This window comes from Pleurodeles waltl, chromosome 1_1 (genome assembly GCF_031143425.1).
Source record: "Pleurodeles waltl isolate 20211129_DDA chromosome 1_1, aPleWal1.hap1.20221129, whole genome shotgun sequence".
Classification (NCBI taxonomy): domain Eukaryota; kingdom Metazoa; phylum Chordata; class Amphibia; order Caudata; family Salamandridae; genus Pleurodeles; species Pleurodeles waltl.
In genome coordinates this window covers 763817104-763961282 of record NC_090436.1, presented here as the reverse complement: position 1 = coordinate 763961282, position 144179 = coordinate 763817104, and positions in this window count along the sequence as shown.

Sequence of the window (144179 nt, the reverse complement as noted above, 5' to 3'; positions counted from 1 at the left end):
TGATACTACAAAATATTGTGAACATGGCGAAGTTAATATGTTTTTCATATACTATAGATAATCTGAGTTACTTCCCTGCTATGAAACCATCCTCAGATACAAGAAAAGTTCTCAAGATAAGGTCCCAGTGAAAGATTGTCATTTGAGCGCTACATGGTCTATATATCAACTCTGCCTTGACAAATTAGGATAATGCATTCTAATCAGTTTAATGATTTTATTTTTGCAATTACCCTGCCTATAAAACTAAAGATGCTACACATCCTTGGGCTTGTATTTTAGATGAGACCGTTGTCTTTTTCTGCAGTTATCAATAGATTTTCCATACGTTGACCACGGTGTTTAGCAGTATTCTCCTCAAGAATCTGATTGGAACTTCATATTTAGTGGCATCTTATGTCCCTTCCTTGAGTATTTTATCATGAGTTTGCCAATTTAAACATTATCATTTTTGCTCCCTGTTTTGTGCCAATTGTGTGACTGATTAGCAAACTCATGGAAAGCAAGTGTTTCATAATGGCCTACTTCAGAGCTGTCCATAGCTGGAAAGAGACAAAGGCGGTCATTCCGACCCTGGCGGTAAAGACCGCCAGGGCCGGGGACCGCGGGAGCACTGCCAACAGGCTGGCGGTGCTCCCTTGGGCATTCTGACCGCGGCGGTACAGCTGCGGTCAGAAACGGAAAACCGTCGGTGTACCGCCGGTTTTCCGCTGCCCAGGGGAATCCTCCATGGCGGCGCAGCTTGCTGCGCCGCCATGGGGATTCCGACCCCCTCACCGCCATCCTGTTCCTGGCGGTGGCATGGCATGGGCACTGCAGGGGCCCCCGTAAGAGGGCCCCTAAAAGATTTTCAGTGTCTGCCATGCAGACACTGAAAATCGCGACGGGTGCTACTGCACCCGTCGCACCCTTCCCACTCCGCCGGCTCCATTCGGAGCCGGCTTCCTCGTGGGAAGGGGTTTCCCGCTGGGCTGGTGGACGGCCTTCTGGCGGTTGCCCGCCAGCCCAGCGGGAAACACAGAATAACCGCGTCGGTCTTCTGACAGCGCAGCGGTATTCTGGCGGCTCCCGCCGGCACCGCGGTTACCGCGGCCGGCGGGAGTCAGAATGACCCCCAAAGTATCTTGCTGTTCCAAAATGCTACATTCAAACACCAAGCATGCAAAACATTATTTCTTGATAAATGTATTAAATATAGCATAAGGACATTTGCCCAGTTTAGTTCTCACTGCTATTTACTAAGAATTAAAGAGCCACAAAAGATAACATATTTCATTTCTGCTATGTCAAAAACAGGATTATTCATTTGAGCAGAGGTACCTCTAACAACTCAATAAATCCACTTTGGTTAGGTCTAAAAGAATATCTGCTCAGCCCTTGGTGGCTATATTACCAGCTACGGATCTCCCTTGAAAAGTGAGTGCTAAATTCAAGCTTTATACAATGACACCATAGAATTCCCAAACCAATTTAGAACAATTGAGAAAAATTTATTGAGAAAAAAAAAAAACATGATTATCAAGATAGGTTGAGGAAAACCAGAAATAATAATGTTTAAGATTTTAGGGCTCACAACGTGCCAATAAGCACCTATCAAAAGTCACTTTTCACTTTACCTTCAGACTTGATCACTTTTATGGAAGTTATAGTCCTCCAGCTGGGTAAGTCTGGAAGCTTGGCTTCATCAAACTGGATACCTTGGTCACAAGGTCCCACTGAACCAGTTCTCAGCACAGGAAAAAGCTTTGTGGTGGGCAAACCTGGTTTTCTTTCAGGCCTGGATGTGACCCCCTTGGGCACACTTCAGCACCTTCTTCCTATCCACTGGATGTGGAAACAATTACTTTTTCAAGGGTGTAAGAAAACGCCTGGTAAATCCTGCAGCCTGAGCTCTTCAAGAGCGGCTTCTAGGCACAGAGTTTCTTTCAGTCAAGGTTCCTGCAAGGTTCATTCCTCACTGGGCAGCTTGGCCTTCTTTAGACCAGGAGTCCTTCTGCTTTTTGTGCCCCTGAAGAAGAAAAACAAGAGGTAAAGCATTTTACATTGGAGAGAAGTTCTAGTTTCAGGTTCTCAGCATGAGTTAGGAATCCTTCAATTCTTGATCCTTTGAGTGAGTCTTCTCTTTCAGCTGGGACGTATTCTTTAGAGGGTCCAGAATATATTTAGGAGTTGGTGGTAGAGGTGCCAGATTTGTCCTGTGCACTCTTCAGTAATCAGAGAACTTTTTCTACCCAATCCTATTTTCTTGCAGACCATAGACCACCTTTTGCAGCAGTTCCTCTTTGCATTACTCCTAAATTACCCAGAAGCCCCCGTTTTAAGATTATAACATCTATCTGCAATCAGGCCAGGCTGTCATCAGCTCCTAAGGACCTCCCCTAATTAGGTATACTTGTCTTCTACCTGACAGGGCAAAACTGTATTTTGCCTACTGTGACTAGAGTATGGCTGCCTGGGAAGGTCCTAGGAATGAACAGGAGAAGAACACCTAGGTGTTGTCACATAAAAAGAGATAATGCTTAAGCTGCCCTTTATTCTGACAACTGTTCATTAGGGTGGACGTAACTGATGTAATTCTCTCTAGTATAAACACACATGATTACTGCAAAATCACTCGTAATTATTTGAGAAGTGTAATCGAGAATCTAGCACTATTAGGTGAGTGCAAAATGCACCCTTGCATCCAAAATGGGCCCAAGAAAGAATTTTATGATAAGAAAATAGCACTAAATGCTATAGGGAATGTACTGCAGAATCCAACACCCACTCATGCTCTCAGGGGGAGTTGTGCCATAAATTACTCTAAATTACTCAAATGATGGAATTTGGCAATTTCAGTAATTTCACATCACAAGAGTAATGTGTAAATTCTGAAGTTACTTCAATTACTCCAGTGTAATTACAATTTTGCCCAGGCCTGTTATTCATATCCACTTCATGATGAGCAATCCTTGCTAAGTGGTAAGATCTGGTTCAGGCAGCCTAAAGTACATGTTTATCAAGCTCCTTTCTGATTTACGTTTTCAAAAGCCTGATTTCACCATTAAATCAGATTTTTAAAAATAAGCCAGAAATAACTTTAAAACATTTTACATCCATCTAAGCTTACTTAGGAAAAGATCTACAAGGCCTACACGGTGAAATAGCTTTTGAGTTTTAGTTTACTGTGAGGACGCACTAACCCTAATATGTAGTGGACCCTATTTTTATGTATGAGAACTATGCCCTGTGGGCTTACAAGGCACATGTTAGGGGTTGATTATACATATGTACAATAAGTTTATCCTACATAACAGACTTTTTTTTCCTGCATTTATCATTTCAGTATGTTTACACTGCAGCCCAGACAGACCACAATTGAGTGCCTGTCAGACTTCTGAAGTACAGCACACATTTTAGGTGGGATGCACAGATAGTTTACTACTGTTTTACAGTGGTAAAAGGGCACAGAATTCTAAACTCAGCAAATCTAGGCAAACATAAAGTGGGGGACCATGACAAAAATTGTGCTATTTCTTACACTTGTTTGAAAGGATGTCAGGTCAGGCGTTTTACCTCAAATAAAACTTCTAAGAACACTTTATGCAAAAATTTGGATATGACATTGAGGGTCACCAAAATGCCAGGAGAAGCAGAAGTCACAGGACTCAGTGACGTCATAGGAAGTTACAGTTTATGACCTTTGACCCCGAATCCTAGTAAGTGATGGAAATGGCCTTGATTCAAATGACATAGGCCCTCATTACAACCCTGGCAGTCGGTGTTAAAGCAGCGGTAATACCGCCAACAGGCCGGCGAAAAAAAAAATGGAATCACGACCATGGCGGAAACCGTCAATGTAGACAGCCACTTTAACACTCCAAACGCCACAGCGGTAGAAACAAACACTGCAGCGGTAATGGAACACAAGGTTCCACCCACTGTATTACAACACGCCTATCCACCACCTTTTCCGGGGCGGTACCAACACCATCAAAAGCACGGCGGAAACAGGACTTGGAACGGAAACCACTCACCTTTCGACACTTTACGAACAACCAGGACGCCATGGAGCCTGAACTACAGGTCCTGCCATGCTGGTCTACCTCCTCTTGTATCAGGAGCAGCAAAGACACCGGTGACGACCATGGTGAGTACTGCACCCAGCACACAGGGGAGGGGGACATACACACGCAACACCCCCACCCCCCACCCTCACCCACAATACCATACACACAAATACATGCAGCAACATTACATATACACCCCATCACCCCCTGGACGAACGCAAGGACAAAAGGAAATGATTGTAACAAGTGTAATCAATAAAAATCAGATAGGCCAAATTCGAAAATCAGTATATACAAATATGTACACCAACTACACAAGTCCGGATATTAATGAAATCATTATCCATGCATCAGTGTCCCAAAATGCATGGGTGAAGCCCATACAAGATACCTGACTCGAAACGAAGAGAACACTGCAGGGGCATCAGATGGAAAATAAACAGGCACCTCAGGGGGAGGTGGGCACCTCAGCCGGATGAACGGACGACGCCACTGCTCCACAAGAGGGCTTCATGCCCACTGATTGGTCCTGGGGAGTTCAAAGCCACAGTCTCTCAAGTCTTTTCAGTGGGTGGTTTGCCCACTGCTTCATCCTGGGGAGTGCAAAGCCACAGTCTCTCAAGTCTCTCCAGTGGGTGGTTTGCCCACTGCTTTATCCTGGGGAGTGCAAAGCCACAGTCTCTCAAGTGGATAGTCTCCACAGGTTCTGGAGGGGGATTTGTGCCCAGAGTGCTTCATCCTGCCAAGGACTGAGGTAGTCGATGTGAATCTTTACTGGTTCTGGAGGGGGCTTTGTGCCCAGAGTGCTTCATCTTCCCAAGGACTGTGGTAGTGGATGTGAATTTCCGCTGGTTCTGGAGGCAGCTTTGTGCCCAGAGTGCTTCACATGCAGTGTGGCAGGTCCCATTCCCTCACCTGGGTGTGTGTGCCACAAGATTGCCTGGGAACAGGTAGCATGATACTCCATGGAGGCAGAGACATACTCCACCCTGCAGCGACTTCGCCTGGCACCTGCTTGTAAAAATAGTGCTGGGAGTCAGGCCTCATGTACGCTGGGCAGGGTCCAGGACATCTCTTGCATTCTTGGATGGCTGGCCACTGGGGATGTTTGCCATGTCAGCTGTGGCGGCACTGTCTGAGCACATCAGTGGTGGCAATGGTTGCTGCGGTGTCTGTGGCAGAGGTGTTGGCGGTGGTGCATGTGTGTGCACCTGTTGAGGGACACAGCAGGACGTCTCCTGCAGCCTCGGCCGTACAGTTGCGTGTACTGGGGGAGGACCCCATTGACGAGTTTCTCCATCTCCTCTGCAGTGAAGGCAGGGGCCCTTTCCCCAGACACTGTAGCCATTGTCGCTTCCAGACACAGGTCACAGCAGCACTTGCAGTGTAGGTCCTCTCCTGTTGAAGGTCAGGTATCAAGTGAAGGAACTGATAGAAAATGGCGGTCACGTCCGCGGCGGTGCGTACTGTCACCGCAGGTGTACATCGTCATTGGCTCCTGCAACCCATAGAGCCCAATGATAACCAATGCTGAATTGCGCTGCGGTCTCCGACTGCCTACTGCGACGGTGTACAACTCCAGCGCAGTTACCTCATTTCCCCTTGTCCCACCTTACAGGTCAGGCAGCCTCCATTTCAGGGGGCCACATGGCAGGCCAAATAAGTGCGTCACACCTATTTAGGCCATGAATACGGACAGACAAAGGCACACAAAGAATAGTTCACTATTGTGCTAAACAGCCTTGTGAAACCTATGTGTTGTATGACCCTCTGCTCACTGTTCTCCTCCATAGGGCACGTCCGCTGGGGCAGGTGATGAGATGGCGGCATCCTCCGGTGTACAGACCCCTGGTGGACCTGTCGACAATGGAAGACAGACACATAATTATCACTTACAGACTTGATCGTGCAACAATCCAGGAACTGTGTGCCCAGTTGGAGCCTGACCTGATGTCAGCTATCCGCCATCCCACAGGAATACCCCCTCTAGTGCAGGTCCTGTCAGTACTCTATTTCCTGGCCAGTGGGTCTTTTCAAACAAAAGTAGCCATGGAATCAGGGATGTCCCAGCAAATGTTCTCTATGTGTTGTCCAGAGTGTTATCTGCCCTGCCCAGTACATCTCCCATGTGAATGCCAAGTGTCCTGGCTCAGTGCATGACGCCTACACTTTGAGGAATAGCAGCATCCCTTATGTGATGGGGCAACTCCAGAGGCACCCTGTGTGGCTAACAGGTGAGCCTACAGTCCCCACACAGTTTCATTTGCTGTCTGGGTATGGGAGATTCCCTAATGTTTGGAGGATGTCTAACAGTTGTCCCTCAATATTTGCAGGTGACTCTGATTACCCCAACCTGTCATGGCTACTGACCCCAGTGAGTAATCGCAGGACAAGGGCAGAGGAACACTACAATGAGGCACATGGGCAAACTAGTAGGATTATAGAGCGCACCTTCGGCCTCCTCAAGGCCAGGTTCCGGTGCCTCCATCTGACAGGTGGAACCCTATACTACTCACCGAAGAAGGTGTGAAAGATCGTCGTGGCCTGCTGTATGTTGCACAACCTGGCTTTGCAGCGTTTTCTGCAGGAGGATGGGTCTGATGGTGGTCTTGTGGCAGCTGTGGAGCCTGTGGAAAGTGAAGAAGAGGAGGCAGAAGAAGAAGATGTAGACAACCGAAACAACATCATCATGCAATACTTCCAGTGAGACACAGGTAAGAGGGTGAAACTGCTTCCCACATCTCATGGGACCTAAATCTGCCTTTTTACCTCTGTGTATGTACCCTGACTTGTCACTTTGGCTTTCCATTTCACAAATCTGGGTCCCAATTTGTGCCCTCTGCTATGTTTACTGCTGGCCTACAGCTGTGTCACATTGATATGTGAACAAGTACATTGAAATTGCTATATTTCAGAGATGTTGCAATTACACATTTGTGAAAGCACAGACTGACTCCAGATTGTTTTATAATTCAAGGGTGTTTATTTCTGTGCTAATAAGTGGAGGGGGGTGTGCAATGGGCTGGGGTGATGGCGGAGGAATGTCCATGGCAGAGTCCAGTTTCTTGGTCTCACAGGTGCATTGTCCAATGGGGCATAGGAAGGGGAGCAATGGCAGTTTAAGGTGGACAGGGTGACAAAGTGGGACAGAAGGGTGACATTCAGGAGGGGCTTATTTCCTGGCGGGTGTCTTGGCAATGTTCTCTATCTTGTTCCTGGATCTCAGGGACCATTTGCGGGGTGGTTCTTCTTCTGCAGGGGGTGGGGTGCTGGTGGCCTGTTGGTCCTGTGGTGGTGCCTCCTGTCCACTAGCACGGCAGAGGTGGAGGGCTGTTCATCGTCCAGGCTAGTGTCAGGGGCCTGTTTGTGTCCCACTGTGTCCCTCATGGTGTTGACAAGGTCTGCCAGCACCCCTGCAATGGTGACCAGGGTGTTGTTAATGGACTTCAAGTTCTCCCTGATCCCCAGGTAGTGTTCCTCCTACAGCCGCTGGGTCTCCTGAAACTTGGCCAGTACCGTGCCCATGGTCTCCTGAAAATGGTGGTATGCTCCCATGATGTTGGAGAGTGCCTCGTGGAGTGTCGGTTCCCTGGGCCTGTCCTCCCCCTGTCGCACAGCACTCCTCCCAGCTTCCCTGTTATCCTGTGCCTCTTCCCACTGCCACTGACCCCAGGTCCCTGATTTTCTTGGGTTGGTGGGTTTGCCTTGGTTCCCTGTAGTGTTGGACACACTGCTGATTGACGTGTCCTGGGGACAGAGAGATGGGCCCGCTGGGTGGGTGTTTGCTGGTGTTTCCTGAGGGGGGAGTGTCGGTGGTGGTTTGTGACAGTGGCAGGGGAACCTACTGTCCAGAGATCCCTGATGGGCCAGGCTGGTCATCTTGATCCAGGCGTGCAGAGCTGCTGTCATCACTGTGGGCCTCTTCTGTGGGGGGACTGGATATGTCTGGCACCTCCTGTCCAGTGACGTTGGGTATGGGTCCTGTTGGGTTGTAAATGCACAGTTTTGGTATCTGTGTGTGCCATCTTGTGCATTGGGTGAGGTGCCCTCTACTCCTGTGCTTGCATCATTGTGTTTGCCCTTTTGTGATAGTTGGTTTGGGGTCTGTGTGGGTATCTGTACTGGACATGCTTTGGTGACGGTGGTCCATGCATAGGTGTTGCATGCAGGGCCTTGGTATTGAGATGTGTGGGTTGTGATAGTGGGACATATGTGAGATGATGGAGCGATGGGAGTGAGGGTAAGGGTGGGGGTATGTGATGGCATGCAGATGGGGTGGGGGGATATGGTCATAAAGATATGACTTACCAGAGTCCAGTCCTCCTGCTACTCCTGCGAGGCCCTCAGGATGCATGATCGCCAAGACTTGCTCTTCCCATGTTGTTAGTTGTGGGGTAGGAGGTGGGTGTCCACCGGCAGTCCTCTCTATGGCTACCTGGTGTCTTGCTAACAGGGAACGTAACTTCCCCGTAGGTCGTTCCACCTCTTCCTGATGTCATCCTGTGTTCTTGGATGCTGTACCACTGCATTGACCCTGTTGACGATTCTCCGCCATAGCTCCATCTTCCTTGCAATGGAGGTGTGCTGCACCTGTGATCTGAAAAGCTGTGGCTCTACCAGGATGATTTTCTCCACCATGACCCTGAGCTCCTCCTCTGAAAACCTGGGATGTCTTTGAGGTGCCATGATGTTGTGTGGGTGATGTGTGAGGAGCTGTCTGTTGTGATGTGTGGGGGGATGTGTTGGTGTGTGTTGTTTGAGGTGCATGGATGTGTTATGGGTGATGGTGTTGTGTGTCTGTGGATGCTGGTGTTGTGTTTGCTAATCTCTCTCTCTGGGCTTCTTCCAAATGTGTTCATTGTAAGGGTTTGTGAGTAATGTGGGTGTGTGTTTTATAGTGGTGTGAGTGTGTGGGTGTGGTGTGTGTATGTGTATCAGGTGTGTGTATTTTAAATTGTTCAATGTGGTTGTGTTTTGTAAATGTGTGTGTATTTAGAGCGTGGCCGTGTGTACCGACAATGGATTACCGCAGTTGAAAGACCGTGTTGATTCGTGGGTCGTGATAGTGTGGGAGTATTCAGTTGGCGTAACGGTGTAGATTTTGGTATCGCCAGTTTATCACTGACCTTTGGTGTGGCGGACTTGTGTAGGTGTCTGTATTGTAGCGGATTCCGAGATGTGGGTCGTAATACCTGTAGCGGAATTCCGCTGCCGCAACGGTATGTTGGCAGTCTTCAGCATGGCGGAAAGCAGGATTTACCGCCAGGGTTGTAATGAGGGCCATAGTGATTTGATGTCACTTAAGCTCAATGGTGACTCAAAATGTACAGAAAAGGCTAACTCACAGGGAGATTCACAAAAACAGATTTAAAAAAAATCAATAATTGTCATGTCCACCAATAGTAATCCAGGGGACCATATATTGAAAATTAGCTAGGTTACTGGATCGATTTACAACTCATCATTGCTACCAAACACAAACTTTAATGTATGATCATGTGTAAGGAACTTTAACACCTGCAAAGCATAGAAGTGACTATTTTGTTCAAACTTACCATTAGATTTGGCCTGGTAGTAGCTCATGCTGTTTCCAGGTATGCTTCCAGGACTTTGATGATGGCCTAATTGTCACTGGTTTCCCGTGGGGGGGACCATCCCTTGGCCTGTAGGTGCCCTCCAACTGGCCCTGGCACAGTGTGCCCACTCCCACTTCAACCAGGGCCTTCATAGTCTTGGGTGTGAGGGGTTGACTCTGATTCCTGTACTGCGGGGCACACTACTGATTGACCAATTCTTGGTACACAGGTTTGGGGACAAGGGGTTGGCTGTGCTGTTGTTGCCACTTGGGTGGGGAACTCAGATGTGGTCAGGGTAGGGCTGGTGGTGGTGGAATGACAACTTATCCCAGAAGGGCCAGGTAAGCCGTCATAATCTAAACATCCACCTGGGCCTTCATCCTGGGTAGGGGTGGCTGTCTCTGGCATCCTCTGCAGGGTGGTGGTGGCAGTGGTGCCTGTGAATGGAGACGAAGAGAGTTACTGAGTGGATTTGTGCTTCCTTGTTTCATAGTCGGGTGCATGCAGTACCTTGACTTGGTTCCCAGTGATCAATCAATCAATCAAAAAAATGTATAGAGCGCGCTACTCACCATGAGGGTCTCAAGGTGCTTGTGGGGGAGGGGGGTGAAGGAGGGGTTACTGTTCGAACAACCATGTCTTGAAGTTTTTTCTGAAGAGTAGGAGATCTTTGGTTTTGCGGAGGTTGGTGGGGAGGGAGTTCCAGGTTGAGAGTGCGAGGTAAGAGAAGGCCCTGCCTCCTGTGGTTCTTCGTTGGTTGTGGGGGACTATAGTGTGAGAAGGTAGCCTCTTTCTAGCCTTGTTACCCCCACTTTTGGCCTGTTTGTGAGTGTATGTCAGGGTGTTTGTCACTGTTTTCACTGTCTCACTGGGATCCTGATAGCCAGGCCCCAGTGCTCATAGTGAAAACACTATGTTTTCAGTATGGTTGTTATGTGTCACTGGGATCCTGCTGGTCAGGACCCCAGTGCTCATAGGTTTGTGGCCTATATGTATGTGTCACTGGGACCCTGTCACACAGGGCCCCAGTGCTCATAGGTGTGCATGTACATGTTCCCTGTGTGGTGCCTAACTGTCTCACTGAGGCTCTGCTAACCAGAACCTCAGTGGTTATGCTCTCTCATTACTTTCAAATTGTCACTAACAGGCTAGTGACCAATTTTACCAATTTACATTGGCTTACTGGAAAACCCTTATAATTCCCTAGTATATGGTACTGAGGTACCCAGGGTATTGGGGTTCCAGGAGATCCCTATGGGCTGCAGCATTTCTTTTGCCACCCATAGGGAGCTCTGACAATTCTTACACAGGCCTGCCACTGCAGCCTGAGTGAAATAACGTCCACGTTATTTCACAGCCATTTTTACACTGCACTTAAGTAACTTATAAGTCACCTATATGTCTAACCTTTACCTGGTAAAGGTTGGGTGCAAAGTTACTTAGTGTGAGGGCACCCTGGCACTAGCCAAGGTGCCCCCACATTGTTCAGAGCCAATTCCCTGAACTTTGTGAGTGCGGGGACACCATTACACGCGTGCACTACATATAGGTCACTACCTATATGTAGCTTCACCATGGTAACTCCGAATATGGCCATGTAACATGTCTATGATCATGGAATTGCCCCCTCTATGCCATCCTGGCATTGTTGGTACAATTCCATGATCCCAGTGGTCTGTAGCACAGACCCTGGTACTGCCAAACTGCCCTTCCTGGGGTTTCACTGCAGCTGCTGCTGCTGCCAACCCCTCAGACAGGCAGCTGCCCTCCTGGGGTCCAGCCAGGCCTGGCCCAGGATGGCAGAACAAAGAACTTCCTCTGAGAGAGGGTGTGACACCCTCTCCCTTTGGAAAATGGTGTGAAGGCAGGGGAGGAGTAGCCTCCCCCAGCCTCTGGAAATGCTTTGTTGGGCACAGATGTGCCCAATTCTGCATAAGCCAGTCTACACCGGTTCAGGGACCCCTTAGCCCCTGCTCTGGCGCGAAACTGGACAAAGGAAAGGGGAGTGACCACTCCCCTGACCTGCACCTCCCCTGGGAGGTGTCCAGAGCTCCTCCAGTGTGCTCCAGACCTCTGCCATCTTGGAAACAGAGGTGCTGCTGGCACACTGGACTGCTCTGAGTGGCCAGTGCCACCAGGTGACGTCAGAGACTCCTTGTGATAGGCTCCTTCAGGTGTTAGTAGCCTTTCCTCTCTCCTAGGTAGCCAAACCCTCTTTTCTGGCTATTTAGGGTCTCTGTCTCTGGGGAAACTTTAGATAACGAATGCATGAGCTCAGCCGAGTTCCTCTGCATCTCCCTCTTCACCTTCTGATAAGGAAACGACCGCTGACCGCGCTGGAAGCCTGCAAACCTGCAACATAGTAGCAAAGACGACTACTGCAACTCTGTAACGCTGATCCTGCTGCCTTCTCGACTGTTTTCCTGCTTGTGCATGCTGTGGGGGTAGTCTGCCTCCTCTCTGCACCAGAAGCTCCGAAGAAATCTCCCGTGGGTCGACGGAATCTTCCCCCTGCAACCGCAGGCACCAAAAAGCTGCATTACCGGTCCCTTGGGTCTCCTCTCAGCACAACGAGCGAGGTCCCTCGAATCCAGCGACACCGTCCAAGTGACCCCCACAGTCCAGTGACTCTTCAGCCCAAGTTTGGTGGAGGTAAGTCCTTGCCTCACCTCGCTGGGCTGCATTGCTGGGAACCGCGACTTTGCACTCCGGCCCCTGTGCACTTCCGGCGGAAATCCTTCGTGCACAGCCAAGCCTGGGTCCACGGCACTCTAACCTGCATTGCACGACTTTCTAAGTTGGTCTCCGGCGACGTGGGACTCCTTTGTGCAACTTCGGCGAGCACCGTTTCACGCATCCTCGTAGTGCCTGTTTCTGGCACTTCTCCGGGTGCTACCTGCTTCAGTGAGGGCTCTTTGTCTTGCTCGACGTCCCCTCTCTCTGCAGGTCCAATTTGCGACCTCCTGGTCCCTCCTGGGCCCCAGCAGCGTCCAAAAACGCCAAATGCACAATTTGCGTGTAGCAAGGCTTGTTGGCGTCCATCTGGCGGGAAAACACTTCTGCACGACTCTCCAAGGCGTGGGGGATCCATCCTCCAAAGGGGAAGTCTCTAGCCCTTGTCGTTCCTGCAGTATTCACAGTTCTTCAGCCTAGTAAGAGCATCTTTGCACCAACCGCTGGCATTTCTTGGGCATCTGCCCATCTCCGAGTTGCTTGTGACTTTTGGACTTGGTCCCCTTGTTCCACAGGTACCCTCAGTCAGGAGTCCATCGTTGTTGCATTGCTGATTTGTGTTTTCCTTGCATTTTCCCTCTAACACGACTATTTTGTCCTTAGGGGAACTTTGGTGCACTTTGCACTCACTTTTCAGGGTCTTGGGAAGGGTTATTTTTCTAACTCTCACTATTTTCTAATAGTCCCAGCGACCCTCTACAAGGTCACATAGGTTTGGGGTCCATTCGTGGTTCACATTCCACTTTTGGAGTATATGGTTTGTGTTGCCCCTATCCCTATGTTTCCCCATTGCATCCTATTGTAACTATACATTGTTTGCACTGTTTTCTAAGACTATACTGCATATTTTTGCTATTGTGTATATATATCTTGTGTATATTTCCTATCCTCTCACTGAGGGTACACTCTAAGATACTTTGGCATATTGTCATAAAAATAAAGTACCTTTATTTTTAGTATAACTGTGTATTGTGTTTTCTTATGATATTGTGCATATGACACTAAGTGGTACTGTAGTAGCTTCACACGTCTCCTAGTTCAGCCTGAGCTGCTTTGCTAAGCTACCATTATCTATCAGCCTAAGCTGCTAGACACCCTATACACTAATAAGGGATAACTGGGCCTGGTGCAAGGTGCAAGTACCCCTTGGTACTCACTACAAGCCAGTCCAGCCTCCTACATTGGTTGTGCAGTGGTGGGATAAGTGCTTGAGACTACTTACCACTCTTGTCATTGTACTTTTCATAAGAGAAAAATATACAAAACAAGGTCAGTGTATATACACATAGCCAAAAAGTTTTGCATTTCCTCTTTTCACTCTTTTCTAAGTGCTGAAAAGTACTTCTAAACTTTCAAAAAGTTCTTAAAAGTTTAAAAAGTTTTTTTTCTGTCTTTCCAAAAAGTTCTGAAAACTTTTTTCTCTTTTTCTATCACTTTAACTCTCTCTAAAAAATGTCTGGCACAGGAAAAAATGTGGAACTGTCCAAACTTGCATATGATCACCTTAGCTGGAAAGGAGCAAGGAGTCTCTGCATAGAGAGAGGTTTGAGTGTAGGGAAGAATCCTTCTTTAGAACTGTTAATTAATATGCTTAGAGTACAGGATAAGGCCATAAGTGCCCAATCTGTAGAAAAAGTAGCTAATGGTTCTCAATCTGATCCAGGGACTCCCCCAGGAAAAGGTTCAGGAAAGAAACTTCTCAGCCTGCCCATTACTAGACAGTCTAGCATAGTTGGTACAGAGGTTGAATCACACCATACTAATGGTGTGCTCTCACATTATACTGGTAGCCAAGCTGTTAGGGTGCCCTCTGTAAGGGACAGGTCTCCTTCTGTTCATTCCCATCATACCTCTGTATCTAGAAATGTCCCTCCCACCCACCCTGATGACAGATTGTTAGAAAGGGAGCTCAATAGATTGAGAGTGGAACAAACCAGACTGAAGCTCAAGAAGCAACAGCTGGATTTGGATAGACAGTCTTTAGAAGTAGAGAGGGAAAGACAGAAGTTGGGTTTAGAAACCCATGGTGGCAGCAGCAGTATTCCCCATAGTCATCCTGCAAAAGAGCATGATTCCAGGAATCTGCACAAGATAGTTCCCCCTTATAAGGAGGGGGATGACATTAACAAGTGGTTTGCTGCACTTGAGAGGGCCTGTGCTGTACAGGATGTCCCTCAAAAGCAGTGGGCTGCTATCCTATGGCTATCATTTAGTGGAAAAGGTAGGGATAGGCTCCTTACTGTGAAAGAAAATGATGCCAATAATTTTACAGTTCTTAAGAATGCACTCCTGGATGGTTATGGCTTAACCACTGAACAGTACAGGATAAAGTTCAGAGAGACCAAAAAGGAGTCTTCACAAGACTGGGTTGATTTCATTGACCAGGCAGTGAAGGCCTTGGAGGGGTGGTTACATGGCAGTAAAGTTACTGATTATGACAGCCTGTATAACACAATCCTGAGAGAGCATATACTTAATAATTGTGTGTCTGATTTGTTGCACCAGTACCTGGTAGACTCTGATCTGACCTCTCCCCAAGAATTGGGAAAGAAGGCAGACAAATGGGTCAGAACAAGGGTGAACAGAAAAGTTCATACAGGGGGTGACAAAGATGGCAATAAGAAGAAAGATGGTGAAAAATCTCAAGATAAGCATGGGGATAAGGGTAAAACCAAAGATCCCACTTCAAATCTTAAACACTCTTCAGAGGGTGGGGATAAAACAAATTCTTCCTCTTCTTCCCAACCTGCACACATTAAAAAGCCTTGGTGCTTTGTGTGTAAAAATAGAGGCCATAGGCCAGGGGATAAGTCCTGTCCAGGTAAACCCCCTGAGCCTACCACCACTAATACATCAAGCTCTAGTGCCCATAGCAGTAGTGGTACTAGTGGTGGGACTGCTGGCAACAGTCAAGCAAAAGGTGTAGTTGGGTTCACTTATGGGTCCATAGTGGAAACTGATGTAATCAGTCCCAAGACAGTTTCTGTCACACCTAGTGGCACTGGCCTTGCCACACTGGCTGCTTGTCCCCTTACAATGGATAAGTACAGGCAGACAGTTTCAATAAATGGTGTTGAGGCCTTGGCCTACAGGGACACAGGTGCCAGTTTCACTTTGGTGACTGAAAACCTAGTGCCTCCTGAAAAACACATCATTGGACAACAGTATAAAATTATTGATGTCCATAACTCCACTAAGTTTCTTCCCTTAGCTATAATTCAGTTTAGTTGGGGTGGAGTTACTGGCCCTAAGCAGGTGGTGGTATCACCTAGCTTACATGTAGACTGTCTCTTAGGTAATGACCTAGAGGCCTCAGGTTGGGCTGATGTAGAGTTTTATGCCCATGCAGCCATGCTGGGCATCCCTGAGGAATTGTTCCCTCTCATTTCAAGTGAAATGAAAAAGCAAAGGAGAGAAGGCCTGAAAACTCAGGATCCCTCTCCATCAACAGGTAAAAAGGGTATCACAGTATCCCCTAACCACCCTACCATTCAGGATACTATTCCTGTGGTGGGAGAAACCTCTCCTGGGGTGGCACCTGTTCCAAGGGAATCATCAGCTGGCAAAGCTGGGCTCCCTGAGGTGGAAGTACCTCTCTGTGGGATAACTAACATTGGTGAGAAAAACAGCACCATTTTAGTTAACATGGAGCATCCCTCCAACCCTCCCAGAGAAACTTTAGTGCAGAAACCCTGCACTACCTCACAACACTTAGGACAGCATCCCTGCCCTAGTGTGGAGCTCATAGGACAGCATCCCTGCCCTGCTCCAACTCAAGAGAAACAGCATCCCTGTTCTCTCTTCCAGCCAGATGGACAAAGTTTTTGCCCAGCTATGGCTTTTCTGAGACAGCATCCCTGTCTGGCATTTCCATCACTACAAATAGGTTCAGTGGACAATTCCCACTGCTCTAAACTAAAACTTACTGATAGAAACTCTGAAAATACATCTTCACATTGTTGCTTAGCTACAAAACTTCAAACAGGGTGGTTTACATCCCCACAGGGAAGTAACCATATAGTGGATGATAAAGGGAGTAACCAGTCTATTGCAGAGCTACTCTCTACTTATCACCACTTAGACAATAAAGTCTCAACTGGCCAAGGTTAGCCTTATTGTCCTTCGTTTGGGGGGGGTTGTGTGAGAAGGTAGCCTCTTTCTAGCCTTGTTACCCCCACTTTTGGCCTGTTTGTGAGTGTATGTCAGGGTGTTTGTCACTGTTTTCACTGTCTCACTGGGATCCTGATAGCCAGGCCCCAGTGCTCATAGTGAAAACACTATGTTTTCAGTATGGTTGTTATGTGTCACTGGGATCCTGCTGGTCAGGACCCCAGTGCTCATAGGTTTGTGGCCTATATGTATGTGTCACTGGGACCCTGTCACACAGGGCCCCAGTGCTCATAGGTGTGCATGTACATGTTCCCTGTGTGGTGCCTAACTGTCTCACTGAGGCTCTGCTAACCAGAACCTCAGTGGTTATGCTCTCTCATTACTTTCAAATTGTCACTAACAGGCTAGTGACCAATTTTACCAATTTACATTGGCTTACTGGAAAACCCTTATAATTCCCTAGTATATGGTACTGAGGTACCCAGGGTATTGGGGTTCCAGGAGATCCCTATGGGCTGCAGCATTTCTTTTGCCACCCATAGGGAGCTCTGACAATTCTTACACAGGCCTGCCACTGCAGCCTGAGTGAAATAACGTCCACGTTATTTCACAGCCATTTTTACACTGCACTTAAGTAACTTATAAGTCACCTATATGTCTAACCTTTACCTGGTAAAGGTTGGGTGCAAAGTTACTTAGTGTGAGGGCACCCTGGCACTAGCCAAGGTGCCCCCACATTGTTCAGAGCCAATTCCCTGAACTTTGTGAGTGAGGGGACACCATTACACGCGTGCACTACATATAGGTCACTACCTATATGTAGCTTCACCATGGTAACTCCGAATATGGCCATGTAACATGTCTATGATCATGGAATTGCCCCCTCTATGCCATCCTGGCATTGTTGGTACAATTCCATGATCCCAGTGGTCTGTAGCACAGACCCTGGTACTGCCAAACTGCCCTTCCTGGGGTTTCACTGCAGCTGCTGCTGCTGCCAACCCCTCAGACAGGCAGCTGCCCTCCTGGGGTCCAGCCAGGCCTGGCCCAGGATGGCAGAACAAAGAACTTCCTCTGAGAGAGGGTGTGACACCCTCTCCCTTTGGAAAATGGTGTGAAGGCAGGGGAGGAGTAGCCTCCCCCAGCCTCTGGAAATGCTTTGTTGGGCACAGATGTGCCCAATTCTGCATAAGCCAGTCTACACCGGTTCAGGGACCCCTTAGCCCCTGCTCTGGCGCGAAACTGGACAAAGGAAAGGGGAGTGACCACTCCCCTGACCTGCACCTCCCCTCCCTGGGAGGTGTCCAGAGCTCCTCCAGTGTGCTCCAGACCTCTGCCATCTTGGAAACAGAGGTGCTGCTGGCACACTGGACTGCTCTGAGTGGCCAGTGCCACCAGGTGACGTCAGAGACTCCTTGTGATAGGCTCCTTCAGGTGTTAGTAGCCTTTCCTCTCTCCTAGGTAGCCAAACCCTCTTTTCTGGCTATTTAGGGTCTCTGTCTCTGGGGAAACTTTAGATAACAAATGCATGAGCTCAGCCGAGTTCCTCTGCATCTCCCTCTTCACCTTCTGATAAGGAAACGACCGCTGACCGCGCTGGAAGCCTGCAAACCTGCAACATAGTAGCAAAGACGACTACTGCAACTCTGTAACGCTGATCCTGCCGCCTTCTCGACTGTTTTCCTGCTTGTGCATGCTGTGGGGGTAGTCTGCCTCCTCTCTGCACCAGAAGCTCCGAAGAAATCTCCCGTGGGTCGACGGAATCTTCCCCCTGCAACCGCAGGCACCAAAAAGCTGCATTACCGGTCCCTTGGGTCTCCTCTCAGCACAACAAGCGAGGTCCCTCGAATCCAGCGACACCGTCCAAGTGACCCCCACAGTCCAGTGACTCTTCAGCCCAAGTTTGGTGGAGGTAAGTCCTTGCCTCACCTTCCTGGGCTGCATTGCTGGGAACCGCGACTTTGCAAGCTACTCCGGCCCCTGTGCACTTCCGGCGGAAATCCTTCGTGCACAGCCAAGCCTGGGTCCACGGCACTCTAACCTGCATTGCACGACTTTCTAAGTTGGTCTCCGGCGACGTGGGACTCCTTTGTGCAACTTCGGCGAGCACCGTTTCACGCATCCTCGTAGTGCCTGTTTCTGGCACTTCTCCGGGTGCTACCTGCTTCAGTGAGGGCTCTTTGTCTTGCTCGACGTCCCCTCTCTCTGCAGGTCCAATTTGCGACCTCCTGGTCCCTCCTGGGCCCCAGCAGCGTCCAAAAACGCCAAATGCAAAATTTGCGTGTAGCAAGGCTTGTTGGCGTCCATCCGGCGGGAAAACACTTCTGCACGACTCTCCAAGGCGTGGGGAATCCATCCTCCAAAGGGGACGTCTCTAGCCCTTGTCGTTCTTGCAGTATTCACAGTTCTTCAGCCTAGTAAGAGCTTCTTTGCACCAACCGCTGGCATTTCTTGGGCATCTGCCCATCTCCGAGTTGCTTGTGACTTTTGGACTTGGTCCCCTTGTTCCACAGGTACCCTCAGTCAGGAGTCCATCGTTGTTGCATTGCTGATTTGTGTTTTCCTTGCATTTTCCCTCTAACACGACTATTTTGTCCTTAGGGGAACTTTGGTGCACTTTGCACTCACTTTTCAGGGTCTTGGGGAGGGTTATTTTTCTAACTCTCACTATTTTCTAATAGTCCCAGCGACCCTCTACAAGGTCACATAGGTTTGGGGTCCATTCGTGGTTCACATTCCACTTTTGGAGTATATGGTTTGTGTTGCCCCTATCCCTATGTTTCCCCATTGCATCCTATTGTAACTATACATTGTTTGCACTGTTTTCTAAGACTATACTGCATATTTTTGCTATTGTGTATATATATCTTGTGTATATTTCCTATCCTCTCACTAAGGATACACTCTAAGATACTTTGGCATATTGTCATAAAAATAAAGTACCTTTATTTTTAGTATAACTGTGTATTGTGTTTTCTTATGATATTGTGCATATGACACTAAGTGGTACTGTAGTAGCTTCACACGTCTCCTAGTTCAGCCTGAGCTGCTCTGCTAAGCTACCATTATCTATCAGCCTAAGCTGCTAGACACCCTATACACTAATAAGGGATAACTGGGCCTGGTGCAAGGTGCAAGTACCCCTTGGTACTCACTACAAGCCAGTCCAGCCTCCTACATATAGCTAATGCGAGTTCGGCTGATCGGAGGTTGTGGGTGGGAGTGTGAAAGTTCACTCTTTCGTTGAAGTAGGTCGGGCCTGTAGGTTGTGGAGGGATTTGTGTGCGTGGATGAGGACCTTGAAAGTGATTCTCTTGTCTATGGGGAGCCAGTGAAGGGATTTGAGGTGTGGTGAGATTCGTTCGGTGGTGGGGGAGGCCAAGGACCAGGCGTGCGGCTGTGTTCTGGATTCTCTGGAGTTTGCTTTTGAGTTTGAGTTTGAGCGTGGTGCCGGCGTAGAGGGCGTTACCGTAGTCTAGTCTGCTGCTGATGAGTGCATGGGTGACTGTCTTTCTGGTCTCTGGGGGAATCCATTTGAAGGATTTTTTTAGAGTGCAGAATGTGTGGAAGCAGGAGGATGTTAGTGCATTGATTTGCTGTTTCATGGAGAGGGAGGGGTCCAGTATGATGCTGAGGTTGCGTGCGTTGTTTGCGGGGGTGGGTGCGGGGCCTAGGGCGGTGGGCCACCAGGAGTCATCCTATATGGTTTTGTTGGGGCCAAAGAGGATGATCTCAGTTTTGTTGGAGTTAAGCTTGAGGAGGTTAGTTGTCATCCAGTTGGCGTTGTTGAGGAGAGCAGCGTGTAGGTTGGTTTTGGCGGTGGTGGAGTTGTGGGTGAGGGAGAGAATGAGTTGGGTGTCGTCTGCGTAGGAGAGGATAGTGATTCCGTGTGGTCGGAGGATGTTGGCTAAGGGGATTATGTAAATATTGAAGAGTGTGGGGCTGAGGGAGGACCCTTGGGGGATTCCGCAGATGATCTTGGTAGCCGTGGAGTGGAAAGGTGGAAGGCAGACTCTTTGGGTCCGGTCGGTGAGGAAGGAGGTGAGCCAGTCTAAGGCTTTGTGGCGAATTCCTGTGTTGTGGAGACGTGTGCGGAGTGTGTGATGGCAGACAGTGTCAAAGGCTGCGGAGAGGTCTAGGAGGATGAGTGCGACGGTCTCGCCTTTGTCGACTTTGGTCCTGATGTCGTCAGTGCATGTGATGAGGGCGGTTTCCGTGCTGTGGTTCTTGCGGAACCTGGATTGTGAGGGGTCAAGAGTGTTGTTTTCTTCGAGAAAGTGGGATAAGCGGGCGTTGACTAGTTTCTCCGCAACCTTGGCGGGGAAAGGGAGGAGGGAGATGGTGCAATAGTTGGAGAGGGCCTCCGGGTCGGCTTTGTTTTTTTTAGGAGAGCAGTGATTTCTGCATGCTTCCAGGGGTCTGGGTAGGTGGCAGAGTCGAAAGAGGAGTAGATTTTGTCGTGGAGTATGGGGCCGATGGTTGGGTTAGATGCGATGAGGACAGGGGTCGGAGGGGGATCCGGAGTGGATGGAGTTCATGTTTTTTTCAGTTTCTTCATGCGTGGTGGGGGCCCAGGTGGTGAGTGTGGTGGGGGGGTCATGAGTGGGTCTTGAGTTGGGTGAGTGCAGGGTGTGTGTGGTGGGTGTGTGTGGTATGAAGCTGTTGTGGATGTCCAGGATTTTGTGGTGGAAGTGGTTGGAGAGGGCGTCACATAGGGGCTGTGTGTGTGTGGGGTCTATGTTGCTGGCTTTGGGTTTGGCTAGCTCTTTAATGATGGTGAAGAGTTCTTTGCTGTTTTGGGAGTTGTTGTCAAGGCGTGTCTTGTATTGATCTCTTTTGGTAGTGCGTATGAGTTGGTGATGGGTGCGAATGGTAGTTTTGAGGGTGGAGATGTTGGTTGTAGAGGGTTCTTGTCGCCATATTTTTTCCGCTTGGCGGCATTTGCGCTTGGAGTTCGGTGGTAAACCATGGGGTGTTCTTGATGTTGCGGGTGGCGATGTGTTTTCTGAGGGGGGCTAGTGTGTCTGCGTAGGTAGTGGTCCATTTAGAAAGGTTGTGTGCTCCTGCGTTGGGGTCGTTGGTGTGGGGGGGAGGTTGTGAGCCAGTTGGGAGTTCAGGCGTTCTGTGGGGATCTTGTCCCACATGCGGTAGGGTGTGGTGTGTTGATGGTGGTGTGTGCGGGGTTTGGTGAAGGAGAAGTGGACGCAGTAGTGGTCAGTACAGTGGAGTTTGGTGGTGTGGGAGTAGGCTATGTGTTGGCTTGAGGTGAAAATTGCGTTGAGCGTGTGTCCTGCTGAGTGGGTGGGTGCGGTGACCAGTTGTTTGAGTCCGAGGTTGGTGAGGTTGTCTATGAGGGAGGTTGAGTTGTGGTCTTGAAGGTTCTCCAAGTGAAAGTTGAAATCACCGAGGAGAAAGTAGTCTGTAGAGGTGAGGGCGTGCAAGCTGATGGTGTCGTAGAAGGCAGGGCGTGGTCCTGGTGGTCTGTAGATTAGTGTACTTCTGAGGGTGAAGTTGTTGTTAATGTGGATTAGGAAGTGCATGTGTTCTGTCTTGTCAATAGTGTCTTGTGAGCTGGTGGTGACTTTGATGGTGTCCCTATGTCGGATGGTGATGCCACCACCTGGCCTGTTGAGGCAGACTTTGCGTTGAAGTTTGTATCCCTTGGGGGTGGCTATGGCTATGTCGGGTTCCGAGGAGGGGTTGGTCCAGGTTTCCGTGAGGAAGGCGATTTCTGGTGAGTGTGATGTGGTCCCAGAGTTCTATGACATGTTTGTGAAGGGAGTGGGTGTTGAGGAGCAGGCAGTTGAGGTGCTTGTGGTGGGTGGTGTTAGTGTGGTGCATGAGGATGTTGTTGCGGGGTGTGTTCTGGTTGTGAGGTTGTGTGGTGGGGCTGGTTGGTGGGGGTGGGGGCAGAGCAGGTGAGTATTACGTTGGGGGTGTTGTGTTTGTTTTTGGGGGGGCAGTTATGGTTGGTGTGTGGTATGAGGGATGAGGAGCAGGAGAAATTACAGGTGTAGCAAGCGAAGGGGCCATGGGTGTGTTTGGGGCTGGGAAGGGTGCAGGTGGGGCGAGGGCCTGGGTTGAGTGAGTGGAGGGTGAGGGGAGAATAGATTTGTCTAAGGGGGCCAGGGGGACTGGTGCTGGGCACGGTCTTGACGTGGACGGGCGCGGGCGGGCGTGCCTTTGGAGTGCCTTTGGCGTGCCGGCGGCGCGTCCTCGCCACGGCTGCCATAAATAGGGAGGAGGGAGGGAGTGCCAGCTGGGAGGAGGGAGGGGTGGGCGAATTGGAAGGCTGGGGGGTGGGGCCACAGGGATTAACAGCGGTGGGAAAAACAAAAAGGAAAACGGATGGTGAGGAGGAGGGTGGAGGCGGGAGGGGGCGCCGGGACATAGCAGCGGGGCTTTACTAAGAAAAAGAAAACGGACGGTGAGGAGGAGGGGGGAGGCGGGAGAGGCCGTGGGGATGCAGCTGCAGGGCTTTACTAAGAAAAGGAAAATGGACAGTGAGGAGGAGGGGGAGGCGGGAGGGGCCGTGGGGACGCAGCAGCTGGGGTTTTTGAGAGGAGAACGGACGGAGGCTAGGGAGGATACAGCCTTCCAAGTGGAGGCGGCGTGGGGTGGCGGCGCAAAGAGCGACCTGCCTGCTGGAAGCAGGGTCAAAGGTTGCTCCTTGTTACCGCGCTGCGGCTGCCACAAATGGGGAGGAGGGAGGGAGCGGCAGCTGGGAGGAAGTAGGGCTGGGCAAATGGGAAGGCTGGGGGGGTGGGGCCTAGTGATAGCAATGACAGATGCAGCACTGCAGACATTGTTTGTGGGCATGGATTGTGACATTGGCTCCAGATCCTATTGTGGGTTGTGGATAGTGGATAGCATTGCTGTCATTGCCATGTAGTAGTACACAGTCAACAAATCTAGTTGGTGTAGCTTGTGCGATGGTTTTACGTGCAGGTGTTCCCCTGTGAAGTGGGAATAGCAGCTTTTCATGTCTAGGGAGTATTGCATTGTGCGAGTTGTGGTTCTTGCCATTGTGAGTGCTATCAGTGCACAAGGGAGGGACTGTGTGGGGATAGTGGCAGTGAAGTGGTGTGGGATGTAGGAGAGGGGCATTAGGTAATTGGGGTGGAGGGGCAGAAGTGTGTGATGGGGTGAATTGGGAAGTGATAGGGTGGTCAGGACGCATGCTGTACAGGCGTCATTGGTGGCAGGGGAGTGTTGTTGACTTACCAGAGTCCAGTACTCCGATATTCCAGTCAGGCCCTCTGGATGGATGCTGTCCAAGACCTTCTCCTCCCAAATGTAAACTCTGGGGGAGAAGGTGGGGATCTTTGTAGGAAAGTACCATCTTGCCTGGCATGTTACCCCCATTTTTCACTGTATATATGTTGTTTTAGTTGTATGTGTCACTGGGACCCTGTCAGCCAGGGCCCCAGTGCTCATAAGTGTGCCTAAATGTGTTACCTGTGTAGTGACTAACTGTCTCACTGAGGCTCTGCTAATCAGAACCTCAGTGGTTATGCTCTCTCTTTTCTTTCAAATTGTCACTAACAGGCTAGTGACCAATTTTACCAATTTACATTGGCTTACTGGAACACCCTTATAATTCCCTAGTATATGGTACTGAGGTACCCAGGGTATTGGGATTCCAGGAGATCCCTATGGGCTGCAGCATTTCTTTTGCCACCCATAGGGAGCTCTGACAATTCTTACACAGGCCTGCCACTGCAGCCTGAGTGAAATAACGTCCACGTTATTTCACAGCCATTTTACACTGCACTTAAGTAACTTATAAGTCACCTATATGTCTAACCTTTACCTGGTAAAGGTTAGGTGCAAAGTTACTTAGTGTGAGGGCACCCTGGCACTAGCCAAACCCTCTTTTCTGTCTATTTAGGGTCTCTGTCTCTTGGGATTCCTTAGATAACGAATGCAAGAGCTCATCCGAGTTCCTCTGCATCTCTCTCTTCACCTTCTGCCAAGGAATCGACTACTGACCGCGCTGGAAGTCTGCAAAACTGCAACATAGTAGCAAAGACGACTACTGCAACTCTGTAACGCTGATCCTGCCGCCTTCTCGACTGTTTTCCTGGTGGTGCATGCTGTGGGGGTAGTCTGCCTCCTCTCTGCACTAGAAGCTCCGAAGAAATCTCCCGTGGGTCGACGGAATCGTCCCCCTGCAACCGCAGGCACCAAAGAACTGCATCTCCGGTCCCCTGGGTCTCCTCTCAGCACGACGAGCGAGGTCCCTTGAATCCAGCAACTCTGTCCAAGTGACTCCCACAGTCCAGTGACTCTTCAGTCCAAGTTTGGTGGAGGTAAGTCCTTGCCTCCCCACGCCAGACTGCATTGCTGGGAACCGCGACTTTTGCAGCTACTCCGGCCTCCGTGCACTTCCGGCGGAAATCCTTGTGCGCAGTCCATCCTGGGTCCACGGCACTCTAACCTGCATTGCACGACCTCCTAAGTTGTTCTCCGGCAACGTGGGACTCCTTTGTGCAACTTCGGGTGAGCACCGTTTCACGCATCCTCGTAGTGCCTGTTTCTGGCACTTCTGCGGGTGCGGTCTGCTGCTGAGAGGGCTCCTTGTCTTGCTCGATGCCCCCTCTGTCTTCTGACGCAATTGGCGACATCCTGGTCCCTCCTGGGCCACAGCAGCATCCAAAAACCCTTACCGCACAATTTGCAGCTAGCAAGGCTTGTTGGCGGTCTTTCGGCGGGAAAACACTTCTGCACTACTCTCCACGGCGTGAGGGATCCGTCCTCCAAAGGGGAAGTCTCTAGCCATTGTCGTGCAGAAACCTAAGCTTCTACTGTCCAGTAGCAGCTTCTTTGCACCCACAGCTGGCATTTCCTGGGCATCTGCCCATCTCCGACTTGCTTGTGACTTTTGGACTTGGTCCCCTTGTTCCACAGGTACCCTCGACTGGAAATCCATCGTTGTTGCATTGCTGGTTTGTGTCTTTCCTGCAGAATTCCCCTTTCACGACTTCTATGTCCTTTGGGGAACTTTAGTGCACTTTGCACTCACTTTTCAGGGTCTTGGGGTGGGCTATTTTTCTAACCCTTACTATTTTCTAATAGTCCCAGTGACCCTCTACAAGGTCACATAGGTTTGGGGTCCATTCGTGGTTCGCATTCCACTTTTGGAGTATATGGTTTGTGTTGCCCCCATCCCTATGTGTCTCCATTGCATCCTATTGTAACTATACATTGTTTGCACTGTTTTCTAATACTATTACTGCATATTTTGGTATTGTGTATATATATCTTGTGTATATTTGCTATCCTCATACTGAGGGTACACTCTGAGATACTTTGGCATATTGTCATAAAAATAAAGTACCTTTATTTTTAGTATAACTGTGTATTGTGTTTTCTTATGATATTGTGCATATGACACTAAGTGGTACTGTAGGAGCTTCACTCGTCTCCTAGTTCAGCCTAAGCTGCTCTGCTAAGCTACCATTATCTATCAGCCTATGCTGCTAGACACCCTATACACTAATAAGGGATAACTGGGCCTGGTGCAAGGTGCAAGTACCCCTTGGTACTCACTACAAGCCAGTCCAGCCTCCTACAGTTGAAGCAGCGACGGGATAAGTGCTTTGAGACTACTTACCACTCTTGTCATTGTACTTTTCATAAGAGAAAAACATACAAAACAAGTTCAGTGTATATACACATAACCAAAAAGTTTTGCATTTCCTCTTTTTTTTCTGTCTTTCTAAAAGTTCTGAAAACTTTTTTCTCTTTTTCTATCACTTTAACTCTCTCTAAAAATGTCTGGCACAGGCCAAAATGTTGATCTGTCCAAACTTGCATATGATCACCTTAGCTGGAAAGGAGCAAGGAGTCTCTGCATAGAGAGAGGTTTGAGTGTAGGGAAGAATCCTTCCTTGGAATTATTGCTTAATATGCTTAGAGAACAAGATAAGGCCAAAAGGGCCCCACCTGTTGAAAAAGTAGCTAATGGTTCCCAATCTGATCCAGGGACTCCCCTAGGAAAAGATTCAGGAAAGAAACTTCAGAGCCTGCCCATTACTAGACAGTCTAGCATAGTTGGTACTGATGTTGAGTCACACCATACAGATAGTGTTGTCTCACATCATAGCAAAAGCATTCATTCTCACCACAGTAGAAGTTATGTTTCTGTTAACCAAGCTGTTAGGGTGCCCTCTGTAAGGGACAGGTCTCCTTCTGTTCATTCTCCCCATACTTCTGTTTCAAGACATGTCCCTCCCACCCACCCTGATGACAGATTGTTAGAAAGGGAGCTCAATAGATTGAGAGTGGAACAAACCAGACTGAAGCTCAAGAAGCAACAGCTGGATTTGGACAGACAGACTTTAGAAGTAGAGAAGGAGAGACAGAAACTGGGTTTAGAAACCCATGGTGGCAGCAGCAGTATTCCCCATAGTCATCCTGCAAAAGAGCATGATTCCAGGAATCTGCACAAGATAGTTCCCCCTTATAAGGAGGGGGATGACATTAACAAGTGGTTTGCTGCACTTGAGAGGGCCTGTGCTGTACAGGATGTCCCTCAAAGGCAGTGGGCTGCTATCCTACGGCTATCATTTAGTGGAAAAGGTAGGGATAGGCTCCTTACTGTGAAATAAAGTGAAGCCAATGATTACAAAGTTCTTAAGAATGCACTCCTAGATGGTTATGGCTTAACCACTGAACAATACAGGATAAAGTTCAGAGAGACCAAAAAGGAGTCTTCACAAGACTGGGTTGATTTCATTGACCATTCAGTGAAGGCCTTGGAGGGGTGGTTACATGGCAGTAAAGTTACTGATTATGACAGCCTGTATAACTTGATCCTGAGAGAGCATATTCTTAATAATTGTGTGTCTGATTTGTTGCACCAGTACTTGGTGGACTCTGATCTGACCTCTCCCCAAGAATTGGGAAATAAGGCAGACAAATGGGTCAGAACAAGGGTGAAAAGAAAAGTTCATACAGGGGGTGACAAAGATGGCAACAAGAAGAAGGAGGGTAAGTCTTCTGACAAGGGTGGGGACAAATCTAAAAATGAGTCTTCATCAGGCCCACAAAAACACACTGGTGGGGGTGGTGGGCCCAAATCCTCTTCTAATCAAAACAAAGAAAAGAAACCATGGTGCTATTTATGTAAAATAAAAGGCCATTGGACAGCAGATCCCAGTTGTCCAAAGAAAAGCACCAAGCCTCCTACCACTACAACCCCTACTGCTACACCTAGTGTCCCTACTAATAGCAGTGGTGGTGGGAGCAAACCTACTAATAGCCAATCCAAGGGAGTAGCTGGGCTCACTTTTGGTAACTTAGTTGGGGTTGGTCTTGTTAGGGAGACCACAGAGGCTGTGTTAGTCTCTGAGGGGGCTATTGATCTAGCCACCTTAGTTGCTTGTCCCCTTAATATGGATAAGTACAAGCAGCTACCCCTAATAAATGGTGTTGAGGTTCAGGCCTACAGGGACACTGGAGCCAGTGTGACTATGGTCATAGAGAAACTGGTCCACCCTGAACAACACCTACTTGGTCACCAGTACCAAGTAACCGATGCACACAACAACACACTTAGCCACCCCATGGCTGTTGTAAATCTCAACTGGGGGGGGGGTTACTGGTCCAAAGAAAGTTGTGGTAGCCACAGATTTACCTGTAGACTGTCTACTAGGAAATGATTTGGAGACATCAGCTTGGTCAGATGTGGAGTTGGAGGCCCATGCAGCAATGCTGGGCATCCCAGGGCATATTTTTGCTTTAACCAGGGCTCAGGCCAAAAAGCAAAAAGGACAGGGAAGCTTGGATCCTGGAACAATGGACCAAGTGCTCCCTAAAGCTAGGGCTAGTAGAAGTAAAGCACTTCCTACTATCCCTCCCTCTACAGTGGATTCTACTTCTGAGGAAGAAGAATTTCCACCCTGTTCAGAACCTACACCAGAGGAGCTGGAAGCAGACACTGCTGAGCTTTTGGGTGAAGGGGGGCCTGCCAAGGAGGAGCTGAGTGTGGCACAGCAAACCTGTCCCACACTAGAGGGTCTAAGACAGCAAGCTGTCAAACAGGCTAATGGGGATGTCAGTGACTCTCACAGAGTTTACTGGGAGGACAACCTCTTGTGCACTGAAGCAAGGGATCCTAAACCTGGAACTGCCAGGAGGTTAGTGATTCCTCAGGAGTACAGAAAATTCCTCCTAACACTAGCCCACGACATTCCCCTAGCTAGACATCTGGGACAAATGAAAACTTGGGACAGGCTTGTTCCCCTGTTTCATTGGCCTAGGATGTCTGAGGACACAAAGGAATTTTGTAAGTCCTGTGAAACCTGTCAAGCCAGTGGCAAGACAGGTGGCACTCCAAAGGCACCCCTTATTCCACTGCCTGTGGTTGGGGTTCCCTTTGAAAGGGTAGGGGTTGACATAGTTGGCCCCCTTGACCCTCATACTGCTTCAGGCAATAGGTTTATCTTGGTGGTAGTGGACCATGCCACAAGATATCCTGAAGCAATTCCTTTAAGGACCACTACAGCACCTGCAGTGGCAAAGGCCCTCCTGGGAATATTTTCTAGGGTGGGCTTCCCAAAGGAAGTAGTATCAGACAGAGGAAGCAATTTCATGTCTGCTTACTTAAAGGCCATGTGGAAAGAGTGTGGTGTGACTCACAAGTTCACTACACCCTATCATCCACAAACAAATGGACTGGTGGAGAGATTTAACAAAACTCTCAAAGGCATGATTATGGGTCTCCCTGAAAAACTCCGCAGGAGATGGGATATCCTGTTACCATGCCTCCTTTTTGCCTACAGGGAGGTACCCCAGAAAGGAGTGGGCTTCAGCCCCTTTGAACTCCTCTTTGGACACCCTGTTAGGGGTCCACTAACACTTGTCAAGGAGGGTTGGGAACAACCTTTAAAAGCTCCAAAGCAAGATATTGTGGATTATGTGCTTGGCCTCAGATCAAGGATGGCTGAGTATATGAAAAAGGCCAGTAAAAACCTTCAGGCCAGCCAAGAGCTCCAAAAGCAATGGCATGACCAGAAGGCTGTTTTGGTTCAGTACCAACCAGGGCAGAAAGTGTGGGTCTTGGAGCCTGTGGCCCAAAGAGCACTCCAAGATAAATGGAGTGGACCCCACACAATTGTTGAGAAAAAGGGTGAAGTCACCTACTTAGTTGACTTAGGCACTGCCAGGAGTCCCCTTAGGGTGCTCCATGTCAATCGCCTTAAACCCTACTATGACAGGGCTGATCTCACTCTGCTCATGGCGGCAACTGATGAGGGACAGGAAGAAGACAGTGATCCTCTACCTGATCTCTTTTCTTCCACAGAACAAGATGCTCTAGTGGAAGGTGTAGTTTTGGCTGATTGTCTTACTGCTGAGCAGAAAGACCATTGCATAAATCTCCTGGGTCAGTTTTCTGAACTCTTCTCTACTGTGCCAGGTACCACTTCTTGGTGTGAGCACACTATAGATACTGGAGACAGCTTGCCTGTCAAAAGTAAGATCTATAGGCAGCCTGACCATGTCAGGGACTGCATAAAGCAAGAGGTGCAGAAAATGTTAGAACTGGGAGTGTTTGAGCACTCTGAAAGTCCATGGGCTTCTCCTGTGGTACTTGTACCAAAACCTCATTCCAAGGATGGAAAGAAGGAAATGCGGTTTTGTGTAGACTACAGAGGTCTCAACCAGGTAACCAAAACTGATGCTCACCCTATACCCAGGGCAGATGAGCTCATAGATACACTGGCATCTGCCAAGTATCTAAGCACTTTTGATTTGACTGCAGGGTATTGGCAGATCAAATTATCAGAAGATGCTAAACCTAAAACTGCATTTTCAACCATTGGAGGCCATTACCAGTTCACAGTAATGCCTTTTGGATTGAAAAATGCACCTGCCACTTTTCAGAGGTTGGTGAACACAGTCCTGCAAGGGCTGGAAGCTTTTAGTGCAGCATATTTGGACGATATAGCTGTCTTTAGCTCCAGCTGGGATGATCACCTGGTCCACCTATGGAAAGTTTTAGAGGCCCTGCAAAACGCAGGCCTCACTATCAAGGCTTCAAAGTGCCAGATAGGGCAGGGGAAGGTGGTTTATCTGGGACACCTTGTTGGTGGGGAACAGATTGCACCACTTCAGGGGAAAATCCAAACTATGATAGATTGGGTTCCCCCTACTACTCAGACTCAGGTGAGAGCCTTCCTAGGCCTCACTGGGTATTACAGGAGGTTCATAAAGAACTATGGCTCCATTGCAGCCCCTCTTAATGACCTCACATCCAAGAAAATGCCTAAAAAGGTATTATGGACAGCAAACTGTCATAAAGCTTTTGAGGAGCTGAAGCAGGCCATGTGCTCTGCACCTGTCCTGAAAAGCCCTTGTTACTCTAAAAAATTCTATGTCCAAACTGATGCATCTGAATTAGGAGTAGGGGCAGTCCTATCACAACTTAATTCTGAGGCCAGGATCAACCTGCTGCTTTTATTTGTAGGAGGTTGACCCCTAGAGAAAAGCGTTGGTCTGCCATAGAGAGGGAGGCCTTTGCTGTGGTCTGGGCTCTGAAGAAGTTGAGGCCATACCTGTTTGGCACTCACTTCATTGTTCAGACAGACCACAAACCTCTACTTTGGCTAAAACAAATGAAAGGTGAAAATCCTAAATTATTGAGGTGGTTCTTATCCCTACAGGGAATGGACTATACAGTGGAACATAGACCTGGGAGTAGCCACTCCAATGCAGATGGACTCTCCAGATATTTCCACTTAGACAATGAAGACTCATCAAGTCATGGCTAGTCTTATTGTCCTTCGTTTGGGGGGGGGGGGGTTGTGTAGGAAAGTACCATCTTGCCTGGCATGTTACCCCCATTTTTCACTGTATATATGTTGTTTTAGTTGTATGTGTCACTGGGACCCTGGCAGCCAGGGCCCCAGTGCTCATAAGTGTGCCTGAATGTGTTACCTGTGTAGTGACTAACTGTCTCACTGAGGCTCTGCTAATCAGAACCTCAGTGGTTATGCTCTCTCATTTCTTTCAAATTGTCACTAACAGGCTAGTGACCAATTTTACCAATTTACATTGGCTTACTGGAACACCCTTATAATTCCCTAGTATATGGTACTGAGGTACCCAGGGTATTGGGTTTCCAGGAGATCCCTATGGGCTGCAGCATTTCTTTTGCCACCCATAGGGAGCTCTGACAATTCTTACACAGGCCTGCCACTACAGCCTGAGTGAAATAACGTCCACGTTATTTCACAGCCATTTTACACTGCACTTAAGTAACTTATAAGTCACCTATATGTCTAACCTTTACCTGGTAAAGGTTAGGTGCAAAGTTACTTAGTATGAGGGCACCCTGGCACTAGCCAAGGTGCCCCCACATTGTTCAGGGCCAATTCCCCGGATTTCATAAGTGCGGGGACACCATTACACGCGTGCACTACATATAGGTCACTACCTATATGTAGCTTCACAATGGTAACTCCGAATATGGCCATGTAACATGTCTATGATCATGGAATTGCCCCCTCTATGCCATCCTGGCATAGTTGGCACAATCCCATGATCCCAGTGGTCTGTAGCACAGACCCTGGTACTGCCAAACTGCCTTTCCTGGGGTTTCACTGCAGCTGCTACCAACCCATCAGACAGGCTTCTGCCCTCCTGGGGTCCAGCCAGGCCTGGCCCAGGATGGCAGAACAAAGGACTTCCTCTGAGAGAGGGTGTTTCACCCTCTCCCTTTGGAAAATGGTGTGAAGGCATGGGAGGAGTAGCCTCCCCCAGCCTCTGGAAATGCTTTCATGGGCACATTTGGTGCCCATTTCTGCATAAGCCAGTCTACACCAGTTCAGGGACCCCTTAGCCCTGCTCTGGCGCGAAACTGGACAAAGGAAAGGGGAGTGACCACTCCCCTGACCTGTACCTCCCCTGGGAGGTGCCCAAAGCTCCTCCAGTGTGCTCCAGACCTCTGCCATCTTGGAAACAGAGGTGCTGCTGGCACACTGGACTGCTCTGAGTGGCCAGTGCCACCAGGTGATGTCAGAGACTCCTTCTGATAGGCTCCTTCAGGTGTTGCTAGCCTATCCTCTCTCCTAGGTAGCCAAACCCACTTTTCTGGCTATTTAGGGTCTCTGTCTCTTGGGATTCCTTAGATAACGAATGCAAGAGCTCATCCGAGTTCCTCTGCATCTCTCTCTTCACCTTCTGCCAAGGAATCGACTGCTGACCGCGCTGGAAGCCTGCAAAACTGCAACATAGTAGCAAAGACGACTACTGCAACTCTGTAACGCTGATCCTGCCGCCTTCTCGACTGTTTTCCTGGTGGTGCATGCTGTGGGGGTAGTCTGCCTCCTCTCTGCACTAGAAGCTCCGAAGAAATCTCCTGTGGGTCGACGGAATCGTACCCCTGCAACCGCAGGCACCAAAGAACTGCATCACCGGTCCCCTGGGTCTCCTCTCAGCACGACGAGCGAGGTCCCTTGAATCCAGCAACTCTGTCCAAGTGACTCCCACAGTCCAGTGACTCTTCAGTCCAAGTTTGGTGGAGGTAAGTCCTTGCCTCCCCACGCCAGACTGCATTGCTGGGAACCGCGACTTTTGCAGCTACTCCGGCCTCCGTGCACTTCCGGCGGAAATCCTTTGTGTGCAGTCCAGCCTGGGTCCACGGCACTCTAACCTGCATTGCACGACCTCCTAAGTTGTTCTCCGGCGACGTGGGACTCCTTTGTGCAACTTCAGGTGAGCACCGTTTCACGCATTCTCGTAGTGCCTGTTTCTGGCACTTCTGCGGGTGCTGCCTGCTGCTGAGAGGGCTCCTTGTCTTGCTCGACGCCCCCTCTGTCCCTTGACGCAATTGGCAACATCCTGGTCCCTCCTGGGCTACAGCAGCATCCAAAAACCCTTACCGCACAATTTGCAGCTAGCAAGGCTTGTTGGCGGTCTTTCGGCAGGAAAACACTTCTGCACAACTCTCCACGGCGTGAGGGATCCGTCCTCTAAAGGGGAAGTATCTAGCCATTGTCGTTCCTGCAGAAACCTAAGCTTCTACTGTCCAGTAGCAGCTTCTTTGCACCCACAGCTGGCATTTCCTGGGCATCTGCCCATCTCTGACTTGCTTGTGACTTTTGGACTTGGTCCCCTTGTTGCTCAGGTACCCTCGACTGGAAATCCATTGTTGTTGCATTGCTGGTTTGTGTCTTTCCTGCAGAATTCCACTTACACGACTTCTATGTCCTTTGGGGAACTTTAATGCACTTTGCCCTCACTTTTCAGGGTCTTGGGGTGGGCTATTTTTCTAACCCTTACTATTTTCTAATAGTCCCAGCGACCCTCTACAAGGTCACATAGGTTTGGGGTCCAATCGTGGTTCGCATTCCACTTTTGGAGTATATGGATTGTGTTGCCCCTATCCCTATGTGTCTCCATTGCATCCTATTGTAACTATACATTGTTTGCACTGTTTTCTAATACTATTACTGCATATTTTGGTATTGTGTATATATATCTTGTGTATATTTGCTATCCTCATACTGAGGGTACACTCTGAGATACTTTGGCATATTGTCATAAAAATAAAGTACCTTTATTTTTAGTATAACTGTGTATTGTGTTTTCTTATGATATTGTGCATATGACACTAAGTGGTACTGTAGGAGCTTCACTCGTCTCCTAGTTCAGCCTAAGCTGCTCTGCTAAGCTACCATTATCTATCAGCCTATGCTGCTAGACACCCTATACACTAATAAGGGATAACTGGGCCTGGTGCAAGGTGCAAGTACCCCTTGGTACTCACTACAAGCCAGTCCAGCCTCCTACAATCTTGATGGCAATCTGGTGTCATGATGCCATGGAATGCACCTTCCCCCTAAGGTCATTCCACCTCTACCTTATGTCCTCCCTTGTGCTTGGATGGGTGCCCACTGAGTTGACCCTGTTCCTCCGCCATAACTCCATTTTCCTGGCTATGGATGTTTGCTGCACATCTGCTCCCAACAGCTGTGGCTCTACCCTCACGATTTCAACTACCATGACCCTCAACTCGCCTATGAATCGTGGGTGCTATTGAAGGGACATTGTGGTTGTGATGTGGTTGGGAGGGTTGTGTGCAAGGGTGAGGTGTTTGCAGCTTGGTGGGGTATGGGGGGTTCTTAGCTTTCTGTGCTGCTGTGTTGTGGTGTTTGTGTGCAGTTGGGATATGTGTATGTTGTTGATGGTGCAATTGTGTGATGTGTGCTGCGTGTGTAGTATACATGTGCCTATGTAGTATGAGTGATAGGTGATGGGTTTGTGGCTCCTCGCTGTCTGTGATTACAGTTGCAAAGGATTTTATGTGTGTTTTATAGTGGTGTGTGTGTGTAGTGCTGCAATGTGTGTCAGGTGTGGGGTGCTCATACTGTCCAATGTGGCGTTGGGTTCTGGTGGTGGTGGTAATTTTAGCACAACAGTTCACACCACCAACAGTTTTCCACTGTGCAATGACCGTTGTGTTGACTTGTGGGCCGTAATATGGAGGTCAGGATGTTGTCGGCGCGGTAGAGCTGGTGGTGGGGCAGCCTCTTTCCTGCCCTCGGTCGGCCTGGCAGTCTCAGATTTGTGACTTTTTTTGGGTGGTCTTCAGTATGTAACTCGTAATACGGCGTTTGTCGGCACAGCGGTCTTCCGAAAAGACTGCAAATCGCGTAATGAGGGCCTTAGTCTCTTGTCACCCTGGATTGCAGATAATCCATAGAGTCATAGGCTCTAAAGCTGTACTGATGCAATGCCCAGAAGTAGGGGTGTGTACATTTAAAGTATCACAACTCCTAAATGTATGCATTTTGTATATTCATGACTAATAAAAGTTATAAAGATCAGACATTTTGTTTTTTAAAGAGGATCCCTTCACTTGCCCTTTCCAGGCACAGAAGATTATTCCACATAGTGAAGGGTCATAGTAAGGCTTCACATCAGTCACTCAGTCCCTATCACTGTTGCCCACTGTCCCAGGGGTATCATCTGCACTCATACACTCGTATCTGCAGCAAACTCTAAGATCCTCATGCCTTCAGCAACTACGGTCAATGGCACCTACACTCTGACATCATACTCCTTTGTTAAGAATTTTGATATGCCTTCACTGACATTGCAGCAGTTGACTAGCTTCGGGTAACTTTGCTAAAAATTAAAGCCTATTTATAGGTACTTGTAGTAGAGTGGTACCATAAGTCTTCTTGCTAGGCTACCCTATGCCAATGTGTAAGGGCATGGATGCACCATATTTATAAAATATGGTGCATTCCTGCCCTTTCCCCCTGTGCTGCCCACAATTGTCTGCCTAGTGCACAGGAACCCTTGCACCATGCATGGAGGAGTGTTTTTGTGCAAGAAGGAGCACCTTCCTGTATGAAAAAACAATCCAGAGAGGCATTTTCCTCACATGGAAAGCGGAAAAAAACACACCCTCACACACATAACCATCATTACAACATTTATAAAAACAGAGCTCTGAAAAACTGCCCCCTGGCAGGGCCCATCAGGTATTGGAGCACCAGCGGGATGAGGAGTTTGTCCAATGATGGAGCATGGTACCCATTTGGGTGTATGAGGGTGCCCATTCATATGAAGCAGGATTCCCTAACATCCTCATTCAACCACACATCTTTTTCTTTTTTCATAGGTACAGCACCCTTAGGTGTTTAATGATATTGTCTTGGAGCATAGGTGCTGGACCTTTATTTGTTTCCTGTTCCTCCTTTCGAAGATATGAAGAGTAAACATTCAACCATCCCAATCCAGAATCCATGCAAAATGGTGAAAACACAGATATAATGCCTAATTTGTGAAAGTGTAGCCAAGTAGAACTCATGAAATAGGACATGGTTTTGTCAATTAAGATTGTTCACTTTTTAATCAATCAGAACTGGTATCTGTTTCACCCCATTGAGGTAGTCTCCTCTGTAGCCAAGCCAATTAGGAAAGTTTACTATAAGCCCTGAGCATGTAATAAGCTCAAAGGGTTGTAGAGCATGCAGTCTTGCAGAGGTTTGTGCCCAAACGTGCAATACCGCTTACAATTGCTGCATTGTTGTCTACCACATTTTGCATAATGTGTATCCTTATTTTGCATTAGATGCCTTATTGTGTTCCAAATGTTATAAAGATAATGAGAAGTTTCCACAAGCTATATACTTACACCTTCTTTATGTACTGGCACTAATCCCAACTTTACTAAAACACTAACGAATTTTCAATAGCTAAAAAACAAAAACAAATGAGATCACTTATGATCCATTTAGTTCAAAATATATTTCTGGTCCTGTTAGACTTGTCCTCAATGGCATAGCCTCCCCTAACTTTTTGCCTCTACTTCCCAGGTTGTTTCTGTGTGCTGAACTGGAGGTCCCCTGGACATGGCCATTGGGGCCAATGCCATGCAGGGCCCCCAAGAGGGAAAAAAAATAAAAAAATATATACTTACCAGGACCTACCTGGGATGGGTCCCCCATCCTGCGATGTCCCTCTGGTGTGGGTGGGGGTGGGAGGGAATGACCCTGGGGCAAGGGAAGGGCACCTGTGGGCTCTTTCCATGGTTTCTGGCAGTGGAATCATGCCCACAGGTCCCCTAAGGCCTGCCCTGACCCAGGTGCAAAATATTGGCCCAAAGCAAGATTTGTACCATTATTTGACCCATCCTCCACCCCGTGCATGGTTTTAGCATGGGGGATAAATATGGCGCTAAGGCTATAGAGTCATTTTTTGCACGAGAACGCCTACTTGCATCTCATTGACGCAAGGTAGGTTTCCATGTCCAAAAAATTACTTTAACTCCTTAACTTTGCCGCTAGACGGGTCTAGCACCAAAGTATAAATATGGAGTTAGTTTTGCACCGAATTTGCATCAAAAAATTATGCAAATTCGGCACAAACAAATATATATGTGCCCCTATATGTGTAAATTGGCTTATCTATGATTGGCATATTTGATTTATTAGTGAGTCCCTTGTAAAGTGCACTAGAAGTGCCAAGGGCCTGTAAATCAAATGCTACTAGTGGACCTGGAACACTGGTTGTGCCACCCACATTATTAGCCCTGTAAACATGACTCAGACCTACCACTGCAGTGTCTGTGAGTGCAGTTTTAAACTGCCAATTTGACTTGGCAAGTTTACACTTGCCAGGCCTAAACCTTCCCTTTTCATACATGTAAGGCACTCCTAGGGTAGGCCCTAGATAACCTCATGGGCAGGCCACAGTGTATGTTAAAGGTGAAACATGTACTTATGTGTTTTCTACATGTCCTCACAGTTAAATACTGCCAAATTTGTTTTTCATTGTTGCAAGGCCTATCTCTCTCAATGTGATTAAAGTGCAGATTCCCTTTGGGAGCAGATAGACAGGAGGAGTTTGGGGTCTCTGAACTCACAATTTAAAAATCCATCTTTTAGTGAAGTTGATTTTTAGATTGTGTGTTTGAAAATGCCACTTTTAGAAAGTAGGCATTTTCTTGCTTAAACCATTCTGTGACTCTGCTTGTGGATTCCTTGTCTGGGCCAATTTGACAGTTGGGCTGTTTGCACCTCTTCTCTTGACAGTGACACAAAGGGAGCCTGCATATCCTGATGGGGCATCTGGGCTGAGGGGTAGGTTGAAGTGGTCACTTACACGAAAAGGGCTGTGCCTGCCCTCACACAATGCAGTCTCCAACCCTCTGGTATTTGTCTGGGGCCTGGCCTGGGCAAGGCAGGATTTCACAAACAAGAGAGACTTTGCTTTGAAGTAAGCCTACTTCAAAGGGAAAAGTGGGTATAAGGAGGGCACCCAAACCACAGACTTTAGAACACTTCTGGAAACCAAGTGGAACCTCTGCCTGGAGAAGAGCTGAAGAGCTGAGGAGGAAGAGCTGACCTGCCTGTGACTGTGCTTGGTGGAGCTATCCTGCAGTTGCTGCTTCTGCCTATGCTAGAGGACAAAGACTGGACTTTGCGTTGCCTTCCTTCTTGTGAAGAAATCTTCAAGGGCTTTATTTAGAGCTTGCCTTTTGTAGATTGAAGTCTCAGGGACAGTGAAGCCTTCTCTCTGCCAGCACCTGGAGCCTCTGCTGAGACTCCTACTCTGCCAAGTGGTGCCCATCCAGTTCCTGGGACCCTGAAAGGAGAAGCTGGCAGCCCAAAAGTGAGAAATCTATGCACCGGCCGCAGTGCGGGGAAAAGATCAACGTGACTCCGATCTGCGGCTGAAAAATCGACGCGCCGCCAGCTTTGTGGCTGAAAATCAACGCTCACCTGCAATGCGACCGGAAGATCGATGCCCGCAGCTGGAGAGAAGACTCACAGCATCGCTGATGAAGGCTGGTGAGATTGCAACCCGCATTGTGTTGTTTTCGGATCATCGTGCGGCTGGATTTCCAATGCAAACACAACTGAGAGTGTAAAAACGATGCAAGGCTTGCCCGGACCCGAGAGCGCTGACCGGGTTGATGCATTGCTCTCCTGCGGAGAGAAGAAATGATGCACGCCAACCCGACTAAAGGAGAAAGGATCCAAGGTCTCGCTCGTGAGTGAAATCGACCCATCGCAAGCCCTTTTGGATGCACACTCGCCCGTGCCAGGTTATTTTTGATGCGCATAACAGCGTTAGCGTTTGTGTTTAAAATTACATGAAGACTCTTTTTGCATTTTAATTGATAACTTGACTTGTGTATTGTGGATTTTTGTCATTTTGGTCTTGTTTTGTTTAGATACATATTTTCTATATTTCTAAAGTTACTTTTGCGTCGGAATTGCGTCAAAAAAACAACGCAATTCCGGCGCAAACGGAGTATAAATATGCCCCAAGATCTTGATAAACCAAGGGGCATATTTATACTCCCTTTGCGCCGGAATTGCGTTGTTTTTTTTGACGCAATTCCGACGCAAAAGTAACTCCATATTTATACTTTGGCATTAGACGCGTCTAGCGCCAAAGTCCATGGAGTTTGCGTCCTTTTTTAGCGTGGACACCTACTTTGCGTTAATTATATGCAAGGTAGGCGTTCCCATCTAAAAAAGTGACTCCGCGGCATGTGCGCCGTATTTACACTCCCGGGCAAAATTCACGCCCGGGCGTGGGCGGGTCGAAAAAAATGACGTACGGCCGCTTTTGCGCCGTTTTTTAGCGCCTGGAAAAGGCAGGTGTTAAGGGACCTGTGGGCTCGGAAGGAGCCCAGAGGTGCCCTCCCATGCCCCCAGGGACACCCCCTATCACCCTTGCCCACCCCAGGAGGACACCCAAGGCTGGAGGGACCCATCCCAGGGACATTAAGGTAAGTTCAGGTAAGTATTTTTTTTTTTTTTGTGGCATAGGGGGGCCTGATTTGTGCCCCCCTACATGCCACTATGCCCAATGACAATGCCCAGGGGACAGAAGTCCCCTGGGCATTGCCATTGGGCAAGGGGGCATGACTCCTGTCTTTGCTAAGACAGGAGTCATGTCAATGGGGGTTGGGAGTAAAAAAAAAATGGCGCAAATCGGGTTGCGGCGCAAATTTTGCCTCAGCCTGACTTGCCCCATTTTTTGGCGCCCAAGCTCCATTTTCCCCTACGCCGGCGCTGCCTGGTGTACGTAATTTTTTTTAACGCACACCAGACAGCGCCGCCGGCTAACGCCGGCTAACGTCATTCAATAAATACGGCGCCCGCATGGCGCTTCAGAATGGCGTTAGCCGGCGCTAATTTTTTTTACGCAAAACTGCGTTAGCGCAGTTTTGCGTGAAAAAGTATAAATATGGCCCCAACTTTACTGTTTCTTTGATAGCAAAAACATAAAGCTTTATATCTGATGTACATATACGTAGCCATGGTATGGTATTAAGATGATGTACTCCCTTAAGCATAGCCTCTATTATCTCGCAACCCAATAACTTTAATCCATTCCGCTTGAAAAATCACTGGTTTTTGAATTCCTGTGCAACCAACCATCTTACTCTCACAGAGTACTACGATTTGTTTCATTATAAAACCCTTTGCTTGCAGCAGAGTGCACATTTGGAAATACATATTTTTACCTATGTTGTTTCCATTTTTAGCTCTTCACATGTGATATTTTAGATTTCTGAAGTACCTGAGGCCTTCTGATCTGAAAGTCGTTGTGTGTGATCTGCTTCAAAAAGGACAGTCTGCCTCTTTAGCAGGAGATCATTCAGATGGCAATGGCTTGCAAACTGACAAGTTGATTGATCTGACCAGCCCACCCGTCATGGATAGTCTTGTCCGGCGATTAATTGAATCAATAGGCAGAGCTGTAACTGAGACCTTGGTGAGGATTTTCCAGAACTCTCTTGAGGATTTTAGTGATAAGCTGGGGGCTACAAAAATCACCACTGTCTGAACTAATTGCTATAGTTAGGATGAATGTAAGCACAGGGAGGGACCAGTTGTGTAGTGGCTCTAGCACCCATAGCAAGGGTGCTTAGGTTGATAAAGCTGGCCCAGAGTTGGCAGTAGTCACTTCATCGACACAAGTTTCAGCACAAGTTAGTCAATCACATAGTAGTGATGTGTGGGTGCCTAGCTTGGGTATAGAGGTTTCATATATCCCTGGGGGTTTGTCAGTTGATGCGGTCCAGGTGGTTAACTCAGGGATCTCTTCCCTTCCACAAGGGCGAGCGGAAGGGGTTTAAGGAGGGTGGCTATTGTTTCAGCCCCATTCAGAGGGCCAGTAGGTTTAAAAAGGGTATATGTAGGTTTCATCTTCCCCCAGAAGCAACTCCTTTGGCAGTGGTACTGGTGGAGGTTCCCAGTTTAAACCACGGGTGACTGAGACCACACCATAGCTCTTGCTAAAGGCTAGGTTTTGGTGTGCCAATGTTTTGGTTGTCGGAGTAAGGGTGTCTTCCCACAGAATTATGGTGAGGAGGGTGGAATAAGTGGGCCCCACTGAAAAGAGGGTGGAGGGGGATTGTGTAGTTTTCAATTGTGATCAAGTGGAAGCAGCAGGAGCCTTGTTGAATGGTACAGCAAACAATCTGGAGAAGGGTTAGGACACTCCCCCCAGGTTATGCCTATCCACCCTTGATTTCAGAGAGACAGCGGGGTTGTGGTCCTATTGGGCTCACTGGGAAACAGAGACCATTGCAGGCCTGTGGCCCTCCGGATGTATTGTCTAATAAATTCTTGCCACTGAGCTACTTGGACTCAAATGACTGACTATGTGGTTTGGAGCCCAAAATGGTCTAATCTTGGCAAGATGCGGGGAGAGCGAGAGTGTCCCATAAGGAACCCCCTAGATTTGATGATAATCTGTTGGCCGTTAATGCTAATGTTTTTAAATGTGCTTAGCTGGAATACGGAGCAGGGGGAAAGCAGGAGAACCAAAGATGGATCAGTGTGTAGCAGGATTAGCACATTATTAGACGGACTACAAGAAACATGGGATGTGAATCCTGTATTTCATTTGGATAGGTTCACCTCTTTTGCTGAACCAGCCTGGCCCTCTGTGGTCTGTAAAGCTAAAGGGGGCATTCTAATGTTATTCTCCCTAAAGCTTCCCTGTACCCCATAAATGTTGGCACCTGAATCAGTCAGACTCCTGGCTGTGCTGTTGGTTTTTGGTAATGCTCCGGATATATATATTTTTATTTTTTATGATTCTTTTGAGAGGTCTACTCCCACAGAGCATTTAGAGTGTCCTAACCTATTTTTAGATTCTTTTAGGGAAAAGAGGAACTCCCCTTATTGGATTTTGCTTGTTGGGGATTTTAATCTGTATCTCTGCGATAGCGAGTATAAGGTTCATGATGACTTGGATATGGCCAGTGCTGGAGGTGGTTAGGTGAAGTTGCTGCTGAATTTAATCTATAGGTAGTAGGGTGTAGTAGGCCCTCAGGGGTAGCCCAATATTTTCAGGGAGAGGGGATAACATGACCGCCAGGGCCAACGACCGCGGGAGCACCACCAACAGGCTGGCGGTGCTCCCATGGGCATTCTGACCGCGGCGGTACAGCCGCGGTCAGATACGGGAAACCGGCGGGACCTGCCCAAGGGAATCCTCCATGGCGGCGCTGCAAGCAGCGCCGCCATGGGGATTCCGACCCCCTTACCGCCAGCCTGGAATCTGGCTGGCGGTAACGGGTGTCGTGGGGCCCCTGGGGGCCCCTGCAGTGCCCATGCCAGTGGCATGGGCACTGTAGGGGCCCCCTAACAGGGCCCCACCAAGATTTTCAGTGTCTGCCAAGCAGACACTGAAAATCGCGACAGGTGCAACTGCACCCGTCGCACCCCTTCCACTCCGCCGGCTCTATTCGGAGCCGGCATCCTCATGGAAGGGGGTTTCCCGCTGGGCTGGCGGGCGGCCTTCTGGCGGGCGGCCGCCAGCCCAGCGGGAAACTCAGAATTACCGCGGCGGTCTTTTGACCGTGCAGCGGTATTCTGCCGGCGGGACTTTGGCGGGCGGCCTCCGCCGCCCGTCAAAGTCAGAATGACCCCCTAAATGTTTATCTCTTCCTAACTGGGTGGGCCTATTCTTTCTAATTAAGCTAAACGGAGTTACCATGGTTACAATATCCCGCTATTCTTATCTCTTAGTAGGGAACAGGGACAAAAGGAGAACGTATCTCTGAGGCCTTTAAATTCTGATATATTCTTGCATGATCAAGCCCGGAGGCTGAAGTGGGTTAAGGTTGTCCCAGAGCAGTTAATAAAGAAACTTTTTCCACATGAAGTGTTGAGTCATCCATCTGTCTGGATAATAACTCACAGGGTGAGGCACTCATGAGTTCTATTAGGAGGATCTGTTGATATGTAGCATTGAGCATTATAAGGCCATCCGGCAAATCGTCTAAGGGGGAGGAAAGATGGTTTGATCTGGGATGTTCTGCAGCACTTGGATTGCTGCTAGACACCCTGAAAAAAGAGCCCCAAGATAGAAATGTTTTTGCCCAGAGAAGGGAAACTTAAAAGCTCTCCTTGGCAGCCCATAAAAAGAAAATTAAAGGATCAATCCCATTTTTCAGGGATATCCAACTCCCCCACTGACTGTATTATCCCTGTAGAGACTGGGGTCTCCCACTTCAAGGGCATATATGACATTCCAGTAGCAGTTCAAACCAGCCAACTTGAGACTAAGAGGGAAGATTATGCAGATTTACTCTTTTTGGAGGAGGAAGTTCATGTGCCCATTTTATCCATGTCCAAGGACAAGACACCTGGCCCAGATGGGGTCCTGGCTGATTTGCTTCGATCTGACCTACCCCTCAACACCGGTGGCCAAAATGTTTAACTCATGTTTTTAATGAAGTCTGTTAAACCGGGTTCCCCTTATCCTGGTCTCAGTCTATTGTTAGGCCGATATTTAAAAAAGGGGGCCAGGGATGACCTAAGATGCTAAAGGCCTTGTTCCCTTATTGATTCAATGGTGAAGGTGCTTAGGAGGGTAGTTCTATTGAGGATGACTGACTGGGCTGAGCAACATAATATCATTTCAAACCTACAGTATGGTTTTAGAGAAGGGCAACAAACAATTGACCACTGTCTTAATCTCAACCTTCTCATAGAAAAATATACAGTAGTGAAGGGTGGAACCCTGTACCTTGCCTTTATGGACCTATCGGTGGTATTCGATTGTGTGCACGGATCCAAACAGTGCTCCCTTGTGATTACTATGAGGGTGGAGCATTGTCTAGTGAATTTTCTCCATGATTTACTCCTGGATTTGAGTGCAGTTGTAAGATGTAATCAAAACAGGAGGCGTTTGTCAGCATTTAGTGTTCAGCGGGGAGTGAAGCAAGGTTGCATTCAGGCCCTCTATTATATTAATAATTTGGGCCTCACTTTGAGCACTACATGTAGGGATGTCCACCCGGATGTGTGCCCAGTTCATCTTGTATGCAGACTAAGGCATCCTGCTGGCCAAGACTGTGGTCAGGCTACAACAGTTACTCAAGGGGTGTATAGAGTCCATGGAAACATTGGATTTGAGCATTAATTTTACAAAGTGCAATACAAGGGTCCCGGGCCCATGCCAGAGATACAGGAAAATATTATTTGGAGGCACCAATGAGATCGCTACAGTCCCAAGTTTTAAGTCTCTGGGTGTCTTGTTTGAAAAGAATGGGTCATGGGTTCCTGTGCAGAAAGCAAAAGGACTTGCCCTGTCCAAAGCTACAGGAGTTGTTTTTGATTTTGCCAAAAGGCTGGGGGCAAGACCAATGCAGGCCCTGTTAAAAGTTTGTTAAGCCTAATGTGTTCCACGAAAATACATTTTTGCATAGGCTGTTATCAGTGCCCCATCAGTGCCCGCTTATATAGTGCATGAAGAACTAGGGATAGGATATCTTTCTGATCAGGTAGATATATCCCACTTGGCTCTCTGGATCAGGATCTGGACAAATCCTGCCCTTGAATTAAATGTGAAAATTGGCAAGGACTGTTTGCCCCTGGAGAAGGCGTGTAGCATTAGCTCTTTCAAACTCATAAAACACCTTCCACAGAAATTGAGAAGCCCAGAACAGTTTGACTGTCCAGCTGAACTCACTAAAAAGGATCTGATCTGGCCACAAAGGGATTTCATGCTAGTGGCAAATATCGAGTGTGAAGCAAGGGAGACAGTTACATCCTCAGTGCGGTCTTACGTCTTGCTTAAAACGGGTGTTACAACTGAGCCCTATTTAGTTGTGGTCAGGAAACCACGAAGATTTCTCCTAACCAGTTTTAGGCTTAACCTCTTGCATTAGGTGATAGCCAGACCTCAGGGGATTTATAACCTGGTGGAGGTGGGCTCTTGCTCCTGCGACAACCATTAACTTCAAGATACTCTTCATTTTGTGTTGTTGTGCAGGCACTTTCGGGCTCCACATCAGCAGTTTATTGTTCCTCTTTTGAAGGGGAAGGGATTTGTTCAGGCAAGACCAGCTCTATTGTACCTACAGTTGCTTGGCAGTGTTCAGGATATATGGTACATTGCTAGGTTTTTTAGTGGCGTGAAGAGCTCTAGGAAAGGGCCAGGCTTTTAAGATTTTATGCCACAGTGCTTTTACGGGGAGTTATTTTTTCCTTTTTATTCAGGATGTAGTTGTAGGCTAAAGGGTATTGCTGTTTTTATCGGAAAGGTGCTTTCATCTTGTAACTGTTTTATTCTGTGTATTTAGCTGAATTAATATTATAGATGTGTTTTGCATATTGACTTTGCTTTAAGTAATCGAATTAAGCTGATATGGTAGATTGATTGATTTACAGCCTTGTTAAATGTAAAGTTTCTAATAGAGAGACACAACATGTAGTGGAGGAAAGGTGAGCGGATTTTGGCGAAAAGTGCTAGGGGGAAGAGAATAGGTAAAAGAAAGAGGGAGTAGGGTAGTGGATGGAAAGGGGGACAGAGCATGGAGAAGGTAGAGAGGCCAAGAAGAGAGAGAACAGTACATGGAGAAAAAGAATGGAGAGGTAGACTGAAGGAGAGCAAGTTGCAAATTAGGTAGCAGGAGGCAAGAAGAGAGAGTCTAGAGCATGGAGAAAGAGAGCAAGGCAGTGGAGGAAAAGAGCATGGACTATGTAGGAAGGCAGTAGGGACAAGAAGACAGAACTGAGCATGGAGATAAAAAGTGGGGGTGGAGGACAGGAGAGTGGTGTGTAGAAGAAGGTAATGAAGTCGAGAGAAGAAAACATGTAGAAAGGAAATGTACTGTGGAGGGAAGGGGAACATAGTTTGGAGGAAAGTACGGGACAAAAAGAGGGGATGGATACAGATAAAAAATTGGATGAAAGAAAATCGAAAGCTGACTTAGACCTTTGTTTTTTTTAAATTGTTACAAGGATATTTTTTTTAAGTATTAGAATTATTTGTTTTATATGAAATACATTTAGTGAATACAACTTTTTTTTCAGTTGAGTAATACATAAAGCTGTGCTTGTTGCTGTTTTGAATTATAAAGATGCAAGGCTTAAACAATCAATTTTATTGAAATTAAGAGAGGGATAGGAGAGCGGAGAAAAGGAGAACTACGTATCGATGCAGAGGTGGTGGGGCAGCACCAAAAAAGCTGAATGTTGAGGAAACTAAAAGATAGTAGTGAAGCCATCATAATATAGGGAAAGGCAAGGAGGAGTGTCTGAAAGTCATAATAGGAAACGAAAAAATTAGAAAAGGAACTGAATTTAGTGCTCAAAAACGGAGGTGAAACCCATGGATGTTTTTAGGGATCACAAGGGGTTGCAGATGAGACCCCTGGCTTTGCCCCCTGTGATCCCTGGTAGTGTATTTACGAACCCTGGCCTCAGAGGTGTCAAAAACAATGCCAGAATCACAGTTGCAGCTCGACCTTATGGAAATCGTTGGGTCTCCACTCTCTTTGTTTTCTCTTCATTTTATATTAGTCTAATAGTGACTAATAATTGATTATTCACTATTTTTCCTTTTTTATTTAGGCAGGATGAAAACCAGAGCAAATACAATAAATCACATGAAAACAGGTTCAATATATAGTAAGCAATCAACCATCATCGACTGCATTATAGAGTAATATCAGCATTTCACTGTAAGTCAATTTCCCATAGATAATTCACAGTATCAGATAAACCCAGCATTGAAATGCAAGGGAACACAGAATCCAAATCAACTCTAAATAAAGTGCATTCACAATTATCAATATCACTGTCTAACAATTGAAAGGACTCTGAGCATATCCCCTTGCACATTGGCCGATGGCCACCCTAGCCAATAAAAGTGCAGTGCAAGTGCAATAAAGTGCAAACGTGCAGAAAGTGCAGATGAAAAACTTAGTAAAGTGCATTGCCAGTTCGAGCTTCGAGGCACCCAACGAAGACACTTAAGCAGGATTATCAACAAAACAATACTTTCTACAAGTCTTGTAAAAAAGTAGAGATCTCTATTATGGCAGAGATTCTAAACTAAATCTTGCAACCTACCATTCATTAGTAGATAGTCCTAACTAATGGTGCTCGTCAAAGCAGCAGTAACCTGGAGAAAGACACCCAAGTAGCCTTGAATCTCTGAAGATCCCCCTACTGGCTTAGCAAAAGCTTCTTCCAAAGCTCGTGTAGATGTCATTTTATCTCACCAGTGCTGGTATGATGGAACCCTATTCATTTTCCAACACTGAAGAATCAGCGAACATGCCACTGCAATTACAATTGATTAAAAAAAATCCTGGTATTTCTGTAGGCGGCGAGCTTCATGCGAGGAACCAAATAAAATTAGCATAGATGATGGGGCTAGCCTGTTTCGAAGAATATGGCAGATTGCTTGAAAACCATCATCCCAAAATTGCTGTAAAGTGGGGCAATCGAACAAAAAGTGTGTACCAAGTCACCCAAACAATTTAATCTAAAACAAAGATCCGGACAAGATGGATACATCCTGTGTAGCCTGTGCGGTGTGTAATAAGCTAACCATCTTGATGCCACTCTCTTTAAAATTTGCAGCCCTTAATGATCTATGTCTTAATTTGCTAAGAAACTGCCATTCTTTTGTGTTCAACCTACAATCAGATTCCTGGAAAATCTTTTGGAACAAATCTGGTAGTCATTTCTGACTAAGAAGCTGGAGAAGGAAATGATACCAGATACCCATCCAAGCTTATTGTCATTAAGCTACTGGGCCAGAACACAGGCCTCCCCATTCATTGGAACAGAGCTATGCTGACGGAAGCTGCTGATTCAATTAAAACTGAACCAGAATATCAAAAACTGACTGTCAAACTGTCAGCTTATAGAACTCCATAAAACTATATTGGCACCATTATAGAAGTCACCCAGTTTCTCGTACCCCAGCACCTTCCACAACTGAAGTGCTCCTTTGGATAAAGTCAAACTTCAAATTTCAAAGACTTTTCACAGACTTGTGGCATGCCAGTATTCTTCAATTTGTGAAAAATACCTGTATACGAGAAGCTAGGATTAGTATCACTTTATACCAAGTTTTATTGGGAAGTGTAGCTGTTCTCAAGAAAGCCGGTAATGCGATTGCACTTTCTGTGATTATATGAACCAATAAAAAAATATTGAAGACTGGAGAAACTTCTGATAAAAGAACCATGGCATCAACTAATGCAGCTTGGTAGTAGGCCTCCTGGGGCAGCAGTCGTAGTCCCCCCTGAGCTACCTTGAGCTGCAGAGTGGATATTTTCACCTTGGGCTATTTATTAGCCAAGAAAAAGCTTCTAATAATGGTATCTAGCTCCTTAAAATAAACACTAGGAATTTTCAGGGAGCGGTTGAGAAAAAGAAATAAAAACAAGGGAAGAATAGGCATTTTACTGAAAGCGACCCGGCCAATTAAAGACAATGCTATCTACATTTCTTACACCGACAGATGCGCATAGCACAGCTCCGCAGAACTTACCATGGTCCCATAATTTCTTTTTCTTTGATGACTCTCTCCATTATACAAGGGTGATATATACCCATGGTTAAATCTATCTGAATTACCCGTACATCAAACTTCCGCGCTCGCCTAACTTGGATACACTTGCTTCACACCATATATCTAGTCGGACATGGTTCTATTTTGTCTACAGACTAGCCTTGAAAAAGTCACTGTGTGACGAAACACGTGTTGGCTGTGTATGAATATATATACATTCCAAAGGCTATCACTATATATTGCCTATGATTGATCCAACTATACGAAGTATTTGTTGATCCAAATAAATTCTTTACTGGAATACAAAGAAGATTGCTGTACTGTTCACTAATGGACTGCTTACATCAGACTTTGCATTCTTGTTTGTAAATATTTGTGCTTTGAGTGCTGTGTTCTTAGCTGTTTCTATATATGTATGTGTATATTTGTATGTATGTGTGTTATGTGTGTTGTGTGCAGTAGATCCTACCATATAACTAAAGCTGTCTCTAGAAGGATCTAAGATAAGTTTGTACATGATCTTCTACTTCCATTGTCACTCTAAATACTTCATAAAGGCTATAGAGGATGACCTTTAATCATGGGATGAAAACATTTTAAAATGCACACATTAAAGTGACCATAGAATGCTGCTGTCCCAAACATTAGCCACCGAAACTTAGCTATGTTCTTTGTCTCAAATTATGAATGTACTATTTACTTGATTTATTACATCACGTTCACCTTTAAAGTATAACTGTAGCAACAGTCTGACTAAGAAGTAGAAGATATTCAGCAGATGTCACTTCAGAAGAACTCTAAACAAGGGTAACGAGGGAGAAGATCTTAGTAAAGTAAGACGTTGGTTCCAAAAGCAAAGCAGCCAGTCACTCAAAGAAGTACAAAGAGGATGCGGTAAAAGGAGGTCCTGTGTAGAAAACAGGTCAAGAACAGTGGAACGTCGCAGTGGGTGACTAGATCTGAGGCGCTAGATAAGGCAGGGTCCAAATGGTAACATTTGAAGACCATACATAGAAAACCAAAGTCCAGATTCACTAAAAAGTGGGGCAGCGCGGTCCTGACCCAAAATTGGCAGCGCCGTGCTGCATTACTTTAGAAACACAGGGATGTGCTGTATTCATTAGAATACAGCACACCCAGGCGTTTCCCCTGTGCTGGTGCTAAATTGAGGTGCCTAGCGCCAATGCAGGCATCCTTGCACCATCGTGCAAGGATGTCTGCTTTTAGGGGTTTGATTGCTTATGTGCAGGAAGGTGTCCCTTCCTGAACATAAACAATCACTAATGGTGATATGGTGCTTCTGTGTGTGCTGCAGAATGCAGCATACATTAAAAAAGCAAAAACAAGGAGGAATAAAAGTATTTGTCTGTGTTGCGCCTTGCTAACGCCACCCCTGGGCTTGCATTAGATTTTGCGCTGCCTCAGGTTTATTAAACCACATAAATCTGAGGCGACATCAAAATGCAATGGGTGTTGCAGTGGCACACCCACAGCAACACCTATTGTACGCCCCTTCCAATCAAAGCGCTGTGTGTGAAGGGGCCGTATTTACAAGGTGACGTTAAGCCACAAACAGTGGCTTAACGCCACCTTGTAAATACGGCCCAGGGCTTAGCGCCAACGGAGCATCAAGTAATGTGACGCTCCGATGGCACTAGAGGCTCATAAATATGCCCCTCAATTTCTACTGGAAATAAAAAGGAAGCTATTGGAACTGAAGCATAGACACAGATGAATGATTACGGAGAGGAAATGAAGATGAACACAGTCACAGTGGCCCATACTGGAGTTGCAGTGTAATTAGTTAAGCCCGTAGATAAGGGTGCACAAACGTTAAAATCAAAGATCACCATTATTTTAATAGTAATTTCAGAGATGAGAAAGGAATAGTTTGCTTCATTTTATGGGTATCTGAAAATAAAAGCGACACGATTTTATTGCAGAGGCAAACTCAGGAACCGAGCAGAAGAGAAATGAATGCCTGGAGATGGGTGGGAAAAAAACAAGACATGGAGTAGGACAGGTTGAATTTGCAGGGAAGACGAGAATCTCTTCTTTCTTATTCTATTGTAGATGTTATGTTTATAGATTAGCTTCTATTTGCCTGTCCCTGCTTTGTCTCTACAGCAGATGAATGGATTTGCATGAGTTGGCCAATTGACAGTGATAATAACAGACCTTTGCATTAACATAGAAAATATTGCCGAGGGTTTGCAGCTGGTAGGCACAGTAAACAACAGCGATTTTTATTACTTCACCTCGTGTTTCTCATTGCCAAACTCCAGTTGCTTAGAATGTCAAGCATATTCCTTTGTACTAACTATCTGATCTGAGCCAAAGAAGGCTCAGTACATTTCTCCACCTGTTTGAACGATGTTACAAATTCTCCATGTCAAACTGGTTTGACTGCGCCTCTTTAAACTGTGTCGAATATACTAGTGCAAAACATTGAAAAGGATATGAGCGCAAAAAGTTACGAAAGTATTATTAATAAGAAGAGGTATTCGGTTGCAGACCTCATTGCAAATGAATAAAAATGAGGACCAGAGGCCCACAAGTTTCAACAGATCTCTGTGTGCAAATTTGCTTTCGCATATTGCTGCCTTTGTGACCCCAGTCACTTAAATAGAAGGGGTCATGGTGCCCCAAAAAGTGCCTCTTTGAAAAACAGATATCAGGGGGACTATCTGTTGTTAACATGACCACTATCTGCACCCCCGAAATAAGAAGCTGTCTCTTCTGCAGTAGATGTTTGAAAACGGTCTACTTATTGCCATCAACAAGTGGCACCATTCAACGTTTTGCTGCCACATGAGCGATGATACTGGCTAAGGCATGCCCTCTGAGTTGGCAGGAGGGCGGTGTGCTCCTTTAAGTCCCCATTTGTCTTATGACATGCAAAGTCGGGTAGTGTGGAGTTCACAATTCTCAAAGCCTTTGGTTTATTGATATGTCATTTTAGCACGCTGCATCTTGCATGCTGTGCACATGACATGATCGCAGTACATATCTTCTTCAAAGGCTTCTCTCTATTGATAATGGTTGGTGAATGGAAGGTCACATACTAAAAATTACACCTGAAATACATCAATTTGTTTGCCAAAATCACTTTTGACCATGGGTTGGCTTAGGGGAAATGTGCTTCCTAAAGAATGCATGATATATTTGTGTGTCGTCCCTTTAGGCTTCTGAGTAATCACCTTTTCTGGCATATTCTTTCACAACCATTACTACACTAGGGTCAAAAGTTTTTATGCTAGTGTAGCAAGCACCACAATAGAGTAAAAAATGTAGATGGTTTTGTGCTAATGACCGCCATGGTGTGCCGTATTAAAAACATGGCGCAACCATGGTGTCATTAGGTGCTGGTGGGGGGGTACATAAAAAGTGGCGCATCAGCTCTAATGCATTACTTTTTCATAAAAATGTGCCTTATTTATTCTTCAAGGGGCATCCAACAGCCTAAGTTACTATAGACTGCATCAGGGAAGACTGCAGCTTTTAAAGAGCATAACCATGTGAATGTGATTGTATCATTGCCAGTGCTTGTTCTATGCTGTAATAAAATTCTGTTGAAGAACAACTTCGATATTTGAAGAAAACCTCTTCAAGTTGAGCCAAGAGCAACATTGCAGCAGCAGCCGGGTACTATGAAGAGGTTGTCCGTTTGCCTGATTCATAAACAGGGGTGGCTCCTCCGTTAGGTGGGAGGAGTGTTGCACCCCCACCCGCAGCGGCAGCCAGAAAACCTTTACAAGAAAACAATAATAAGCTGCATTTATTATCTTTTTCTTGTAAAGTGGCAGGGCCACGGGTGTGACAAACAGTGAGGGGTAGTGTTGTGCACTCCCCCTCAGAGCCCATGTGTGATTGGCCAGCCGTCTCGAGCCTGCCAAACACACATGCACAGTAGGTTCTCTTCAGCAGCTTGAGAGAGCATGCACAGGCTCCCAGTCTGCCTGGGAGAGCCCTGGCTGGGCGTCTCAGCCAATTCTGATACTGATCCGAGCAGTGTCAGGATTGGCCGCAGTGCAGGCTGGGAGTCAGTGCCTGCAGTGACGAAGCACAGGAGACGGAAGAGCGGAGCGGTATGGCAGCATGCAGGTAAGTGTCTTTTTAAAATTAATTTTATATTTATTAAACCACCTACAACCTCCCCTCCCGTGCCCTACAAGCCGCAACTGTTCATGAATATTTTTTATGAAGTGGTGTGACTTATTCTTGAGGTACCTAAATATCACTGGCTTACACTGAATTCAGGTATAAGCCAGGAGAACTATAATAGCAAGTAATCGAAATCAGGGCCATTATGGTTGAAAGTGACACAAGATTTTAGAACCATTATTGTTCTTGGGGGAAAAAGTCTAACATTCGCGCAAGAGCTGCCACCTTGATTTATTTACAATATAATTGTAACTGCTTCACTTAATTATACTTCAGCAGGGTGTACATAAAGTGATGTCGATAAACTAGCGATTTGGCCATAAAAAATCCTTTTTTATTTTTTTTATTTTGAAGATTGCCCTCACCGAAAGTCGGGGCTCTGGTTTATGACCAAAATACAGATCTGCCACCAGGCCTGTTGACTTAGGGAATGTGAACCCGGGAAAGACTATTACCTTCCTTTCGATTTTAGTCGCCCATCTAAACAGGACATCTAAATATAAATCCTATGTAAGTGCTAGTATGGTATTCCTTGACATTACATCAGTAAACGATGGTTAATCTCATTGGTTTATCTATATTCTGTAAATAATCAGAGTGCCTTCCCTACCTCGAAACCATCTGCAAATCAGAATATCAATTCTAGAGGATGATTCAAATGAAAGATTGACATTTGAGCAATATGGGGTCTGGTACTTCAAACTTGCATGGACAAATTAATGATTTATAATTAGTTTCTTAGTTTTATTTCTGCAATTATCGTGTTTTTAAAATTCCAGATGTTACGCTTCCTTGGGCTTCTCTGGTAGAGGAGATCCACGCCTTTTAAAACCGTTATCAATGGACTTGCCATCTGTTGATCACTGACTTTAACACAATTCCCATCAGGGATGCGATTGGAAATTTGTATTAAGTGGCATGTTACGACTTTGGTTCCGGAGTCTGCACTATTAAAGCATTAGTATTTCTACCTCCTGTTGTGGATCCGTTACATGATTGATTGAGAAAAGCATGTGATGTATGTGTTTTATAATGGTCAATTTCACAGCTAGTCGTAGCTGCAAAAAGACTTTGTCCCTGCCTCTCCCCAAAGATTACATTTACACACCAAACGTACAAAAGATTAATTTATTAAATGTATCATGAGGGCATGTTTGTCCTGTTTAATTCACTTTATAATTCATTAACTATAACCGAGACACAAAATAACATTACTCTGTTCATTTCCGCTATGGAAAACAGATTATTGTAAAAAGGACATGACACCTAGGGCCAGATGAATCAAGCGTTTTTGCATTCCCATGCAAAAATGCCTTTCAGTATCTATGAAAGGCATTTGCTATGCAATTTTAAGGAATCGCTAAAATAGTGATTCCTTAAAATTGAGAGCCCATTTAGAGAATCGGAACTGTGATTCTCTAAATAAGAAATCGCAAATAAGCAATCCTTATTTGCGATTTAATAAGCACATTTATCAAGCTTTTCCTTAATGCGAATTGGGCATTAAGGAATCGCAATTACCACCAAGTAAAACTTGGTGGCAACCATGTTCAAATTTAAAAAATGCATTAAAAATGCATTTTTAAAATTGACTTGTAATGCACACATGCTCCTTTGGCATGTGTGTGCCTTACATGTCCTGAAATATTTTTTTGGGGTGCAGCAGAGGGGGCCTTAGTCCCCCAGCACCCTGGGTTTTGCATTTCCTCAATTGCAAATTCCAGTTAGGAATTCGCAATTTGGGAAATGCAAAAAATTCACAAATATGGGCCTACAGGCCCATAGGTGCGAATGGGCTCAGAATCGCTTTTTGCTATTCGGTAATAGCATTTGCGATTTTTAAGAAATCGCTATTACCGAATCGCAAGTATGATGCATATCATTTTGCGAATTAGAAATAGCGATTGCTTAAAAATCGCTGTTAGAGAATCGCAAAGTGGATTTGTCATACATCTGGCGCTCAGGCTTATATACAATTGTATTTTGTAAGTTTGCACCGCTTTTTCGTCAAAAACTGATGCAAATGCAGTGCAAAAAAGTATAAATATGGGCCCTAATGCTTTCTACCTTAATGAAACCTCTCAGAACTCTGCATGGAAAAAATGAAATATGGAGCTACGGACTCTAAGGGCCACATGTACAAAGGTAATCGTTTGTGATGACTAAGTAGCAAATGTGTGTGATTTGCTATTTGGTAATCTCAAACACCAATGTACAAACGTGTCTTCTAAACATTTTGCGGTTCGCAGTGGGTCGCAAATAGACCTACCACATGATAAAGAATGAGGTAGTTCTTGGTTTGCGACCCAATGTGAATCTCTAAAAACACAGGGAATGTGGCCTGCTGGGGTCAGCAGACCACCATATCTGAGATTGGTTTTAAATAAAGCAATCTGTTTTTTTAAATGTAGCTCCTTTTTCCTTAAGGGAAAAAGGAATATGTTCCAAAGTCCCTGGGGGAACCCTTCCCATTTGCAAATGAGTCACCACATACTCGAACTAGGTATTAAAATGCCAATGTTTTGTAACTGCATTTCGGTCACCAAACATCACACATACCCCTGCGATGCGGTATTAGGAAAGAACGCTCCAAACACGCCCCTTCCTAATACTCAATCACAAACCAATTTGCAATTCCGTAATAGATTACTGAATCGCAAATAGAGTGTTGTACCTCTAAATAAGCCTTTTTCCTTTCGCAAATTGTCGATTCTGCGAATTGGCTGGATTGCGACTACAAACAGACTGTGTACATGTGTCGCTTTATCCCTTATCACAAAAATAGGGCTAATTATGATTCCCTGTGCAGATTAGTGTGTGTGCAGGAATCGAAAATCTAAATTTTGATAATGAACAAATCAAGAAACCCATGTGCATTCGAGGTTCTGATGTCCCCCTGGAATGCAGACAATCCAAAGAACCATGGACTCCCTAAAGCTGTATTCCTTCACTGTCCAGAAGAAGAGGTGTGTGAATTTAAAATATGAAAACTCGGAAATTTGTGTTTATCTTTTAAAAAAAAAAATCTTACAAAACGGAAATAATCACAGCCCCAAATCGTTCGACTGGCGTTTGGCAGAAGTCATCTTATCACTGTTCCCGGTTCCAACTTTTCCAAAGAATAATTCACATTTGCACACTTTCCTCTTGTGCTAAAGCTAAGCTCATGCTTCCCTCAGTTACCACCATCATCACTATCCACTCTGTGGCTGCAGGCTTCTTTGCTAAGGGTACTAGTGCAGCACCTTGACTGAGACTGCCGCCCTTGGCAAGCTTAATATCACTGGTGAAATGAAATATTCAGAACACTCCCAAATTCACAGGATTAGCAAAACCTGCACCCGTTACTAACCGTTCAAAATGGTGCAAACAGCGGGCCTGCTTTATTACTATTTTGTACTGGCAAAAAGTCACCAAAACTGAAGCAAACGGTGTTGGAAGTGTTGAATTGTTATTCAATTTCCAGCAGAGTTTTGCACTGGAAAGTTGCCTAAAAGCAATTCAAAGAGTCACTTTGCAATGCTTTGTGATGCTTTGAACCGAAGTTGTTTGTGTTCCAGTTCAGAGGGGACATGGCATGGCAGTTCGGGCTGGACAGTTCTTATTACAGCAGGACCAAGCCTGATCTGCTTATGACTGATTCCTTTCTGAGGTGGCATGGTGGGTAGACAAACATGGACTGATTAGTTGTCAGTGGCTGGGATTAATTGAATCCTTCCACCTATCACCTATTTAGTAGTCCTCAGTACAATGCCTTCAGTGGGACATGTATTCCCAAATTGGTCCCATGCGCACTATTTTTTTTAAACCAAATTTTATTGATGTTATACATAATTCAAAACAGTTTACATTGTATTTTCTTCTTCTCCTTCTTTTTGTATATCACATTAGTTTCATTTATTCGTTCACTTAAACTGGTATAGATTCAATTTTAATAAACATTATTTATTTGGTATTATCGAAATCCAACTCCCTCCCTCCCTCTTCCCACCCTAACCCCTCGGTCCGAATGCTTATTCAATGCTGGTACTTCTGCAATAGGAAATTTGGAGACTTTCAATTACTTTAATTGTGTCTCTGGGGGTAGTTTGCATGCGTAGTGGTCTTCTGAAATAGTCTGTATGATAGCTATGTTTTGTTTTTGATGGCTGACTGATCTGGTGTATTTGTATAGGCAACTTGGGTGTTATTGTGGAGTGTTGGGGGGATGTTGTATGGTTAGTTCGGTTTTTAGTGAATCCATTATTAGTTCCCAGTTAGCTGATACTTCAGGGGGTCTTATCCCGGTTCTGGCTTCTTTTTGTAGCAGAGTGCCTTCAGCAGCAGCCCACCTGAGTAGTTCATATTTCCAGCTGTCAGTTTAGGGCCCCCCTGGTTTTTCCAGTTGCTGGCTATTTCTCTTTTCGCCAGGGTTAGAGCTAGGTCTAGGAATCTGTCCGAGGCTTTATGTTTAGTAGAATGTGTAAATATGTACAAGAGGCAGGTGTCAATTGAGCATGACACAGTTCTACCTAGTATCTGGGATAATTTTTGGCAAATCTCAGACCAATAAGATGTCAGTATCTGGCATTCCCAAAACATGTGGTTGAATTCTGCATCTATTGTCTTACATCTTGGACAGCACTCTGTGGTTTTGTTGAAGTATTTGTTAATACGGGCGGGTGTAAGGTAGGCTTGATGCAAGCCATAGGAATTAATCAGTTTAAATCTGGCATTCCGCGATGCTTTAGGTAATTTCTGTAGTGCACGTTCCCATTCTGTTTCAGAGATATCTCTGTTAACGATTTTTTCCCATTGTTGTTTCAGGTATGGAAGGGGGGCTGTATTATCTGCTCTAATCAGTGTATATAGATTAGAAATAACCCTAGTCTTGGGAGTTGGGGATGCCAGATACGTGCACATATCCTGTGCTGATGGTTCAGAATTTTTTGTTCGCCAGTGGTTGCCTATGCTAGCCCTTATAGTCCCGTAAGTTAAAAAGTGTTTCGCCGGTATGTCATATTGTGCTCTAAGGGTCTCAAACGATTTCAACTTATTGTTCTCGAATAATGTGCCTAACGTATTAACCCAGGTCTCCAGCCAGTCTCTAAGTTCAAGTTCAGCCCTTTTCTGAGTTATTGCTTGCAGTGCGCTGAGAGGAAGTTCTGCTGAGTAGGTAGTTTTAGTTTTAGTTTTGTGCAAGTATGATTTCCAGCATTTAGCTATTATTTTCACTTCTGAGCTGTCTTGCTTTTCTTCTTTTGTGGGGTTCAGCAGTATTTCAAACAGTCTTGTTTTCTGTGGCACGGAGGACTCTGCATTAGGTTGTAGCACCAGACTGTTAGAAATCCAAAGTGCCAGCCACTGTAGTTGAGCCGCAATGTAATATGACTCAAAGTCAGGCGTTGCTAGACGCCCATTTGACAGCTGTCTCTGGAGCTTTATTAAAGCCACCCTTTTCCTGCCGCTACCCCATATAAATGAGCTTGCTATTGAGTTCATATCCCTGAAGAAGGACTTAGGAATCCATATCGGAAGGGCCGCGAAATGGTATAACAGTCTAGGTAGTACTATCATCTTAAGAATCGCGATGCGACCCATCACTGAAAGAGGGAGTGTTTGCCAGATTGTAATGCAGGATTTTATGAAGCGGAATACTCCGCCCAGATTTCCCTCAAAAATGTCTCTAGTTTCATGGTATATTTTTACTCCTAGATATGGAAGCCCTTCAGGTATCCATCTAACCGTTCCCAAGGTCAGTGGGGGTTGATGATGTTTCACTAGGGGGAATAGACCTGTTTTGTCCCAATTAACTTTTAGGCCTGAATGTTTTTCGAAGTTGGACAGCATTAGTTGAGCTACTGGGAGATCCCACTGCATGTCACCCAGAAATATCAGAAGGTCATCTGCATATAAGGCTATGAAATGTCTCACATTTCCGATCAGTAATCCAGGTCCTCCCTGTCCTGCCCTGGCCGCCGCAGCCAGAGGTACCATGGCTAGAGCAAACAATAGGGGGGAGAGGGGGCAACCCTGTCTCGTCCCGCGTTCCACTGCGTACCTGGATGATATACTACGTCCCGTACGGACTCTAGCTGCCGGGTTAGTGTAAAGCAGTTTCACCCATGCGATATAATCAGGGCCAATTCCCATTTGGGCCATAACTTTATAAAGGAAGTCCTACTCTAGGCAGTCAAAGGCTTTTTCAATGTCTACTGCCAATATGCCCGGAGATTCAGTCGAGGAGGTTATTCCGTTCATGACTGAGAAGAGCCTGCGTATATTTCCTGCTGTGTTACGGCCTGGAATGAAGCCTGCTTGGTCTGGGTGAATGAAAGAAGACATCAGAGGAAGGAGTCTGGTTGCTAAGGCTTTGCTGAGTATCTTGTAATCGAGGTTCAACATGGAGAGGGGCCTGTATGCCCCCATCCCAGTTGGATCCTTGCCGGGCTTGAGCAGCGGGACTATAATGGCTTCCCTAGTAGTTTCAGGTAATAGGCCCTGATCCTTGGCGCATTTAAAAAAAAAATCCAAGCTAGGTGCGAGTATCTCAGCAAAAGTTTTGTAAAATTCGGCAGGCAGGCCGTCAGTTCCAGGTGTTTTTCCCCTTGCCAAGTCTTTCACAGCCCCTTTGATCTCATCTGGTGTGATGTTTCCTTCTAGTGTATCGGTGGCTATTGGTTCCCAGGGTTTTAAGTTTAATGTTAATAGGTATTGCTCAGTTAGGTCTCTACTTAGGTTAGATCTTTTTTGGTATAGTGATTCATAAAAGGCCGGAAACTGGGCATTAATCTGTTTCGGGTCGTGTATTTGGGTCCCATCTCCTGTGGTTAGGCTCATTATAGGGGGGGATTTTTCTGACTGCGATATTACCCAGGCGAGCAGTTTACTCGCTTTATCTCTTTCGCCATGCACTCTTGCAAGATACTGCTTATGGTCGAAGCATCTGAGACGTTCGACACAGTGTGTTACTTTTGATCTGTCTTCCTGTAGTTGGGATTGTAAATGAGGGTTTCCAGGTCTTTTTTTCTCTGTTTCTCTTAATACATCTTCGGCTTTCTCAGTCTCTCCTAGTAAGGTCCTACGTATCCCTACTGTTTCAGCAATGCATCTCCCTCTTATTACTACTTTAAAGGCATCCCATTCTATCAGTCCGCTAGTCGTGGAGTTGCTACTTTCTTCGAAATAATGTTCTATGGCTTGTCGGATATCATCTCGGAAAGGGGGGTCTTCTAGTAATTCGGGTTTAAGTCTCCATGTGGGTATGCATGGGGTGAAGGACCCCCATCCTAATAACAGCAACTGGGGGTTATGGTTGGATATTGTGCGAGACAAGTATTCTGTGTTTAATACAAGTAAGTGTATGTCTGGCGAGCACAAGAAGGAGTCTAATCTAACATGGAGCTCGTGGAGGGCAGAGAAAAAGGAGTAGTCCTTGGCGCTAGGATGTAGTTTACGCCAGGTGTCGATGAGGCCCCAATTTGCCTGCCTTGTGGTGAACTGTTGAGCTATCTTCACTAATGGAGAGTGTGGTAGGGGAGGATGTGATCTATCTGCACTTACGTCACTTACACAGTTAAAATCACCACCCACTATCACCGGTGCTTGCAGGAATGTTTCTAGTGTACTGGATAGTCGAGTGAAGAAGTCACTCTGTCCAGTGTTAGGGGCGTATACATTGATTAGTGTTATGTTCTTCCCCTCCAGTCTGCCCTTGATCGCTACGAATCTCCCTTCTGGGTCCACCTGGCTATCTGTCAACTGAAATGGGACCCCCACTTGAATCCAAATCAGAGTGCCCCTCAAGTATGCTGAATAAGTAGTATAAAATGCCTGACCTCTCCATCTTTTTTGTAAGGCTTTGCCCTCCTTCAATGTTAAATGAGTTTCCTGTAACATAGCTATTTGGATACCCCTTCTCTGCAAATAAGAAGATATCTTATATCTCTTGACTAAAGAGTTCATACCCCTGATGTTCCAGGTAAGGACCTTATACGATTTTGGTGTAGCCATAGTAGTGTTTTGTGGTTCTACTGGGGGGTGATTCCTGGCAACCTAGTAGTGTGATAGGTTCCCTGGTAATTTCTTGTTCCCTGCTCCATTTTGCACTTTCTGTGGTAATTCTCGGACCAATTTTAAACTCTAGTAAATTCCCCAACATAAAAGCTACCCAACTCCCCATCCCTGGGACAAAAGTCGAACCTCTCTCGCCCATGTGTGAAACAAAGAAAAAGTCAACTGTTCAACCACGTGGGCGGTGCCTCAGTTAGCAAACCGAAGCTCAGCAAGGCGATCTCTCCTCAGCCTCCGGGTGGAAGAAGGACTGAAATTCTGCGGCTCCTGGGTTTCGATTATCGGGTGTCAGCGAGTTAGTTTCTTCTTGCATACCTTTAATTCGGTTTTAGAATCTGTGAGTGTACGCCTAGTTGTCCCAGAGGTTTACATACATCATATTTCCCAGGAGTTCTGTTTGTGCTTCAAGGATGTACTTCATATTATGGTGTCTGACGTCCCTGGGGTTACATCCGGGCCCTTTTGGTTAGGCGTGAGTGACAAATCTGATTCATGTTCCAAGTCTGATTGATTTACGTCACTATGCGTTTGCTTAGGTGAGCTCTGTTCATAACAGCCGAGGGACGCAGCTGCCTCCACTGCTTTTTGACGGTCGTTTAAAATCTCCAGAGGGGATGGACTAGTGCGCCTATAGTGTTTCTGCTGTTATTTTTTCCTTTAAGGTTTAGTTGGTGTTTTTCAAGGTTAATTCGTTTCTCGTTGGGATGTTGCTTGTCCAGCCAGTTCCAAACCTCCTCCGCCGAGTTAAAAAACTGTGTGCCTGTTGTGGTTATTATTCAGAGTTTGGCCGGGAATAGCATCCCGTATTGGACCCCTACATTTCTGAGTCTCTGTTTAGCCTCCCTGAAAGAAGCCCTCTGCCTTAACACTTCTCGCGAAAAGTCGGGGAAGATCCGAATCACTTGTTTGTCCAGTAAGCAGTCTCCCTTTTTCCTACTTTGGGTGAGTAAATGGTCTCTGTCTTTATAGTGCAATAGTTTGGCCACCACCGGTCTAGCAGGAGCGCCCGGCGGAGGAGGACGTGCTGGGACTCTATGTGCTCTTTCCACTGCAAAAAATTGGGACAGTCCCTCTTTCGCTATATTTTCCTTAAGCCATTTTTCAAGGAAGTCAACCATGTTGTTTCCTTCGATTTTCTCCGGTAGTCCCATGATTCTGATGTTATTTCTTCTCGATCTGTTTTCTGCATCTTCTGCCCTCAGTTCCAAGTCTTTTATTCGTTTCTCCATTTGTCCTGTTGCTTTGGTAGCGCCTTGGAGCTCTGGTCCCAGTTTATTCAGCAGTTTTTCTGTCGAGGTCACTCTTTCTGCTAGGCGCCGGTGATCGTCTCTGAGTACTGTAATGTCCGACGCGAGGGAGTCTATTTTCATCTCAAGAGCGTTTCTGGAGGCCGCGATAGCCTGTATTACATCTTGTAGAGTAGGTTATTTTGTGGCTCCCCCCTCTGCCGAGGAAGATCTCCCCATAACCTCTTGTTCTGGGGGTGCATTGTCTGCTATATCCCTAGTATTATCGGTTTCTCGCCTTCTATTTGGTTTTCCCATCTCTGGTGTAGTGCGGCGTTTATGCTGGTGATCACTTGATAGTGTAAAGGTAGTATGGAGCTGATGATAGTGTTTACCTGTTTTTCAAAAAAATTCTGGATGGGCCCACCTGGGTCCGGCACCTGGGGGGTGGAGGCCTGTCTTTTATTAGAGCCAAATGTCTTAGATTATTAAACTGGATTGGCGAATAATCTGTGTTACTTGTCTGAATTTAGGGGTAATGCGTGTGGCTGGGCTGTATTTTTAAGTTACCCCGTCGTCCCTTTCTTTATTCGACCGCTAGTCGATTTATCTGTTAGAAATGTCCGATTTGGACATTGTAGGGTCGGTGTTTTCTTAGTGGCCGTTTCTCACTGTTCTGGCTTGTGGAGGCGTCTCTCTGCTCCGGTTCCCCGTATCACTGGTCCGGCCGATTTCCCACCCCTTCTTAAGCGACCTCGCTAGGTTTCAGCCTCGTTACGTCAGGCCCCTTCTCACCTTCGGTTGCTTTCTCGCTATTTGGGTCTCCAGATTACAGCGCCCTGGGCCATCTCCTTCTGGTGAGCCTATTAGGGTTTACTGTGTCGGATTTCTGCGCTCTTGATCCCCTCTTGGCGCCAGACCTCCTCACCTCCTCTTATAACAACACCGCTGTGCCGGGCCGTCTCCTCCAGCGTTGCCCATCGGTCGATTTCTTCCTTCTTTCTACTTGTTCTGGCTCAGTATGGTTCGGTCTAGGACTCCATGTTTCTCTCAGTCAGCCGAGGTGCTGCCCTAGGGTGTTTTCCCGGCTGCCCAGGTTCCGGAGTGCATGGCCGCCGCCATCTTGTCCCCTCGAGTTTGTTTCCGATTTGCATCTAGCCCATTCGTAGCGGAGCCCAATCAGCAGTTTCTGGGGGTCAGAAGCCGAACATCGGTAGTCCGGGGGGTCACCACGCACTCCGCTCCTTCTGTGCAGAATCTGGAGCCGAACTGATTATTATAGCCCCAGAGGCGAGGAGAGAAAGGCGGGAGCCTCAAAAAGAAGCTGCTACCGCCATGGCGCCAAGCCACGCCCCCCGGTCCCATGCGTACTATGCCAATGAACCAAGTTGCACCTTACTGACGAGAACCAGATAGCCTGACGCTAGTATGGAGTTTCTTGTGTTCAGGTTTAATGGGGACAGGGGTTGTAGTTTGGGCTGAATTGTTTCAGTTGGAAGTTGATTTGAACACAGTTGGTTCCTGTCCGAGGAGGTGTGATGGACAAAAATACAATGCACATGGGGTAATCAGTTATTATGATGAGTGAATAAAATAAAAGTCTGTCTGACAAAAACAGGCTGACGAAAATACATTTTCGTGGAAAAGTAAATGGTGAAATAACTTTTCACCAAAAATATGCTTTTGTGGAAAAGGTGAATTTAGAGAAAGAAGAGGAGACTGTGCCAAAGGGATAAGAAGGGAAAAGGGCTGGGTACAGGGGTAGAATAGAAGGAGAGTGAGAATTATGTAAAAAAGGAATACAAAGGAACTAAAGCAGGAGGGGGAGTTTGTTTTTGTAAAAGATTATAGTGGGAATAAGTAAAGGGGAGTGGTTAACTAGTTGTATAATAAAAGAGAGTAAAGCGTGAGATGCATTAAGAAATTCTTAGATAAGGAAGTAAAGCCGGAGGGAGAAGGAGTTTGTTAAAAAAAGAACTAAAGTGGGAGCAGGAGTAAAAGGTTTAAAAAAGTGAGAAAAGAGGGAGAGAGAAAATAGATTTTGAAAAAAATGAAGGGAATGAAGTGGAAGAGAGGAAGGAGTTTGAGAACGAAAAGCTGAATGGAAAGGAAGGTGGTAGCAAAGAGAGAAAAGTGCAAGTAATGGGTTTATAACATTGAGGGTGAAACAGACGAGGGAGTAGGGCACTTTAAAAATGGATGTGCAGCAGAAGTAGCTGTAAGGAATCTGTAAAAAAAGTGCTGTCAAGCAGGAAGGGAGGAAGGAGTATATAAAAAGGGAGTGTATTGGGAGGCGGAATAAGGGTTTAGAAAAAAACAGGTATACAGTGGGGGAAGGAGTAAGAAGTTAAAAAAAAGCTGTACTTAAATTTGTGAGGGAGTATTGCAAGTGGTATGGAAGGCAGGGAAGAGGGTCTTATAAAAATGGCATTGGGATTAAGAAGAGGAGATACCTCTTAAAAGCCACACACCAAGCAAAATATTTCTTCAGCAGTGGCTTTCATGCAGGTCGGTTTTGTTAATCTGGTGAAAGACATTTTAAAAGAAAAAATTGTTGACAAAGGTTTGGCAAAATAAAATTGTCTGAACCATTTTCTGTATTTGGTTGTCATAGAAATCATATACAACCCAGATGCAGGCCTGGGTAGTTAATGGTGGATGAGATTAATTCAAGCATTCCACCCATAACTATTGTGTTTTTCACAGTTTAATGACTTAAGTGCGACGGGTATGCCTAGGTGTGGGTCCTGTGCTCATTGTCACACTGGACCCAAGCTGCACCTTACTGACAAGGCTTAAATAGCCTCACACTGGCCTGGGGTTATTTGAGTTCATATTTAGAAGACACCTGGCTTATTAATTGGGGCTGAACTTTTCCTATTGGAGTAACACCAATGTTGATTTGCATATTGGTGGTTCCTATCTCTGTTGGCATGATGGACAAAAAATGGGTAATTATCATTGCCTGAGAATATTGCAAGCATCCCTCCCATGACTTTTTGTATTCTTCAGTGCAACAAACTAAGGGCCTCATTATGGGTTTGGCGGTCCTGTGCCCGCCATGTTAACAGTGACGGTCTGAGTGCCAACAGACTGGCGAAAAGGCCACCAAATTATGAGTTGGCGGTGGTGCATGCAGAAGACTGCCAAAGCACCACCAGCACTGCCAGGCAGGACAGACTGCTGCCGTCGAATAGAGGCACAAACAGTCTGGTGGAGACTATGTTTCTGCCGGACTCATTACGAGGTTGCACACCACCAATGTGACCGCTGCGTTCCAAACTACCATGGAACACCAGGCAGACATGAACAGTATAAAAGGAGACACTCACCTCCAGGAAATCGTACACATCCAGAGCCGCCATGGAACCACAACTAGATATCATCTGCTCCTGCTTGCAGAAAGAAAACGGAATCAAAGCAGACGATGATGACAACAAACGTAACAACACACACTCACCTGTTACATTTGCAAAATGTCAAAATGTGTACAGTCTAACATACCATAGGGAGTTAGGTGTGAGAGCAGAACACACACGTAGCAGTACATTGACACACACTCACAGACTGCATCGAAGACGCCCACACAGCACACAACTGCAGCCAGCACACACACCACACTTCAATAACACAGTTATGGAGGGCAACATAGCACAGGCCCAGCCTCACACTTTCCCATATAACATACCAAGATGTCCCAACAATACTACACCAGCACAAATATAAACATATGTCACTCACTCAAAACCAGCACTAGCCAGGGAATCGACCCCCATACAACACAATGTTCAACCGTGTGTGGTGGAACACACACAATTACACCATCATACAACCTAGCAATTGACACACACATCACAAACACACAGCACATTGTACCCATTATGGGACTTCATTTTGGGAGGGGAGGGGCATGGGTGCTGGCAGAGGGGGTGGGGGAGGCCTTATAGGTGGAAGGGATGGTCTTGCAGAGGGCCAGAGAACATTTAGGGGTCTCACAGGAAAGAGTTGGGAAAAGGCCAATTTCACAAAGGAAAACCTTCTTCCACACACTGGGATGGTCATCAGAAGGGGGTTTGGGTGTGGAGGGTGAGGGAGTAGTTGTCTGACGTTTATGTGTAGATGTCATAGGTGCGTGTTTGTTGGAGGTGTGGTTGTGAGTGTCTGTTGGGTGGGTGAGTGAGGGGGTTTATGTGCCTTGGGCTGAGGGGGGTGGAGGTGCTGGGGGCTGCCATGGTGGGCTGGTGGCTGTCTTTTGGGGTTGTGGCTGCAGGTATGGTGGATGTGCTGCATGTAGTCATGTCAGTGGTTGTGGTGTGTGTGGGTGTGGTGACTGGGGTGGATGTCTGAGGGTCTGCTGGGGTTCTGTCTGTGGGTATGATAGGTGTGGTGGCTGGTTCACTGCATGTAGGTGAGGTGTCTGCAGGTGTGTCAGGTGTTGTGTCTGTTATGCTGGGGGTGGTGGGGAGGGTTTCAGTGCAAGTAGTGACTGTTGCTGTGTCTGAGGGTGGATGTTGTCTGTGTGCATGCCAGTGGTGTGTCTTGTGGTGCTTATGTTTGTCTGCGCTACCCTGGGGTGTTGAGGTGGATGCATGCCTGTCTGTTTGTGTGCTTTGGCTTGGTCAGGGAAGGGGAGTTTCGGACTGGGAGGAGGAAGGTGGAGAGGGTAAGGTAGACAAGGGGTGACTGGCTGCCATCAGTGTGGAGGTCAGAGCCTGAAATCGTCTCTGTAGGCCAGAGATTGCACCATGAATGCCCTCCAGGAGTGCATTGCTCTGTTGGATATGGCTTTCCAGTCCCTGGAATGCATTGAGGATGGCCATCCTACCCACAGCGATATACCTCAGGTTTTTAATAGCCTCCTCACTGAGAGCAGCAGGGGTAACAGGGGCTGGGGCAGAGATGCCTCCAGAAAAGGGGACACCTGCCCTCTTGGATGGGAGGACACAGCTGCCTAGGTGGGAGCTACAGGGAGGATGGGTCCTCCACAACTAGGAAATGGTCACTGGAGGAGGATTCCCAAGAAGATGTAGTGTATCCGGTCTCCCCCGTGGTACACCCCTCGCCCTCCAAGCCACTGGGTCCTCAGTGTCTGTGGTGTCAGGACTGGAGGTCCTGTGGCCAGAAGCTTCCAGACTCAGCTGTCTTCTGTCTCCTTCGCCTGCCGGTGCTGATGCTCAAAATAGATAGTGAAGTAGGGTCATTACCTTCACAACATAGCAATTCCATCATACATTACACATGTCTCATAACATCCTGTTCACCAACACCCTCAGGAAATGTCAATATAGTGCCAGTATAGTACCAACATCATGTCACAACAAAATGTAATGTTTGTCCCTGAAATCTACATTGAGACACACCAACAGAGCTACCTAATAAACACCTGCAATACCAAGATTTATGTTGACCAATCACACTGACCAAACCATGACAAGGCTGACTATGCCACTTCATACAGGTTCCCCATCCAGAACAACATAGTCAAGCACAAATTAAACAACAGTTCAAAATTGTGAAACAGCTTTCCAGAACCCAAACACATATAACACACAAATACTTTACCCTGATATTATGTACCAGGCAATGTAAAGGGAAGGCGAGCAAGCCATGTGCAAACAAGAATACCCTTTTCATGTCACATAGTTCCTACCACACCCTAAGGATCCATGCCAACATGTAACACCTTAAATTGTCACACAAAATTAGGTCAAAGAGTAAGAACACTTGTCATACACACATGCACCCCTTGTGATGAACCAAGGAGTGAACATAAAACTAGAACCAAGGCATGTAGGACCTTGGTCTCCAGAAAACAATAATTTTCAGTCATGTAAGTACCAAGTAAGCACAGACCAAACTCCCAAACACAATCACAAGTTGGCAACAAAATGTATTTAAGTAACATAATACTGTACTGTGCAGGACGGTCAGAACCAGACATAGGTAACTAAGCAATTAGTCTATCAATAAGCCACTGACTGAGTGACAATATCACTACCCACACTCGTGACATGGCAAGCCTGACATCTGTTTGTGGAGAAAACCCATAGCCAAATCATATGTGATGCTAACATGACATCTACACCAACCATGATGCAAGCCACTAGCCTGGACACACTTACCAACCTACTCACGAGTGTATATGAACTACCACTACTGCACCAAATAGGTGTTGTGGCAAACATGAGGTTCCAAAACAGTCTGCCTTCATTTGACATAGCAACAACAGGTACACATAACAAATACGAATGTTGAATCATGACTGAACCTTATCAGTGACACATGATGTTGACACATAAATGTCTGGGCCAAAACTGTGAAAAGGCTACCATTGCCTGTATATCATACCTAGTACAGTATGCTTATGGACAAAGGTGTGTGGCCACTTTCTACTGTATTGGATCCTATTTAGTTTTTATGGGAATTGCTTAGCCTTCTGGCTTGCAGGCCTGTGACCCCGTCATCTAGTGACTTTTTCACTACTTAGCATGCTATGTTTTAGCACATTCATTTAATTGTTTCTTCTAAGATGGCTGCTAAGTTTATAGTTAGGAAGATCTTTTAATTTCACATTATCAGTGCCACTCTGTAAAGGTGTCACTATCAGTGTCAAAGACAAGTGACATACATAGGTATTCACATCATGTCCTTTTCCTACTTACTTGTGACAGGAACATAATGTACTTTTGGAGGGAATTGTACATTATGGGGGTCATTCTGACCCTGGCGGTCATCGACCGCCAGGGTCGACGACCACGAAAGCACCGCCAACAGGCTGGCGGTCCTTCCCAGCCCATTCTGAATGCCGCGGTCAGAAAAGGGAATCCAGCGGTTTCCCGCCGGATTTCCCCTGCATGGGCTGAATCTCCATGGCGGCTGATTCGGACCCGCTTCCTGCCATCCTGTTTCTGGCGGTTTTTACCGCCAGGAACAGGATGGCGGGAACGGGTGTCGTGGGGCCCCCTAACAGGGCCCCATAAAGATTTTCACTGTCTGCATTGCAGACAGTGAAAATCGCGATGGGTGCAACTGCACCCGTCGCACCCCTGCAACTCCGCCGGCTCCATTCGGAGCCGGCTTCATTGTTGCAGGGCCTTTCCCGCTGGGCCGGCGGGCGTTCTTTTGGCGGTCGCCCGCCGGCCTAGCGGGAAAGCCAGAATGGCATCCGCGGTCTTCTGACCGCGGAGCAGGCATTTGGCGGTGACCGCATGGCGGGCGGCAACCGCCGCCTGCCGCGGTGAGAATGACCGCCTATGTCCCAAGCATGACTTCTTATCTGTTGTTTGGGAATATACCTGCACCAGGGGTCCTAGAAGATCTGTATAATACATTTCACACAGACAAGGTTATCAGAGAGATTCTTACCAGATGCCATCAACTCTATCTATGCTACACGTCGCCTTGATGCAAACCCAGCCTTCGTGTCCCCATAGAGTCTGATCTAGTGACCTCATTCCAAGGTAACAAGGGTTGGAAGGCACTTCTCATGGCATGGTACTTGCAAATTAGGTTTAACACACCTCTTTAGGTTAGAGATTAGGTTCTCCGTTCTAGGGTTTTAGGGATATTTTACATTCCATGTTATTCCATTCTGCTACTTGCATTGTTCATTATACTAATCATTGCAGCTCTTGCGTTTTACAGTAGATTGAAGTCTTGTTAATAAAACCTATTGAAAACTTTACTGCATCTCCATCATTTCCTATGTGTGACTGAAACGTGTTGCTCATATGAGAAAATGTGGGAAAGTACCATCCTTCTTGGCATGTTACCCCCAATTTCTACCTGTTTGTCAGTGTGTTTTTACAGTCTCAATGGGATCCTGCTAGTAAGGACCCCAGTGCTCATAGTTTGTGTCCTATACATCTGTATGTTTTATTGTGTTGTCAGTATGCTTGACTGTGCCACTGGAGTCCTGATAATCAGAACTCCAGTGCTTATGCTCTCTGTTTCCAAATTTGTCACTATAGTATAGTGACTCCATATTCCACTCCAGATTGGCACACTGGACCTCCCTTATAAGTCCCTAGTATATGGTACCTAGGTACCCAGGGCCTTGGCATTCCAGGAGATCCTTATGGGCTGCAGCATTTCTTTTGCCACCCATAAGGAGCTCACACAATACACTTCTTCAGGACTGCTACTGCAGCCTGAGTGAAATAGTGCAAACACCATTTCACAGCCATTTTCACTGCACCAGGTAACTTAAAAGTCACCTATATGTCTAACCTTCAGTTACTGAAGGCTAGGTGCAAATTTTCTGTGTGTGAGGGCACCCTTGCGCTAGCAAAGGTGCCCCCACGTTGTCCAGGACCAATTTCCTGGACTTCGTGAGTGCAGGGACACCATTCTAAGCGTGCTCTACATATATGTCAATACATCTATGTAGCTTAACAATGATAACTCCGAATATGGCAATGTGAGGTGTCTCAGATTGAGAAATTGTACCCCAATGCGATTCTGGTACTGGGGGGTCAATTCCATGCACCCAGGAGGATCCACCATGGACCCGCAGTACTGTCAAACCAGCTCTCTGAGGTTTCCACTGCAGCCCCAGCTGCTGCCACCTCACAGACTGGTTTCTGCCCTCCTGAGGATTGAGCACTCTATCCTGTGATGCTCAGCTCCCTGAGTTGTTCTCCGGCGGTGTGGGATCCCTTTGGGTAGTGCTGCGATGACTGCATTTTGTAACTCCTTTGTCCCCGTGCCCTGGGACTCCTGTGGGTGCTGCCTGGTCTTCCGAGAACTCTCTAAAGTGCCTAGAGCCCCCTCTGTTTCCTCAGTCTGAGTTGAGACCCCCAGGTCCCTCCTGAGCGCAGGAAGTGCCTTTTCCTGCCTACCGTGACATTTGTGTGAGCCAACGCATCCAATGACTCGATGTGGGACATCTGCTGCACCAAGCAAGAACCTGCAGCTGTCTTTTTTGGTGCATTTCTGGCTTTTTCCTTCAACCGGAGAATCCACTCTTACACCTTCATCTGTGTTAGCAGGGGCTCCTGTTCTTCCTGGACTCTTCATCGACTTCTGGACTTGGTTTCTTCTTTCCACAGGTATTCAGGTCCAGGAATGCATCATTGGTGTCTTGCAGTCTTGCTTAATTTTTGCATAATACTTTACCATGACTTCTAGTGTGTCCTGAGGAAACTTGCTGTACTTTACTCTTGTTTTCCTGGGCTCTGGGGTGGGGTATTTTACTTACCTTTGGTGTTTTCTTACACTCCCAGCACCCCTCTACACACTACACTTGCCTAAGGGGGAAATCGACATTTGCATTCCACTATTTTAGTATATGGTTTTTGTTGCCCCTAGGCCCATTGCACTCCTTTGTGTTTCTCACTGTTTGCACTATTTTATGACTGTTTACTTACCTGATTTCTGTTACTAGTATATATATATATTGTGTATAATACTTACCTCCAAAGGGAGTATAGCCTCTAGGATAATTTTGGCCTTTTGTGACTAAAATAAAGTACCTTTATTTTTGGTAACACTGAGTATTGTCTTTCTTGTGTGTAAGTACTGTGTGACTACAGTGGTATTGCAAGAGCTTTGCGTGTCTCCTAGTTCAGCCTTGGCTGCTCTGCTACAGCTACCTCTAGACAGCGTAAGCTGCTAGACACTGCCTACATCTCACTAAGGTGGATCACTGGACCTGGTATAAGGTGTAAGTACCTCTGGTACCCACTACAAACCAGGCCAGATTCTCACAGAAAAGGGTAATCTCTGTTTAACCACGACGCCAAAGCGATCTCACACTCTTGAGTTCATGCGTAAAGACTGAGAGAAATCACCTTTACTGTTTGGGTTTTTGGTGAGGTACTGCTTGTGACCCAGGAGGGCTGGGCCGACAGTTGCGACCTGATGTCGGATTGATTTAGTCGCTTACAAACACAAGTGCTGTTATCCCTAACCAGCTGTCTTGCCTAGAGCAAGAATCCAAATACAACACTACTATCAGAACATTAGCATGGTAGTTACATTCCTACATCTGATACCACTATATGTGCGCCATTTGAAATGTTGCAAACCTCAATAATATCCAACATGCATATTGTCTACTCTGATGAAACATCACAAATGTTTATGTACATCCCTTACTTACCAAGGGGGATTACCTTGTAACAGTTGTGATGATGTCAACCTTGTATGTCATGTGACATGTCAGATTGACATCACAGTCTCTCATGATGCTTTCACTCCTCAGACAGCCCTTGGAAACTAGAGATGACTCCAATATGTCTGACTCTATGTTGCACATCGACATGAATCTTGAGACATTACAGAGGACAGAGAGCAAGGACCTGCACACCTTGCCACAATGAAATTGGGAGGATTGACCTGTTGGTGGGTGTAGGAGGCTGGCCTGTTTTGTAGTGGGTACCTTGGGTAGTTACACCTTCTACCAGGTCCAGTTATCCCTTATTAGTGACATGCAGTAGTGTTCTAGCAGCTTAGGCTGATAGAGGTAGCTATAGCAGAGCAGCAGAGGCTGAATTAGGAGACATGCAAAGCTCCTGCAATACCACTTATACTTACACACGTAAAGACAACACTCAGGGGGTGATTCTGACCCCGGCGGTCAAGGACCGCCGGGGCCAGGGTCGGCGGGAGCACCGCCAACAGGCTGGCGGTGCCCCGCAGGGCATTCTGACCGCGGCGGTTTGGCCGCGGTCAGAACAGGAAAACCGGCGGTCTCCCGCCGGTTTTCCGCTGCCCTATGGAATCCTTGCTGCGCCGCCATGGGGATTCTGACACCCCATACCGCCATCCTGTTCCTGGCGGTTCACCCGCCAGGAACAGGATGGCGGTATGGGGTGTCGTGGGGCCCCTGGGGGCCCCTGCAGTGCCCATGCCAATGGCATGGGCACTGCAGGGGCCCCCGTAAGAGGGCCCCACAAAGAATTTCAGTGTCTGCCTAGCAGACACTGAAATTCACTACGGGTGCAACTGCACCCGTCGCACCTTCCCACTCCGCCAGCTCCATTCGGAGCCGGCTTCCTCGTGGGAAGGGGTTTCCCGCTGGGCTGGCGGGCGGCCTTCTGGCGGTCGCCCGCCAGCCCAGCGGGAAACACAGAATCACCGCAGCGGTCTTTAGACCGCGGAGCGGTGTTCTGTCGGGGGAACTCTGGCGGGCGGCCTCCGCCGCCCGCCAGAGTTAGTATGACCCCCTCAGTGTTACCACAAATAAAGGCATTTATTAGGGTGACACAGTACCAAAAATATCTTAGAGACAATACTCCTTCTGGAGGTAAGTATTATACACAATATATACACTAGACACCAAAATTAGACAAGTAGATAGTCATAGAACAATGCAAAAAATAGGAAATGTCATGGAGTGCAATGGGAGAAAATAGGTCTAGGGGCAACACAAACCATATACTAAGAAAGTGGAATGCGAATAACAAATTCCCCCTTAGACAAGTGTAGTGTGTGCAGAATCGCTGGGAGAGTAAGAATATAGTAAAGGTAAGTAAATTACCCCATCCCAGAGCTCAGAAAAGCAGGAGTGAAGTACTGCAAGTTTTCTTAGGACACACTACACCTAGTGATTAGAATTTTGCAGCAACCAACCAGGTCTGCAAAGACCAACTGCTGGATTCCTGGACCTGAAGACCTGTAAAGGAAGTCAAAAGAAGTTCTATGAAGTTCAGGAGCACCTGCCAACCCAGAAGAGGGTGCAAAAGAAGAGTCCACGGTTAGTCGAAGACTGCAGAAATGCACCCTAGGAAGATGCCAGTGGATTCCTGTGTGATGCAAAGGATGTGCCACAATGTGAAGATCGTTGCAGATGTGATTTTGTGTTGGAAGTCGCCAACAAGCCTTGGCTACAACAAAAGAGCATTTTGTGACAAAATGGCGCTGGATGGACCCAGGAGGGACCTGTGAACCTCAACTCTGTGTTAGAAGTAAGAGGGGTCTCTCAGTATTTTAGAGAGCCCTCAGGATGCCAGTCAGCGCCCCCAGAGGTTGCAGGACATGGGAACAAAGGAGGTGCAAAATGCAGTTGATACAGCGCAACAATGGAATGTCCCACTCCACTGGAGAACAACTCAGCAGGTGGAGTATCACAGGATAGAGTCCTGAGGAACTGGCCCAGGGTGTGCATGAAGGGATTTTTCAAATAGTGCACAGAGGCCTCAGGAGGTGAAGAAGACGCAGTACACAGGTGTGCAATCGCTCTCTGGGAAGGCAAGGTCTTACGTCCTCCAAATTGCATCAGCTGGACCTCAGGACAGTCTATGTCGATGATGTCCACCCTCTGTGTACTTAGGAGCAGGCTCATTGCTCTGAGAGGAGTCCAAAGGTACCAGTCATCGTCTTGGAAGGTGCCTGCTGGAGCAGGGGAGTGACTCTGTCACCCCACAGGAGATTTCCTCGGTCCTTCTAGTGCAGGATGAAGACAGGGAGTCCTCAGAGCATGCACACCATGGAAACTGTTGCAGTTGCTGACTTGGAGCTGAGGTTACTGGAGAAAAGTATCTCTGGTGGATACTTTGTTTCAGTTACAGCATTTCTTGGAACAGGTTGTGGTTGATCTGAGGTCAGAGGAGGCTGAAGTTGTTGCAGAGGATTCCTGAAGGAAACCTGAAAGCAGAATCTGAAGAGAACCCACAGGAGAGACCCTAAATTGCCATGAGAGGGGGACTGACTACCTTATCAGGAGGGGTTTCTGACGTCACCTGCTGGCACTGGCCACTCAGAGGCCTCCAGAGTGCCCCCACACCTTGCAAAGCAAGATGGCAGAAGCCTGGGACACCCTGGAGGAGCTCTGGACACCACCCCTGGGGTGGTGATGGACAGGGGAGAGGTCACTCACCTTTCGTTTGTCCAGTTTTATGCCAGAGCAGGGGACAAGGGGTCCCTGAACTGGTATAGACTAGCTTATGCAAGGAGGGCACCATCTGTGCCCTTCAAAGCATTTCCAGAGGCTGGGGGAGGCTACCCCTCCCCAGCCTGTTACACCTATTTCCAAAGAGAGAGAGTGTAACACCCTGCTCAAAGAGGAAATGCTTTGTTTTGCCTTCCTGGGACTGGCCCACCCAGACCCCAGGAAGGCAGAAGCCTGTCAGGTGGCAGCAGCTGTAGCTGGAGTGCAAGCCTCAGACAGCAGGTTTGTCAGTACTGTGGTTCCATGGTGGAGCTCCCAGAATGCATGGAATTGGCTCCCCAATACCAGATTTGGAATGGGGGACAATTCCATGATCTTAGACATGTTAAATGGCCATATTCTGAGTTACCATTGTGAAGCTACATATAGGTATTGACCTATATGTAGTGCACACGTGTAATGGTGTCCCTGCACTCACAAAGTCCAGGGAAATGGCCTTGAACTATGTGGGGGCACCTTTGCTAGTGCAAGGGTGCGCTCACACTTAGTAACTTTGCACCTGACATTCAGCAAGTGAAGGTTAGACATATAGGTGACTTATAAGTTACTTAAGTGCAGTGAAAATGGCTGTGAAATAATGTGTGCGTTATTTCATGCAGGCTGCAATGGCAGGTCTGGTCAGTAGGTTATATATGTCATGTGTGTCAGTATCATATGTCTGCTGCCAAATGTAAGGATTCTCAAGATTTATTTCATGTAATGATTCCTTGCAGGGATTCTGGCTACCCAAACTGTCCCTGGTTGTTGACACCAGTGAGGTACCCAAACACACCAGAGAAAGTCTGCTTCAGTGAAGCCAATGGAAGGACACAGCGTGTCGTGGAGTGGACTTATGGGATTCTGAAGGCATGATTTTGTAGTAGTGATAAGTCTGGTGGAGCCCTCCTCTACTCACCTACTACAGTGTGCCAAATAATTGTTGCCTGCTGCATGCTCTACAACCTCTCCCTGAGAAGTCAGATCGTATACATCCCATATGAGGGGGGCCAGCAGGTCCACCTGGCAAGAATGCAGAAATGCCAGGTGGAGGTCTCATCAATCAGTACTTCAAAATACTGTAGGTATGTGTTGTTCTGTGAAAATGATTGACTCATTGGAGTATTGGGGAAGTTAGGGATGTTTGGGAAGGGTCTTTGTATGACCATCAGACAGGTTATTAGCTGTTTAGCAGTACATAGCTCATGTTTTCATGCAAAATAGTACATGGGTTTGTAGCAAAGGTGGTGTTCTCCTTTGCTAGTGTTTGTCACAACGCACAATCAGACTTACCATTGTATTTGAGACATGTATTTCTGGGTCATGTTTACCATTACCTGCCTAAACTAATTGTTCTACATTTTTACTTTCAAGATTTCATCACAATGTCATCCTCACATGAACAATTCTGAATTATGTCACTGGTAGCTGGGCTTGGCAGGTCTGACATGTGCAATGGACATGGAATGATCCAGGTAGTATGTGAGATTATATTGGTGGTGATTTAGTGCCGTGCCCAGGCTGTCAGAACAGTAGAATGGCAATGTTCTGTCTCACACAATAGACCTGTTTGCCATGGTATATGGGTCCAATGGTGGAATGTATGTGGTCTTGTGCCTATGACATGTCTTCCTGTGAAATCCATTCCCTCAACCTTCTCATTGGTTTGATAAGGATAATAAACTACGTGTATGTAGCTGTTACTGTGTTTCCTCATTGCAGGCCACTGTGCATGTGTGTCAAGACTGACGTGGGTGAGTAGCCTGCCTACAGATACCTGACCATGGTAAGTGGAAGGCTCTCTGACTGGCGACAGTTGTAGTGACCTCTGTCTGTATTACTGGCTATGTTCATTTGGTTGGTTCAGTATGGGTATGTGATAAGGGTTTAGCTGATGCACATTGCATCAATCTGTTTGCTATTCAGATAGACAAAGTCTGACATGTCATGATAAGGGTGTAGCTGACAACGCATTGCATCAATCTGTTTGCCTATTCGGACAGACAACGTCTGACATGTCCCTTAGTTCAGTGGTCTGTGGGATGTTAGTTAACAACACAGAGGCTGAAGCACAAAATTGTGGAGTTGTACTTCACTGTTTGATCATTACCATGTGGTCAGCCTATGCGAAGCAGTGTGCTGTAAATGGAGATTGATGAATGTCCTGTTGTATCGCTGTGTATGTTTTAAACCTAGAATCAATAGTACATGTGACCTATACCTTCCCACATTTGATATATTTGTGTACATCATGTGTAAGAGAGAAATGTTACAGTTAACTTTTCTAAATAGATGAAATATGACTCTCAATCACATGTTGTGGTTTAGTTTGTGGTTATTTACAAGTGCACAGAAAAGAATATGAATGGACTGAAAGCAATAATGTGCAAACAGTGAAGGTTTAAGTCATGGTGGATGTAATCATCAGGGTAGCTGTTACAACATTTGGAGTGTCAAGTCCACTGACGTACTATCCTTGGAAAATGGTTAGTGGTTGTAGAAATGTCAACAGGATGTATCAGTGGCACACAAGGGGAACTAATAAGTAGAGGATCACTTTCTGGTAGTGGCTGTAGACTTGACATCTGCTCCTCCCTGTTGTTTGGGTGGAGAACCACGTTTGCGAGAGGGAGGGTTCTTGAGCTCCAGAGGCAGGGGTGTCTGAGGCATGTCCTTCCCCTGGCACAGCCTCCATTCTACTGGCTGCCACATATGTAGAAGGGGAAAATGTTACATGGCCAATGGAAGGGGTCTGGTGGTGGGGACATACTCTGCTCATGAGTTGATAATGTCTCTCAGCACTACTGTTAAGGAGGTCATGTTGGCATTTAGGGCTTCCCGCTGTTGCATGACTTCCTGATGGTTATCCCTGTGCAGCTGCTTGATGTCCCCCATCATGACTAGTAACTGGCCCATCACACATTGGGAGTGTTGGTAAGCTCCCAAGGTTTGGGAGATGGTGCCCTGGTCAGTTGTATCCCTAGCAGCCTCAAGCTGCTGGCACATCATCCCTCCTATATACCGTACCCCCATGTTCCTGTACCCTTAACACAGTTTACCCACTACTAATGGTGCCAGTGACTTCATTGTCTGGGTTTTCTAGTTTTGACTCTGGTACCTGTACTGGGGAGGGGAACATGATGGTTGTAACTGTCCTTGGGACACAGGTTTGGGGGGCGAATGGTTGCTTGGGATGTAGATGCAACAGAGCTGGGAATAGTCGATGTAGGCAGGGTGAGGCTGACAGCTGTAGACTGACCAGTTATCCCAGATGGGCCAGAGTTGTCCTCATTGTCCACACATCCAGGAGTACTCTCCTTACTGAGGGCTTCTGCCGGGGGGAAGGGTCTGTCTCAGGTGTCCTCTCCATGGTCCCAATGGCATGTAGACCTGTGAAGAAGTGGAACAGACAGTTACAGATTGTAATGCAACATGTGGTATTAAACCTTGACAGTTAGATATGCATTGAGTACAGAAAGGCTTAGCCTGATACCCTGATATGACAGTGACATTTGCTTTCAATTCTGGGAAGCAGCTATATGGTATACAGGGAATTTATATCTCATACACCTTGCTACAAGATATGAGTGTATCTTGGCAGTTGGATGCCTGTTCATTGACTCATATATTGTTTGCTGGGTAGTTGTCTATTTTTCATGTTACCTCCCAGTTAGCAGTAGTTCCGTATTGAGTCACCAAACATTTGCACAATTTAAAGTGGATACTGACTTGTTCATCATTTTGTGCGTAACCATTCCATCCTGCCCACATGTGTGTGGTTACACCAAATACAACACACTGCATATATGTGCGTGTACCCCCCAGGTGAGTATACTTCAATAGGTGATGGGAAGTAATAGGGCCAATTTAGCTAAGGACATAGCTGCAGCTGTGTGTTGGTGGTATTTTACTACCAGATGCCCATAGCATTGCTGTAATTTCCATATACTATACAATTGTGGAGCATTCAGGTGCATACAGTTGATTGCTTAGTTGACATGCAAGGCAATTTTCATTGTGGTACACTGTTCTAGTTTTCTTAAAGGTCACAGAGGGGGTTATTCCAACTTTGGAGGAAGTGGTAATCCGTCCCAAAAGTGACGGTAAAGTGACGGATATACCACCAGCCGTATTACGAGTCCATTATATCCTATGGAACTCGTAATACAGCTGGTGGTAAATCCGTCACATTTGGGACGGATTACCACATCCTCCAAAGTTGGAATAACCCCCAGAATGCCTGCTGGGAGTTGTAGTGATGTCAGTCCCTGTACTACCTATGCCATACACAGACACTGTGCCCCCAGGTGAGTTTATTTGACATGTGTGATGACAGACAGGGGTATTCTGACTGTTGGACACAGGGGTGGTGAGTGGGTTGGCTGTTAAGGCATCAAAAGGTGATCAGTGAGCGTGTGAGACAAATTATTTGGGTGCTCTTTTTGTGGTTATGACTTACCCGATTCGACTCACCCAGATATTTCTGTCAAGCCCTCAGGATGCAGGATAGCCAAGACGTTCTCTTCCCACGATGAGTACGATGGGGCCTACTGCCAGTCTTGATGACCGCCAGCTAGTGCCGAGATCATTCCACTTCTTCCTGATATCCTCCCTTATGTGTGTATAGTTGCCTACAGAATTCATCCTCCTCACTATTCTTTGCCAAATCTCAATTACCTGGTGATAGACATTTGCTGGACTTGTGCTCCAAATAGGTGTGACTCTACTTTGATGATTTTGTCCACGATAGCCCTCAACTCATTGTCATTGAAATGGGGATGTTTTTGTGGAGACGTGGTGGTGATGGATGACACGTAAAGGTAACAATAATGTGTGATGAGGTATGGGTGCTGTGTTGTGAGTGGCTGACGGTTGGTGTCTTATGTATAAGGTGCATGTTAGACCTGACAGCCTTAGGGTGGCCAACCCTAACTTTTTGCCTGCCTGCCTCCCTCCACATTTTAGATACTGTTTTTGCTGGTTTTAAGAAGACTCTGCACACTTTTCCACTGCTAACCAGTGCTAAAGTGCATATACTTTATCCCTTTAAACATTGTAACATTAGATCATACCCAATTGGATCATTTACTTTATTTATAAGTCCCTCGTAAAGTGTACTATATGTGTCCAGGGCCTATAGATTAAATGCTCCTAGTGGGTCTGCAGCACTGATTGTGCCACCCACTTAAGTAGCTCCTTGACCTTGTCTCAGGCCTGCCATTACAAGGACTGTGTGTGCAGTTTCACTGCCAATTCGACTTGGCATTTAAAAGTACTTGCCAAACCTAAAACTCCCCTTTTTCTACATATACATCACCCCTAAGGTCTGCCCTAGCTAACCCATAGGACAGGGCTGTGTAGGCAAAAGGCAGGACATGTACTTGTGTAGTTTACATGTCCTGGTAGTATGAAACTCCTAAATTCATTGTTACACTGGTGTAAGGCCTGCTCCCTTCATAGGCTAACATTGGGGCTGCCCTCATATATTGTTTGAGTGGTAGCTGTTGATCTGAAAGGAGTAGGAATTTCATATTTAGTATGGCCAGAATGGTGCTACAAAATCTCGCTGACTGGTGAGTTTGGATCTAATATTACTATTTTAGAAATGCCACTTTTAGAAAGTGAGCATTTCTCTGCACTTAAATCCTTCTGTGCCTTACAATCCCTGTCTGGCTGGGTTTAGTTGACAGCTCCCCTGTGCATTTACTCAGACACACCCTAAACACAGGATACTCGCCTCACTTGCATACATCTGTATTTTGAATGGGTCTTCCTGGGCTGGGATTGTGGAGGGCCTGACACTTGCATGTCAAAGGACAGTAGCCTGCCCTCACACAAAAGACTGTCACACCCCCTACTGGGACCCTGGCAGACAGGATTGAACTGAAATGGGACTTTGTGCACTTCCAAGCCACTCTTTGAAGTCTCCCCCACTTCAAAGGCACCTTTGGGTATTAAAACAGGGCCTCTGCCCCTACCAACTCAGACACTTCCTGGAGAAGAAACTTGAACCAGAACCTGCATCCTGCCAAGAAGAACTGCCTGGCTGCCCAAAGGACTCACCTGTCAGCTTTCTATGAAGGACTACTGCTTTGCTGTTGCCTTGCTGCCTTGCTGCTCTCTGGCTGTGGTGAAGAAGTGCTCTCCCAGGGCTTGGATAGAGCTTGCCTCCTGTTCCCTGAAGTCTCAGGACCAAAAAGACTTCATATCTACAAGAAGGACTCCTTGTGTGGCGAAATTCGACGCACAGCCTTCCAGAAACGACGCACAGCCTGCACCACGGTGAACAATTCACTGCAGCCCGACTTCGCAGAAGATCAATGCAGTGCCAGAGTAGCGACTGGAAATTCGACACAAGGCCCACTGGATCGATACACAGCCGAGCCAGAATGACGCAGCCCGACTTCCAAAGAGGAATTGCCGCAGTGCCTGCTGTGCAGTAGAAGTTTCGACGCAATGCCCACTGAATTGACGCAGCTCCTGTGACTTCGTCCTGCCAGTATAGGAAATCCACGCATCATCCCTGGGGTGTCCGAAAACCCCACAACCTGAAGAGGATCCATGACCAAGCGCCGTAAATCAATGCACAGTCGTCCCTGTATGAAAACTAAACGACACATCGCCGTGAGTGGCCCGAGAAATCAAAGCCCACCCCTTTGTTTTCATGCATCTCCTCATCTGCGGTTCTTTGCGTGGATTTTGCACACGGACTAGGTTCTTTGTGCTTGAAAGAGACATTTATTGCTTTTAAAAGACTTAAGACACTTTATTTTACTTTTACAGTGATATCTTAACATATACTTAATGCATTTAAATCGTCTTGACCTGCATCGTATCAGATAAATATCATATATTTTTCTAAACACTGTGTGGTGTATTTTTGTAATGCTATACTGTGTTATTGCATGATTTATTGCACAAATACTTTTTACATTGCCTTCTAAGTTAAGCCTGACTGCTCAGTGCCAAGCTACTGAGGGTGGACACAGGATTATTTGGATTGTGTGTGACTTACCCTGACTAGAGTAAGGGTCCTTGCTTGGACAGGGGGTAACCTGACTGCCAACCAAAGACCCTATTTCTAACAGTGCACATCTGTGTGTTGTGTATGTTGTGCAAGTGTGGGATAAGTTGTACTTGAAGTGTGGAGGGGGGCCATCTCTATGGTACATAATTCCAATTAGCAACTTCTATCCTGCTGTGTGTGACATTCTAATTGCAGAGGATTGCAGTGTGTGAAAGGGTGTGTTTTATAATGCAGTTTGTAGGTGTGTCGGGTGTGTGGATGTGTGTCACCTTTGTGGAATTCAAACTATGCAATGTGGTGTTGTGTATTACTTTGGTTACCGCCAACCGCCATGTTTCACACCGTCATTGGTTTTCCACCATGGAAGAACCGCTATTGTGATTTGTGGGTAGTAATAAGTTTGATGGATTTTTGATGTGCTGGCAGTGCTAGTGGTGGAAACGTCTCTTTCCCGCTCTCCAGAGTCCTTGCGGTGTCGGAATTTTGGCAGTCCTGGCTGTGTAACTTGTAATACGTGATCTGTATGTCTACCAACTGTGAGAAAGTAGCCTCTTTCTAGCATAGTTAACCCCACTTTTAGCCTGTTTGTGAGTGTGTGTCAATGTATTTTTAGTGTGTCACTGGGATCCACCTAGCCAGGACCCCAGTGCTCATAGTATGTGGCCTAATGTATGTGTTGTCAGTAGTGCTTGACTGTGTCAATGAGGCTCTGCTAACCAGAACCTCAGTGCTTATGCTCTCTCTACTTTTAAATTTGGCATTGTAGGCTAGTGACTTCATTTACCAATTTCAATTGGCACACTGGACCCCCCTCATAAGTCCCTAGTATATGGTACCCAGGTACCCAGGGCATTGGGGTTCCAGGAGATCCATATGGGCTGCAGCATTTCTTTTGCCACCCATAGGGAGCTCAGAGAAACCCTTGCACAGGCCTGCCATTGCAGCCTGCGTGAAATAACGCACACATTATTTTACAGCCATTTTCACTGCACTTAAGTAACTTATAAGGCACCTATATGTCTAACTTTCACTTTCCAAAGGTTAGGTGCAAAGTTACTAAGTGTGAGGGCACCCTTGCACTAGCAAAGGTGTCCCCACATAGTTCAGGGCCATTTCCCAGAACTTTGTGAGTGCGGGAACACCATTACACATGTGCATCACATATAGGTCAATACCTATATGTAGCTTCACAATGGTAACTCTGAATATGGCCATTCCAAATCTGGTATTGGGGAGCCAATTCCATGCATCCTGGGGGCTCCACCATGGACCCCCAGTACTGCTAGACCAGCTCTCTGAGGCTTACACTGCAGCTACAACTGCTGCAACCTCACAGACAGGGATCTGCCCTCCTGGGATCTGGGCAGCCCAGTCCCAGGAAGGAAGAACAAAGCATTTCCTCTGAGAGCAGGGTGTTACACCCTCTCCCTTTGGAAATAGGTGTTACAGGCTGCGGAGGGGTAGCCTCCCCCAACCTCCGGAAATGGGTCACCTCAAGAACAATCATGATGGGTGGGGATTTCAACTGTATCCTAGAAAGTGGTGGTCGATGTGGGACCAGGGCTGGAGAAGGCTGGATAGATGAGGCTGTGAAACTCCTGGCAGAGATAGTGGGTGAGGCCTCACTGACAGACGTCATTGGATCCTTGGGGCAGGATGCCAGGAACTTCACCTGGAGCCACCCTGATGGATCCGTGCGCTCCAGGATAGACTTCGTTTTCACCTCTAAATCAGTGAGGATCAGGCAACATTCCATGGGAACATTGCATTTCTCTGATCAATACATGCAGCCACAAACACCCCAAACCTTACACATTCATTCATATACCCACACTCACACTCATACATATGCACTCCCTCATCCCCACACTTGCACACAGACACCCCCACTCACGCGCTCACAGACACACATACAGCCCCATTCAAACATATACATGCACTTATACACCCTATTCTCACACATACACGCACTCATACACCCCCATTTGCACACAGACACGCACTCATACACCCCCATTTGGACACATACACGCACTCATACACCCCCATTCGCACACATACACGCACTCATACACCCCCATTCGCACACCTGCACGCACTCATACACCCCCATTCGCAGACACACCACACACATGCACCCAACACTCCCCATGCGGCTCCCCCTTTCGGTCGATCACCTTGCCTTTTCTTGCAAGCTGGTCATCTGGGAGGGGATCAGTCCTATGGTTTTGCACCGCCAGAACCACCACGCTAGCAAGACTCTGCCAGCTGTATTACTGTTCGTAATGCCACTGGCAGAGTCTTGCTGCCATGGCTGTGCTGGCGATGCACCCACCTCTTCAACTCCATCAGTCAAGGCGACGGAGTCGGACTTCCGGCCATAAATAGGCAGAAATCCTCCAATGACCCAATATATGGCAGTCAACAGACCACCATTAGCAGTTTGCTGGCTACAGAGGCTTTGGCGGTCTTTGTAAAAGACCGCCACAGTTGTAATGTGGCCCTTAATGTTTGTTGTGGTGCTGCAGTCACCGTATGCTATGATGTCTCCATCTTACCTGAGTCCTCTTCTGCCATTGTGAGGTCGCTGAGGTGGGTAATTCTGGCACACTGCCGGTGACAGAGCAGATTTGTGTGAGGATGATGTCACCCTTTTCTTCCTTACATTCCACTGTGATTTGACCAGGTGTAGCTGTTTTCTGGCTCTCTCCACCTTCACTACTGCGACCACAATGAACCATCTTTTTGAGGCACTGCTCCCATCGTGTTATGTGATGTTTTTTCATATGGGTCTTCTGGCCTTCAGTAACAGATTACTTTGATGAACACTTGTGTGGCAAATGGAGCATATGGCAATGTTCTCCTCCTGTTTGCTAATCGTAAAAAAGTCCTAAACTGGGCCAATGGCTGAAGAAGAACTGGACATAGGTGGTTGTGGGTGTGTCGATTGCCTCTCTGCAGTGCATACCTGTACTGAGGAAGGGGTTTTTGCAGGTCTCTGCTGGGGACGTACAAATATGGGAGCTGTTTACATATAGCAAAACTCCTGAGACTTGAAATAATTGCATGATGAGTGATTCACATTTAAAAAAAAATATATATGTTAGTTTTATTAGTAAAAGGTGGCAAGTCAGCTGGACAAAAGCACCTCTTGAACTTTGGAACATTTAGAATAAAGCAAGGTAACTAATGTAAATTTTAAGACTGGGTAAAATTACTTTTTTTCTATTCACATTATACAGAATCGATCAGAGAACAATGCAGCAATAGTAAGCAGTATACCCCAGATGGGCATAAACCACTTTGAGATTACTAGTTCTACTTCAACATTGGAGAAATCACATGCTAAAAGATAGTAGAAGATTATTCTGATGGACTACACAGCAGGCAATCAGAATGACTTTAAACATAGACCAGTTCCAACTGGTTGAAAGGCAGCCAATCTGAATTTCTGAAACCAATCAGTGTTTTAGAAATTGTAATTGAGTATGCTTTCACAAATCAGATCAGGGGGGGAATTAACTATTATTTAAAGCAATGCAGAGAAGCAACTAAAGTTGCTGTGCTGTTTTGCATTAAAGGGAGACAGCTGAATAGCATCATAGGTGCAATGATATGGGGCTGCTGTTGTCTCCCTGAGCACAGGCACATAATCAGTCTGCCTTGCACTATGTACACCCATTTGAACCATAGTGCAAAGGTGTGTGAGTGAGTCTAGCATAGGTTTTTGCACTGGAAAGTTGCCACCCATTCCTCATTCCCATGATGCAAAGTATGAAAATGAGGAATAGAAAGAAGTGATGGGTGGAATCCTTGAATTAATGGCAGTCACTAAGGATTTGTCAGGGCGGCATAACAGTCCATCATTTATTTTTGGCCACTATGCTTCACAGACAGGAACCAGCTATAGGCAAATCAGTTTTCATCCTGCTCAAATGTTAACAGTCCAGTCCAAACTGCAAGGGCAGGTCTTCTTAAACTAGAACACAAACAACCCGACTGGTTTCAGGCTGTTTGGCCCTTGTTAGTAGGGTGCAGCTTGGGTGCACTGCCACAGTGAGCATGAGACCAGCTACGGGCATTCCTGTCACACTTAGGGCCTCATTATGACTTTGGTGGTCTGATAGCCATACTGCCACAGTGGTGGCTGCAAATAGACTGCCATGTTGGTGTCGGGGGCTGGCCTGCTTTGTACTGGGTACCTAAGGTACTTACACCTTATAGCAGGTCCAGTTATCCCTTATTAGTGAAATGTAGGTTTTGCTCTAGCAGCTTAGGCTGTCTACAGGTAGCTGTAGCAGAGCAGCTTAGGCTGAACTAGGAGACATGCAAAGCTCCTGCAATACCACTATAGTTACGCAGTACTTATACACAATAAAAGACAATACTCAGTGTTAACAAAAATAAAGGTACTTTATTTTAGTGACACAAGGCCAAAAATATCTTAGAGACAATACTCCTTCTGGAGGTAAGTATTATACACAATATAAACACTAGAGACCAAAATCAGGTAAGTAAATAGTCATAGAATAGTGCAAACAGTAGACAATACAATAGACTGCACTAGGCCTTGGGGCAAACAAAACCATATACTAAGAAAGTGGAATGCGAATCACAAATTCTCCCCTAGGCAAGTGTAGCGTGTAGATGGGTGCTGAGAGTGTAAGACAACCCTAAAGGTAAGTAAAAAACCCCACCACAGAGCCCAGGAAAGAAGGAGTAAAGTACTGCAAGTTTCCTCAGGACACACCACAAGTTGTGATAAGAGTTATTGCAAGAACCAAGCAAGACTGCAAGCCCAAAAAAATTGTGAATTCCTGGACCTCAAGATGTGTGAAGAGAGGAGACCAAATCCAGAAGTCGCAGAAGATTCCAGGAAGGACAGGAGTCCCTGCCAACCTAAAGATGGTGCAAAACGAAGATTCTCCAGTTAGAAAAGTCTGCAGAAGAGCAACAAAAAAGATGGCTGTGGGTTCCTGTATGGTGCAGGAGATGTCTCACATCGAGTAGTTGGATGCAGGCTATTTGCATTTCAGGATTCATCCAAAAAGCCTTAGTTTAAGCAAGGTTGCAGTTTGAGTCAAAATGGTGCTGCCTGGACCCAGGAGGGACCTGGGGGCCTCAACTCAGATGAAGCAGGCAGAGGTGCCTCTCAACACTGGAGAGAGCCCACAGATGACCAGTCAGCACTCACTGGAGTCCCAGTACATGGGAACAAAGAAGGTGCAAATTGCGGTTGGTGGAGCACAACAAAAGGAGGTCCCATGCCACCAGAGAACAATTCAGTGAGTTGTGCATTGCAGGAGGGAGTGCTGGGGACCTGGGCTACTCTGTGCATGAAGGATTCTTGGAAAAAGTGCACAGAAGGCCAAGGAGCTAGGGGTACTGTCGCAGACCGGGAAGGCATGCTATTACCTCCTCCAGATTAGGACAGCTGGACCTTAGGACAGTCTTGGGCGTGTTGGTCCACCACCTGTGTTCCAGGGAGCACACTCGTCATCTGGAGAGGAGTCCCAGAGAACTGGTCATCATCTTGGAAGGTGCCTGCAGGAGCAGGGAAGTGACTGTCACTCCACGGGAGATTCCTTCGGTTCTTGTGGTGCAGGATGAAGACAGGGAGTTCTCAGAGCGTGCACACCTTGAAAACTGTTGCAAATGCTAGCTGGAGCTGAAGATAAGGTCACAGGAGTCATCCTGAATACTTTATTGCAGTTACAGCGGTTCCTGGAGCAGTCTGCAGTAAATTTGACAGTCAGAAGCTGAAGCAGAGGATGCAGACGATTCCTGGAGGAGTCTTGCAAGCTGAATCTGAAGAGGAACCCACAGGAGAGACACTAAATAGCTCTGAGAGGGAGATTGGCTACCTACCCAGGCATGCACCTATCAGGAGGGGTCTCTGATGTCACCTTCTGGCACTGGCCACTCAGAGATCTCCAGAGTGTACCCATACCTTGGAAAACAAGATGGCTAACTCGCCTTTCCTTTGTCCAGTTTCGCACCAGAGCATGGGCAGGGGGTCCCTGAACCGGTGTAGACTGGCTTATGCAAGGAGGGCACCATATGTCCCCTTCAAAGCATTTCCAGAGGCTCTGGGAGGCTACCCCTCCCAAGACTGTAACACCTATTTTCCAAAGGGAGAGGGTGTAACACCCCCCCTCCCAAAGGAAGTGCATTTTTCTGCCTTCCTGGGACTGAGCTGCTCAGACCCCAGGAGGGCAGAACCCTGTCTGTGAGGTGGCAGCAGCTGTAGCTGCAGTGCAATCCTCATAGAGCTGGTTTGGCAGTACTGGGGGTCATGGTGGAGCCCCAGGATGCATGGGATTGGCCCCCAATACCAGATTCCGAATGGGGGGATGATTCCATGATCTTAGACACCTTACATGGCCATCTTCGGAGTTACCATTGTGAAGCTACACATAGGTATTGACCTATATGTAGGGCACACATGTAATGGTATCCCGCACTCACAAAGTCTGAAGAATGGTCCCTGTACATTGTGGGAAAACTGACACTGAGTAACTTTGCACCTAGCCTTCAGTAAATGATGATTAGACATATAGGTGACTTTAAAGTTACTTAAGTGCAGTGAAAATGGCTGTGAAATAGTGTGTGCACTATTTCATGCAGGCTGCAGTGGCAGTCCTGAAGAACGGTTTGTCTGAGCTCCTTATGGGTGGCAAAAGAAATGCTGCAGCCCATAAGGATCTCCTGGAACCCCAATGCCCTGGGTACCTAGGTACCACATACTAGGGACCTATGGGGGGGGGGTCCAGTGTGCCAATTGAAATTGGAATATGAAGTCACTAAACTATAGTGACTAATTTGGAAGCAGAGAGAGCATAAGCACTGGAGGTTTGGTTACTTCAGTGACACAGTTAAGCACTATTGACAACACACACATTAGGCCACAAACTATGAGCACTGGGGTCCTGGCCAGCAGGATCCCAGTGAGACAGGCAAAACATGGTGACAAACAGGCTGAAATTGAGGGTACCATGCCAAGAAAGATGGTACTTTCCTACACCAGGGAACCGACTGCTCAGTAGGCACTCGTCAATGTCCTGGGGGCCTACCAACATTCCCAGGACAATTTGGGTCAGATGTTAATCATCATGCAGGAGAACCAGCAGCTGCAGGAGGAACACCACCAGGAGATCAGGAAACATTTGCAGGCCCTCAACACCACCATGGTCTCTATAGCTGGGTGAAATGGCCAACATCATGAGGGACTACACAGCACACCAGCGGGCTCCTTACACTAGCCAGTCAACTGCCCCTTGGACACTGGACCTGTGCTATATACAGACCGGACCAATACCCTGGACTTACCGCTACCATCACCCCATTCCATTGCACTATTCCTTCTATATTTTTCACTACAACAAGCACCCTTGAACACAATCTGAGTGATTGTGCTTTATGTGATGAAAATGCGCAATAATATTGACAGTTTCATCTTGTTCAATTATCCTGAACTTTGTGATTGCATACAAATTATGGCCTGTAGCTGTCTGTAGTCATCACATCAGTACACAGTTGTAACCACACTAACATCTGCAAAATGAGAAGCCATAGGTGACAGTCAGTTGAGATGGTAAGGCAGTGACTGCCAGCATGCTACAGCCACACTGAAAAGATAACTAATCAGAGGAATGGTCAGTTCCACTGTCTTACCTGTGTGTTATTGGAAGTACAGCACCATGACTGATGTCCTGTTGTCCACATTCTCATCCTCTACCTCCTCGTTCATCCTCACTGTCCTGAGGGTCCACTGCTGCCACAGGAGCATGTTCACCCTCCTCCTCCTGCAGATAGGGCACATGTTGTCTGATAGCCAGGATGTGCAACATGCAGCATACAACAACTATCTGGCAGACCTTCTCAGGGGAGTAGAAGAAGGATCCACCTGTCAAATGGAGGCATCTGAACCTGGCCTTCAAGAGGCCGAAGGTCTGGTCAATGATTCTCCTCGTTCACCCATGAGCACTATTATACCTATTCTCAGCCCCTGTCCTGGCATTCCTTACAGGGGTCAAGAGCCACAACGGGTTTGGGTAGCCAGAGTCACCTGCAAGAATTGAGGAACAAACATTAGCCTTGCACAGTGGTATTGGGGATGACTCTTGAACGCATACACTGACATGCATTTGGTGTGGATACAGGCTCACCTATTAGCCACACCCTGTGCCTCTGGAGTTGTGCCATCACATTTGGGATGCTGCTATTCCTCAAAACAAAGGCGTCATGCACCGACCCAGGATACTTGGCAGTGACATGGGAGATGCAAATTGAGTGAGTAGAAACTCTTCAGATTCCTGAACACCTGTTCATTTTGCCCAGAGGTGGGGGAGCGGGGACAAATGCCATATGTGTTCTATCAATGGCCCCAGTAATATCTGGAATATGTCCCACTGCATAGAATCCAGCCTTCACAGTGGCCAAATCTTCCACTTAGGGGAAAGCGATGTAGCTGCACATATGTTTGAGCAAGGCAGACAAAACCCTTGCCAGCAGTATTGAGAACATTGGCTGTGACATTCCTGCTGCCAAGCCCAATGTCACTTGGAAAGAGCCAGTTGCCAGGAAATGGAGCACAGAAAGAACCTGCACAAGAGGGGGGAATCCCAGTGGGATGACGGATATCAGATATCAGATCAGGTTCCGATTGAGCACATAGCTCTGTGATTGTGCCACTGTCCAGTCTATTGGTGAGTATTATGTGCCTATCCTCCAGTGTAGCCAAGTCCACATGGGGTCTGTACACAGGGATTTGCCTCCTCCTCCCATGCTTCCACAGTGGTAGGTACCTAAGGGACGCAAGAGTGAGAAGGGAGTGACAAACTGAACAATGGAACCACCACTTTTGTGTACATTGACCATGTATGTAACTGGACTATGTAAATGGCAATATATTTACAATTGACAGCAACAAGGCAGTTTTCTATTTCAGAATGTTGACCAGCACCATGATATGGTGAGCGCCTGTCCTGTATTTAGGGACAGGTGGAAGTGATGTAACTCCGCAGGTGTTGGGCGACATAGCGGAAGGCGGTCTTGCACCGCCGTGCTATTCCCCATTGGCTAAAATGGGTCTCTGAGGAGTACAGTGTCCAGTGAGATATCACCGGCGGTGGTGATGGTGACGGTGTACACTGCCACGTATGTGACCACTATTTTCTGTCTATGACCTCACTTGATTCCTGACTTTCCACAGGATAACACATCCATTGCGAGTGCTGCTGTGACCTGAGTCTGGAAGTTGCCATGGCCCGTGTGACAGGGGAAAGGGCCCCTGCCTTCACTTCAGAGGAGTTGGAGCGCCTGGTGGATGGGGTCCTACCCCTGAATTGACAGCTGTATGGGCCTCCAGACCAACAGGTGAGTACAGTGTGGGAACGATGCATGCAACAAGGTTGCATGGAGATGTGTGTGTGCTGGCAGTGTGTCATTTGGGTGGGGGGTATGGTTGGTGGTAGTGTACATACAGGGCTCCGGGTGATATGTGTGCCATCTGAGGGGAAATGGTATTTGTGGGCCATATGTGTGACAGGCTGTCCGTATTGCCTCTGCAGGTCAGCACCCATCAGAAGAATGAATTGTGGCGTGCCATCGCCAAGGACAGGCAGACCCTGGGGGTATATAGCAGGTGGAGCATCCACTGCAGGAAATGGTGGGAGGACCTGAGAAGTTGGGCCCAGAAGACCACAGAGGCCCAGCTGGGGATTGCCTCCCAATGAGGGAGGGGTGCCCATCAGAACCTGACCCCCCTGATGGTCAGCATACTGGCGGTGGCCTACCCAGAGCTGGATGGACGCTTGATGGCAGCATAGAAGCCACAAGTGGGTGAGTACATTGTGTGTAAAAATCATCTTTGTTGCCTGGCATGGGATCCTGGTGGTCGGTTTCAGTTAGTGGGTGCCCCTTAATGCCAGCTCAGACATTGCTGCATGGTCCAGCTCAGGGTAGATGGGTGAAAGGCAAAATCGTGTTAACTAGCTAGGTGGCATTCCATGTCAGACAGGGCTTAGTAGGTCCCAGGAGGGGCGCAGATGGAGGTAGTTGGCTCTCATCTTGCTGTGGCACCTAGCCAATGGAATGCCAGTGTGATGCATAGTGCTCAATTTGATCCCTGTGGGTGATGTAATGTGTATGCCATCTGTGGTGTTGGTGCTGTAATTGACCCAGTGCTCCCTTTCTCTCTCTCTCCATATTCTTCTGTCATCCTGTCCATGTGTGCATTAGCATCATCTGGTGGAGGAGCAGGGGCACCGGCTACTGAAGGAGCAACAGCCCACAGGACCCAGGAGGCAGAGTCCACCAACGCCAAAGGGACCAGTGGAATGGAGGGAGAGGGGAGCACCATGGTGAAGAGAGGAGGTGACAACACTGACTCTGATTCCTCTTCCAATGGTAGCTCCCTGGTGGTGGTGGACACCTATGGAACCACCACAGCTACAGGTACAGCCGCCACCCCATACCAGCACTGCCCTCCCAATAGCCCCCCACTGAGTTGGCTGTGCCTGCTCACCCAGGAGGGTGGGCATCTCCTTCACCCCAGGCACCTTAGGCCCTGCCCCAGTGAGCCCTGCTGCCTTCAGTGAGGAGGCTATTTACCTCCTGAGATCCATCTCTGTAGGACAATCAACCATTGTGAATGCCATCCAGGGGCTGTCATCCAATATGCAGCAATTCAATGCCTACCTGTAGGGCATTCTCATTGGGTTGGCAGCTCTACAGAGATCGTTTCAGGCTCTGGCCTCCTCTCTGATGGCAGCCAGTGTCCCTGGACTTCCCGTCCCCCCTCCAACTACCACTTTCCAGTCCCAGTCTCCTCAACCCCAACCCATCCCATCTACACTTACAGACAAGCATGCACATAAAACATCACACAAGAGTGGCACAGAAAAACACAGGCAGCACACTTCAAGCCACAAGCACTCACACAAACAACAGTTGCACACAAAACAACATCCACTGCCTCCATTGTCTCCCCATCCTCCTCCTCCTCCCTCACAGTCACATTCACACACACACACTTGCATGCACTGCATCAACAACCACCATCACCATCACCACATCATGCAGCACACACACCTCACTTGCAGACACCTTCACAGCATCCATCCACCCGTCCTGTTTGCTCTCTCCCACCCTGTCTGCCCCACCCCCTTCCAAGAGACTCAAACGCTCCCACTCAGACACAAAACAGCCATCCTCCTCATACACACACACACACTATCCATGCACCTGCACCCAAGTCCAGCAGATGCACGCCTCCTACAGCTACTCTCTCTATCTCCACTCCCATCCCTCCTCCCACATCGTGCCCCAACATCCCTAAGAAGCTTTTCCTTGCCCAACTTGACCTCTCCCCTCCCCCTCTGCCCCCTTGGCCTGCCCGTAAGTGCAGTGTCTGAACGACCCAGCCAAGCACCTCAGCCAAACAGTCTGCCACAGCTCCCACCAAAAAAACAGCTGCTGGTACAAAGGGGTCCCTGAGTGTGACGGCATCTACTCCTAGAAAAGTGCACACCTCTGCCTCAGAAAGGGAGGCCTAGGGTGACAAAACCCAAGGGACAGAGAACGGGGCCAGTGGGGGCACCTCCTAGACCTGAAGGCAAGGACACCAGTCACATGTCAAAGGCCAAGGGGGCCCATCACAGGAGGGAACACATGGATCCCCCTCCACCACCAAAGAAAGCCAAGGAGCCCCCTCCACCACCAACTAAAGCCAAGGAGCCCTCTCCACCAATAAATAAAGCCAAGGTTCCCCCTCCACCACCAGCAGAGGCACCCAAGTAGCCCCCTCTACCAGCAGAGGGCAAGGAGCACCCTCCACCAGCAGAGGGCATGCAGCCCATCCTCCAAAGACTGTTGGGCAAGGAGCCCCCTCCAGAACGAGTGTGCATGTTATCCACTCCAGAGACTGTGGCCTTTCAATCCCCTCCAGTGACAATTTGGCAAGGAGCCCCGTCCAGAACCAGTGGGCATGTCACCCGCTTCAGAGACTGTGGCCTTTCATTTCCCTACACTTACAATTGAGAAAGGAGCCCCCTCCAGAACCAGTGGGCATGTTACCTACTTCAGCTGAGATGCCCCCCAAGCCCCCTTCCCCCTGAGTGCCTGCCCATTTCCAACATTATGCCCCTGAACAGTGGAGTCTGAATTATGTCAGGAGCCAAGTTGGGCCTTGGACTGTGCCCTGTGGCCATCTGGGCCTTTGGTACTTTGGACTGGCCAGTGGCCCAATCTTGACATTCACGTCTGCATTTACATTTCATGTTTATTTATGGTGGCTGTTGGCAGCAAATTACAGTGCTCGTACATCAGTATTGTTGTCCTTGCATAATTTTCATGGGGGTCCTGTGACATTCGCTTTACTCTGCAGCTGGTTCTGTGTATGGTGTGTGTGAATAGTGTCTGTTGTGCGTGTGTGTGTCACTCTCCTTTGCCTCCCTCCCTCCCTTGTGTGCTAGGCAGCTGTACTCACCGTCATTGCCTTCGTTGATTTTGGTGTTCCAGGATGGCCATGGCGTGGTAGACCATCGGGAAGACTTGGAGTACCGGTTCCATGGCGGCAGCGGAGTCCTCTGTGTCCCTGATGTTGAGTCTTTTGTTTTCTGTGAAGTGTTTCCGTCAGGCTTTTGACGGCATTGATACCGCCCTGGAAATCCTGGTGGTTTGCTATGTCATAATATGGAGGGCGGTACCTTGACTTTTGCATGGCTGTTGATGGCTACCACCGTGGTCAGTGGTGTTAATGCCCTAGCAGTTGGTGTGTCACATTGGCTGTCTATGGACGGTATCACCACCAGGCTGTTGGCGGTATTACCGCCACTTTAACAGTCACCGTCAATGTCATAATGAAGGCAACAGTCAGCAATATACTGACCACCGACAGATGCATCTGTACTCATTTCAGCCATTCTTTTAAAGCCCGAAAACAGTTGCAGATTATACAGCGTGATGACACAGTACCAGTTAAAGCCCTGATACAGGTGGTGCCAACATATTGGAACTCAACATAATATATGTTGCAATATCTGTTTGAGCAGTACAAACAGATCAGGGACTATGTAATTGAAAGAGGAGCTGATGCAATTGGGAGAGCTATGACCATGGATGCAGACAAATGGAGCCTAGTCAAAAACCTCACACAGATGCTACTTCATTTTGAGGTTTTCAAATGGGAAGTTAGTAAGGAGGATAGTACAATCGGCCAAACTATCCAGTTACTTCATCTGCCACAGGAGCAGCTAAAGAAGGTGCCTGAAAGGTTTGCATTCGGGGGTGTACGAAAACCCAGAAGCCCATGCCTTGGTTACTAGCCTTTGACTTGTAATGCAACACTGCAAAATGACATCATCTTTTTCAAAGTGTACATCTGTGCCAGCCTACTTGATCTACATTACAAAACAATTCTTCCAACTTTCATTCCTTTTTCTGAACGGGATGTTTAACATTATAAGAGGTGGTTTGCTGAGCAAGCGGGAGAACTGGAAGATGAACAGCTGGAACTTAGAGTTCCACTCCGCATTTCTGCGGTGCTGCCTTCAACTTACAGAGAGGGCTGTCTTGCCTTACATCTGCCAACCCCATCAACAAAAAAACGGTGACAACAGTAGCAGAAGAATTGGATCAAACATCTACATTGGCTTCATTTCAAATGGCAGGTCTTAAGTCCAGTGGAGATGCAAAGATAAAAGTGGTCAAGCAGGTAGCAGCAACAAATACCATTCAGAGGTTGTTCCAGGAACATTGGGATGACCTGAAAGAGGTGAATATGGATCAAAATCCTTTGGGGTATTGATTTGGGAAGATGCAGCAATGGTCAGAGCTCAGCAGGCTGACAATACATTTTCTGTTTTGTCCTATAGCCAGTGTCTCTGCTGAAAGTGTGTTCAGTGCAGCTTGTGTAGTTGTTACAATGACAAGGACCAGCCTCTCTCCTTAAAACATGGAGAGACTGAACATGATCAAAATGAACCAGCATTTTTTTACCACCTGATTACACCATTCCTGAAACACCACAGGAGGAGGAAGAAGATGATTGGTCCAAATCAAGAGTGTTAGCTGACTAAATTCTGGGTGAACCATCAGAGTTTGTGGACAAACTTTATTTACCAGATTGAGCATGCCAGTGCCACCACAGAATCTTTTCATTATTTCTCATTCAGCTTCATTTTTTAGTGCAACATTTTGTTTGTGTTGGATGTATGCTGCCCCACCATTGATTTTGTAGTCACATACAAACGTGGGTTGGAGTTGGACCCATGTGCTGTGAAGAACCCCCCACATGCCCTTCAGGACATTGCATGTGTTGCCTACCTCCCTCACATGTCATTTCCTATGTAATACATCACCTAGCAGGGATACTTTAGAAGATCATTGATTAAAAGACTGCCAGTGCCAATGTCTAATACCAGTGTGTGGATACCATCAAAGAGGAGCTATGTTGTTCAACCACCATGCTTGGATTGAAACTATTGCACCAATGAGTATTGATATATTGATTGATTGTGATTGTGAATTCGTTAGCGATAACTGATGTATGTGGTGGCTGACAGTGAGGGAGCAAGTTCAACAAAACTGTAAATTTGTTTCTGACGATTTGCAATGTTTGGGGGCTGATGGGTGATCATTTCTTAAAAGTGAATGGCCTTCCAAAAATAGTGAAATGTACTTGCAGGGTCTATTCCTTTTTTCTGGTTCCTTGTAACAAACCAGAAATTTACTTACAAAACACAAATCTACAAAGCAATGCTCCAGTTCTGTTTCTCCATTTGTTCTTCAACAATAGTCCAATTCAAAAGTCTACCATGCTCAGTTTGGGACTCGAACAGAGTTATTCTGAATCTGGAGGAGGAAGATGTAATGACTCAGGGCAGGACTACCTCAACAGCTTGAAAGGAGAAAGTTTTTGACTTCAATGAGAACCCATAATGGTGGCAAAGACTCTGAGGCCTAATACTCACTTAGCTCTGTAAACTTGAGAGAGGTGCATTGATTTTGAAATGCTGCTGAGAATGTGGTTGAAGCATTGCTAGCTCAAACGTGAGACTTCTCTAATGTTCTTGCTCTGCCTCTGAGTCTTCTTGGTACACTCCTGAGTCCTCCTGATTCCTCTTGAAGCTTGCCTTGCTTTCTTTTGACCTTTGCTTTTCTCTATAATATAGCAACTGTTTTTTTTCAATACACAGGCCTTCTCCTAGTCCTCTCCTGCACAAACAAAACTTGGAAAGCTCAAGACTCCAGCTTACCTACTGGACAGGTTCAGACAGGCCACAGAGTGATGGACATTCCAAGAAGAATGGAGATGCATCACCAAATTTGGCAATACAGTAACATTTTCATTTTGATAATCATATTTTTTAGAACTAGGTGGGTTACATGCAATCTTCCATATTTCAAAACTAGAAGATATAACACTTAGGATATACTATGTGGGGTCTTTCTGGGGCAGAAGGGCTGTTTCTGATGAATTTACTGAACTGTGTCATACTTTTCCCTTTGTTTCTTTTCACAACAGATTGATGATGGTGTGCTGCTCGGGGGCCCAATGAATATTGTTGTGGTTTCTTTTGTGTAGTGTTTGTCTTTGTCACACCTTTCCCCAAATCCCCTTTTCCATCCATTCATTGAGCTCTTAACCCTCTCCCCCTGGGCTACGTGATTTATTTAGGTGTGCCCTAATTTTATACCATAAATGAATCACACACTTGCTGAGGTGGATGTGGCGAAAGCAAATAAGCAACACCAACTCACTGCATGATCTACTACCTGAGCAATATTCCACACCGTCCCCATCAACATCTTTGCTCATGCCTGGGGTGTGTGTTCTGTAAATGCTTAACCTGATCCAAACACTCTTGAGTCTGAGCCCACTTCTGATTCAATGATCTAATTTCCTAAGTTTAGTTGTGTTATACAATAGCTCTCCACCATTGCTCAGAAGAAATAGATATTCCTATATTTTATCATGATATCAGACCTTCTTCTTTGCTATGTGTCAATACTGTCACTGTGATAGTCTGGTCTCAGTCTTCGTACAGTTATGATATATGATGGTGACCCACTAAGGGCCTGATTACAACTTTGGAGGAGGTGTTAATCCGTCTCAAAAGTGACGGTAAAGTGACGGATATACCACCAGCCATATTACGAATCCATTATATCCTATGGAACTCGTATTATGGCTTGTGGTATATCCGTCACTTTTGGGACGGATTAACACCTCCTCCAAAGTTGTAATCAGGCCCTAAGTCTCTATTTTCTTTCAATTGAGTTGACAGTGCTTGATAAACCTTTGATTAATCCTGTAGTTGGAATTTGCATAGGTAGGAGTGGCACTTTCTGTCAAGTTCTGTCTTCCCTGTTAGCGTTCTAGCCTGCTACTGCTACTACCTAACTACCACCCCCTTAATATGCCATGTTGGGAAAAATCTGCAGTAAGAAGAGAGACTCCCTCACTCCATCTTTTCGGGTAGGAGAAGTACTATGAACTGAAGTGGACTTGTTTAGTTAGTATTTAACTCCTACTGAAGAAGATGTTTTCTGTGTATACTGGGTTTTGGTAGGCAAAATAGGAAATGGCAATCATCCCCTAGTGGTCAATAATAGTTGCAGAGGGCAATAGAGCAAGGGTCTAAGTAAATGACATACACTTTTTTTTAGCAGTTTCAAATTAAAAGGCTATACTAAAAGACAGCAGTGCAATCTAAAAGTCTAAAGCACCAAAATAAAGATTTGAGATTCAATAGAAGTAATCCAAATCATATCCCATTTATTCTTTACAAATATATAACCCCCCCTCCACTCACAACAGTCCACCTCTCTCCCCGAACAAATATAACCCAGTTCCCAAAAAGTCTAATGAAAGTCCAAACTTGATGTCCATCCAAACTCTCCCCACCCTCTCCACTCACAAGATCCTCTCACCAAAACAAAAAAAGTAAAACAAAGAGCTCAAAAAGGTGCAGCAGTAGGTGCAGTCAGGGACCATGACTGCTGGTGGTGGTGCTGGGGATGTAGTGGCTGGGAAGCTGGGGTCTGGCGTGCTCTTCTGCTGGGTCCTGGGTCTAAGCAAGCTGTTTTGACCTCTTCCTCATCCAGGATTACAAGGCACTGGTACTCAGCCCAAACGTTCCCCAGCCTCTGCGGCTGCTATCTGCTGCTTACTTGGTGGTTGTCCTTGGGGAGGAGTAGCTATAACGAGAAAAAGAAAACTAACAAAAGACACATTGTAAACAATGGTCTGTACAAACACTTGTTCAAATGATAGACCGTGGGTGGCACAGTAGCACTACATAGCTGGTTCCTTAGAGACGATGGAATTTGATGTGATTATTATTTATGTTTAGGAGAGTCACAGGTCCAATATCTTTTTTCGTTTACCTACACATGCCTCACATAAGAAGCACTAACTTTCTGGTTGAAAAGAAGTAAGGCAGAATAAGACCAGATTAAAAAAAAAAAAACTGTGATTTAATTTTTTCATTTAAAGCCTTTTCTAGTAACTTAAGAGACGCATTTAGTGGAAAAATAAAAATGAATTACCTCTCATTATGATGAGTAAAGCATTATGCACTATGGAGTACTAGTTGTACCAAATAATTGTGAGGCATGCTTGCCAACGCTTCAAGTATGTGGCTACTGTCTGCATCTCGGATAGCTGTAGCTGACAATCATCTATCTTTAGTTTCAATTGACCTGCTCTTCCCCACATGCCTTTCAGTTAATTTAGTTTCTACCATGACTCCATAGAGGCAAATGAATAAATGAGATACATGTATATAAAATGCAGAAATCATTTTCTGTCTGCCATTAATAGATAGGGGGGAAATGATGCACTGCACTACAGGGAAAAGAATGGGCTACATAGATTTTATTTGACTTGTTCGTCACATACACCAAACTTGAAATCAAATCAGGCACTTACTAGTCCCACTTTACTTACTGGTCTCACCCTCCATCACAATTTTTTTCCAACAAATTGATTCACTGAAAATAAATACACTTGATTTTCTCTGCTGTAGAGTAAGGTAGGTGGATTAGGCATTTAGGTAGAGCTTTCTGAAGAATGGAGGGGTGTAACAGATCTATCTACAAAAAAAGAGCTTGCTTCTTTATTCATCCAAGCAATGATTTGATCATATTTTCATTCTTCTCCTATATACAGTATACAACAATAGCCACCATGATTTAAGCTTTACATTCTCTCATTCAGTTTTCCACCAAAATTCACCATCCTTTATCCATCCATTCAGTACGCACAATATCCACTCTTTCTTCCAATCATCCTTTCACACATCCATCTATTTACTCAATTCTAATACTCAACCACGCATCCTTTTTCATCCACCCACGTATCCTTTCCTTTCACTTTGTTCACCCATCCCTTTCTTTTAACCTTCCATTCTTTCCTGTTTCCATTAAGCCATCATTTTTAGCATACATTATGGCCCTCATTCTGACCTTGGCGGTCGGCGGAGAGGCGGCGGTCGGACCGCGAACAGACCGGCGGTATTAAAAATGGCATTCTGACCGCGGCGGTCACCGCCGCGACCGACCGCCACTTCCCCACTCCGACAGCCACGGCGGTCATGACCGAGGGGCTGGAGTCTGCGCACTCCGGTCCGGCGGTCGACCCAAGACCGCCAACGGTATCATGACCCTGCTTACCGCCGCGGTTTCTGGCGTTCGGGAACCGCCATGCGAACCATGGCGGTAGGCACTATCGGGGCCAGGGAATTCCTTCCCTGGCACTGATAGGGGTCTCCCCCACCCCCCACTGCCCCCCGAGTCCTCCCCCCACACCCTCCACCCCCCTGCCACCCCCCAGAGGTGGTACGAACCCCCTCCCCACCCCACCCCCACATGCACATACACGCACCCCGACATGCACACACCCCCAACATGCACATATACACACCCCCAACACACACACATACACAACGGGGACACATACCCGCACACATACATGCCGACATGCGCACCCGCCGAACTACACACATTGCCCATAGGCACAGCAGCACTCCCCGCCCGCATGCACGCACTCACACACCCCCTCTACACACTCACACGCACACCCCCATGCACGCACACATCACACAACACCCCCCCACCCCCTCCCCTCACGGACGATCAACTTACCTTGTGCCTTGGTCCTCCGGGAGGTGACAGGAGCCATGGGGAGGTGACCGCCAACAGAAGACCGCCAACAGAAGACCGCCACACAGAAATGTGGGTCGTAATTCTGTGGGCGGTGTTCTGTTGGCGTGGCGGTGGAGGTTGACCAGTCTCCACTTTCCCGCCGACCGCCAGTGTGGCTGCTGGCGGTTTTCCGGCGGAACGCTCCCAGCGGTCAGAATGCGCACAGCGGCATACCGCCGCGGTCGGCGGTCTTCACCGCGGCGGTAACTCGGCGGTCTCGCGAAAAGTCCGCCAAGGTCAGAATGAGGGCCTATGTGTCCTTTTGCAGAGTTGCAGATAGAAGAGGCCATAAGTAATCCAACTACCGCTGTAGCTGTAACGCAGGAGGTTCATGAATCTGATCATGAAAATGCCCTTGTAGCTAGTGAGTGACAGTAATTGTCAATAAGCAAGCAATTTGACTTACCAGTGCCCATCTCTTCTGCCCCGTCTCCCCCTGTTTCATTAGCTCCTGCAGCAGTGAAGCTTGTGTCGGCTCCTCCTAGTCCACTGGTGGTTGGTGTGGCTATAAAAACACAGTGTACAGTTTATAGATGCTAGATCTCATTCGTAGTTTTTTTAAATAAAATAAAAATGACACCATAATCGATACAGCACTGCAGTATCTTCTGTCAAAAATATCACTCTGGGCATTTTGTTGGAATGTTAGAATAGCCAGGTAGACAAGCCAACATAAAGCTTCGCGTAATAGAGGGACAGACAAGCCAACTAAAACCTTCTTGTAATAGAGGGGCAGAGCTATAGCTTATGATTCACGATGACTCAGAAGCATTAAAGATCAAAGAAGGGGTGGAATACAAAATGATCAATGAAAGACAGAAAAAAGATAATTCATGGATAACAAGAATTAATTAAACAAACCTTGGATAGCAGAGTTAGAAAAAGTGGAGACAGTATAAAAAAGTAAACAAGGCAAAACTAAAAGTAGTATAAAAGTGGGGAGAGGGAAAAGTTAGGAAAATATAATAATATTAAAAAATAGTACTTTCTGGGATGAGCCTAGCGATCAGTACTGGTGATCAGCGCCTCCCCAGCTCCTGCCAGACCTGCCGTTGAAGTGCTCCTCTTCTTACCCTTGGGTACAGATGTAAGATTAGAAAGAAGATAAAAAAAATATAGAAGTGGTACAATTAATCTTTTATTATATAACTGGCAAATGCAATAACATTATACTTAAATCAGATTGACTATGATAATATACTAGTATGATCATCTATCGTTGAGTTGACTATACTCCTATAATCCCTATTCCAAATTCTACATTAAGAACTAATGCATTGCAATGCATGATCTTTCATTCTATTCTCATTTCTCATGCCCCCTGTTGGACCAACTCAGTCTTTCTTTTTTGCAAAGCATGCATACTTGCATCAATGTAAAATTGCTTGGGACTGTACGCGCTACATAAAGTCACAGAGAGCGCTAACTCACTGATATCACTAATTCACTATGGAGTTCAGAGGAGGACAGAGGAGTGCCTACCTGCGAGTATAAAAATCTGTGATGTAGCATCGAGCCCTTGCTAGCTCTAACTGGATCACATGATAAATAATAATCTAACATAAACTAAACGTAACTTACCTCTGAGTGGAAGTTGCATGCTATTTGCAAAAATAAAGTTAGCATTGTGGAACAAAAACACAATCAAAATATAATACTCACCAAGCTCTGGGATCTCCATGCCTAGCAGGTTGTGCAGGTTCTGCTTGTGGTCAATGATTTCCATCCAGTGGTAAGCCAGCTGCTGGGTCGTGCACTGGACCTGGTTGGCGGCCCTGACCAACCAGCGCACAGTGTTGCCAATGCTACCTCAAGGGATGCCCTCTTCCAGGCCTGCTCCCTGCTGCAAGCATTGAGGGGAGAAGGTGCTGCACATAAAAAAACAAGTTGTGCTGCCTCCTCCTCACTGAAGATTGGGCAAGGCTGCACCCCCTGACGGTGGTGCTGCTCACAAGGTAGGCAGCTGCTGTTGCCCTGTTGCTGCTCTGCCATAGCGCTGGATGGGTAGGATAAGAGGAATACAAAAAGAAACAAGAGGAAAAGGAAGGACAGAGGGAAAAATAAACATAAATACAAAAAGCCACAAAAAACAACAAAAATTAAAACAGCGCAATAATAATGATACACAAGAAGAACCACTAATAAAATAGATAACAAAATAGGGGAGATAAAGTATGTGGTAGAGGATTGCAAAGATTGAGGACAGATAGAAATAGAAGTCCCAGAACCATAAACAGAGTGAAAAACAAAATGGCTGTGCCCTTACGAGCCATGTGGAGTCGTTTGTGAAAGTTTTTAAGTGCAAGTACGCATTTTGTGTTGCGTGTGACATCAAATGTAACGCAAACTGGCACAACGGAGAACTCTGCCCACTAGCGGAACTCTGCGTAGCACGGAAGAGTTTTTTGCAACTTCACGTAGCACGACTCCACACACTCCTAATTAAAACTGAATTTTGGTCTAAGAACTGATCTGTTTCCCTTCAAAAACCCATTCAGCCTAACCTTTCTGAAAATGGCCCACAGGTCTCTCTTCATTTCTAACTTAATCACCATGATAGCTGGCACAAAACCTAGGTTTGCGTTCTATTTTCATAATAGTCCTATTGCATATATCTAATACAGATGCTTTTTCTATTGGCAATACTTCTGGTCCCAGGTCCTCATGTACACTTGAGGTGGTTGGCCTTACTGGTAGTTGCCCTTCCCCTGCTCCTTCTTGTTTTTTGCTTTCTCTTTGGGCTCTGCTCCAAAAAGGATGATAATAGCTATTATTAACTATCCCTTCATTTTTGTTTCTCCTATATTCCCTCTATCTTCCAGGTCCCACACTTTTCAGTTCCAAGTTCTTCATGACCTTGAAATGTAGTGCTCCTCTGAGTACATGAAGAGCTATTGTAATCCATGATACTCTACATGAGGAAAATGCCAGCCACATTCCCAGAGTGTGAGGCACAAGGAAAATCTGACTTGCTAATAGGAGTTTAGCTACCATGCGTCTCCCATCCTCCCTGCATTTTTTTTTTTTTTGTAGAAAAAACATCAACTTTAAGTGACAGGGTGCCAACTAATCTTAAATCCTAATCCTGAAGGTAGCAATGTGAATTTTGACTCACCCCTGTACTCAAACTAGGCTTTCGGCTAGATTTGCACAGGTGGCTGTAATGAAGAACAAAGGGAAGAGGGCTATGATGAGAGAGAATAAAACACTGGAATTCTCTGGTGTTCGTAAAGGCCTCTTCCTTCACTGGGATAGGGATATATGTGCCAGATCCCCCAGTGTGAGCTTTCTTAACAGTGATGTTATCTAAATGGGAACAAAAGCATACAATGTTTAGTCTGCTACACAACTTCTTGGTTCTAAACATTTGACTCAACTATTCTCATTTCGATCTCTGTGTACATTAAACTATTAAGCTGAGTTTTGGACCTGACCACACTCTTGCACTGACTGGTCTCTTGAACTGAAGTATTTTCTTTACAAAATTGAATCTCCTTCTTAAGAGATTCTTAGTCCTAGTATTTCTTTAATGTAATACACAGTTAACTCTGATACCCAGTCACAGCAATATGACACTCATTGACATTAATGGAATTTTGTCTGAAAATGTTTACCTTATAGATTTTCTATTAATTTAACCCAATTATCCATTGCTGAAATTTCAACTGTTAACTCACAGTTAATAATGTTTCTAGACAATTCCCATTGTCATTTAAATGTTTCCTTTAACAGATTTGATTTCCTTTCCTAAAATAAGGTTTTCTAAAGTCACTGTCTTTGCGGTTTTGAGTTGGTTTACAGTCTTGTCACAAATGGATATGCTCTCTTCAATTAAATGAGTGCAATGAAATTGGGAGGCTCTTTGCACATTCTTTCTACCTTAGCCGTTACTTATCTCTGCAACTATTACTCGATGTTGGCTGTTCTCTTACTGTGAATGATTTTTAATTACCAGGTAATTGTCTGACAATGAAGCAGGTACGATTCTTGGTATTGAGTGAAGCCCTTTTAGGGGCCATTGTTATGGCTGCCACACTCGTAGTGAGGCCCGTAGTATGACCATAAAACCATGGGCCGGATTGAGGTGGCAAATCTATTGGAGTGATAATTTTCCCTTCCTAAGCATCTTTGTCTTGAAAGTAAAAAAAAACTAATATATCTGATTTCCTTCACAATATTTTGATACATGTTTGTATCTATTTTGTCAGTAAATGTTCTTCATTTTCTAAATTTGGGTGGTTATTTTTTTGTATTTTTTTTTACTTCAAAACTGTTAGTACTGCATGAACCTACCATGCATTTTTTTAGGGAATCGTCATCTGGTTGTGCCACAGGTCCTGAGAGTTGAGCGGTTTCTTTAAGAACAATGTTTTATAATGACCAGGCCTTTTTTATAGGTATAACCCCTCCCCAAATTAATAACCCACTTTCTTAGAGTCAGATTCAAACAAAGAAAATTAAAACAATAAACTCCCTTGATCATGACTGTGAGGCATTTCATAAGATAACCAATGTAAGAGCATCTTGAGTAACCCAATTCATTTAACAAATAAAATGTAACGACTTTCCATTATATACATCTGCATATCTTTAACCACAGGTGTCTGAAAGTTGAATATAACATTTCACAACTCAGACGTACTAGTTGTTAGAGGATTTTGTAAAATCACCAGTATTAGGTATCTATTTCCTTTAAATGCTATAAGACATTTTCCTGTATTATGGCATAAGAAAGAATTACGTGAAATTGAGTGCTTTGTACCACTGGTAGAAAGTGAATCCCTACATAAAGATCTTAAATGCTTAATGTGCTGGTGACATCAATAATTACTTGTTTAAGGGTTACCTCTATGTGCCTCTTCTATCTATAGGTCTGCAGACAAAGTGTCAATAAATTGATCTTTTAGGGAATACAATGAAAGAGGGGTTGTGGGAGATGGGTAGACGTATACAGCAAAGAAAGCAGAGAAAGGGAAACAATGGAATCTTAGAAATAGGGGAAATACAGGGAGAAGGACACATAGAAAAAGTGAGCAAGCTGAAAAAAGAACAAGTAAAAATAAAAGACAAAAAATATGTAGGAGGAAAGGAAGGACAAGGATGGGGGAGAAAGGAATCTTGAAAAGAAGGAAGGACACATGAAAGGGAATCAAGATGAAAAGGAAAAGGGTAGGAATTAAGGGCCAGATGTAGCAAAGGGTTTTTCCCATTCTGTGTCAATGGGAAAATGTGTGTGTACATATGGCCCTAAGGGTGAAAGAAATGGTGAAAAAACATGGATGGAAGAGTGAAAGAATGGATGGATGGATCTATGAAAGGATGGAATGAAGAGAGCAGGGATCAGTAAGTGAAAGAGTGAATAGATGGATCATGAATGTTAGACAAATGGAGAAGAGTGAAAATGTGAATAGGTGAAAGGATAAGTATATGGACTAATGGAGATATTGATAGATGGATACATGAAAGGATGACTACAGAAGTGAAATAGTGAAAGCATGGGTTAATAGATAGATAGATAGAGATAGATAGATAGATAGATAGATAGATAGATAGATAGATAGATAGATAGATAGATAGATAGATAGATAGATAGACATGACATAAGCAGCATAAATCACAAATGTTGATAATAAATTAGAATTTATCTTTGTATTAGTGACTATTAGGTTATTGTGCTTTGGGAGTCAGGAGCCGGACAGTCGTTTGATTGTAAACCTATATAAATGATAAAACAATGTCTGTTTTTGATTTCTTATAGGTGGTAAATTGCCCGACAGGGGCACATAAAATTGGCTGTTATATTGCTTGATGCTGCAAGTGAACGGTTTTCAATGGATTGTTGCAATCACTGGCTCTTGCTCACTATAGTTCTACAAGCACAAATAAAGGAATTTGCAAAATTAGAGTAACTTGTTTTCCTGGGAGTTTTTTCTGCCTTACTATTACAGCATCAAGATGAAAGTACAACAGGTACATTTAATTTAAATCTACCAGAGTGCAGAAACAGACAAATTATTTTCTTTAATGTAAGCTTAATCTATAGAGGTACTCGTGTACTTACAATTCTGTATGGGGTGAATTTCTTTGTTTTCTTTGTAATCTTGTCTTTTTAACTAAAAGTGTCACAATTTAAAATATGTATATTTGAAGTATTTTACATCTTGCTTAAATGTTTTGAAACAAGGGTTCTACTATTTGGTATACACAATGCACTCTCCGTACTGTTTTGTGGCACAAATAACGTGCAATCAATGCCACACGCACATGTCAACACCAGGAGCAAATCACTGTTGTCTAGAAAGACTCTCTAGCACCAACAGCAATTGTGAGAAAACCATTGCACAAAAACGATAAATACAAACTGGAGGTAATTACAAATTAAATTAAGGCCACCTAGCAGATGATCATAAAGGAGTAAAACACTTCAGCCATCTTCACCACATACTTCAAAGGGATGTCAAGTGGACACAGCATGCAAGCATATGAGAAGCCATTTACAGATCATCATATAGGACACCTCCTGAAATGCATGATATGCTACAAAATGATTATGACACATGCAAGAATGAATGTGTCACAATAACAGTAATTCATAAAAGAATGAACCTGAAGCGTACCAGAGCAAATATAAAACATGCCAGAATAAATATGCTAAGTGATTAATTTGAATAATACTATGAACTGAATAAGAGATATACTGACATTTATATTTGTTAAAGTCAAACTGAAATGAATATGGCCCTCACTGTAAACAATAGAGCAAGCACTGAAATGAATACAATATCCATCAAAAGGAGTGCCCCATTTCTAGAAATGGCTAACATATGCCAAGAGCAATATGATATAAGTCAAAATGAATATGACAGATTGAAATGAATATCAGTTATGGCAGTGAATATAATATATTCTGAAAAGAATATATTTTACACTAAAAATAATATCACATACCTTGAAATGGACATTGCACATGTGTTGGAAAATGGGTTATTGGTAGGGCAGGTAGGTACCTACACCTAGCAACAAGCCACAAACCTCCACAAAAGTACAGTTAGGTCTCAGTAAATTAATCCCAGCTCTACCCTTGGTAGCTTGGCATCGAGCGTCAAGGCTTAACTTAGGAGACAAAGTGTAAAGCATTCAAATATCACAAAACAGTAATTAAATAAAACTCAGGAAACAGTTTAAAAATCCAAAACTAATTTATAAAAATAGCTTATATTTTTATCTTTAAAATGACACAAAAACTATTAAAATCGGTTCAGGGGAACCGGAGATATGAATTTTTAAAGTATTATTATTTTCTAGCGCTTAGAAACAAAAAGCGCCAATCGGGTCATCTGGTTGCACCAGGACCGGGGCAAAGTCAAACTTTCAGGCCGACCGCGATGAAGCCCTGCTCGGCTACAAGTCGCGGGAGGCCTCGGTTAAAAAGTTACCTTCTGACTTAGTCTCTTTTTTGATGTTTTTCTTCCCCGGGACGAACCTGCCAGTTGAATCCGACCTCCTGGAGCCCTTGTCCGGATACGCGAAGTCGGTTTCCTCGGTGGTGATTTTTACCTTCGGACTTAGTCGTTTTTTCGAGATGAAAATCCTTCGACCGGGGTAAACCTGGATCTTGATCCGACGTCCATGGAGCCCTTCTCGGATACGATGGCTGGGAGGTCCCGGTCAACTTTTTACATTCAGACTTAGTCTCTTTTTTGGATGTTTTTCTTTACCGGGACGAACCACGAAGTCAGGCCGGGTCACGGTTGAGGCAAGCCGGCTAGAATTTCCGCGTCGGGTCAGTCACTTTATGGAGCTTTTTTCCAAAAATTCTCCAATCTTTTCCAAACTTCTGGGGCTTCACCCAGATGTTCTTTTAAGGTTCTTTTGGGGTCCACAGCTCACCCCAAGGGTCCAGAAGTTCTGTGATGGTCCTTGGGAAGTGCGGACTTCAACTCCCAGAATGCACCTGGCGCAAACTCCTTTTTGGCCACTGGACAGTGGTCAGCTGGTCACTTTTTCAGGAGTTGGTGCAGGGGACTCTGGTTAGCAATTTTTCACCTGTAGCAAACAGGGAGTCCCTCCTTGAACCAGTGGAAGCCAGGCAAAGTCCTTCTTGTGGTGAAGCCCAAGTGTGCAGCTGGTGCAGTCTTTCTGAGTGCAGGGTCCAGGTGCAGGCCAGGGGTCCAGCAGGGCAGTCCTTCTTCTTCTTGTAGTTCCTTCTTCTTGAAATTTGGTGGGGATCTGAGGCGTGGGTGCAGGTCTGCCAGTTTTATCCTTGCTCCTGGGTGAAAAGCAGGGGGGCCCTGGTCCTCCAATCAGGGACAGGGTCGTCCCCCTGTGATGACCACTTCCTGGGAAGTGTGGCAAAAATCCATCCCAGAAGGCAATAGTCTCTAAAAATCCAAAATGGATGAATCTGATTTTTGGAGGAGAGATCTGGCTGAGCCCACCCACTGGTGTGGCTAAAAATCATAAACACACCCCTCTCCTGCCCTCTCCTAATCTAATCAAGGGGGCACCTAGCTGTCTGGGGTTGCAGGATGTGGGGGTGTTGCTGGGTGCTCCAGATGTCCTTCTCTGCCTTTGAAGACCAGTTTGGCAGCCCTCCCCCTTCCTGCCTCACCATCTGCTGAGGGGAGATTCTCTCCCCCAAGCACATTCCTTTGTGTGAAGCCAGGCCACTTCACACCTCATTAAAGTGGCCTGGCAGAAGCTGCTGCAGGCTGGCCAATCAGAGCACAGCAGCAAAAACAATGCAGAGCTGAAATTGGCAACTTTTTAGGTAAAGTCTAAACTTTTTACCTGCACTAGTTATATTAAATCCAACAACTGGAAGTTGTGGGATTTATTATAACAATCAATTTGATACCAAATTCTTGGTATGTAACATTTAAGGAGACTTTAAAATTTTAAATAAAGCCTGCCCATTCTAGCCTATGAAGGCCATTTACTTCAATGAGGGAAAAACGCATTTGGCTGTTTTTACCTCACCAGGGCTTATAAATCTATTTTTATAAAGTCCCTGCTTATAGTTACATGGCACCCAGCCCTAGGGGCACATAGGGCACACCTTAGGGGTGACTTATATGTAAAAATAAGGTAGTTTAAGACTTTGGAAGTACCTTTAATTCCAAAGTCGAATTTGCATATAACTTTAATTTAAAAGCAGCCAGCAAGGCAGGCTTGCTTTTAAAATGACACTGGGCACCTCAGCAATGCACCTAGGTGTGCACCACCTATGCTGTGGTCCCTAAACCTACATGCCCTACCATATACTAGGGACTTATAGGTAGGTTAACTTAGCCAATTATAATTAGCCTAATTTGCATATCCATTTTACACAGAGCACTGGCCCTGGGACTGGTAAGCAGTACCCAGGGCACAGCCAAGAGTCAGTAACCACCAGTACCTATCCAGCAAGAGTGGGGGTGATCAGGCAAAAAAAAAGGACTTTCCTACAACATGTTGCAATGACTATGAATTACAATGAAATAAACATTAATGAGATTGGAATGAATATAAGATACACAGAAATGAATATGAGATGATTTAAAAATAAATATGACTTGGGTTGAAATAAATATAAGCCCCATTGAAATGAATTTGACATGCCTTAAAATAATAATGACCAATATAAAGATTCCAATGACATTCATCAAAATGAATATGGCATGCATTGAAATTGATATGATCCATGTTGAAAATGGCATGAAATAGGTTAAAATTATTATGATGCATGGTAAAATATATATGACAAATTTTTATATGATTATGACATCCGCTGAAACAAATATAATATTGATTGAAAGGAGTATGACACATGTTAAGATGAATATGACATGCTAGTATGAGTATGAGCTTCTTTCAAATAACTTTGAAATTAATTTAAAATGAATGTGTGTAACGGTGAAATGAACATGATATTTATCAAAATGAATACGCCTTGCATTGAATGTTGTATGATACACATTGGAATGAATATTATATGTGTTTAAATGGATGTAACTTTTGTTCAAATTAATATAGGAAGTTTTAATATGAATGCAAAATCCGTTGAAAGGAGTATGGCACATGAAAAGCTGAGTATGAAATGTGTTGAAATGATATGGGACTCATTAAAATTAGTCCAACATGCATTAAAATGCTTATAGCAAATGCTAAAAGTACAATGACACTCATCAAAATGAATATGGCATGCTCCGAAATTAATATGATATACATCGAAATTAATATAACATGTATTGAATGAATTATAACATATGTTTAAATGTATATGACCCATGCTAAAATGAATATGTTAAGTGTTAATGTAAATACGGCATCTATTGAAATGACTATGACCTACCCTGAAAAGAATATGACACATGATACAATGAATATGAAAGACTTTTAAATGACTATGAAATTAGTATGGCCCACATCAAAATTACTATGGCATTCATTAAAGTGAATGACAGTTTTTGAAATTACTAGCGACTCGCAATTTGCAACTCGCAAAACGTAATGCAGAAAGGTGTCTCAGACACCTTCTCCGACTCGCTATGGGGTCGCAAAGACCCACCTCATGAACATTAATGAGGTGGGTCGCAGTTTGCGACCCCATAGCGAGTCTCGGCACTCACAGGGATGGTGGCCTGCTGGAGACAGCAGACCACCATGTCCGTGACTGCTTTTTGACTTAAGCAGTTTTTTTTTTCTTTTTACAGCCCGTTTTCCTTAAAAAAGGAAAACGATCTGCAAAAAGAAAAAATTCCAAAACCATTTGGTTTCGTTTTTTTCAGAGTAGGCAGTGGTCCATAGGACCACTGCCTGCTCTGAAAAAATATTTTTATTGGCATTCACAAAGGGGAAGGGGTCCCGTGGGGACCCCTTCCCTTTTGCGAATGAGTTACCATCCACTTCAAGTGGATGGTAACTGTGAGTTGGTTTGCGACCGCATTCGCAGTCCAAAAAGCAACTCTGCATGGGGATGCGGTTACAAATAGGAAGGGAACACCCCTTCCTATTTGCGAGTCGCAGCCTCAGATTGCGAATTTGCGGTTGTGCATCGCGTTTGGCCTTTTGCACCTCGCAAACTGCGTTTTTCGCAGTTTGAGAGGCGCAAAAGGCTTGCTACATCTGGCCCTATGTGAGATATATTTGGCATGCATTGTAATGAATAAAGCACATATCAAAATGAACATAAGCGATGTTTAAATTAATATGACATTTAAATGAAAATTGAATGTATTGAAGTTATGTTGATTTGCCTTAAAGTTAATATTAGATATTGAAATTAATATCACATATTCTGAAATGATATGCTATGGACTCAAATTAATTAATTAAAATGAATATAACAAACATTTATCTGAATATAAGAAAGGAAACATCTTTTACCACTCAAACATTACCACGCAGTGGTTTAGTACACAGGTAAATGCCATGCAAGTAAGTATTTCCACCTTTACCACACAATACTTTACTATGCAGGTAAGTATGTTTTTAAATAACATATTTTTTTTTAGGGGCTGTTAGAGGTGAAGGGGGGTAAGGGTGATTTTGCAGTATAAAGGTGGGTAGAGGTAAAGGGACCTAAGGGGAATTGTAGGATTTAGGGTATGGCACAGGCATACACTGGAGTGGCGAAGACTGGCATGCCATACAGTGGAGTGGGATAGAGTGGAATTGTGTATAGTGGAGTAGTGTACAGTGGAGAGGAATAGAGCAGAATACGTACAGTGTAGTTGCTTAAAATGTAGTTGAGTACAGTATAATAGTATGGAGTGGAGTGGTGTAGAATGGAATACCATGTGGTAGAGTGGCATACAACGGAATGGCATGGAGTGGAGTGCCATATAGTAGAGTGGCATAGGTGAAATATTGTATAGAGTCGAGTAGCATAAAGTGGAATATTGTAAAGTGGAGTAGTGTACAGTGGAGTAGCAATGAGTGACAGAGTGGAGTGGCATATGCATGTACTTGAAATATAGCAGGAATATAGATTATGGTGTGCAGAGTAATGCAAAACAATGAATTGTGCTGCCTTGCATTTTTCCAGATTTGCCAAGCAATGCAGGGCCACACCTGGTGGTCTTGCATGGCTTTGAACATCTGACTTAAGTTTTGTGTTGCCCATGTGATACCATAGGTGATGCAAGGGTAAGGCAATACAATAGTAGAGGTGGCCTTATTTATATATTGTACCCAAGTATACCAGCATGGCAGTATATGCCTTGCTAAAGTCTGTCTTTACATAATTAAAGGATAGACATATTGGGGGTCAATATGACACTGACGGTCGGCGGTAATATGGGAGAAAGCACTGCCAACAGGCTGGTGGTACTTTCCACCATATAATGACATTGGCGGTTTGACTGAAGCCAAACCGCCAATGTACCATTCCGATTGCCACAGCAGTAACGGTCTCTGGGTTGGAGATATCAATCTCCAGCCTGGCGGCCGTCACTGTACCCTCTGCGGGCTCATGACCCCGCCTACCACCATGGTTTTCGTGGCTTCCTTACTGCCACGAAACCCATGGTCGTAGGCACTGTCAGTGACAGGGAATCCCTTCCCTGTCACTCATAGAGGTCTTCCCCACCCTCCTCTCCAGATACCTCCCAACCCCCCTTCCTCTCCAAACCCGCTGCTTCATACACACCCCTCCCTTCACACAGAGATGAAGTGTAAGGACTGAAGGTTCATTGGTGGGGCTTCATTGAGGAATAAAGAATGAGGGAACATTGAGGCATGATGAGTGGGACATATGGGGTGAATATAGAGAACTGTGTCATGAGGAGGGAGGGATAAAAATATCCTAAAATGGGCAGGGTGGTAGACATTTTACAAAACATAATTTGTCCAGTGTCATTGTGGAAGAAGGGATGAGTGAGCAGTGATGGATCTGGGCTGTGGAGTAAGAAATTGGGTAAAGAGTGTGCATTTAGTGATGAAGAGTGATGCAAGTGGGTGACTAAGTGGGGCACTGGGCGAAATAAATAAGGGGTGAGGATTGAGTCATGAGGACTGAAGGAGAAGGAGAAGGTATATGAGGGATGAGATAAAAGATGAGAAGCAAGGGTTGAGGAGTGAGACTGGAGGACGGAGTAATTAAAAGTGAGGGATGAGAGTTCACAAATGAGAAATGAAGGATGATGAATTAGATATCAGGGCTGAGCATTGAGGAGGGATGGATAGTAATAAGGAATGATGGTTGATAAAAAAATATGAGGAACAGAGAAAGACGAGTTAGGGCAAGAGGTGATGGAATGAGGAAAGTCTGAGGCATGAGATGTAAGTGATCAACATGTTCTAAAGCAGACAGTGTGGTGTAAATGTTAAGGTATCGCCATTTGCCCATTTCACTAATTTCTCAGAGGGGGTATAAGCAGTGAGGGATGAGCAAAGAAGGAGAGGTATGGATTTAAGTGTGACAAGTAAGTGATGAAAAGTAAGTGGAAGAGTGGGAAATAAGGAGATGGAATGAGGTATGGAGGTGTGGAGTGACAGCTGAGGGACAAAGGGTGAGGGATGAAACTTTTAAATATAGACTGAGTGATGCAGATTGAGGGATATGAAGGGTTGAGAGGTGAGAGGTGAGGTATGTATGGGGAGTGGATGATGGCTGAATGATAGTGAGGGATAAAGACTGAGGATAGAGAAGAGAGGGATGAGTAAAAAAGTGATAACCAGAAGAAGGGCATTTAGGGCCTCATTTATATTTTGGCAGTCTGCCCACCCTCCGCCAAGTCAAAAGAGTAAATTACTCTGTCACCCTGACATAGGTGCTGTCTGCAATATTAAAAATGTCTAAACGTTTGGTGGACATTTCAAGCATTGGCAGGAACCACTGTTCCATCTCAGCCAAAATTTAAAATGTACCCTAAGCATGATGGAAGTGAAGTAAAGAATGAGAAGTGAAGAAGAAGGGAAGGCCTTAGGAATGAGAAATCAGGAGACAGCTAAGATGAGTACTGCATAAGGACTGATGAGTGAATTTTAAGGAGTGAGAGGGGATACATGAGGTGTAGAGGATTTGAAGAGATGAGGGATGAGGTCTGGCAGATGATATCTAATGTGAGACATGAGTTAACCATAAATGTAATACATGACGGGGAAGGATGAGAAGTGAGGAGTAAATAATTAGGACCAAGAGCTAAGGAGTTATGGTGGGGTAGAAGGAATGGGGTAAAAAGTAAAATAAGTAAAGGATGAGAAGTGAGAAATTAAAAATGAGGAGTGGGTGCTGTGGAGTGTGGAATAAGAAATGAGAGATTCAAAATGAGGGATCTGACATCAGGCATGAATACTTATAGTGAGGAAATAAATAATAGATGATAAATGAGGACATTAGGAGGGAGGGAAGATGAGTACATCATTGGGGTAGTGGGTGACAAGTGAGGAATGAGGAGAGAGGGACAAAAGAAGGTTAGTAAGGCATAAGGAGCAAGAGATGACGCTTGAGTAGGGGGAGATGGGAAATAAGAAGAAGATGATGAGGACTAAAAGCTGATGAATGGGGAAAGTACGTTGAAGGGTAAGGAATAACAAATCAGGGAAATCAGGGATGCAGAATAGGACATCAAGCCTGGCTAGGTCCAAGGTGGCAGACCCTGCCACACTCTGAACTCATCACTCTGATTTGGATGAGGTGACAGTGGTGTAGCGACTGTGGTGTCAATCAGTGAGGGCTCCCCTAGCTCTTCTTCTGGACCGTATTCCATATAAAAAAAGCTCTGTGGCCCCGCTATGTCATGTCTATAGTGATGGCAAGCCGTGACCCGTACAGCAGGCTCTGAGGAGGATGTATAAGCAGGTCCATGGATGCAGGTGAGTGTCCTGGGGGTTGGAGACGGGTCTGCTCAAGGTTCCTGGCAATAGGGTATATCCTGGGAGGACAAGGCTCTCCTCGAAGGTCCAGACCACTGGTGACATGATCTTTCGAACCTCCTGGGTGTCTTGGATTAGGATGGGGCTGCCCACGTCTGGGTCTGTTGCTAATGCTCAACACTGAGGCCATCCTGGTGAAGTCTGGATTTCCCCTGTGCTATGTACAGGTGCTATTCAGCACATCTTGGCCCCACTGTAAATGTTTGGCCCAGGTCTGGCCCCTGTGTGGTATTTGGCTCTTCTGGGTCCATACTACAAATTGATTGGCTGCTGTGCTGCGCTACTGGAACTAACCTAAAAGGGAGCCCACTGGACATCGATTGCCAGGAGTAAAAGTGGAAATGGACCCCAAATTATTCATCATATAACATTCGTCAGGGTGTCCTGTCTCACCTCTAGTGAAGTGGAGGTGAGCTGGAGAGAAGTGGACCCAGTTAAGAATGGTGAGATATACGGCATATATACTGTAGGGCGTGCAGCCTCTACTCATAGCTGAGCTCCCCCAGCAGCCACAGCATCTTCCAATGATCATACATCGGCAACCTGCTGTGAATACAAAAGGGTCCCACTGCCTACACACTTGTATGCATGATGGGGAAGGGTGCACTAGGCAAGCTAAATTGCACTGTGAATCCAAGAACACAGACATAGCTCACTCATCACAATAAGCAATATCCTCTCAGAGTGCCACCACAGAAACAGACAACAACATGAAGTCGCATCTTTTGCATATCAGTGAAGCCTAAATTCTAACAAAATTGAAATGCTTTACTCAAGAGTGGACACGCTAATCACTGCTCTCAGCAAACAAAAAAAAAACTGAGTACTATTGCTGAAAGTTGAATTTTCACTCTTGAGGACAACACAGTTGTCTGTAATGAACAAAAGGTAAAGGTCAGTAAATTGCTAAATGCCATAAAAGTGAAGAACAAGCACTTGTTGACCAGATCATTTTGGAACACCTGTGGATCATCGATGTGCCTGAGACAAAGGACATAGGCAATATGGCTTCTCAAATCCCTCTTTAGAGATGACAGCTTTTTGCATTGTTCGCTGTGGAAAAGTAAAACTCTTATCGATCCTTGGGCCTTGGACTCTCACCTGGGGCCCAAGGATCTCGAGAATGCTGAACTTTAGTGATCAGAATGCAGCTTTGCACTTGGTCTGAGAAAAGCAACTACTGACATTAGCATGCAGGAGGACTCCAATCTCCTCACCTTTCTGGATTTCACTCTAGCAGTCCAAAAGTTCCAGCATGAGTATTTGACCGCAGGTGAAAACTGTGCCAAACTGGAATAGAATATGCAATTTTGTATCCCGCGTGATTTAAAGATCATGACCCGCAACAGGCTCTACCTTTTTCCGTCACCTCAAAGAGCTGCACCTTTTGTGCAGAAACTCATTAAATACTCAAAGGTTGTCTGTGTCCCCTCATTGGTATTCTGTCCCAGAGAAGGGTATGAACGATGTAGGCTGAGTTAACCAATATTTGCTGTATGAGCTTATAAGTTTAAAATACTTTCTCTATATTAAATAATGTGAAACCTCTGATTGAGGCAGTCACTTGACAATTGCATGTGATGACCTCTGGTCTTGTTTGCCCAAGGACTAGTGATACTGGCATGGAAGCTACCCAGCTCAAACCTATGCTTGAAGGCTTGAGGGATTGGTAAATGCTACTCAAGGCCATGCAGCATGCCTGTCAAGGCATGTTGTTCTTGGGTATTTAGGAGACTGCAGCTCTTTATCTTCCTCCGTTCCTACCCCTAAAGCTCAACCAACTAAGTGGGAGCTTATAGATGATCCTTTTCTGGACAGATGCAGGACTCCAGTAATAAAATGATTATTGGTATACCCTGGATATTTAGTCCTAGGCAGGAAGGTAGAGAAGCCCAGATGCAGGCTGAATGACCCATGTAGGCAGAATTTTTCATCTGAAACATGTCAGTACTATGGGATGTTGAAATCATTGGATTTCCATGTCCAATCCAACTTTGGATTTTAAGTCATGGTATGGATACCCAGTAAATCAAATCAGCTATTTCCCCACAAAATCTGATAGTGTCTCGCTATGCTGATGTCATGGTGTACCTATCCAACCCAAAACAAAACATCTGTGCTGTCACCCCAGAGTCCACCTTATTTGAAGCACTATTGGGTATGGCAATCGATTGGAATAAATGCACAATTCTCCCATTAACACAAACATCGTAGTCTTGAGAATGAGATTTTTCTTCTGCTTTGGAGTCCAAACCCCATCAAATCTTTAGGTGTATGGATCAACCAAGATGATCACGGATACTATAGGCCAGCTGTAACACACATCAAAGAGCAGGTTTGCCATTGGGTGCAACTCCTGTGTTTGTTTTTCGGCAGAAGTACCTTTTCTACAAAAACTGGTGGTACACATGACTGTGACTTTTAATATGTCTGCACAAAACAGGATGCATTTTTTACAGCTCACATCCTGAGCACATTACTTTAAGGCACTGTCATGTGTTAATAATAACCTCACTAGAACACGAGAGAGCTTCTAAATATCCAAGCTCCGAATATGCACTGTGCAAAAGTGAATACTTTTTTCTTTTACAACACACATGATATGGAGCTCGACCTTCACACAGTTATTAGAGGCCCCAATGCAAGTTGCTGTGATGGGCTCTGACAGGGATTCACTTTACCATGTTTGCAGCCCTGCTCCAACCTGAAATGTCGATAGAGAGGGAGCGCCAAAGCTCTGGGCTCAGGAGTCAGGCTGGAGCTGGGCTCAGTGACTGTGGGGTGACTGGAGGGAGATGATTGGCATTGCCAGGCACTAAATCTGTAGCAGTACCACTGTTGACCAAATTTGTTTAACGCACAGTCATTCAGATGGAACAGCAGGCCACAAAGCTAGAAGCTCCTTACCACAAGAGTACGTGCAAGCCCCACCAACATTGAAGCAGAGAGAAGGCCTGTAAAGAACTACGGGCTGGACCGTGCAGGTAGGCCAATATACAGACCCGTCATTGGTGGAGCGTTCGGGCTCTATGAAATTGGCGGTGCTGTGACACAAACAGCACAGCAAAGAAGGGTGTAACTGAAATGTTTTCCACCTTTCCCTGCAAATGTTGTCAATGTACCCCTGTTCACAACCCCTTCTCTTTCTGAGTTTCATTGTTCAGTGTGCAAAGAGAGCTCTGCATCTTGCACTGAGCTCCACTGTGATTGACTGTCAGGGCCAGATTTACAAGAAAGTGGAACATCAGCTGTGATATGCTACTTTTCTTGTGCCCCCTTGCACCCTTTAACGACCCCATATGTGTGCCGTATTTATAATATGGTGCGCTATGGTGCATGTTAGGACAATAACGTCAAAATTTATGACGCTATTGTGGTACATTGCAGGATTAGCGCCAAAAATTGTGGTGCTAATCCTGCAAAGTAAAGGGAGGCCCATTGAAAGTAATGGGCATGTCATTTAAACACCTGCTCTGAGCAGGCATTGAAAATTATGCTAAAAATGGACAGGGAAATGTTGTAAATTTGACTGTGCCATTTTTATGGGCCTCCATAAGGGGAAACGCCTCCCTTGCATACATACATTACATTATGTGGCTTTAAGGAGAATGACCTCCTTAATGACACATTAGCGTAAATGAAAATTACGCTGATCTGGCACTAAGAGGCACTAGGGCCTTGGAAATCTGGCCGTCAGTGTCATGCTCTTTTCAGTGTGTGTTACACACCCACCATATCCAATTCATTCCCATTCTTATCCAGTTCATTCAGTATTATGCAACTCAATGTGAGTCATATACAATTTCATTGATGCATATATTAATTTCAAAAAGTGTTTTTTGCCCCAATGTTATTTATATCCATTTCAAGATTTGTCATATTCAAACCAACCGGGAATGTTAATATTTTAATTTATTTTTTATTAAGCTTTTATGTTATATCAACTCTATACAAAACAGTCCACTTGCCTGCAGTAAACTACAGTTCCTCAATAATGGAGGGCGGCATTTTGTTTAATACATTGACAGTCCAGAAGTATTCATTATTTTCCCAGAACATATTTTTCCCATCATGCCTCCATCCCTCCCACATTTCGCATGTTTGGCCCAATCTTTAACAGAGTTCGATGGCATTAATATCATGAGCTAACACGTATGCTTGAAATGGGCCCTAGTTGTTCTTGGGCCAAAGACCCTGGAGAATAGTTTAGTATATCATATGCAATCAGATCTTGACCGTAAGTATGCAATCCCTACCTCTCACACATGACACACACCTCTTTGCCAACAACAGTGCCATTAATGTGAACCATTATATGGTGCATAAAGTGCCCTTAGTATAGCCCCTAGAACATGGAATACTTTGCCCCAGTACCTAGTGATCAATATGCATCCTCAGGTCAATTTTAGGAAGCCCACATCTAGTGCTCGAATTCGTTTGCACCAAATTGTTTTACGGTAATTCAGCGCAAACCTAACTTCATATTTGTACTTTAGCGCTAGACACTTCTAGCGGCAATGTAATGGAGATAACGTAATTTTCTGGCCGTGTAAACTTAGCTTGTGGCAATGAGATGCAGGGTAGGCATTCCCATGCAGGAAACTACGCTATGGCCCTTGCGCCATGTTTATCCCCTGTGATAAAATCATGCACGGGCAATGGGGGCCTTAAATAAAGGTGCTAAGCCTGCGTAGCGCCATTATTTAACACCTGGATATAGGCAGGCATTAGGGGACCTGTGGGCCTAGTTCCATGGCCAGTTCCCTGGCACCAGGGACATCCACACCCACCCTTACCCACACCAGAAAGACACCTAAGGATGTAAGAAGAGGTAAGTAGAGGTGAGTATATTATAATTTTTTTAAGTGCCATAGGGGGGGGTCTAACTTGGGCCCCCCTACATGGAACTGCGCCCAATGGCCATAGGTCCCCTGGGCATGGCCATTGGGCTTGGGGGCATGAGTCCTGTCTTTACTTAGGGAGTTGTGCGCCGAAATATAGTGCTAATCTGATTAGAGCCATTTTCTTGACCCTAACCTGACTGGCGGCATTCTTTGTTGCACAACCTCCAGTTTTCCCTATGCCTCCCCCACCCAGTCAGGGTCAAATATTTTGTGTGTAAACTGTCTAAGGAGAGTACTACATGTCCTGTGTAAATATATCATTTGGAGATAGCACGCCGATGTAGCTACAACAGTAAGACCACTCTTTGGGCCTGACAGGTTACTCTGTCACTACTGTAATGGATATTTGTTGAACCTGGTTGTTTTGCAATGTCATCCCCAAATTGTTTGCCTTCTTCCTTCTATTTTTCTGACCAGTTTTTGTTGACTTTAGGAGTCTGGGTACTTTACCACTGCTAAACAGTGCTAAAGTGCATATGCTTACTGTGTAAATTGTACTGGTGATTGGTTTATCCATGCTTAGCATCTTTGATTTACTAGTAAGTCCCTAGTAAGGTATACTAGAGGAACCCAGGGCCTGTAAATCAAATGCTACTAGTGGGCCTGCAGCACTGGTTGTGACACCCTTATAAATAGCCTTGTAAACATGTCTCGACCTGCCACTGCAGGGTTTGTGTGTGCAGTTTTAACTGTAACTTCGACTTGGCAAGTGTACCTACTTGCCAGGCCTAAACCTTCCCTTTTCTTACATGTCAGACACCACTAAGGTAGGCCCTAGGTAGCCCCAAGGGCAGGGTGCAGTGTATGGTTAAGGTAGGACATATAGTGATGTGTTTTATATGTCCTGACAGTGAAATATTGCTAAATTGGTTTTTCACTGTAGCAAAGACTGTCCCTCTCATAGGTTAACATGGGGGCTACCTTTAAATCTGATTAAAGTGTAGATTCTCTTTGGGAGTGGATGGACGTGTGGAGTTTGAGGTCTCTCAGCTCACAATTTAAAAATACATCTTTTAGTAAAGTTGATTTTAAGATTTTGTGTTTGAAAATGCCACTTTTAGAAAGTGGGCATTTTCTTGCTTATATCATTTCTGTGACTCTGCCTGTTTGTGGATTCCCTGTCTGGGTCAGTTTGACAGTTGGGCTGGTTGTACCTCACTCTAGACAGTGACACAAAGGGAGCTGGGGTGTAGTCTGCATATCCTGATGAGCCGTCTGTGCTAGGAGGGAGGGGAGGAGTGGTCACTTACACCTGAAAGGGCTGTGCCTGTCCTCACACAATGCAGTCTCTGACCTCCTGGTGAGGGTCTGGGGCCTGGCCTGGGCAAGGCAGGATTTCACATTCCAAAGAGACTTTACCTTGAAGTAGGCCTACTTCAAAGGAGAAATTGGGTATAAGAAGGGCACCCAAAACCACAGACTTTAGATCACTTCTACAGCTGAAGAGCTGAGGAGAAGTGCTGCCCTGCCTGTGACTGTGCTTTGTGGAGCTATCCTGCAGTTGCTGCTTCTGCCAGAGTAAGAGGGCAAAGACTGCACTTTGTGTGCCTTCCATCTTGTGAAGAAATCTCCAAGGGCTTTAGATTTAGAGCTTGCCTCCTGTTGTTTGAAGTCTCAGGGACAGCACAGACTTCTCTCTGCCAGCATCTGGAGTCTCTGGAAAGACTCCTGCTCTGACAAGTGGTGCACTATCCAGTCCCAGGGCCCTTGAAAGGAAAGCTGGTGGAAAGCGGCTTCGGACGACTTCAGACCGACGCCGCTGCTGAATCCGGTGACGCCGCCTGCAACCGACTCCGTGATCTTCGCTGGAACATGATGACCTTCGCAGGCCCGACGCTGCTGCAGCCCCGCTGAAGTCCGTAACTCCGTGGAAGTCGACGCACCACGTTGTGACCGACACTGCTCGAAGTGCTCAGATTCAATGTTTCGCATAGACGCTGCGATCCCCGACTTCAAGCATCGACTTGTTTTCACTCTTCGCCAAAGGTACTGTACTTGGGGGTCTACGCGACTCCGTGTCCGGCACCTCTGGTGCTGGCTTGTTGGGAACGACTTCGTCATGATGCTGTGTTAACACCTCATCGAAGCATTGTGGGTTTCTAAGCACTATTATTTAGTTTAATCTTTGCAAATTTATAACTTGACTTGTGTATGTCGGATTTTTGTCATTTTGGTCTTGTTTTATTTAGATAAATATGTCCTATTGTTCTAAACTGGTGCTGTGTCATTTTGTAGTGTTTTCATTAAGTTACTGTGTGTGTTGGTACAAATACCTTACACCTAGCGCTCTGCCAAGCTACCAAGGTGGTAAGCAGGGGTTAGCGGAGGCTGATTCTCTTTTACTCTGACTAGAGTGAGGGTCCTTGCTTGAACAGGGATTAACCTGACTGTCAACCAAAGACCTCATTTCAAACAGTGGTTGATAAAAGATGCGCCATCCACTTTACAGCTGAAATCGACGCTCCACCTGCAACGTGGCTGGGAGGTTGACACATCTTGGCTGGAGAAACAACATAACACCTGCTTGCAGCTGCTGATAATGATGCAAACCCCATGCAGTGCAGTTTTCTAACACTGTGTGACCAGATGTCTCATGCATCGTCCCTGGTTGTCAAAGTAATTGTGAACTGGTGCAGATCCGAGGTTCCCCTTCTGGAAATCGATGCATCGCTGTCCTGAGAGGGAGAAAAACAACTTCCCGACCGGAGAAGAAATGACGCACGGCCTCAAATGCAAGTAAGGAATCGACACATTGGCGACTTTTCAGATATATGCTCGCCTGTGTCGACTTTATTTTTGATGCAAACCAGGTAATTTGTGTAAAATCAACATTTCCATTCTTGCCTTTGGTGTAAGACTCTCATTCTTTAAAAGTTCATATCTTGACTTGTGTATGTTGGATTTTTGTTGTTTATCTCTTGTTTGATTTAGATAAATATTGCCTATTTTGCTAAACTGGTGTGTGAGAAAGTAGCCTATTTCTAGCATGGTTATACCCATTTTTGCCTGTTTTTCAGTGTTTGTCATTGTGTTTTCATTGTGTCTCTGGGATCCTGGGGCACCAGTGCTCATAGTTTGGGGCCTACATATCAGTATGTTTTACTGTTTTATCAGTATGCTTGACTGTGTCACTGGAGTCCTGCTAATCAGAACTCTAGTGCTTATGCTCTCTCTGGTTCCAAATTTGTACTTACATACTGGTAACCAAGTATTCCACTCCAAATTGGAATACTGGACCCCCACTTATATGTCCCCAGTATATGGTACCTAGGTACCCAGGGCATTGGGGTTCCAGTAGATCCTTATGGGCTACAGCATTTCTTTTGCCACCCATAAGGATCTCATACAAAAACTTCTTCATGACTGCCATTGCAGCCTGAGTGAAATAATGTAAGCACTATTTCATAGCCATTTTCACTGCACCAGGTCACTTATAAGTCACCTATATATATCTAACCTTCAGACCCTGAAGGCTAGGTGCATAGTACCTGTGTGTGAGCGCACCCCTGCACGAGCAGAGATGCCCTCACATTGTCCAAGCCCATTTTCCCGGGCTTCATGAGTGCGGGACGCCATTATAAGTGTGCACTACATATAGGTCAATACATATATGCAACTTCACAATGGTAACCCCGAATATGGCCATATGGGGTGTCTAGGAACTGGAAATTGTACCCCCAATCTGATTCTGGTATGAGGAACTGGAAATTGTACCCCCAATCTGATTCAATATACAACTGGACCATTTTGGTTGCAGGAATATATAGGACTTGTAGGTTTACCAAGAACCCTAGGTACCCAGAGTCAAAAACTGAGCTGCACTTTGCAATGGTTTTTCATTGTGTACTGATATACAGTAACTCATTTGGTAAAATATAAACAGTGAAAAATAAATACAGTATTGAGGAAAACTATGTATTTCCGCAATGGGCGCAAGATAGGGAGTTTAGAAGCAGTGGTTATTTGCCCATCTCTGAATTTGTGGATACCCATACCTACATGTGAATGAGAGGGCATTTCCCAAAATTACTTTTTTCTTGCACACTGTCTTGCATTTGGAAGGCACAAATGTAGGGAAAGACAATTGGTAAAGAGACTTTTTCTGCTATTCTGTATTCTGCTAAGTCTCCCAATAATAATGGCACTCCACTTGTGTGGGTAGGCCTAGTATCGGTGACAGAAAACAGCCCAAAACACAACATGGAAAAATCTAATTTTTCCACTAAAAAAGGACTCCTTTTTGTTCAATGTGCCAAGCTGTGGATTTAAGGCTGTAGCTCTGCTGGCACCCAGGGAAACCTATCAAACATATGCATTTTTTAAAACTAGACATCGAGAGGAATTCAGGATGTGCTGACTTGCATGGCTTTCCTCACATTTTTTTACCCAGAATCCCTTACAAACCTCAAACTGTGAGAAAAAAACACATTTTTGTCACATTTCTGTGATGGAAAGTTTTGGACACTATCAGGAGCCACAAACTTTCTTCCAACAAGCATTCCCTCACGCCTCCTGACAAAAATGGTTCCTCACTAGTGTGGTTAGACCTAGCACTCACAACAGGAATTGGACCAAAGCACAAGATGTATGCTGCACATTATTTCATCGAAAACTGACCCTCCTTTTTCGATGTGGGTAGCTTTGCATTTTGGACCTTGCTCAGCCGGCACCTAGGGAAACCTAGCCAACCTGTACATTTTTTTAAACTAGACACCTTGGGGAATCCAGGACAATGTAACTTGCATCGATCCCATTAGGGTTTCTTAGTCACAATGCCCTGCAAACCTCAAACCTTTGCTGAAATCAATCATTTTCAAAATGTTGTGATGGAAACTTTTGTAATCTGCAGGAATCCACAAAATTCCTACCATCCAGCATTGCCTCACCTGTGCCAATCAAATGCTGCCCCACCTATGTGGCTGGGCCTACTGCTGCAACAGAAACGGCTCAAACCAAGGACAATGAAGCACTTACACAAAGACAGCTATTGACCTTAGTTGGATCCGTTTCTGTTGCTGGCAAACGGCCCAGCCAATGGGGCAGAACTTTTATCGGTTATCCCTCAGTCATCACCCCTCATTCTTCAGCCCTCAACCCTTAAACTTCATCTTTCATACATCACTCCTCACTCCTCCGGCCTCATCTGCCACTCCCATTCCTTATAACCCATCTTCCATGTCTCACCTCCGATCTCTCATCCTTCTGTAGTCCCTCCTTATCTCTTGCACCTCATTGATTATTCTTGTTCCCTCACACTCACTTCATTCTTCCTCACCTCTTCCCCCTAATCACTGATTCTATATCTATTGTGGTTCACCCTTTCTTTTCACTTTGCGTGATGAGTGAAATTGACAAACAATAATATCCTAAAATGTGCACGACCCTGTGTATTTTATGGCAGTCAAATCCTGCACACCTCATGCCTCTGTTGTTATTCTTTATTCCTTGTCACTCATTCCTATCTCCAATTACCTTTGTCTTCATGACTTACTCATCACCCCTCAGTCATCACACTTCCCTCCTCAACCCTCACTCCACCCCCTTCCAAAAATTGGGAAAAGAAACACTGTAATTCATTATATTTCAGATATATAGTATACTACAGTGTATTTACAGTTTTGGACATATTTAATACTTTAAAAAAGTCTATGCAGTAGTGCAGTAATACCTAGAAAGCATTGGTCCTTGGTACTAGCATGGTATTCCCTAAACCTGTTTTAAAAATATGTAAAAAATATAAAAGGAATGTCCCTACCTAATATTACTTTAATAAAGTGGTAATAGGTAGCAAACAGTAATAAAGAACACTAGTTACCTTCATTTGAGCCCTTACCTACAACAGGGACAATCTGTATTAAAAGCAATATGGCTCTCTTGAATTTTGTAAAGACAACCATTAAACAATCATATACTGAGTTGTCATCTCCATGCACCACACTATACAGCAATGTTACAGTGGTATACGAGGGCATAATATATCATTAAGGCCTATTTGTAGTATTATATTGCTTTACCCAAGCATCCCTTCTTCTTCACTCCTCATTCTATACTTTGCTTCTTCTAAGCTAGGGCCCAATTTAAATGTTGGCAGAGTGAGAACAGTGGTTGCTGTCAATGCTTGAAAAGTCCACTGGGCTGATACACATTTTACATTTTGGTAGTCAGTATCCCTGTCAGGGTGGCAGAATAATTTACTCCTTCACCCTGGTGGAGGGTGGGTAGACTGCCAAAATATAAATGAGGCCCTAAATGTCCTTCTTCTGATTCTCACTTTATTCCTCTGTCCCTCCGTCATGCATGGTGTTGCATGGGCAATGCAATACTTAATTCAGATGCACAAAGCTATGGAAGGCCACAATGTGTGGCCCTGCGTTGCTTGGTATCTCTCGGAAAATGCAAGGCAGCACAATTTTTGAATTACTCTGCACACCATAATCTACATTCCTGCTATATTTCAACTACATCCAGGTACCACTGTACTCTATGCCACTATACACAACTCCACTATACACCACTTCACTTCATGATATTCCACTGTATGCCACTCCATTTTTACTATTCCATCCCATGCTACTCTACTTTATGGCATTCTACTCCATGCCATTCCATTGCACACCACTCCACTATACGCTATTCCAGCTACACCACTCTACTCTATTGTAGGAGGCTGGCCTGGCTTGTAGTGGGTACCAAGGGGTACTTACACTCTGTACCAGGTCCAGTTATCCCTTAGGATGATAGAAGGTAGCTATAGCAGAGCAGCTTAGGCTGAACTAGGAGACATGCAAAGCTCCTACTATACCACTGGTGTCATATGCACAATATCATAAGAAAACACAATACACAGATATACTAAAAATAAAGGTACTTTATTTTTATGACAATATGCCAAAAGTATCTCAGTGTGTACCCTCAGTATGAGGATGCCAAATATAAACAAGATATATGTACACAATACCAAAAATATGCAGTAATAGCAAAACAAAGTAATGCAAGCAATGTAAAGTTACAGTAGATTGCAATAGGAGCACATAGGTGTAGGGGCAACACAAACCATATACTCCAGAAGTGGAATGCGAACCACGAATGGACCCCAAACCTATGTGAGCTTGTAGAGGGTCGCTGGGACTGTAAGAAAATAGTGAGGGTTAGAAAAATAGCCCACCCCAAGACCCTGAAAAGTAGGTGTAAAGTGCACCTATAACCCCCAGAGAGCACAGAAGTTGTGATAGGGGGTTTCTGCAAGGAAGACCAACACCAGCAAAGCAACCAAAGTGGATTTCCGGACCTGAGTACCTGTGGAACAAGGGGACCAAATCCAAGAGTCGCAACAATGTTGAGAGTGGGCAGATGCCCAGGAAATGCCAGCTGAGGGTGCAAAGAAGCTGCCACCGGAGGCTAGAAGCTGTGGATTCTGCAAGAACGAAGAGGGCTAGAAACTTTGGAGGATGGATGTCCCACGTCGTGAAGAAGCTTGCAGAGGTGTTCCCCCACAGAAAGACCGCAAACAAGCCTTGCTAGTTGCAAGGGTCGCGGTTAGGGTTTTTGGATGCTGCTGTGGCCCAGGAGGGACCAGGATGTCGCCACTTGGATGAGGAGACAGAGGGGGCACCCAGCATGTCAGGGAGCCCTCACAAAAGCAGGCAGCACCCGCAGAAGTACCAGATCAAGCACTTGGAAGAGGAGTGAACCGGAGTCCACCCGGATGTTATTTCACTCAGGCTGCAGTGGCAGTCCTTTGTAAGAATTGTCAGAGCTCCCTATGGGTGGCAAAAGAAATGCTGCAGCCCATAGGGATCTCCTGGAACCCCAATACCCTTGGTACCTTAGTACCATATACTAGGGAATTATAAGGGTGTTCCAGTATGCCAATGTGAATTGGTGAAATTGGTCACTAGCCTGTTAGTGACAATTTAGAAAGCAGAGAGAGCATAACCACTGAGGTTCTGATTAGCAGAGCCTCAGTGAGACAGTTAGTCATCACACAGGGAACACATACAGGGCACACGTATGAGCACTGGGTCCCTGGCTGGCAGGGTCCCAGTGAAACATACACTAAAACAACATATATACAGTGAAATATGGGGGTAACATGCCAGGCAAGATGGTACTTTCCTACATCTATGCTACTCCACTCTGCACTATTACACTGTAGGCAACTCCATTCTAAGCCTCTACACTGCATGGCATTCCACTCTACTCCCACTACTGTACACTACTCCCCTTTACACTATTCCACTCTACACCACTCCATTCTATGCTATTCCACTGTACGCCACAGGAATCTATGCCACTCCACATTTTGGTATTTCACTCTCCCCCACTCAACTGTATGGCAGGCCAGTTTACGCCATTCCACTGTACACCTGTGCTGTACACTAAGGGCCTGTTTACAAATCTGGCGGTCTTCAGACCGTCACACTTGCAGATGGCTGTTGGACCGCTGCGGTTGCGATGGTCTGGTCTGACCACCACAGTACAAGTTTGGTGGGTAGCCCTGCCAACCTACCGCTATCTCCACCAGGATCTTCGATCCGGACGATCTGACGTTGACGGAGGTCAGAATCAGCCAGGGTGGTGCTGATGTCAGTGCCACCCTTCTGATTATGACCTGGTTCTCCACCAGACTTTTTTCACCATCATGAAAAGGCTAGAAGGGAAAAGGTGCAGGGAGCCACAGAGGGGCCCCTGCGCTTCCCACGCACTTGGCAGCCAGCCAAGCTTCCCAGCTGGAATGTCGTAATGGGCCCGGTGGGGAGGTAGCCAGTAAGACAGCAGCCTCCCCATCAGACGTTCGATGGATGGGTCATCTCATCCACCAAACTCATAATCAGGGGTTAAATCCTAAAATTACCCTTACCTACCTTTACCTTCACCCACCCTGAAACCCTAAAATCATTGTCACCTCTCTTTACCTCTAACTGCACCTAAAGAAAGTATGTTATTTAAAAAAATACTTACCTGCCTAGTAAAGTACTGTGTAGTAAAGGTGGAACTACTTACTTGCATACTTACCTTATCTATGCGTGGTAAAGGATGTTTCCTTTTTTATATTTGGTTAAATATTTTTTAGATTCATTTTAATTAATTCATATAAGTCCATATCACATACTTTTGAAATATGTGATCTAACTTCAAAATCTAATTTCAATTTCAAAGCAAATCAACATAACTTTAATGCATTTCATTTAAACAGGAGACATATTCATTTAAACATTGCTTGTGTTCCTTTCAATATGTGCTTTATTCATTGGAATGCATGCCACATTTATCTGGCATAGTTTCATATACATTTCAAATATTTTGACGTGGGCCATATTGATTTCAATAGGTTCCATACTCATTTAAAAGTGATTCATATTCATATTAACATGTCATATTCTTTTCAATGAATGTCATATTCATTTTAATGGATGTCATATTCACATTAACACTTGACATATTCATTTTAGTTTGGGTCATATACATTTCAACATATGTTATAATTATTTTAAAACATGTCACATTCATTTCGATGTGTATCATATTCATTTCAGAGCATGCCGTATTTATTTTAACACGTGTCATTGTAAATTCAGCATTTGTCATATGCATTTTAATGAATGTTGAATTAATTTCAATGGGTTGATATTCATTTCAATGCAATTCATTTCAGCTTAGTATGTGTCATATTCCTTTCAATGGATGTTGCATTCATATTAAAACTTTTTCTATTAATTTGAACAAACGTTACATAATTTCAACACACATAATATTAATTTCAATGTGTATTCAATGCAAGGGATGTTAATGTTGATAAATATCAAGCTCCTTTAACATTACTCATATTCATTTCAAATTCATCAAATTAATTTCAATAAAGCTCATATTCATATTAGTACATCATATGCATTTTAATATGTATCATATTCTTTTCAATCAATGTTATATTTGTTTAAACGGATGTCATAGTCATATAAACCCTTGTCATTAATTTTTTCATGCATTATATTCATTTTAACCTATGTCATCTCCATTTCAATATCTATGATATTAATTTCTATGCATGCCATATTCATTTTGACAAATTTAATGGGCATCTCAGTGCTGGTCATATTCATTTTAAGGCATGTCAAATTCATTTCAGTGGGGCTTGTATTTATTTCAACAAGTCATATTCATTTTAAAGCATCACGTATTCATCTCTGTACATCTCATATTCATTCTTATCTCTGTAATGTTCAATTCATTGCAGTTCACAGTCATTGCAACATGTGTAATGTTCCTTTCAAGGTATGTGATTTCATTTTCAGTGTACAATATATTCTTTTCAGAATCTGTCATATTCATTTTAACTTATGCTATATATCTCTTGGTATATGTCAGCCATTTCAAGAAATGTCCTATTCTTTTTGATGCATATTTTATTCATTTCAGTGCTTGCTATATTGTTCACAGTAAGGGACATAGGCGGTCATTCTGACCTTGGCGGGCGGCGGAGGCCGCCCGCCAAAGTCCCGCCGTCAGGTTACCGTTCCGCGGTCGAAAGACCGCGGCGGTAATTCTGACTTTCCCGCTGGGCTGGTGGGCGGTCGCCTTCAGACCGCCCGCCAGCCCAGCGGGAAAGAGGCTTCCACGATGAAGCCGGCTCGGAATCGAGCCGGCGGAGTGGAAGCTGTGCGACGGGTGCAGTTGCACCCGTCGCGTATTTCACTGTCTGCGCAGCAGACAGTGAAATACATGTAGGGGCCCTCTTACGGGGGCCCCTGCAATGCCCATGCCAGTGGCATGGGCACTGCAGGGGCCCCCAGGGGCCCCGCGACCCCCCCTACCGCCATCCGGATCCCGGCGGTCGGACCGCCGGGATCTGGATGGCGGTAGGGGGGGTCGGAATCCCCGCGGCGGTGCAGCAAGCTGCGCCGCCGTGGAGGATTCAATGGGGCGGCGGTACACTGGCGGGAGCCCGCCAGTGGTGCCGGTCTGACCGCGGCTTTACCGCCGCGGTCGGAATCCCCATTGGAGCACCGCCGGCCTGTCGGCGGTGCTCCCGCAGTCCTCCGCCCTGGCGGTCTTTGACCGCCAGGGTCAGAATGACCCCCATATTCAGTTTGTTATAACCAATACATATTTCATTATATCTCTTATTCAATTCAGAGTTTGTGCTATTCATATTAATCACTATGTAGCATATTCACTCTGCCATGTTTCATATTTGTTCTGCTACAAGTCTGATTCCTTCTGCCAGGAATCACAATTATTTAACACATATTACATTCATTCCTATATGTGTCATATTCATTATGAAGCATGCTATGCAATTCAGGGGATGTCCTGTAAGGATTTCTGTAATTTTGATGTGAACTGCTTCCCATACAAGCAGAGAATTGTGAATGAATAGTGTGCCTTACTGAGGTACAGGACTTATGTGAGGCATGAGTCATTAGTAAAGTGTGCGAGGGAGGTGTTAAAGGTATGCGAAGGAACGTGTGGTGGGGATCATCATATTATAGACATATTGTGTCCAGCAGTGTTAGATGTATCCTTTCTAGCCCACTTATTTGAGATAAAAAAAACACTAGCTTTGGAGCCATACATTCCCTGTTATAGCTAGACAAAGCTATTGGCAAACATACCTTAATGGTTGGAGAGCCACATGTGTTTGCCATTCTCAACCAGTTTCCAGTACCATCCTCCATCACGCCAGGATCTGAGAGCAAAGGACATTCTAGCATACCACACTGTCAGGATGAAATGTGCCATTTCAGGGGTGGCTCTATATGACAAGTATAGCATGCCCAATGCAGGTGGCACAATAGATTGCGTGTGGCCTTGTTGGTGGTAGGACAATGAAGTGCTGCAGATGAGTATGCATAGATTACATATGACTGACTTTTTCTGGAGTTGTATCAACACACATCAGCAATGAAGTCACATAAAAAAGTAAGTGTGAAGGGACTAATATAACACACAAGAGGGCAATTATGGCCAACTCAGGCATAATAATATCACCTTTTCTGCCTTGATGCAATCTACCTAGCCCTATTAACTTTTGTATTCATTTGTTGCACTCACATGTACTAAACTTGCTAAACAATGCCATGCTGTTTCAGTGATTGTGATATAATTTACCTGACATATAATGCATGTAGGCCCAGTTCTAGAGGGTGGGCCTGGTGGACCAGGCCCACTCGAAGATGATCCTGGCCCACCTAAGGCCATTCAGAAGTGGAAAAGCAGGCCCACACACGTGGGTCAGCTTTCCTGCTGGCGCACAACCTGAAAGTCTGCTACAGCTTGGGTGTGACTCTGAGCAAGCCACAGTCAGGCTTGTCCATTGTCATGTGCAGCGGAGGAGGCACAGCATGTGGTGCACCGCCTGCCATCCCAGGCCTCAGGAGGTGACATGGGTCCTCTGAGGAGTGGCTGCTGCTTTTATGCAGTATTATTAACAAGTCTTAGACAGGGGACATTCACTTAATTCCTTCGCAGTAGGAAACAGCAATAAGATACAGAAGCTATGGATGCTTAGTGTTCACCTTCTTGGTTTAAAAACTGTGCAGTGACATGCCAGATTGAAATTAGGAGTTTCATTCCAATTAAATTCCATCTATATATAGAATAGGGAGGGTGATGTGTGCAGCTCAAGAGTGATGGGACTTCAGAAAGAAAACAATAGGAACTGAAACAACTTTACATTTAATAAAGGAGTTAAATAATTCTAGATAAGTACACAGGAGGGAGTGAAAGAGGGAGGAAGGTGAGGGAAATGGCAAAGGAAAAGATAAAGTGAGGAAAGATTAATCAGAGAGAAGATTAGAACAAGAGATTGCTAGAGAGAGGGAAGGAAAAGAAGCACAAGTGTTGAGAAGGGCGATGGCAAAGCGAGAAAAAGAACAGTGAATGACAAAGCAAGGGATGGATGTAGAAGAGAATGTTAGAAGTTTCCTGTTAAGTGATATAATTGCAAGTGTATTTATATAGAGCTTATTACTCCTGATAAGGCTTCGAAGTGCTTTATGCTGAGTAGCATAGTACTCTGTCAATGTTAGTGGGCAATGTTAGTTTACAGGTATGGGGCTTTAAAGAGGAAAGGTTGTGATTCATGAAATGAGGTATCATTCAATTTCAGAATATTATGGTGGTATACGTGGAGGAGGCACCATTTAGCAATACACCAATTGCCCATATCTGGCCATGGTAGTCTTACATCAACTAGCATCAGGATCTTTCCAGAGTACCTCAGGAGCATTGGCAGGTGTATCCCAGAGTGCAGTATCCACATTTCTCAAGCATTTGTTGGATCCCGTCATCCAAATAATGCCCCAATATCTGACATTTCAGAGCAGTATCCACATTTCTCAAACATGTGTTGGTTGCCATCATCCAAATAATGACCCAATATCTGACATTTCCCAAAACAATGGAATAGAGACAATTGAAGCAAGGATTGTATCAAATTGCACAATTTCCAAATTTCCTGTGTGGCATTGACTGCAAACATGTTAAGTTGCTCCCACCAGCAGACACAGTCCATCTTTATTTTAACAGGAAGCATGCATACACAATTAATGTCCAAGGGATATGTGATGAAAAGTACTGCTTCATAAATGCAGCAGCCAAGTTTCAAGGCAGTACGCATGTTTCATATATATTCTGTCACTCAACCATTAATGATCATTTCCAACATGGACTACATGGAGAAGATGTGTTAGTAGATAAGTTAATAGATAATCAAAGCACGTTGCTGCTTCAAAACTGCTTGTCTCACACACAAAGTTCTACACAGTGGAAAACCAATCTACCTGGCATCTAAACTCACTAAAGCTCACCAAACGAGAAACCCAAGAGTCTCCAACACACTTCTTCTTATCATTCCTAAAAACAAAAACAAAAGCCTTCTTTTGTCCTTTCTCGGGCAATGCATGCAAAATCTGCATCTATCTTCCAGTACATATCAGGACTTACACCTCCATAGTGAGTTTCAAAATACAATTAAAAGAATTTCTACTCAATCAGCACCTTAACCCTCAAGGTAATAACTCCTAACACACACTGGAAAGATACCATGTTATACCCATATCTCTCCCGAGGTCCTTACAATGTCTAGAAATGTGTTGCTTCAATTGTACTTTATTGTTTCTTTTTCACTGATAATGATTATACTCCTGACACTACAAACATACTGTATTGTGAATGACTGCTATGGAATAACATGATTCTGTAAAGCCTCTGATACCCTCAGGTCTTCCAATGCTATATAAAACTCTTTAAATAAATAAACAAATAAATAAATAGATAAAAAAGTTAAAGTTCAAGAATATGTCACACCATCTAACACATATAATAGGTAATCAACTGTAACGTAGAATTTACTGTACTGTCTAATGTCTGCATCTGTAGCAACATATTCCAAGCATATGCCTACTTTACAGCACTAATTTGTTGTCCAGTTTGATTCCCAGGTGGTATGGGCTATGCTCAATGGACTTGGCTGTGAACAGAATTTGCTAAACTAAAAACACCATTGGAAGAAGCTTATAATGTTGTGCATTGTAGGACCTATATCATCATTGAATGGAACTTTGGAATGTTGAAGCCTAGGTTCAGATGCTTAGATTTGTCTAGTGATAGGCTGTTGTATAATCCATATACTGCTGTTAAGATTTTTGTAGTGTGCTGTATATTACACAACATTGCTGTAAAAGGGTCTTTAGGTGTGGAATAATAAAGTTTTGCAATGAGAGCTGTGTTGAAGATGTCGTCAATCCAAATTAGAATTAAGATAGAGAATCTCAAGAAGGTCTAAGGTGACAAAAATATTACGTTGACAATGTTTTCCAGTTCCTAAATTGTATGTACATATATGTTGCTTTCTGCTGTGTAGAAATAGAAAGAAATATGTTTGCTTAATAACGAATACAAATATGTCATTGCAATGTTTGTGGGCATGAATATAAATAGACATGAGAGTTTTTGACATTTTTCATCACTTGCATAGTGAAAAAAGTAGCTAATGTATACCTGTAAGCACATTTATCTTTGTAAAGTAATTTATTCCATCATTGGTACTTCAATGTTGTCAAATGTTTACTTCTGTTTACAAATGCAATTGGGAACTAACATTAATGAAATGACTGTGACGTATAACATTTATATTGTGTCATTGATAAATAAGGTAATGCACTAGAACATCTGATTGTGTGTTACAATAAGTTATACAGTGTAATGCTGCATTGTCTTTCCTCACCTAAGTATTGAGATGTGTCTTCATGGCTGTGAGATGATCTATAGATATATACCCTATATAAACATATGCATGCACTAAGACTTTGGCTGTTCGTGGGTCACAAAGCTAGGTGTAGCTTAAAGTTGGATTTTTCACATAACTCACAGACAGCCAGACTACTGAAGTATTAGGCATGTCTGGATGGCTCATCAATGGGTGAGGGTTAGGGGACTGGAGCTGCTCCTAGCTACAGTTACAATCGAAAAGGCTGTGCTCTGCTTTGATACAAAGGACCTATCACTGTTGTATTATTCATGCAGGATGCTTTGAGGCAGGCCTGGGGGAGCAGTAAATATCAATGACAGCAAATAGAATGCTCTATAAATGTATCCTACTTCCAAGGAGACACCAGGTATGCAAATAAAATTCTAATTTTCACTATACAGTTAAAATACTAGACCTGCCGAAGATCTCTCAGAGGTGTGGCTTCTGCTGTGGCCTGCTGTATACTTCAGAAGATTGTTTTGTTGTATCTGGAAGGACAGCAGTGCTTCCTTAAGCTTTCCTGGAACACTGATGCCTTCCAGTCATGTTCTAAAGTAACACTGGAACAGAAATTCACTTTCTCCATTGTAGTGCCTTCCGATATCCAATTTAACACATGCCCTTAAAATAGGATTTTTTTTCTCCTTGAACCAATATCTTAGTGTTTTTTTGGCTAGGTTAAAGATTACTTTTTTAATATATGCATAAGGAATTAAATAGACGGTGCATACCCATATCAGTCATATCTTAAACATCAATGTCGTCTGCATATGGTAACACCTTTAAGTGTTTGCCTGCCTCATTTGGGGAGCAAGGCACAGATTTCATGAGGCTTCAGTCATGTTCACTGTAGATAACCAAAAGAAAATGGGGGTGAATACACAGCCCTTGGTTAGTTGAAATCTCAGAGTCATTTGAGCACCCACAGTTGTTATTGTTTGGGCATAGGGTAACAGCCACATAGGTGGGCCTGGGATTTGGTCGTCTTCTATTATGTGTTGGGCCTCTTCGACCAAAGACATAGAGGCCAAATTCAATCTGCCAAAGATCCATGAAGGATAATGAAACAGATTTTCTGGCATTCTCTACTAGCTTTCGCTGCTAACCACATGTTTCCAGTATTAGGGGCAAGATGCAGGATTATAGACAGATCTGCTGACTTTGAAACATGGGAACCAGATTTGAGGAGTCTGTACATTAGCTCAACATCCAGTGATTTTGAGAAAATGACTTAAACTCCTCATGCCCAAAAAACAAATGAATGTGACCTTATGTAATGTAACTAGTGCTTGTGCAAAACAATCCAGTACCTGCAGATCGAGTTTGTGCTATATAAAACTGCAAAAAACTGCAAAAAGAAAACAAATGTGTCCAGTTGAGGACGTGAGCTGAGCTGCATTGCATGGAGATGAAATCTACTTCTGTCTAGCCACTACCATGTGGATGTGCTTTACAATCTCCAGCGGTCAGTACCTGTTTCTGCATGATGTAATTTGAGTATGTAGTGCTTCAACAATTAGAGTGTGCTGCTACAAGCAGAGTTGAAGATCTGCACAATATCACTTCTTATAAATGTAGAGTTTCCAAGTAAACTATGAAGGAAAGTCTTAATTTTATTAAAGACATGGAGGCGAGTATTATGCTTTCTTTTAACAGCAGTCACAGTCAAGAAAAAATAAACCAATCCCAGAAGGCTAGAAAAAATGCTGCCAGTGGGAAAAAAGCAACAATACAATGGACGAATCAAATATGCGTAGTACATATAGAATACCTAACTTGATTGCAAGCAGCCCTCTTTTCTTCTGTGAGAAAGTCATGAATAAGATAAAAAAATTGGAAATATACATGCGATCATACAGATAGCCAAACTTAGTGTTAAAAGGTCTTGAATCCAGTCCAAACAAAAAACTTTGAAAGACGTATTCAGAGTTAGAAGAAATGAATCCTTATGCGTCATGGGGCAGCCAGGAAATCCCATCTTGGAGAGGATATGGAGTGAGGAAACTTGTTAGGTGGAAGATGCTGTAGCATTTGAAGAAACTATAGGGTGGGAAAGAGACAAAACACAGTTAAAGCAATCATGAGGTGGGATAATACTCGCCTCCATGTCTTTAATAAAATTAAGACTTTTCTTCATAGTTTACTTGGAAAATCTATATCTTATGTCAAGACCGGTGGCTCTTGTTATGCTTGTTCAAAGCATATCAATTACCACAGAAGATGCAGTATTAATAGGTTTACAATGGAAAGTGCGAAAAATCAGATCATTAGACCAATCAGCTGATCTCAGAATGTCCTCTAGATGTGAACCAGCTCAAAAGGATTTGGAAGCCATGGCTCCCAGGGAAGAATGGGCTCCAAATTTAGACGTATCGATTCCAGCAACAGACATTACCCATTTAACCCAGCGAGCTAGGGTGGGCGAAGAAACTGGTTTATGGGGTTTTCTGATGGATATGAGGAGTTGGGTGACAGAGGACTCTCTGAGATGGATAGTTCTTTGTTCATAAGATTTTAAACTGTTTTCAATGCACAATTTTGGATGATTGGGGAAGAAAGGATAAAACACAGTGGAGATGTTGGGTTTGTTACCTCTTGGAACTTTAAAAAGAACACCATTAGGGGTGAAGTGGCGTGACAAGATATCAAGGGCTTTGACATCTGATAGTCGCTTCATAGAGATTAGGCACAATAACATTGTTAGTTTAGCGGAGAGCATTTTGAGTGATGACAAATCATTATCCTGCCAAGAAAAAAACAACTGTAAAATGAGGTTAACATCCCATAATTCACTATATTTGGGAATAGGAGGATTAGAAAATTGTACTCCCTTTAACAAATGGCAGATGAGAGGGTGTTCGCCAACAGGTTTACCATTAATGAAAGGGTGATTTAAGGAAATGGCTGAACGATAGAGATTGATAGTTCTGTAAGATTTGCCTGAACTAGCCAGAGAGGCAAGAAAGTTAGCTATTAGGGTGATATCTGCTGAAAAAGATTACCAGATTTTCCCAGACACCAGCAGGACCAAATTGACCAGGCAGATTTTTATGCCTTTGTTGTGCCTGGAGCCCATGACTTTCTGCTATTGGATGAAGCTTTGATCGAAATTCCTGACTCAGATATTGAAGACTTGTGACTTTCCAGGCTGAAAGAAGAAGGGGGTTCTTGAGAATTAGCTTGTGGGAAAGACCCTGAGGGTTGAGAAGGACTTTTGGAATGGAAGGAAGAAGGATTGGAAAATCCATTGCTAAATCTAGAAGGGGCGTATACCAGAACTGGGACTGCCAAAGGGTACTACTAGAACTAACGTGGCCATCCGTCGTCGTACTTGGGCGAGAACTTTGTTGATCATCAGGAAAGGGGGGAAGGCATAATTGGTCATCATTGACCAGAAGGCATCTGTTGCTAAGGCCTGGGGGTCCGGTCTCTAGCTGAAAACCTGAGGAAGTTGGGAGTTCAGTCAAGACGCTAAGAGATTTATATGAAGAGGACCCCATTTCTGGTAAAGCGAGTTGAAGATTGATGGATGGAGTTTCCAATCACTAGATGATGAGAGTACCAGTCTGCCACTAAATTGAGCGATCCTGGAAAATATTCCACCCGTACTGAAACTTTGTGGCGGAGGCAAAATTCCCAAAAACCTTTGGCGAGTTCTGCCACCGCTCTTGATCTGGTACTGCCAAGATGGTTGATGTATCTGAAAGAGGTGAGATTGTCCATGCGTAGAAGTACTGAACATTGAACCTTGTTTTTTGTAAAGCTTTTGATCACAAAGGAGTCTGCAAGCATCTCTAAACAATTGATGTGCAATGAAGACTCCTGAGGAGACTATGGAGGTCATTACAACCCTGGAGGACGGTGTTAAAGCGCAGTAAAACAGGCCGGCGGTAAAAAAAATTGAATTACGACCGTGGCGGAAACCGCCAACAAAGACAGCCACTTTAACACTCCGACCGCCACGGCGGTACAAACAAACAGCTTGGCGGTCACCACCAACAGACAGTCGGAAGACAATGTACTGCCCACAGTATCACAACCTACCAATCTGCCACCTTTTTGGGGGGGGAATTCATTGCGGACAAAAACACGGCGGACACAGGACTTCGAAGGGAAAAAGCTCACCTCTACACACCCCACGAGGAATACGGACGCCATGGAACCAGAGCTGCACATTTTTCCAGCCATCATCTTCTTGCTCCTCTACCAGGAGCACGAACGCCGGCGGCGAAGACAACGGTGAGTACTGCACCTACGACACAGGGGAGGGGAGGGAAAAAACAGGGACACACACATGCAAAACCCCCACCCCCATCGTCACCCACTACAACACACACACTAATACAGCATGATACATTACAGTTACATCCCCCAACCCCCCCCTCGGAAGAATGCAAATACAAAAGATAATGAGGGTAACTATTGTAATATATTAAAATCAAGTACGCAAAAATATATATATGTACACCATAAACAAAATATACACCAAGCTTAGTAGTCCAGGAAGTGCTCCAATGAAGTCCGTGGAACACTGGGCCCACACGGTATGGGCGAGGCCCACACAAGATCCCCGACCATGATGGAGAGAACACTGCAGGGGCATCAGAGAGCAAGAAAACAGGCACCTCAGGGGGAGGGAAAGGGTGGCACCTCAGCCGTCTGATTGCACGACGCAAAATCTATCAAATTCAATCCTGGGGAGTGCAAAGCCACAGTCTCTCAAGTCTCTACAGTGGGTGGGTTGCCCACTGTTCCATCCTGGGGAGTGCAAAGCCACAGTCTCTCAAGTCTCTACAGTGGGTGGGTTGCCCACTGTTCCATCCTGGGGAGTGCAAAGCCACAGTCTCTGAAGTCTCTATAGTGGGTGGGTTGCCCACTGTTCAATCCTGGGGAGTGCAAAGCCACAGTATCTCAAGTCCCTACAGTGGGTGGGTTGCCCACTGCTGCATCCTGGGGAATACAAAACCACAGTCTCTCAAGTCTCTACAGTGGGTGGGTTGCCCACTGCGGCATCCTGGGGAGTGCAAAGCCATAGTCTCTCAAGTGGATAACAGTCTCCACTGGTTCTGGAGGGGGCCTTGTGCCCAGAGTGCTTCACCCTGCTAAGAACAGAGGTAGTGGATGTATCTCTCCACTGGTTCTGAAGGGCGCCTTGTGCCCAGAGTGCTTCATCCTGCTAAGGACAGAGGTAGTGGATGTATCTCTCCACTGGTTCCGAAGGGGGCCTTGGGCCCAGAGTGCTTCATCCTGCTCCTGATTGACTCAGTAGCGTCAGTGCCCTTGGTGCTCATGGGCCAGCGGTGCTTGGAGCGGCGGTGCCCTGTTCAGTGGTGCTTGAGGCGGCGGTGCCCTGTTCAGCGGTGCTTGAGGCGGCAGTGCCCTGTTCAGCGGTGCTTGAGACGGCGGTGCCCTGTTCAGCGGTGCTTGAGGCGGCAGTGCCCTGTTCAACGATGCTTGAGGCGGCGGTGCCCTGTTCAGCGGTGCTTGTGCTGGCGGTCCTTTATGTCCCAGCGGGGCTTGTGCTGGCGGTCCTCTCTGTCCCAACGGGGATGATGGCAGTGGCCTCCTGGGCAGCGGGGATGATGACGGTGGCCTCCTGGGCAGCAGGAATGATGATGGCGGTGGCCTCCTGGGCAGCGGGTTTGATGGCAGTGGCCTCCTGGGCAGCGGGGATGATGGCGGCCTCCTCTGCCGTGCTGCTCTTCTCAGACTTTCCTGGTTTCTTGTGGCCCTTCCCCACCTTGGAAGGTGTCGCAGCTGACTCCACACTCCCACTGGGACCCCTGGGAGCGGCTTTGGTGGCTGGAGTCTTCCCCCTCTCCCGCCGGGACTGGCCAACTTCTGATGCTTGACAGGTGGGGGACTGGCTCCGTGCCACACTGGCTGCCCTGCTGCCCGGTGCACTCCAGATTCTGGTGCCTACAGGCACCACTGGTCCCGGAGATGTTGTGGCTGAGGTGCCTGGTTGGGACCTGGAGAGTCTGGACCTAGGAGACTGACAGGGTGGGGGAGGTGTGGGAAAGAGGTCAAGGTTGGACAGGAAAAGTTTTTGGGAGACACTGGGATGGGTAGCTGGAGGGGGTTTGGGAGTGGAGGAAGAGGTGTGGTTGTAGGAGGTGTTCGTTTGCTGACTCTGGGTGAAGGTGCATGCGCTGGAGGCTGTCGTGAGATGGATGGCTGTTGGGTGGGTGTGTGCCGGCGTTTGTGTATCTTGGGAGGTGGTGTCAGAGACACACTGGGAGAGGACACAGGGTGAATGGTAGTGGGGGTGGTGACTGCACATGAGCGGGGTGTGGTGATGGGTGTGCTGGTGATGGCAGTAGTGGCTGTAGATGTAGTGCATGCAGGTGTGAGTTTAGATGAGACTGGGAGGGAGGAGGGAGATGAGGAGGAGGGGGTCACAGTGGAGGCAGTGAATGTTGGTGTGTCTGCATGTGTGTGATGCTTGCGTGAGTACCTGTGGGATGTGTGGTGCTTATGTTTGCCAGAGCTTCCCTTGTGTGTTGATGTGTGTGCATGCTGGTCTGAAGGTGTGCTTGGGACATGCTGGGGTACAGGGGATTGGGTCTGGGTGGAGGAAGTTGGAGGGGGGAGGATAGACACAGGGACAATGGCTGCCATCAGTGCTGAGGCCAGAGTCTGAAAATCTCGCTGAAGGGCTGCCTGACCAGAATGAATGCCCTCCAGGAATGCATTGGTTTGTTGCAACTGCCTTTTGACACCCTGGATGGCATTCAAAATGGTAGACTGCCCAAAAGTGAGGGACCTGAGGAGGTCAATGGCCTCCTCACTGAGGGCAGCAGGGGGGATTGGGGCAGGGGCTGAGGTGCCTGGGACGAAGGTGATGCCCACTCTCCTGGGTGAGCGTGCACGGGGCAAAGGCTGAGGGGCTGGTGGGAGGGTGGTGCTGGTGGGGGGGTGGCGACTGTACCTGTAGATGCGGGGCCACAGATGTTGCTGCCACCACAAGGGAGCTCCCATCGGAGGATGAGTCCGTGTCACTGGTGTCAGCTCCTGTCCCCGCTGTGGAGCTCCCCTCGCCCTGCGTCCCACTGGTGAACTCAGACTCTGTAGTCTCGCCCTCCATGGACATGTGGGATGCAGCTCCCTCATGCTCCGGTGCCACTGCTCCTCTGCCTGATGATGCTAATGTACACAAGAATAGGGAGAACACAAAAAGGGGGATGACGACAGAAGAAAGACATGTTGAGTCCATGCATTACCGCTACCGTTGGCGGACACAACAGACACAGAAGCCCCCTGCACTATGCCGCGCTCTTGGCCTCCACTGTTCAATCCCTGGGAAATGGCCTACCAGGCTATGGATGACATCTGCACACATGGATGACACAGGGACATGACTAGGTGTACTTGGCACTCTACAAAGGTGGGGTGGGGTACCACATGCCCTGCCTAACCGAGGGACCTTGCCTACTAAACTCGCCCACCCAGACCCCTCCACTGCATGCAAAATCAGCAGGATGAGAGTGTACTCACCCCCTTGTGGCTGCTGTGATGCCCTCAAGCGCCCATCCAACTCCGGGTACGCCACCGCCAGGATCATAAACATCAGGGGGCTCATGGTGCGATGGGCACCCCTCCCACGTTGGGAGGCCATCCCCAGCTGAGCCTCCGCCATCTTCTTGCTCCAGCGGCGAATGTCCTCCCATCTTTTCTGGCACTGGGTGCTCCGTCTGTGGTAGACCCCCAGGGTCCGGACGTCCTTGGCGATGGCACGCCAAATATCTTTTTTCTGGTGGGCGCTGACCTACATGATTTGTACAGGGGAAAGAGAAACGTATTACCAACTGCACCGTCACAGTCATTGGCCCCCAT